The sequence below is a fragment of the Hemiscyllium ocellatum genome, chromosome 9, assembly GCF_020745735.1.
Source record: "Hemiscyllium ocellatum isolate sHemOce1 chromosome 9, sHemOce1.pat.X.cur, whole genome shotgun sequence".
Classification (NCBI taxonomy): Eukaryota; Metazoa; Chordata; class Chondrichthyes; order Orectolobiformes; family Hemiscylliidae; genus Hemiscyllium; species Hemiscyllium ocellatum.
Genome location: NC_083409.1, coordinates 78,832,368 through 78,940,492, shown reverse-complemented (window position 1 = coordinate 78,940,492; position 108,125 = coordinate 78,832,368). Strand labels below are relative to the sequence as shown.

At 40.4% G+C, this 108,125-nt stretch overlaps 1 protein-coding gene across 2 annotated transcripts; it reads right to left on the bottom strand.

Moving 5' to 3' along the window:
• Positions 1 to 23,145: 23,145 nt before the first annotated feature.
• Positions 23,146 to 107,451, bottom strand: dmap1 (DNA methyltransferase 1 associated protein 1). Of its 2 annotated transcripts, none has more exons than XM_060829866.1 (11): positions 107,371 to 107,451; positions 95,718 to 95,826; positions 93,046 to 93,137; positions 75,834 to 76,029; positions 75,086 to 75,244; positions 51,193 to 51,360; positions 47,323 to 47,508; positions 44,710 to 44,781; positions 36,012 to 36,084; positions 33,074 to 33,369; positions 23,146 to 23,684 (listed from the first exon to the last, which is right to left on the bottom strand). In XM_060829866.1, the coding sequence occupies exons 2-11, from the start codon at positions 95,814 to 95,816 to the stop codon at positions 23,625 to 23,627; spliced, it is 1,401 nt and encodes a 466-aa protein (XP_060685849.1). In that variant the 5' UTR covers positions 95,817 to 95,826; positions 107,371 to 107,451; the 3' UTR covers positions 23,146 to 23,624. The 2 variants fall into 2 exon arrangements, with proteins under 2 accessions (XP_060685849.1, XP_060685850.1); XM_060829867.1 differs by having other exon boundaries at positions 107,384 to 107,447.
• Positions 107,452 to 108,125: the final 674 nt, after the last annotated feature.

Genomic DNA, 108,125 nt, shown 5'->3' with positions numbered 1-108,125 from the left:
GGGCTTGGTAGAGGTTATTGTAGTTTCCAGAACAAGTAATAGGACTGAGAAAATGGAAAGGCTCAGGAGTCTAATTTCAGGCACCGCAAACAAAGGGACAACTATGAGAAGGGGGCAGTGAACACAGGACTGAGGATATTGTCCATAAATACATGCAGTATATGAAACAAGGTAAATTAACCTGGTAGCACAGATCTGGAAGGGAATCTATCTTCATTTCCTGAGTTAATTTTTCAATGTCCTTTGATTTTATAATATGGCTCTTGTTGACTGTTAGTTTCCATGTTCCAGAGTTAAATTCTTCTTCGCTGTTCTTGAAACTGTGTGTTGTCATAATGCTCAAATGTCACTAGCCTCCGCTGGTGACTTTGACCCCTCAATCCAGGGCCACCATTGCTCCAGGTTTCCGTGGCCCCAGTCTGCCACAATTCCGGTCCCATGTCACTGACACCTGCCAACCATTCCATGCTGAAAAGCTCCACTGATTCAAAATTGTCAATGTGAGGCCATCCATTTTGATAGGAATAACAACAAATTTAACTATGATTTAAATGGTGAAAAGTGGCAGCATGTTGCTGCACAGAAGGACCTGGGTGTACTTGTGTATGAATCATAAAAAGTCAGTTTGCAGGTGCAGCAGGTAATTAAGGCAAATGTAATATTGTCCTTCATTGCTAGAGGAATATAGTTTAAAAGTAGGGAGGTTATGCTGCAACTGTATAAATATGGCCTCACCACCATTCTAAGAGTACTGTGTACAGTTTTGGTCTCCGTACTTGAACAAAGATGTACTGGTGTTGGAGGGGATGCAGAGGAGTTCATTCCAGAGTTGAGGGAATTGGCTTATGAGCAGAGATTGAGTAGACTGGGACTAAACATATTGGTGTTAAAAAGAATGAGGAGAGATCTCATACAAACATATAAAATGATGAAGGGAATTGATAAGATGAAGCAGGAAGATTGGTTCCATTGGCAGGTGAAACTGGAACTAGGGGACATAATCTCAAAATAAGGGGGAGAAGATTTAGAACTGAGATAAGGAGGAACTTCTTCACCAAAAGGGTTGTGAATCTGTGGAATTTCCTGCCCAGTGAAGTAGTTGAGGCTTCCTTGTTGAATGTTTTTAAGGCAAACTTAGATAAGTCTTTGAATAGTAAAGGAATTAAGGGTTATGGTGAGCGAGTAGGTAAGTGGAGCAGAGTCCACGAAAAAAATCAACCACAATTTTATTGAAATGTATTCTATTTTATTGAATTTTATTGTATTCTAATTGGTGGGTAAAAGGTTGTGGCCATCATAGAGATATTGCTGCAAGGGGATCAGGGCTGGGAATTAAATATCCAAGGATACAAATCCTACTGAAGGACAGGCAGATCTGCAGAGAGGCTGAGATTGTTACAACGAAATGAAATAAATTTCATATCAAGAAGTGATGTAAAGTTGAGGCAATGCAAAGGGGGAACAAAGGCCCTAATAGGAGTTGTGTAGTCAAGAGGTGGGGCAGAAAACAAATCAGGAGATAGAAATAATCATGGGAGACTTCAATATGCAGATGGACTAAGAAAAAACAGCTTGGTAGTGGATCTCAAGAAAAGGAATTTATGAAATGTCTACAAGGCTTTTTTGGAGCATGTTGTTGCAGAGACTACTAGGGAACAGGCAATTCTGGATTTGGGGATGAGGCAGACTTCATTAGAGAACTTAAGATGAAGGAATCCCTAGGGGGCAGTTATCATTCTATAATAGAATTCACCCTGCAGTTTGACAGGGAGAAGATGGAATCCGATGTAATGGTTTTACAATTAAGAAAAGATAACTACAAAGACATGAGGGAAGGAACTGCCCACAGTTGCCTGGAAGGGGTGCCTACCAGGCAAGATAATAGAGCAGCAATCGCAGGAATTTCTGAGGGTAATTTGGGAGGCACAGCAGAAATTCATCCTAAGGGGAGGACAAGACAACCATTAAGAAGAATCCCTACAGTGTGGAAAAGGCCCTTCAGCCCAATAAGTCCACATCGAGCCTCCAAAGAGTAACCCACCCAGATCCATTTCCCTCTGACAAATGCACCTAACATTGTGGGCAATTTAGCATGGCCAATTCACCTGACCTGCACATCTTTGGACTGTGGGAGGAAGCCAGTGCAAACTCCACACAGATAGTCACCTGAGGCTGGAATTGAACCCGGGCCTCTGGCGCTATGAGGCTGCAGTGCTAACCACTGAGCCACTGCTCCTATGTCTTTTATGGATGACTTAATTTTATGACACCATAGCCTTGAATAATACACCTTAAAAGTACAAATTGTTTATCCACAATTACTATCCTGGTCCATATTACCGTGATATACACAAACAATCAATTAACGTAAGTTACCAAGGGAGAAAGATTCAATGCATTCCAGAAGCGTCACTACTTGGAACCCAGAAATAAAGTTTTTCAAAATGTCACAACTGAGATAATAATTTCAAAAGCAGGGAGTTTCTAAACTAACTGGTCCCAGGAATACAGGAAGATTTCCATTGGTTAACTACAATTACAATTGAGAAAGAGCCCATGAGACATCGCAGAGACATGAAGCAACACTCACACACATTGTTCTGGTCTCCAAATTTACAGACCCTCCAGATAGAGTTTCAAGTCTGATCCTAAACAATTTCTTCATTGACCGCTCAACCTGAAAAGGACAATTCTTCCATGGCCGTGTTGGGACCACAATTATTCACATGATACATTAACGATCTGGACGAAAGAACAGAGGCCATTTTTGCTAAATTTGCAGATGACACAAAGGTAGGTGGGGAGACAAGTAGTGTTGAGGAAGCAGAGAGGCTGCAGAAAAATTTGAACAGGCTAGGAGAGTAGGCAAAGAAGTGGCAGATGGAAGACAATGTAGCGAAGTGTGAAGTTATGCACCTCGGTAGGAATAGAGGCATAGACTGTTTTCTAATTAGGGAAAGGCATTACAAATTTGTAACACAAAGTTACTTAGGAGTCTAGTTCAAGATTTTCTTAAGGTTCAGTTGGTAGTTAGGAAGGCACATGCAATGTTAGCATTAATTTCAAGAGGTTAGATAGATGTATTGAAAAGGCTGCATAAGGCACTGATCAGACTGCATTTCAAATATTGAGAGCAGTTTTGGGCCCTCTACCTAGGGAAGAAAATAAGGAATTGGAGGGATCCAGAGGAAGTTTGCATGAATGATCTTGGGGATGAAAAGCTTGTCATAGTTGAGGATTCTGGATTTGTACTCTAAGTTTAGAAGGATGTTTGGGGTGGGGTGGAGGCTGTTATTGAAGGTGACAAGAATACTGAGAGACTTGGATTAAATGGAATGTGGAGAAGGTGCTTTTATTAATGGGAGAAACTAGGACCCAAGGACACAGCCCCAGAATGAAGGGTCAACCCTTTAGAATGGAGACGAGGAAAAATTTCCTTCGCCAGAGGGTGATTAATCCGTGGAACTCATTGCCACAGAGGGCTGTGGAGGCCAAGTTATTCAGTGTATTTAAGACAGAAGTGAATAGGTTCTTGATTGGCAAGAGGCTCAAGGGCTGTGGGGAAAATGCAAGAGAATGGGGTTGAGAAACATAGCCATGATCAAATGGCAGAGCAGACTCTATGAGCTGAATAACCTAGTTCTGCTCCCGCATCTAATGGTCTAAGGTTGAAAAGATTTTTTAAAACTTTAGAATGTATTAAAGGAAGAATTTAAAAACAATTTTAAAAAAATTTATTCTGTTGGAATAAGGTCCCAACCGGAAGGACATAAGATTTCTAAGGAAATTGCAGCAATTGCTGAAGATTGAGTTACCTAACAAAGTGTTAGTTACAGGCATTGTTCAGGCACTTACAGAGAGACTGGGGAGATAATAGATTATGAGGTGAGTGGCTCAGGGGAGAAATCAAACTCTCCTCAAAAATAGCAAGAATTGGCCACAAGGATAAATTTAATTCAAGAGTACCAACAAGTTCAAAGCCATTTTGTAATATAAAAGAGCAAGCCCGTTTCACATCTAGTGAATAGTAGTATGCAAATAGTAATTTAAAAGACATCGACCTGGACCCAATATACCGGCCACTGCAGCGGACAGCTGGAACTGACAACCAGAAGCGGCAGAGACAAACCACTATAAATGCCGGAGGAAACATCACAGAAGCACTTCACAGGAGGCTCCCAAGCACTGAGGATGTCACCTAGACAGGCGATGAAATGTTTGCAACAGAAATTCCCAGCTCAGCGAACAGAACCACAACAACGAGCACCCGAGCTACAAATCTTCTCCCAATATTTAGTTTCTTATTCAAATAACTCTCTCCAGCCCTTCCTCCTTGAATTGCCAAAGCAGCTCAAGATTTTTCAGCTTTGATGGCTCAAAGACCTCTTTCCAACCCTGATGGTTTGGATATTTCATTTCAATTTGACAGCCTGGACATTTCTAACAACTCTGACTGTTTGTAGACCTTTGGTCTGGAGACTTCTACAAAACTAAAGAACAATCTTTCTGCTCGGTTGACTCTCTTCTGAACTCAACTGGTTAGTGGCCATTGAACATATATTGTTGAATCATAAAACTCAACTTTGTATATATTAAACAAGTAATTTCCCAGGTAGCTGACCAAATCATTTAACAACTCACAAGCTTTCTAGAAAAATCTGTCTTTAGTTCACCAGTCCAAATGAATTTCACACCTAAAAAAAGATACATCGCATAACTGAAAGCTAAAAAAATTTATTTTCCTCCACTTACAACACCAAGTCACCAATAACAACAATATACCACAAACCTCACAGATGATGATGCACTAAAGTTGAGTTCCGAGAAATGGTGAGTAGGCTTGAAGGAATTTACAGGAATTTATGTGATGGACACAATATGAAAGAACTTAAACACATTGAGAATTTTTAAATTTGAGGCTTCAATACACTAAGAGCTTGTATAGATGAGAGTGGATGGGTGAACCTTTAAACTGAGTGAGGGATAGAATACACATTGATTTTTACAAAGGATGATAGGTCCCCCAGTACAGCAATGGAACAGTCTGGGGTTATGGATGGCAAAAAAAGCAGGTCTTGAGGAGAAATGGGCAAAAAGGGATACAGGGATCCAAAATTTACAAACATTCAATTTACAACACAATTCCATTGAGGTATAACCTTAAAGATCCAACATACAAATGTTTCCTGTACTTATGTACAGCTGTTTTATGTTGTCCTACTTTGTGTTCCAACTTGCACACAAATCAAGGACTGCCTACATAAGAATGGGCTTGTCTTGTTAGTTTGTAACCAAATTAAAAATCACTGTTACACTCAAATTCCCATATTCATTATACTGAGGGACTACAAAGTACTTGCCCAGTATTTAAATAATTTTAAAAGATGTAGGAACAATAAGCAATTTGCAAACTACTTTCCTATAATATTAGTTATTTTGTCATGATCTTGTCTGCATGTCAGTTGTATAAACAAAACAAAGTCCTCACTTCAAAAGTACTAAAAGCTTCAAATGGTCTAACGCTGAAAGCAGTAATTGTTTCAGATTACATTCAGATCACAGCAGTGACTGCAGATCTAACCTAAAAAGGGCTTGTTCAAATGAGATGATGGCTCTCAAGAAAATGCAAGTATGAACAAATAATTTACAAACAACAATGAAGCTAATGAGCTTTGTGAATATACTGCAAAGTTTACTTAGTATCATTTATTGCACACTTGGGTAAGGTAAGATGACACATAGGATGGTAGTAAAATATATAAACATTATTTTTCCAGTGTAAAATTAGCACTGCATCATCTGTAATGGTTAATAAATAGGGATACCCATGGGATAGTAGGCATAATATATAGCTTCCCTGATATTCAGCCTGCTGAAGCAATTGTTAATTAGTTAGCATAGTTTTCAGTTAAAATATTACTCTGTTCTTAAGTTCACAATAACATAACTTTGTTTGCAGCACTCGCAAACATACAACTTCACAGTCTGAACAGCAGAAGAGGGCAATTTGTCATGAAGGTCAACAGCAGCTGACTGATCTCAATTATTTTGCTGAGATAGTTTTATGCTCCCCTCTATGGTTTTAAAAGCATTCTGGAGGAAAAAACCAATGCTCAGGTCTCAGCCCTTTCAGTGAGACCAACTGTTTCATGGCAACATAATCCACTTTTGCACTTTATCTTTTCCAAATAAAGAAATCTAAAGAGCAAAATGTCAAAGCACCAACATTGCTTTCACCATTGAGCTCATGTTCTTTGGCATACACATCACCTGTGATATGCTGTTTCTTTTTCTCCTGTAAGTTTTTCAATAGCAAACTGATTGCAATAAACTTGTTCTTGTACCAATTTGGCTAACTACTTACAAAACAATTATACAACAGCACTCGGCAGCTGCAATGGAATCAACCACCCAGCTGAATTTGGGACAGCTCACGTTGCTAAACTTAACTGAATAATGAAACATTATTTTGAGGGATATCTAAAAACCCAGGATAAAGTGCTATATTTTTGGCATGGAAGTTATCATACTCCCCATGTAGTTTCATTGTTGTCAAGTACAATAGATAAATCTGAAATGTTCTTTCATTCAGACTTTAATCCAAATGACTTTGAAACACATTTCTACAAGGCCAGAGAATCCTGGCTAATTATGACAAATCTATAAAACTTCTCATTTCTTATTTTTCAAGCTGTATATATTAACCAATAAGCATGCCATTCGGTCAGATGTGGAATGAGCAAAGCAGTGACACAGTTATGTTTCATCAGTTCACTGACATGGCCCATTAAAATATGGGCCTATTCCATAGAGATAATCTTTTTGGAGCCATAGTGGTAACAACTGCTTTGGCCTTTAAAAAGGCCACAAACTGTTACTAGATTAACCTTTCCTGGATCCTGGAGGGGATCAATTATCTTTAATGAACAGGGACAATGGTTTTGCTGGTTGCATATGAGTTTCTTTTTTAAAGTTTTATCTTTGACCCAAAAGGGCACTGCAGGGAATGCAGCTCTGGGTTATTTTCCAAGAACATTATTGGCAAGTGCCGAGCAACCACCAGGCTATAAGATAATTGTAGAACAGATCCATTGGAATTTTAAGATCAAAGTCTTTTCCTGTAAATGGATTAAAAGAGCACATATATGTGAATAAAATGTAAACTGTTTTGATTTATTATTCCAAGGAAAGAGCAAATGAAAGCCCGTTTGTAACAGGCTACTTCTTTCTGTCTTGAAGGCCCCTTTTTAGGGAAGCCAATAAGTTAAAATAATTACTTATTATTCAGTTCTGCAACTGAAAGATTTATGAATGAATCTCAATATCATTGGCATCCTGTCCTAATCCTGAAGATTCTCATGTTTCTAAGAAAAGCTGGAGAATAAGGGCCAATTCAGCAATTCTGGATAAAAAGCAGATTGTGTGCCAGCAAAGCAATGAATGATGAACTGGCCTCACCGGATGCTGCAAAGCTAGCTTATGAATATCATTATCAAAGTGTACACAATTTGAGCTTTACGCAAGATATAAGACAAAGAATACCCCATGCACAGTCATGCCTCAAAAGGGCAGACCAGTTGAAAACATTACTACACTTGTATCTTCCTGAAGAAGGACTTATGCCCGAAACATTGATTCTCCTGCTCCTTTGATACTGCCTGACCTGCTGCGCTTTTCCAGCAACACATTTTTCAGCTCTGAGCTCCAGCATCTGCAGTCTTCGCTTTCTTCTATACATTTCACAAATTAAAACTTCAAAATACATAGCTGCTCAGTCACTGATATCAGATGGATCTGAGCACAGTCGTCAATACATGTTCAGTGATTCATTGGAAAACGTGGCTGCGCAGTGAAGCCAAACTACTTACATATTAGATATAGATAGTGAGCAGTTATGCCAAACTACTTAGTGGGAAAAGAACTGAAGTGCTGACTGAAGCATCTGACCTATTGATCTATTCACAGGCAGCAGGTTTGCTGATATTTCAATACTAAGGAATAAACCACAGTTGAGGGCAAAGATGACTTCACCAACCACTGATAATTCTTTGGTGAAAATAACAGGAAACTAAAAGGTTTCCATAACTCCTGGTTAACTCAAATAAAGGTGCAAAACTTGAATGTATACTTTTTGTTTTCAGTGAACGGATCCCTATGAATGTGTGTCACTTCTAATGAGCATAAATAAGCTATGTTAAGAGTTTGACTGATTATCTTAAATTGGTTGTTAGTGTAGCTATTAACATACTTAAGTTTAGCAACCATTGCACATATACAGAATCAAAACATTAGATATTTTGTTTTAGATTTTCTAAGCACAAGCTGGTTGAGTGTGGTCTGTATTCTGCCTATTATAAACAATCAAGGGAACATTCTGTTTGATTTAATCAGCCAGTCATGAGAAGTTGCAGCCCTTCATCCCAGCACACTGATCCTGAAATTCATACGTGTCTCAATTGGAGCTGACTTGCCAACCAATCAGTCCCTTTTGTCCTGTAATATAAATTGTTTAAATCTTTTGAATGTTGCCGTTCTTGAATTAGTCCTGCTGGGTACAAGACAAAAAAAAGCATCAGTAATGCCTCTTTCAGCAAAATTCAAGTTTTGTAATAAAATAAAAGCCAAGTATGGTGGATGCTGGAAAAATTCAGTAGATCTGACAGCATCTATGGAGAGTGAAACAAAGTTAAAGTTAAATCTCATATGATTCAAGTTAAGAGCATTCTGAGGAGCAGGTGGACTGAAAACATTAACTTTGTTTCTCTCCACAGATGAAACTTATTGAGTCTCTGTATTTACTTATTGCCATGCATATTCTTCAACGAAAACTGTTGTATAGTGTCACCATTCTCTGGCACTATATTAACACATAGAAAAATTAAGAAAAAGTGTGCAACTTTACAGTCTTTCTTGTTAAATGTTCGCCGTGTGCCATGGGCCTGCTGGCCAGTCACGAGTCCCCATCACTGCGCTGCTGCAACAAAAGTTGCCACTCTTTGATGCCATCTCACCTCCACCTAATCCTTCACTACTATGAGTCTTCACTGGACCTCACCAATGCAGACACCACCGATGCCACCGGATACAGCGTCGGCACGAACATGGCCCTGCCGCAATGAGTCCACTTTGGACCAACCTTGTCGATGTGGCAGCTGCCAATGCCACAGGGTCTCGTACGGGGGGCAAAATGTGCCTCCACGAAACTGTGCTGGAACCTAAGCTTGGCTCCACTGTAGCAGCCATGGATTGGCACTAGCACCATTTCATCAATGCAGAAGTTGCAGGGCACCCAAACCTGCCTGTAACACCACCACAAGTATTCACTGGGCCCACTTGCTGCTGCTGATGCCATCGCTATGACTGAGCTCTTCAACAAGAGGTAAGTAAAATAAAAGAAAGTAGACAGAGCACACAAACCCAGGGCTCAGAAGCTTTACTCCATCACCATCTTACTAGAAGAAGTCTCTACGGCACATTATTTCTATTTAGTATTTTGTATCCTCTAATGACAATATGTTTCAGCTAAGTTGTTAACTAACTCCATATTAACAACTAACTTTTACTAATTAATTTTCCCTTTTGCCATCATTTACGAAAGCAAATTGGCTTCACTATCAGGACAGACTCTTTTTTTATATATACCCCAGTCACTTCTTTCTATACTTTCAACTCAGGACCAACCAGAGAGTTTAAATAACTAATAACAAGACTTATTGGAAACACAAAGACAGCTGCCAATTAAAATGTATTTGAATACATCAGACAGATCATTGAATCAAATGGCTGGGCACCATGGTGGAACAGGTAAGTATAGCTGTAGAAGACAAAATGAATAATGTAATAAAATCTGTCAAAAAAGGGTTGCAGTATTCTTCTGTGAATGCAACTTTTTTCACCTCCTGTATCAGAACAGAATTACAGCAGCTGAAGCAAAGTGTACTGCTGGTTAAAATTATTTATTTTCCACTGGTGAACTGCAGTTGTGAAACTATTTATAGATGCTGTGAAAAAATAAACAATATTCTTCACTTTTGTTGACAATCCTTGTAGGGTGCCAGATGACCTCTTTGATGCTCTCTTCCGAGAGCAAATTAGATTCAGTAGTGTACTAATATTTTGCTCATGCAGAAATGACTCCGATAACTGCCAGCCCCACTTGCTCTTCATTAGAGATGTGTTTCTTCTCAAACTCACTAATTAAATACATCCAGGTGTTTGGATTGGTAATAGTAAACAGGGTAGAATCTGTTATCATTACATGTAGTTCTAAAGCACGAAGGTTGCGTTCTTGCGTAACCCTGCATTGTGGGGAAAATCACACTGTACAAACAGCACTCAAAGTGCTGGCAATGTAATCACGTTAAAGCCAACACACATTTTAAAGTTTGCATTTTAGAAACAATGTCCCCATTTCATCAATCATGTTACAGCAAATTCTTGTTAATGAAACACGTATTGTAGCAGAATGACCTGTAGCTGATTTCATGCTAGACTATAGAAGAAAAGGAAAATAACTTATCTATCTTTCCTTTAATAAAGTAACAGGCATGAGACCAATGTATTGTATCGATATAACTGTAATGTGTTGCCATGTCTTAGTCCATCCATTGATGGAGTCCAAATTTATCAGTGGCTACTCCTAATACAGCATCCACAGTATTTTGCATACAAATCTGAACCAGAACTGAAAATGCTGGGACTTCAGAAAATCAGGCACCATGCATGAAAAGGGAAACAGTTTTAGTTTCAGGTCTGTGACCTATGGTCTTGGGCAGCTCGGTGGCACAGTGGTTAGTACTGCTGCCTCATAGCGCCAGAGACCTGGGTTCAATTCCTGCCTCAGGCAACTGTCTTTGTGGAGTTTGCATATTCTCCCCATATCTGCATGGGTTTCCTCCGGATGCTCCGGTTTTCTCCCACAATCCAAAAATGTGCAGCTTCGGTGAACTGGCCAAGCTAAATTGCCCATAGTGTTAGGTGAAGGGGTAAATGTATGGGAATGGGTCTGGGTGGGTTGCTCTTCAAAGGGCCTGTTTCCACACTGTAAGTAACCTAACATGAGAACTTGCAAACAGTTTCATCATTTTAAGAAGATTCAATGGGGTGGGTGGAACAAAGTAAAAGGGAAGTTCTGTGATGGGGGAAGAGGCAGAAAACATTAAATGTCAAAAAAAATTGGCGAGGCAGACCCAATTGGAGTGACAAAAAGGACAAAAAACAAAATGTGAAATGCGGAAAAATGAACAATAAAATTAAGATCAAAAAATGTGCAAATAAACAAGGAAATGTGGAGAAAGACTATGGTCTCAAATTATTAAAAACTTATATGGGTCCTGAAGCTGTAAAATGCTCAACTTATAATTGCAGCTTTGTTCCTCAAGTTTGCACTGAGCTGCAGCAGGGCAAAGACAGCTGTAAGTCTGACAGCAAAGTGAAGAATTAAAATGGCAAGACAATGGAAAGTCAGGGCCATATTAATTCAGTTTGCAAATATGTTTTGCAAAGGGTCATCCAATCTGTATTTGGTCTCTCCGATGTAGAACTGATCATGAGGATCTAAAATCTGGAATTAGACTGTTGTCAGGAGTAACCATTTTATGCATGCTTTTATATTAACCACAAAGTGGCTTCTCGATGCAAAGTAACATAACAAAATTGCTTCAGGCTGAAAATTAACACTATGTTTAAAATGGCTTCTCACCCTGCTAAAAGCTGCAATCCTACTTTGCTGAGCTAACTAAATCAAAAAATAAAGCAGACAATGGAGCCTTCACAGAATGGAATTAACTAAGCTAGGTAAGACATTACTAACCATCCTAGCTAACCTTGAAATGCAGGTGGGAAGAGATAATGGGTGATAAACAACTTTGTTTCCCAAGAAATATCATTGGGTTAACCTGCTGTTTATTATGTCATTTTATTACACTTTATTGGATTTACTTTGTAATTAAGGCTGTACTATTTCTTAAGAAACATATAAAAATTGCCTTTGTTCCAAGTGAAATTGTGCAGTTTTCTCCAAGGAACACAGAAGCTTTTAACCTCTGTGTTGCTGGACAAACCTCTACCCAGCTGTTATGCATTTATGTGTGAAATCTTGCCGAAGCAGACCGTACTCCTGTTATTTGTTTGACCGATCGCGGAACCGAGAGACCCCTCCCGGGGGTTGAGATCGTCAATCTCACAGCAAATACCATTTCCCAAGCTAAAAGAAATACTTGGAGATCACTTTTACTTGCAAGAAATGATTGGGTATTCAACAGCTCATTGGAGGTATGTCACGAAAGGAATGATTCTTCAGATGGTGAAAGAGGAGTTGAGGGGAAAATGTGTTTGGTGGTGGCATCAGGCTGAAGATGGCAGAATTGGCAGAGAATAATCAGTTGAATAAAAGGAGGGGAAAAGCTGTAAACAAGGAGATTATGGCTCTCAGAAAAAGGGAAAGAAATAAAAGGGATGAAAATGGTCAGATGCAGTTAAAGGACCTTGTCAACCACAATGGAAGGCAATTTTCAGTTAAGGAAAAAGGAAGATATGTAAGAATCACTAGTGTGGAAGGTTGCATGATCAGAATGATACAATGGAGACAAAGAAACTAGGAGAATGGAGTCCTTCCTGGAAGTAGGTATCCAAAGTCAAGGAGAGAAAAATAGAGGATCAGAAATAGGTACAATGAAAACTAATGCAAAATACCTTTTCAATTATCTGCCATCTCTTTACTTTTCATTCTTAATTCTTCCCTCAGACCAATACTCACTTTGTACATTTTTAAAAATATCTGTAGAAACTCTTACTGTTGGTATATTTCTAGCAAGGTTTTCCTTTTCTTCTCTACTTAATTTTTAAGTCATTCTTTGCTGGGTTTTACATTTGTCCTTATCTGCTACCCATATTTGTGCAATTATGCTTTTAAGTTTGGTACAATTTTTAATTTTTTTTTAGTTAAAAATAGAAGGTGGGTGCTCTCATTGATTTTTTTTCTCTCTCTCCGAGTGCATCTATTCTGAGCATTATGAAATATCCCTTAAAAGTCTGCCACTGCATTCTGTTCTCCTAGTCCTTACCCTAAATTTATACTTTAGTTATCTCTGCTAATAGCAAATGGAGTACCACATTGGCAAATATAAAAATGTCCATTTTCACAGGAAAAATAAAAATATTATCTAAATGTTGCAGAGCTCTGAGATGCAAAGTGACCTGGCTGTCTTGTTCATGAATTGCAAAAGGTTAACATGCAAGTAGAACAAGTAATCAGGAAAGCTAATTGAATATTCTTGTTTATTGTAAGGGGAATTGAACATAAAAGGTAGGAAGGTGATTCTTCAGTTATACAGGGCACTGGTGAGACCACATCTGGAATAATGTGTCCAGCATTAGCCTCCTTATTGAAGGAAGGATGTAAATACACTGAAAACAATTCAGAGGTTTGATAGATTAATATTTGCAATAGGCAGATTGTCTAATAAGGAAAGGTTGAACAGGCTGAGCTTACATCCGCTGGAATTGAAAGAATAAGAAGCAACTTGATTGAAACATAAAAAATTCTGAGTCTTTAAAAAATTATTTTATAGAAAGTGGGCGAGTCGGCAGAGGCCAGTGTTTATTGCCACAGCACAACTGTCGGGTTAAGCAGTTTGATTACAAAAATGAGCATTTTTGTTTCTCTTAAAAGAAATCATTTTGTTGTCCAGGCTTACTATGGGTTTAAACATCTAGTTACTTATGTAAAGCTAACTTACCGCAGAGTGCTGACTGCTTTCAATTTTACAGGGTCAATATATTTGCATAATAATTCAGAGCTGCCTGCCTGGTACCAAGAGGTAGCCTAATTGAAAGGAGCGGGAGTGACAAGAATCATGCTTTAGCAGGAAATTTAAAGGGATAGTCACTTAAATGCAAAATCCAAAAATTCCTAGATCAATTGAAAAACTCAAGATTAATTCTGGCTCTTTAACAGGCAGGAACAGACTTTACATTCTAAAGTTCTGAATTCCAGGCAAATACTTTGCATTTCTGTTGATAGTTTTGATGGTTTGTTATTTCCAACAAAAGAAATTGAGTTTAGGGGATCAATGCCCAAAGTTGGACTTTGAATAGATTCAGGGACATTAAAGAAAAATCAGCATCAAAGCAGACTGGTTGCAATGTCCCCAATACTCCTAAGAGATTGCAAAGCAAATGCTCAAGAGAAAATCTTACTTATGATTATTAGAGATTTCACTAGGGCCATTAGTGTAAAACAATTGCAATGACAAATGTTAATTTGAAATCAAGTGTATGATAGGAGCCAGTTTTACACCAGTTATAGTTTAAACTAGGTTATCATATGAAATGAAGATCTTTCTTGATAGCTTGGAGGCATACAAAATTTTCAAGGTCATCTTCACAAAAGCAGAAACTAAGCTATACAAGACAAGCTATTTGAATGTCAAATGGACAGAATTTGCTTTATGGATTCCCAGATAATGGTGCACATCTGCAGGTTGGTTTGTCTTGACAAGTAGGGACATCTAAATCCATATTCTACAAACAGCAAATTTGGCTAGCTGCTAATCTGCTAATCTAGCCTTTATTTACAGCTGGTGCTGAAACATCCAAAATCTTGAATTGCTACAGATCATAGCATATCAGTTGACTTGGCATTGCAGACTACGGATTTTTCCAGTGCTAGAAATTATTTTTACATATACTGGACATACACATCCTTTCAACTGTGAAATGCTATACTGACATTATTTGCAACAACAAAAAATAAAATTGAGATCAGGGGATCAATGCTCAAAATCGGACTTCCAATGGATTCAGGGATATTCATTGGCCCCATATTTTCACCCCAGAAAAATGTTTTCCTTTCCTTATACCCTAAGTTGCTACAGGAATCAAGTTGGCATTACAGAGTCTGTTGTAAAGATGATGCATGGGAATTTAAATACGTCTAGACACAAAGACTAAGCATGACATGGCAAATGGTCAACAGAAATGAGTCTTCCAGTAAAGCAAATTAAATACCAAACAGAATTGAAGCTAAAAGTCATAACATTTGTTAACTCATCTGTTGCTCAAGGGAATGTGATATTTGTGGAAAAACTGGTGCAATAAACAGAAGGAGTGTGCCCTGAAGGCACCCCAAAACCAAATGTGACATCAGAACAGAAACCAGTCACTGGCTGTATCAGCAAAGATCCTCAAAAATCATTAGAATTGTTACACGGTCAGCAAAAATACAATGCACATGCATGCCCTTGAGTGAGTCAAATCAAACCAAGTTGAGCAAAGATTTTGGAGCAAAAGCTGATTGTAGCCATTTTATAGTTTAAAGCAGTCTGCAGCTGCAACAGAAGACCAAGATTACTCAAACAACCAAAAGACCTGAATGCAAAAATTACCAGTTTCCAGCTATTCGGATAGTACACGTTAAATCACAATGGCAATATATATGAAGCACCATTGTTCAGCAACCAAATGATGGAGTAAAATCGTTCAGAAAAGCAGGTCTAGTGAAAATGATGAGGCACAGATGATTCAGTGTGCTCACTTGCATGACTGACAGAATGAAATCAAAGCCCATATTAAATTTTGAACAAAGCCATACTGAAAAGCAAGTTTTCTGCAGGATTTTAGTCCATGTCAATGACAACAGTTGGATGCATGAGAACGAGGTGTAATTATGGATCAGTAATGTGTGGAATAGGCTTCCAATGACCCATGTAAAACATTACCAACTTTATGGAACAAGTGCATATTCCATATAATCAATGAGATCAAGAGATGCTGGTGAAGAAATAACACCATACTGCAGTTATACCAAAAGGTATAATGTCCATCATCCAACCTTTGTATGCATGCTTTAACAAGCCATTGAACACATATACTTATGCAAAATGGAATAGCACGGAAATCCAATTCGAATAGAATCGCAATCATTGAGCTGGATAGCATGGAAACAGATGCTTCAATCCAACTTGCCCATCCTCATCCTATTTTATCGGTATTTGGCTCAATCCCTCTAAATCCTTCCTATTTGCATACCGATCCAGATGCCTGTCAAATGTTGTAATTGTACCAGCCTCCCCCACTTCTTCTGGCAGCTCATTCCATACATGCACCATCCTCTGCATGAATAAGTTGCCCCTCTCACCTTAAACCTAATCCCACTAGTTTTGGACTTCCCCATCCAGGGGAAAAGAATGTCCTATACAGCCTCAACTTAACCTACTAACTCCTATACTCAATGCAATGATCAATAAAGGTGAGCATACCAAACATTATCTTCACTATCCCACCTACTTGCAACTCCACTTTCAAGGAACTATGAACCTGCATTCCAAGGTCTCTTTGTTCAGCAACACTCCCCAGGACCTGACCATCAAGTGTATAAGTAATGCCCTGACTTGCCTTTCCAAAATTCAGCACCTCTCATTTATCTGAATTAAACTCCATCTGCCACTCCTCAGCCTATTGGCCCATATGATCAAGGTCCCGTTGGACTCTGAGGTAACCTTCTTTGCTGTCCACTACACCTCCAATTTTGGTATCATCTGCAAACTTACTAACTATACCTCTTATGCTCACTTCCAAATCATTTATATAAATGACGAAAAGCAGTGGACCCAGCACAAATCCTTGCGACACTCCACTAGTCATATGTGTCCAGTGTAAAAACAAATCCCCCCCCCCCCACTACCTTCAAGCCACTTCTGTATCCAAATGGCTAGTCCTCCCTGTATTCCATGTGATCTAACCTTGCCAACTAGTCTAATGGGGTGGAACATTGACGAATGCCTTACTGAAGTCCATATAGAGCATGTAGAGTCCATTCAATGAATTTACAGCAAGATGATTTGTTGTGGTGAATTGATTCTGAAAGTGATAGTGCCACTTGGGATCCAAAGTAGGATCCTGACAATGATGGCATGGTCCAAAGTGATTCAATTAATTCAATAAAACCTTTACATCAAATGATAATGACTTTGATGTTAAAATGTTCCAATTAAAAGGCAGTTGAAAGGTGGTTCAAGGTACTTTTGTACAATTAATTCATTCAATTAACTATGCTACAATAGATTAGTCCAAATTACTGGTATTTCTTTTTATATTTCAAAATGGCAAACATCGAGACAACTAGTTTATATTTTATATTTGACACATAAACTAGCCTCGTTATAGAGGTTTACAAAATTATGAGCAGCATGAATAGGGTAAATAGGCAAAAGTCTTTTCCCTGGAGTCAGGGAGTCCAGAATTAGAGGGCATAGGTTTAGGATGAGGGGAAAGATATAAAAGGGACCCAAGGGGCAACTTTTTCACACAGAGGGTGGTATGTGTATGGAATGAGCTGCCAGAGGGAGTGGTGGAGGCTGGTACAATTGCAACATTTAAAAGGCATTTGGATGGGTATATGAATAGGAAGGGTTTGGAGGGATATGGACAGGGTGCTGGCAGGTGGGACTAGATTGGGTTGGGATATTTGGTCGGCATGGACGGGTTGGACCGAACGGTCTGTTTCCATGCTGTACATCACTGAATCTATAAAGCATCAGATAAACCAGCAAACCACTGGCAGGTTAAATATTTTTGACAATAAAATCATTGAACATTTTCAACTTTGGTTTTGACGAACTGTTAGGCATAATTACAAAATTAAATCATAATTATTCTATAAAGTCACATTGCAAACATTTTTCTAAAATGCAACATAACATGCTCTTGTACTATAGCACCTTCTAGTGGCAGGATTCAAACTTTCCCACTACCACCACAACTGTTACAGTTATAAGTTAAAAATCACACGACACCAGGTTATAGTCCAACAGGTTTAATTGGAAGCACTAGCTTTCAGAGCACCGCTCCTTCATCAGATGGTTGCGGAGTACACAATTGTAAGACACAGAATTTATAGCAAAAGCTTACAGTGTGATGTAACTGAAATTATACACTGAAAAATACCTTGATTGTTATGTCTCTCATCTGTTAGAATGACCATGTTAGTTTCACTTCTTTCATATGTAAATCACAAAACCTTTTTTTAAAGTTACACTCTCAGGGTAACTTTAACAATTGGTGTCAGCCCAGATAATATGCTGAAAGTGTTAGCCCCCTGTGTGCTGTTGTCTGTGCCATAATGTTTAGACTGATTCTAATCTAAAAATGAGTTCACAGTCTTACATAGATTCATGCAGTTTTTGAGCAAAGTACAACGTAACTCTGCAAGTACAAATTCACACCACAAATGTAAATATGTGCGTGCGTGTATCTGGGGTGGGGGGTTGTGAGTGTGAGAGTATATAATTGTGTATATGAGTGTAACGAGGTGTACGCCTGTGAGAAGGTGCATGTGTGAGTGTGGGTGGCTGTAGGGGTGTGTGTGTGTGTGTGTGTGTGTGTGTGTGTGTGTGGTGCATTGGTGGTCACCTGTAGTGTGACATGAACCCAAGGTCCTGGTTGAGGCCCTCCCTATGAGTACCGAAATTAGCTATTAGCCTCTGCTCAGCCACTTTTCGCTGCTGCATGTCCCGAAGTCCACCTTGGAGGATGGTCACCTGAAGGTCAGAGGTCAAATGTCCTGGACCACTGAAGTGTTCTCCACCTGGGAGGGAACACTTGTCTGTTGATTGTTGTGCGGTGCCATAGCTTCTGTTTAGTTTCACCAATGTACCATGCCTTAGGGAATCCTTGCCTGAAGCGTATGAGATAGACAACGTTGGCTGAGTCACAAGAGTACCTGCTACATGCATGATGGGAGGTGTCCCCATGTGTAATGGTGGGTATGCATGTCCACACACTAACATGTCTTGCAGTAGCTACTGTTACAGGTTGTATGGAGTTGTCCTAAAAGCTGGGCAGTTTGCTACAAACAATGATCTGTTTGAGATTTGGCGATTGTTTAAAGGCGAGCAGTGGAGGTGTGGGGAAGGTCTTGGCGAGGTGCTCATCCTCATTGATAATGTGTTGCAGGCCGTGAAGAACATGGCGTAGTTTTTCAGCTCCTGGGAAATACTGGACAATGAAGCACGTCTGTTTCCCAAGGTCATTACAGTTCCTTGCTGTGGCACGTCAGAACTGGTGATCAATGAGTTGAGCCTTGTACTCCATTCTTATGAGGGCATCCTTGAGTACTTACAACTGCCCATCACGTTCCTCCTCATCTGAACTGAAACAGTGTACACATAGGGCTTGTCCAGAGGGGATGGCTGTTTTAATCTGTTTTGGGTGGAAGCTGGAGAAGTGTAGCATTGTGAGGTTGTGGGTTTGAGGTTGAGTGTGGTGCTGAGGTGCCCATCCTTGATGGAGATGCATGTGTCCAAGAATGAGACAGATAGTACAGAGTAGTCCATGGTGAGTTTAATGGTGGGATGAAACTTGTTGATATTGCTGCATAGTTTTATCAGAGAGTCCTCGTCATGGGTCCAGAGGAAGAAAATGTCATCAATGTACCTGGTGTATAGTGTTAGTTGAAGATCCTACATAGAGAAGTCTTGTTCGAACCTGTGCATAAAGATATTGGCATACTGGAGTACAGATTTGGTCCCATGGCTGTTCCAGTTCTTCATCCAGACACATGGTTGTCAAAGCTATAGCTATGGAACTTATAATTCAACTAATCAGTTACAATTAATTGGGAAAATTTAACTGTGATAAATGTAATGCAAAATATTAATAAACTTGGGGAAAAAAACATCCAGCAAGAATTCAACATGCTAAACATAAGATTAGCACAACTCTGGAAGACTTTGCTCCATCATTATTATGCTTCCAAACCCATCACCATCCTCTGCCAATATGGACATAGCTAAAAGCGGATTTCCATTTTGACTACACTGGAGAAAACACATTTAACATAGTGGTGTACAATTCTCTATCACTGACCTTTCCCCATTTATCTGCCGCTTTGCTGCATTTGATGTCTTAGCTGCATCTCTTGTTGTTTACACCTTACACTATAACACAAACATTCTTTTTTAGGCTAAGTAAACTCTAGCAATTTTCATAAAAATAGAAATATTACATGCAGGTAATGATTGTATCAGCTCACCTGCTAACCTTCAGTCTATGCCTTCAAGTTTACACCAGAAACATGAAATATTTGGATCTTAACATTGTCTACAAGGATTGCCAGCAGCAAAGGTTAGTGCACAATTTTTTTTGAGCAGTGGAAATGCTGCCCAGATTCTAATGTTATTGTCCTAAGTTGCGTTCTTTGTATATATAATTTTAGACATATATTTAACCAATATCCTCAATGTTTGATACTTGCTCCATATTCTTACAAATTTATTTGATACTTCCAAAACAAAATCTGAGAAATATAATACTGTACCTCTTCCTCAAAAAATATTTCCTGGATTTTTGTGAGTCAGATGTTCCAAATGCAACATAATATATATTATAATATTAACTGATTTATCTTGATTAAATAACTTGAATTGCAATTTTATTCAAGAATTATAATACAGGGAGCAAATTTTTCAGTTCTGAATTCCATGATTGATTGCTTTAAGTCACACATTTTGTATAAATATACAAAGAAATAGTGTGAAACCACTATTGCACTTTAGATAATACTGGTCAAAAATGAAGAGGCGTGTGTAGAACAGATTACAGGATGGGAAGAATTTACCAAGAGAAGATAATGGAGCACGTGATGGGAGGGAATCACAGGTACAATTTTTATGTTGGGAACTTAATTTTGGATCTAGTTAATAGTGAATAGAATAGAATTAATAGTTAATAGAATTCCTTGTGTGGAAACAGGCTATTTGACCTAACAGGTCCACACCGACCCTCTGAACAGTAACTCATTCAAACCTATTCCCCAACATTTATCCCCGACTAATGCATCTAACCTACACACCCCTGAACACCATGGGCAATTCAGCATGGCCAATTCACCTAACCTGCACATCTTTGGACTGTGGGATGAAACCAAAGCACCCAGGGGAATCCCACGGAGACATGGAGAAAATGTGCAAACTCCACACGGACAGTGGCTCAAGGCTGGAATCGAACCTGGGTCACCGGAAAATAAAGGACAACAGACGAGAATAGTTAGCAATTAAAGAGTAACTATGGGAGCCAGAGGGTTGAATCATCAAACAGATGGCAAAACATCACCATTTGTGAAGCAAAGAGTCATAGAGATTAACAGCACGGAAACAGACTCTTCGGTCCAACTCGTCCATGCCAACCAGATATGCCAACCCAATCTAGTCCGACCTGCCAGCACCCAGCCCATATCCCTCCAAACCTTTCCTATTTATATACCCATCCAGATGCCTTTTAAATGTTGCAATTGTACCAGCTTCCACCACTTCCTCTGGCGGCCGATTCCACACATGTACCACCCTCTGTGTGAAAAAGTTGCCCCTCATGTCTCTTTTATATCTTTCCCCTCTCACCCTAAATCTATGCCCTCTAGGTTTGGACCACCCATCCTATCTATACCCATCATGATTTTGTAAACCTCCATAAGGTCACCCCTCAGCCTCCGACAATCCAGGAAAAACAGCTCTAGTCTATTCAACCTCTCCCTATAGCTCAAATCCTCTAACCCTGGTAACGTTCTTGCAAACCTTTTCTGAACCCTTTCAAGTTTTACAAATCCTTCCGATAGGAAGGAGACCAGAATTGCATGCAATATTCCAGAAGAGGCCTCACCAATGTCCTGTACAGCCACAACATGACCTCCCAACTCCTGTACTCAATACTCTGACCAATAAAGGAAAGCATACCAAATGCCTTCTTCACTATCCTATCTACCTGCGACTCCACTTTCAAGGAGCTATGAACCTGCACTCTAAGGTCTTTTTGTTCAGCAACACTCCTGAGGATCTTACTATTACGTGTATAAGTCCCACTAAGATTTTCTTTCCTAAAATGCAGCACTCTTAAGCTCACACCCAATCATTTATATAAATGATGAAAAGTAGTGGACCCAGCAATGATCCTTGTGGCACTCCACTGGTCACAGGCCTCCAATCTGAAAAACAACCCTCAACCACCACGCTCTGTCTTCTATCTTTGAGCCAATTCTGTATCAAATGGCTTGTTATCCCTGAATTCCATAAGATCTAACCTTGCTAATCAGTCTCTCATGGGGAACCTTGTCGACGCCTCACATCCACCATTTGGCCTCATCAATCCTCTTTGTTACTTCTTCAAAAAACTCAATCAAGTTTGTGAGACATGATTTCCCATGTACAAAGCCATGTTGACTATTCCTAAGAAGTCCTTGCCTTTCCAAACACATGTACATCCTGTCCCTCTGGATTCCCTCCAACAACTTGCCCACCACCAACTTCAGGCTCACTGGTCTATAGTTCCCTGGCTTGTCCTTACCACCTTTCTTAAATAGTGGCACCACATTAGCCAACATCCAGTCTTCCGGAATCTCACCTGTGACTATCAATGATGCAAATATCTCAGCAAAAGGCCCAGCAATCACTTCCCTATCTTCCTACAGAGATCTAAGGTACAGCTGATTGGGTCCCGGGGATTTATCCACTTTTATGCTTTTCAAAACATTCAGCACTTACTCCTCTTAATATTGACATTTTTCAAGATATCACCATCTATTTCTCTACATTTTATGTCTTCCAGGTCCCTTTCCACAGTAAACACTGAAGTAAAATATTCATTTAGTATCTCCCCCATCTCTTGTGGCTCCACACAAAGGCTGCCTTGCTGATCTTTGAGGGGCCTTATTCTCTCCCTAGTTACCCTTTTGTCCTTAATGTATTTATAAAATGTCTTTGGATTCTCCTTAACTCTATTTTCCAAAGCTATGTCACGTCCCCTTTTTGCCTTCCTGATTTCCCTCTGAATAAACTTGAAATATTTTTTGGAAACAAAATTGAAAAGCCTTAACAACTTAGGATGACCAAGCATGCAAGTTCATTAAATCAAAGGAAAAACATGATGCAAATGTTGTGTCTGGTAATGATCCAAGCAAAACTAATATTGTAACTTGACAAAAATATTAGAGGAAGAGTCACACGACAATGAGTGCACAAGATGTCTGTAATCCCCCTTAACTCTAAACTAGCAATCTAAAGAAACTATTACATGTCAGAAAGGGAATTCTAATACCAGACTTCAAATGACAGTGAATATTGCAAACAATTTTTTTAAAAGTCATTTATTCTATATTGATATTTTCTCCATTACCATAAATGTTTTGTAATTTTTGTACACTTTCTAGTAATTTAACATGGCATATATTTGCAATCTTTCTTCGTCAAATTGAAAAATTGTAATAAAAATAAGATCATGCGAGTGATCTTCACTCAGTGATAGCTTCATTGCCTTGTACCAAAGAGAACAAAACCTTACAAAGAGAACATAATTATACAAATATTAAAAGCACTGTGATCCATTTTGTGAATAAATTTGTCTCATGAATAAAGTCCTGTTAGGGTATTGTAGAACTTCTCTAGGAAATGTTATGGAGAAGGTACTTGTTACTTCCTAACCACCACCAGATAATTTATCAACAGTACATTCACTGATGTGCCTGATTTCCTGGGGTTCCGGTGGTGTTTTCTGAATAAAATGCAGGAGCATAACTGCCATGTGGTGAGAGATCCGTTTAACCACATTTTGTTGACTTCCTAGCCTTTCAAACGAGTTCACGGTTTCTTCAATTTCTTTACTGAAGAACAGCTTGATGCAGATTCTCTTCGCTTCCTCTGTAAAATCAAAAATCAGGATGTAAGATAGCATGCATTAAACAATTTGCATGGCCAGGAACGTTTCTAAATTAACTCATAAAAGTCAGACACCAGCTAGAAATGTGATCTTAAAACAGTAGCAATGAAACAACACTGCCACACGAAGAACTACTTTCTAAGAAAAGTGAAGATCACCTTTCCACACTGACATTTTCGACAAAACAAATACATTAATTGGTCTACCAGTATGGATCAAACAGTGGTGGTGAAAGAGTGACTAAGACCCATAGACATAGGAGCAGAAATTGGGCCATTCAGTCCATCGAGTTTGCTCTACCATTCAATCATGGCTGATAGGTTTCTCAACTCCATTCTCTCCGTGTAACCCTTAATCCCCTTGACAACCAGTCTTAAATGTACTCAATGACCTAGACTCCACAGCCTTCTGTGACACTGAATTCCACAGATTCACCACTCTCCAGCTGAAGAAGCTTCTTCTCATCTCCATTCTAAAAGGTCTTCCTTTTACTGTGAGGCTGTACCCTCAGGTCCTAGTTTCTCCGACCAATGGAAACATCTTTACAACATCTACTCTGTCCAGGCTAGAGTATTCTCTAAATATCAATAAGATCCACCCTCATCCTTCTAAACTCCTTCAAGTATAGACCCAGAGTCCTGAAACCTTCCTCATATGTAAGTTTTTCATTCCTGGGACCATTCTCGTGAATCCCCTCTGAACACGCTCCAGGACCAGTACATCCTTCCTAAGATATGGAGCCCAAACTGTGCACAATACTCCAAATGTAAATGATAATTAATAATAATACATGACAATTAAAGGAAATCTCAATTCATCTGGTTACCATGAGCTTGTTCGCATTTCATCTAGGGTATTATTATCTGCCGAAACCTCAAAACAGTCAAAACGAAAACTCCTGCATTGTTTCAACTAATATTTTCCCTAGAAGGATTTTATTTCAGAACCTTTGCCCAACTGGAAATGCTAGTAAATGGACCATATGTTGCAAAATTTCATTATTTGTAACATAAATGAGAAAACATGGATTCTTGTTGGCAATTCTGCCACACAGCAAAGCTTCCAAAGTAACATACCTTTCCAGATTTTAAAAAAAAATGAGTATAAACTAGCAAACACTAAAGAAACAGATATTAAGAAGAGGTTCTACAAGTACAGTAGATAAAAGGAAGAGAGACTTTCTAAAATAAAAGCTGGTTCCTCAGAGGATGCAGTTGGGAATTAGGAATGGGAAACAATGAAAACAACAGACTTTTAACATATGTATTTGTCTTCACAATAATAGAAAATTGCAGTACAGAAGGAAGGGAGAGAGGAATTAAAATAATTGTCACAGAAGAAAGAATTTTACTAGTAGGACTGAAGATTAACAGGTCCCTTGTACTTGGTGCCTACAATCTTAAAATAAATTGAAGAAATAATTTGGTTGCAATTTTCTAACATTCTAGATCCTGGAAAGATCCCAGCTTGAAAATTGCAAATGTAATAACCTTATTCAACAAATAAGGAAGACAGAAAGCAAAACACCACAGACCAGTTAGCTTTGTCAGCATTTAGAAAAATGAGAGGCATAAGATTTAAGGATGTAAGCCATGCTAACAGGATGTTTCGCCTCATGGGGAAATATAGGGGGTATGATTTCAGAATAAGGATCCAGTTAAGATGATACTGTGGATGAATTTGTTTTCTCCGACTGTTGTGAAGGCCAAGTCATTGAAGATATTCAAGGTTGTGATAAAGTTCTGAATTATAGAGAAGTCCACACCTTTGGTAAACTGGCAGGAAAGTGGAGTGGAGACAAAAGCATATCAGTTGAAAATGTGTTGCTGGTTAAAGCACAGCAGGTTAGGCAGCATCCAAGGAATAGGAAATTCGACGTTTCGGGCATAAGCCCTTCATCAGGAAGGGCTTATGCCCGAAACGTCGAATTTCCTATTCCTTGGATGCTGCCTAACCTGCTGTGCTTTAACCAGCAACACATTTTCAACTGTGATCTCCAGCATCTGCAGACCTCACTTTTTAACAAAAGCATATCAACCAAGGTTTTATTCAATGGCAGAGGAGTCTTAAGGAATTGCATCACCTATCTCTATTTCATATTCTCTAATTTTTATCCAATACTGGATTTCAGACAAGCAGTGCAACAAAACAGATGCAATGGAAGGGTAAAGGTTCACATGGTTTCTGACATTAGATTCTCTGATGCTGTTTTTGAGACATTGAAGGATTCCAGGCACAGCCATGTGGGACTTGAATGAGAAGCCTGGAATTAATAGATTAGACAGGAATAGATCCTGGCAAATTCAGTCCCACTCAGTTGGATAATGAAAAGGTGAATGGTATGTTCAACCAAGTCAAAGGCTACAGACAGGAATTCAAGATTATTTTTGTTTATCGAGAGCTCTTCTTGAGATTTACTCAAGGGCTACTTTTTAAAATGAACAGATTTATTACAACAAACACATAAATTAGAAGTAGAAGTAGGCCATTCAGCCCTTTAAGCCTGGTTGGTTAGCTCAGTTGGCTGGATACACAAGAACACCCACAATACTAGTTGAGGTCACCACAAAGTTTTTGAAAATACAAGAACTGACCTAATTGTGGTAGCTCGGTAATTTTTCAAGCGTTTGAAAACACGAGGTGCTTTTGCATCTTCTTCTCAACTTCGTTCCTTCCTTGAGGGTGCTCACCCTCAGATTAAACCACCAAAATCTATAGCACTCTCTACTGCAAAAGCGGTCCTATGTTCCTGAGGAATATGGTGACTTTATGTTTTGAGCACTGTTTCAGATACATTCAGGATATGGAGGAACAGTCTATCACAGACAATCGTGAAAGATTCATTTGTGAATTTGACACAGGCCATTGCTGTGAGAAGGACGAAAATGAGACTAGAGATCTGTAAATGATGTTTGAAAGAAAAATGGGTATGCATTTGAAAATTAGTAACCCCTCCCAGGATTTTGGAAGGAGTGTCAAATTAAATATTGGGCAATGGTTTGTAATGAAAGGGGAATTAAAAAGGGTTAGTTTTAGTTTTATGTTAATGTTAAATCTTTATGCATCTCTCAAGATGCCTCACCTGTCTGCTGGATATTCTTTGCCAGTTAAAGTTCTAATGTTAATTAGAGAGTTTAAACGTACAATAAGATTCTAATTTCCCTGGTAATACACCAGTGCTTTTCGGATTAAACAACTTGTCAAATCTCTCCTTGCACCACTCTCAAAGTAGATACCATGTTACGCATTTCCTACATTTGCTACCATCTTCTTTCTCCCATTCGCTAAGAAAGTCTAATTTTAAACATACAGAGATTCGTTCAAATTCAAGAACCTCAACCCATTCTTACTCCTGGATTAACCCTTCTGTCCTCTTTTGAAAATGATGCAACGACAGTGCTACAGAGATTGGCTGGAGAGTGGGACTAGCTGGGTAGCTCTTTCAGGAGCCACTACAGACACAATAAATCAAATGGCTTCCTTCTACGGTAAGATTCCAGATTCCAATTCAACTTGCCCGACATGCAAATTAAAGAGGTTTAAAACACTACAACTGGCATTTCCAAAGGTGCAAAACACCTCAAAGTTTTCAAACAGTTGAAGAATTACCAAGCTACTGTGATTAGGTCAATTCTTGTTTTTTCAAAGTACTGGCAAAATTGCATTTTTGTGAGGTACAAGGGGAGGTAATGTTAAAAACAATTTTAGAAGCACTCTAAAATGGTTGTACAGTGAATTGGTTTGACCTTCAGTCTTATTCTAATCTAATGCCATTCTCGTTGTTTAATCAGCCAGTAAAGGTCAGAGCTGTATTTAACATTTTAACTATTTTGTACATCACTGAAAATGGCTTGCAGGACATCTCCACTTCCAAATTTTCAAAAGTGACATTCTGTATGATTTTATGCTGATTGATAAAACATATATAATAGGGATCTATTAATATTCTTTAAATATACTAAAAAATGCTATTCAAGAATATTCAAGTGCACATCTGGCTTCACTAAAGAGGATGAGTGCCCAAATCATGGAAGATAAGGCAATTTTGACTGTCTGCTACTGGGTACAAACTAATTTGAGGAAATGCTACTTGATACACTTGGCAAAGAAAACCAACAAGAAAGTATACATTAAGTATCCTGGCACTGGCTCTCTTGGAAAAACCACAAGATTAAAAGCAAAGATTGTGTTAAGTTGAATCTGAACCTTTTGAAAATAGCCAGCAAAAGTGACAGACATGAAACAGAAGTGAAGAGCTGTTGGCATAAACAGAAGTTGTTACAGCTGCTGAGAGGAATGCAAGCTTTTTGAATAGGTCTGGTCTTTTAAACTTTTATATTTCACTCAAAAATTCCACATTTTCTACAATCCCTGTGGTTTAACAATTGTGTTGGCAGAGAATATGTGGGTGTTAAGCATACAATTAATTAGCAATTCAGACTTCATTTTGGCTTTCATTCAGAACCTTTAAGATCCTAAAGCTCTTCTGTATAACAAATTAGGAGCACAAACTTGTAAACACTCCACAGAACAGCTCATTGAAGCAGGACATATACTGAATTAATGTTGTTTTTTTGAATTTTTCTATGGCAGCACACGTCAACCTAGCAAATTGACAAAAGCTAGCCAAATGTTTCAAAGAAAGCTGAAAATGCTAAAACAGACCTAAATTTGTGCTTCAGATCATATAAAAGACACGAAGTGCAGTGGCGACATGGAGTTGTGCTGTTATGCTCAACATTCAATCCATTTTATTACAAGGGACAAAATCTAAGGTAGACAAAAGCATAGTGAAGTGGCCCAGAAAATTACTAACCGTGATTAAAATAATTAAAGCACAAATTGATTTAACAGAAGGGTGTCTGAAAATGAATCTCAAAGTTTAAATTTTTGTAGCCTTACATATGGTACAAATTTTACATTATGAAACCCACTCAAGTTCAGATTTTAAACCAAAAAGATTTCTCACGTGGTTTAGAGATAAGAGGTACAAAGAAAAAACATTTGAAAGGACTTCTTTGATTGGATCCAACCCTGTTCATTAGAAGATGGCATCCTAAGGTGCATTTTGGAAATTATAGTCTGCTTGAGTGACAATAGTACATTCCAGACATTATCATCCAATAACTCAGTTACTTCATTCAGATGTGTCAAAGATACATAAGCTGTAAGAAGACGAGCGAACTTAGGTTCAGTATACAGGGAAAATTGAGAGGCTATGCACAGGAATATTTTTGAAGATGCTGTTGACACAAAGGCAAGTTTTATGGATAAACTATTAACCTCAAGAATATTTTTTTTCAATATATGCTGTAACTTATTTATAAACTGTGTAGAGTTGCTTTTGGAGGGAGAAAATAAATCAGCTATTAACCACTACTTCCATTTACGACATAAGGTCACTAGTTCATATTTAGTTAATGGAATGAGGAACAAAAATATCACATTTGGTTTAATAGGCAATCACGAAAGTATAAGGTAAACCTTGTGATGCCCTGCACATTACTCTGTGACACCAGATATTTTTTTGTTCATTGTCAAATATTACAGCAATCAGAAAAGTGAAAACTTTGTTAAGTTTGACTAACCAGCACAAACACAGTTTCAACTGTAGAAGAACCTAGATGATCCGAACCTCAATTATCCAAATTTTCGATTAGCCAAAGACAATGTCAAGGTCCCGATAGAAACATTCCATCAAAGCGGGGTTTTAACTGTTCACATCTTGTGTTTACAGGGATTAAAAATGAACTCTGCTTACTGCAATGCTGCCAAGAACAGTCCTGGACATCGATGGGAGCCCAGGCACCATCTCCAAATGATTAACCCCCCACACACACGTTCTGTCTCTCTCACCCCACAGTTTCCCTGGAGTTCCACATAGGGAACACCCTAAACTCCACTTCCCCAGATAATCTCGCCAACATTGTCCTGAGCAGGGCAAAGGTGGAAACTATCAAAAGGTTGCAGTAAATAGTTTTGTGTGCATGTGTGCTTTTTTAAGACTCACCCCCCAAACACAGCAGCAGTCTTACTGTTGTTGTTAAGTCCAGCTGCCCCGAAGAAAGGTGGCGGACGGACAGACAGTGGGGAGGGGGTGGAGGGGCGCGGTCAGTGGGGTGGACGGGAGAGCGGGGTTGTATGGGGTGTGGGGGGGGCGGACAATGGGTGGGGGGTCGAGACAGAGGGGCGGGGGTCAAGGCAGACAGAGGGATGGTGTTGGATGGGGGCGGGGTTGGAGCGACCGACGGGAGGGCAGTGTTGGACAGGGCTGGGAGTGGGGGTGCGGACTGGAGATGGTGTTGGATGTATTATGGGAGACTGACGGGGGCGCAGGGGCAGGCATGGACAGGGTTGGACGGGCAGACGGGGGGGTGCGGGGGAAGGATCTCGCATGCAGTGTCCTGCTGCCTAGTCTCCTGAACAAGGAGCAGACTTAGCAAGTGCTCCTTGTGTCAATCCCTGATTGAACTGAATGGGGTAGGGTGGGGTGGGGAGGGTACAGTGATGCTGCAGGTCCATTACACACAAAAGTGTGTCTCTCTGATCAAAAACAAACCCTGAGACAGAGAGAAGGACCAAGGCAGAGAGCGAGGAAAGAAGAAACTTCAGAAAACTCCAAACTCCAGGAGAGGCGATGAATCAATTAACCGAACAATCAATTATCCGAACAAAATGGTGTCTGCCCATCTCATTCGGATAATCGAGGTTCCTCTGTAATTCTAGAATAATCTTAGTTTATGAAGAATAAGCATGATTTCAACACCTTGAAATTTCCACTTTGGGTTTTCCTGCAATTCAAAGTCAGCATAACCAGTGCAAAATATTGTGGAATGTTTAGCACAGATTGAGTTTCTCCAATCTTTTGCACTACCTTTCATCACATTAATGAGGTGGTGCTGGTGTTGGACTGGGGTGGACAAAGTTAAAAAGTTCACAACTCAGGTTATAGTCCAATAGGACACAATGATCTTGTGCTATAAATTCTGTGTCTTATGATCCTGCCTTACTAGCTACCTGACAAACAAGCAGTGCTCTAAAAGCTAGTACTTACAAGTAAACCTGTTGGACTATACCCTGGTGTTGTGAGATTTTTAATTTAGCACACTAGCAGCAGGCTCCCCAAACTGTCCATATCTCTCAGGTAATTAATCACTTTTCTGAATTGTGTTATTTGTGACCATTTGTGGGCCTTTGAGAAGGTTCCAGACATTAAGCCGGATCACTTGTAATGCTGATGGTACAGTTTGAATAATTTTGTTTCAAATTTACCAGGAAACTGATTAATAGATAGCACACTGAGGACTACTGAGAAGACCCAGTCTAGCTGGAAAATAGTTTTGCTCTTTTTAAAACAAAAAGTAACTTTTGGTAATTGAAAACTTCTACTCAAAGGCGGTGGATTGACAAGGATTTGAAATGACATTGCACTCTTATTTGAAAAAAATATCCTTTGATATATTTAAGAATTTAGTGAGAACATTACATTTTAAAAGAGTCTGATTGCATTGATTTAAAGCAGGTTTTATAAAAGTGATAGTGAAATAAGTTTGAGCATAAACTTGGAGATAAGAAAGAAATGCCAAATGTGGGCAGGACACATAAGCAGAAGTAACATTTTTACTTGGGTGGCAGTGAGCAGTACAGAGCAGGGAGCGGTGGTAAAGTTCATAACTGTGAAGTCTCTTTGATGATAATTTAGTAATTAACAATAGATTTTCTTTTCTGTCCCTTGCACTTCAAAGTCATAATACAATAGCAATTCTACTATCTAGATTTTATGGATTACTTGAAATTTTTTTATAGCAAATGATTGTCTACTCACTATAGAGATCCAGTGTGCAAATAAATACATTGCAAACTTTAAGATTATAAGATGAGGAACAGAAGTAGGTCATTTGACCATCAGGTTTACTCCACCATTCAAGCAGATCATGGCTGATCTGATAATCCTCCACTCCACCTTCCCATCTTTCCCCATAACCTACAATTCCTTTCATTATTTCAAGTCTATCAGCCTCAGTCTTGAATATACTTAACAAAACAGTCTTTACAGTTGTGTGTGATAAAGTTAGATTCATTGTCACCCGAGAAGAATTCCTACTCATCATTGTCCTAAATACATGACTGCTTACTCTGTAATTATGCCCTCTGGTCCAAGAGTCTCCCATAACAACTTTTTCAGCATCAATTCAAACAAATCTCCAAGAATCTTAGATGTTTCAATAAGGTCACCTCTCATTCTTCTCAATTCCAACAAGTACAGATGCTCCTGTGGACCTCCTCTGGACTGCCTCCACTGCCAGCTTATCTCTCCTTAGACAAGAGGACAAAAACTGTTCACAGTGGGGACCATTCTCAATGCTTGGATAATTTTAGCAAGATCCTCCTATTATAACATTCTGTTCCCTTTGAAATTGCCAATTGTCTTCCTGATCACCTGAACCTATATGTACCATTTATGCATGAGGATCCCCAAATACCTCTGTGTTGTCATATTCTCCTGGCACTTTCTATTTAAATAATATTCAGCTCTATTCTTCTTGTCAAAGTGCACAAGCTCACATTTGACCACATTACAATACATCTGCCAAGTTTTCACCCACTCCAGTCAACCTGTCTGTATTTCGACATAGGCTCTGTCATCCTCACCACTCGTCCTCCCACCTATTTTCCTGTCATCCATAAACTTGGCAATCATGCATTCACTTCACTCATCCAAATATTAATACATTTTGAAATAATTCTAGCCAGCATTGATACTGGTGGATTTCCACTAGTTACAGGGTGCCATCTTGAAAACGTCCCCTTCATCCCAACTCTGTCTTCTATCAGATAGCCAATTTTCTATCCATGCTAATACAATACTCCCAACACCATTAATTCATCTTATTAAGTAGCCCCATGTGTGGTACCATATGGAAGTCTTTTAGAAGAATATTCACTTTGTTCACTTCAGCTTCTTTTTTTCAATTTTATATGTTTAAAGCAACCTTTGCTTTCCATTTTGAAATTACTTGCTATTTTGTCCTCAAAGTCTATTTTTCCCTTTTAAGTCATCCGTTCTTACTTTTTAAAACTCTCTCAATTCTCTATCTTACTGCTAATCTTTGCCACGGTCACAACTGCCTCATGAAACTCTCTCTTTTGGAAATCCAAATATATTACATCTATTAGCTCTCCTTTATCAATCTTGCTTATACTTCCTCAAAGAGCTCAAAACACTTTGTCAGGCATGACTGCCCCGCCACGAAGCCATGTTAACTCTGCTTGGTTATATTTTAAATCTAAATCTGCTTTTAATATGACCTTTATAATAGAGCCACATACAAATCAAAAGTTTGCTGAACATTTTCAAATCAGTACTTACCGAGTTTGGTGTGAGAGGTGCAGCTCCAACAACATCAATGAATTGATCTTTTCCTTCCCCCTTAATTTCTTCAGTACTGGTTCCCACAGTTCCCATTGGTCCATCAATGCCAAAACCTTCTCCTGATGCCAAGCTGTTTGTCCCTGCCTTTGCCAGTGCCTCATATCGATGTCGTAACATTTGAAGCTCATATTCACAATTAGCATATGCCTGCTTCAGTTCATACAATAATACCAAATCACTGCGGAGTTCGTTGAACATGTGTACAATCTCTTCAGTAGGCATTGGGTTTAGATCTGTAAATCATTATCAACCAAAATATGTCAATACTTTCATAACATCTAAAACAATGAGGATTTATATAAATACTGTTGAAAACACAACATAAAGAGGTTGTTGTAAGACAATAAATAGCAAGGCATGGTTTATACCAGAATTGCAACACTCTTAGGTTATACCAGTATCTGTATTTTATTACAATTCAGTGGTGGTAGTGTTATACTTCAGAAATGCAGCCACACAGACCTGTATATCTTCTCCTTAGTTGACTTACTAGGAGTGTAGCAATGCCTTTGTTACATCAGCTTCCTCCTGATATTGATAAAACCTCGTAAAATGAAAAAGTCCTCACAAAATGAACAGTACATGAGAATCATCATTCCTTAGCAACAGTGGTGTAGCAATCACCACAGTGATATTGAACAAAAGTTTTTGTTTGCATTACTGTAGTGGTTCAATGATCTATCTGGGATCACTGAAGGAGGAAAATAATCAACAGTGTACTCACAAATTTCTCTAAAACTATTAAACACTTCAAAGTGATACATTTCCTCTTATTCCAGAACAAAACTGAACTATATAAAAATTCCTTGAATTGTTACATAGGTTTGACACACGTAAGCCGAAAAGTCAATATGTCAGAACTTCTGACCATCAATTAAACTGCCCGAGAGACACAACAGCACCAATGTTCTACCATTCTGAACAAAAACCTAATGTTGATTTTACACATATTCATTTTCTACAACACAACAAATAACATTTTACTATGACTTACCAATATCTATTATTTATCAAAACAGCATTTTATTAGTCAGTATGCCCATATTAGTGTATTTAGTATTGAAAACCTTTGTGAAAAAAGTTGCTTTAACGATTTGTTCTCCATATTTTTCTTGAGTCAGATTCTACGATAAAAAAAATTATGCAGCCTGGCAGCAAGCAGTCATAACCTACTGATTAAATGCAGAGGTCATAGGTTGAAGCATTTTAATCAAAGCATTCGAGCCATTTATTGGTGAAGACTCTCTTGAGATAAAAAAATGTTATTGCATTTTGTAATATATTTTAGGAGTTGAAGATTTATTTATGGATCACCTGAAAAATGCAACAGTGTTGCTGGTAACTGCCCTGAATAGCATACAAATAACTATTTGTACACTGCAATTATGTGACAATGGATGTGTGACTACATGATTCTGTATATGTGATTCATATCATTCCTTAAGGGCCTTAACATATACTGTTGACCATCAACACCATTCAATTTGTTTTTCCTTAGGAAAGAAAGATTTCAGAACATTTTGTAACCCATGTCAGGTTTAGTGTGACAAGATACAGGGCAAATTTATGCACACAGGCTGGTATTTCAATAATATATTCAATGCAGTAGGAATCATAGGATAGTTGTGGATTGTGAAGGTCTATTATCATAGTCTCAGGACATCACTGCAGGAGTTCTTCAGGATGGTGTCCTAGGATCAACCACCTTCAGCTACCTCAAGGACCTTCCTTTCGTAAGAAGTTCAGAAATGGGGGTGTTCGCTGATGATTGTACAAGGTTCAGCAACATTTGCAACTCCTCAGATACTGAAGCAATTTGTGTCCAAATGCAGAAAGACCTAGACAACATCCAGGCTTGGACAAATAAGTGGCAATTAAAATTTGCACCACAAATATCAGGCAATTACTATCTTTAATTTGAGAGAATCTAACCATCTAACCTGATATTCAATGACATTGCCATTACTGAGTCTCCACCATCAACATCCTGGGGATTGCCATTGACCAGAAACTAAACAGGACGAGCAATACCAATAACGTGGCTGCAGCTGCAAAGGTTAGGAATTATGGCAAGTAACTCTCCTCCTGCATCCCCAAAGCCTGTCCACCAATCATAAGGCACAAGTCAGGAGTGGGATGGAACACTCTCCACTTTTCTGAACAAGAGCGTCCAGAACAATCAGCCTACTCGATTGGCACCCTATTCATCATCTTCAATACTCAATCACTCCAACCACCAGCACACAATGGCTGCAGTGTGTACTCTCTACAGGATGAACTGCAGGAACACACCACAGCACCTTCCAAACCTGTGACCACCACCAGCTAGAAAGGTAAGGAAGTAGATGGACACGAGCACCACTTTTAAGTTGCCCCTTCAAGCCACACCCAATGTTACTTAGGAAGTGATTGTATTCATTCACTGTCACTGGCTCATAATGCTAGAGCTCATTTCTTAATAACAATGTAGGCATACCTAGCTCCTGTGGATTGCAGCTGTTAAAGGTGGTTCACCGGTACTTTCTCAAGGGCAATTGGGTCACATAACAACTGCTCGCCTTGCCAACAATACCACAGACCATGAGTAAATTTTAAAAAAAGAATGTCTCACCCACTCCCTTTTAGATGTTAAAGAGATGTTACTAGGCCTTCAAAACTAGTGAACATAACAATGCCAGATTTCCTATCCTCAGCAATTATCTCAAAATGTATTTATTTGTTTCACAGCATCCCTTTCCTTTACATTAAATAGTCACTGACACAATTTGACTGGTAATATACTGTTCAAAATTCATTGTAATAACGTGATCAATGTGCACATACTTCTTTAGCAGAAAGTAATCAATAAAATAATGATATCCATTTCTTTGCTTACCAACTCCCAACTCTGTCAGCATCTGTTCAATGGCTTTGATCTTCTTCTGTCCAACTGAGCTAGGTAGTTTCATCTAAATACAGAAAACAAGAGAAATCAACAATGTGACGGCAAGTTCATTAAAACTAGTTTGCTGCAATCATGGAAACAAGCATCCAAATTATTCTAATGGCAAATAACCATACGCTTCTTTTAAATTTGATATTTTTCCACATTCTAAAATATAGATGTTTTAGTAAACACAGTTTAAAAACTGATTTAAGTAACAGATTAAATTCCATTCACAACAACCAATGCAGAAAGAAAGGCAGAGGAAGTATAACAACTTTTTTTTGGAAGAGAGATTTCAAACCAAATTGCAAGCAGGTAATTGCAAATACAACTGGTTCTTTTTGAAAAGAAATGTAAATTCCTTAGTGATTAAAATACTCATCTATTTAAAGTATTCATACACTTTTCTAAATAAACATTGGGATAAAGTTCTATTGTTTGTTACTTTTTCCTATCTCCATCCTAACACTTTGCAAAACAAGCAAATGTTTTGGCAATGTCTTTCAAGCGGAGATAGTCCCTTTTGACATATTATCAAGGAAGTGCAAGTGATTTGGTGGTGTGCAATTTTCTATCATGTTATACATATTAAAACTGAAGGAAAAACATCTCAGTTTTTTAAAAAAAAATATTGTGTCCCTGATAAACATCAAGAATACAAAAGTGATTTTTTTTTTAGATTTCTTACAGTGTAGAAACAGGCCCTTCGGCCCAATAAGTCCACGCTGACCTGCTGAAGCAGCAACCCACCCAGGCCCATTCCCCTACATTTACCCCTTCACCCAACACTACAGGCAATTTAGCATGGCCAATTTACCTGACCTGCACATTTTTGGACTGAGAGGGGAAACCAGAGCACCCAGAGAAAACCCACGCAGACACAGGGAGAATGTGCAAACTCCACACAGACAGTTGCCTGAGGCAGGAATTGAACCTGGGTCTCTGGCACTGTGAGGCAGCAGTGATAACCACTGTGCCACTATGCCGCCCATATGAAGTATGCTGTTCCCTCCTTAATTCATAATCTCCCTGAATGTACATTCTCCTTTCTCAATCTTTTCCAGGACATTCTATGCATTTCTGTTTTTATCTGTGGCATAGCTTATAAGAGCAAGAAGATTATGTTGGAGCTGTACAGAGCTTTGGTTAGGCCACAGCTTGAGTATCACATGTAGTTCTTCACCAAACTATAAGAATGATGCGATAGCACAGGAAATGGTACAAAGCCGATTCACCAGAATCTTGCCTGGGGTTGGACTGAGATGGACCGCAGTGGTTCAAGAAGGCAGCTCACCATCGTTTCCAGGGCAACTAGAGACAGTCAATAAATGCTACCCAGCCAGCAACGCCCAGAAAAATTAATTTTTAAAGAGTGGAGCAGTTTGGCTATGAAGAGGCTGGATAAACACAGGCTGTTTTCTTTGGAGAAGGTAAGGCCAACAGGCAAGCTGATTGAGGTGTAAAGTTTTGGAGTAATGGACAAGGTGGCTAGAAAGCTGCTATTCCCCTTACTCGATGGGTCAATAACAAAGGGGGTATAATTTCAAGGTGAAGGTTGAGAGAGATTTGAAGATTTTTTTTCATCAAAAGGATGCTTGGAATCTGGAATGCACTGCCTGGAAGGGTAGTTGAGGAAGGAAACTTCACAACATTTAAAAAGTAGTTGGATAAGCACTTTCAAGTATCAGAACAGTCAAGGTTATGAATCAAGTGGATTATAGATGAGGAGTAGTTTTTTTTGTTGATATAGACTCAAATGAGCCCAAAGGCCTTTTCTGGACTGTACAATTCCATGAGCAAAAAATAGCAAAGGGGCATATAGCAATCCTGCATTCCACTTTCAGAAGTGCTATATTTCTGGCACAGAGTCAAATGTGTATCCACGAATATGTCTGTTAATCAGTTGAGGTAGAACTTTCAATCCTCAAAGAAAAGAATTCAGTTTTAATTTTAATCCTGACCGGTATTTTTCCTTTGAATTAACTCAGGACTCCGCAAGCCCATATAAATTCACTAACCATTATTAAAGAATTCACTGCTGCAGAAGTACATTGGAGTGTGTGGCTCATTATTGAGGGAATTTTTATCTTTGATCCTGCAGGAATTCCAGCACATCACACTGATCTGTGCTCGTATTTTAGTCCTCAATGAGTTCATTCACATAATACTGAAGTTCATACTGATTTGCGTTGGCTCTTGTCTTGCAAGGTTTCCAATTTAAATTTCTTAATATTTTCACTCCTCCCCATTTCAGTAGCCTCCACAAGCATTATAATCACCAACCCTCATCATGAATTCACCCTTTCTTGACACGAGATGTACACACTATCCTCCTTTTGTCCAATCATTGTCAGTTGTGCCTTAGCTAAATCCAAAATTACAGAAATTTCCTCACAAATCTCCAAACGCCCTTTCACTTCCCATTCTTTTACAATTCTCCTTAAAACCACCACGCTCACAAAGCTTTGGGATCTCCTCCAAATACGTCAGTTCAATTTAAATTGTTTTCCGATGACCTCTTTGTAAAACACCATGGGATCATTCTTTTTTTACATTTAATATATTACATAAATGCTACTTATGCAGATTGCTTTAGCTACTTATGCAGATTAGCACTGCTGCCTCACAGCGCCTGTAGACCCGGGTTCAATTCCCGACTCAGGCGACTGACTGTGTGGAGTTTGCACGTTCTCCCCGTGTCTGCGTGGGTTTCCTCCGGGTGCTCCGGTTTCCTCCCACAGTCCAAAGATGTGCGGGTCAGGTGAATTGGCCAAGCTAAATTGCCCGTAGTGTTAGGTAAGGGGTAAATGTAGGGGTATGGGTGGGTTGCGCTTCGGCGGGTCGGTGTGGACTTGTTGGGCCGAAGGGCCTGTTTCCACACTGTAAGTCTAATCTAATCTTTTAGGATGCAAGACCCTCCTCATACTTCTTAGTAAGTTCCTAATTTCAGGTGTAATGCTGTAAGAGTTATGCAGTGGACTTTGTTACTAAAGGTTGACAGGTCTTCGCGGATAGCAAAAAGGGTACCCTATTTGAAACTGAAGACCACTTTCACACAATGGCATGGTGGCAAGGTGCATCAAAATCTGGCTTCCCAAATCAGCATCAAGTTTCTGAGGTCAAATGCGTGGCCAAAAATCCAACTGCAGAAGGATCTATACCAGATGGGTTGCAGCTGAAGGGAGCCAAGACTAAGTTCCTTGCAGTGAATTTTGCTTGCACTGTCGGGAGGGTTAACATAACTCGGTGGGGAACCAGGAGAGAATATTAGAAGGCAATACTGGGAGCACAAAAAGCTCAGAGAGGCAAGAGAAAATAGCAAGTTAGTTTGTAGAGTTTGAGTAATGGACAAAGTAATGAAGTCTAAATCAAGTTTGCAACGTGAATGCATGGAGCATGGAGTTACAGACAGAGGTTGTCATATGGAATGATGTGGTTGTGACAATAATCATAATGAATGAGACCTAGCTCAAGGAAGGACTAGTATGGATGTTAAAACATTCCTAGTTGCAGTGTCCAAACAGACAGAATAGGAAAAAAAAGAACGAGGGGTGGCATTTTTGGCCAAAGAGAACATTGCAGGAATGGGGAAAGAAGTTTCAAAGGGTTTGAGAACAGAATCAATTTGACGAATGTTAAGGTATAAGAGGGTGCAATAACCTTGCTTAGTGTAAACTACAGATCACTAATTTACTAGATTCGACGACTAACAGCATTCGGATGGCCAAAAAATAAGAATTATGTTTACGCAGAGCCAATAATTTCAGATAAAATATAGAGGGGATCATGTGACTTGTTCTAAAGCCTGCCCAGCAATGGGTTGGGTGATATGTTATAGATAAAGAGGAGGCCTGGATTATTGTGCTGATAAGGTGGTGTTAGGTGCTCATATTTGGAAGCTTTATTTATAGTGGTTGCATGGCTAGTATCCAAAGTCCCAAGATGTTAAGAATGTTGAGTTGTAAACAGTAATAATTTAAACTGTCCATTCACCTCCAAGATTTTGAAGGTAAAATTCAGATGCGAAATGTACAATAAAAGGAAGAACCCTTAATAACACTGACATACATAGGGATCTGAGTGTACAGGTCCACAGATCCTGGAAAGTGGCAACATAGGTAGGCAAGGTGGTCAGACAACACACAGCAAGCTCACCTTTATTGATTGAGACATCGAATATAAAAGTTGGCAAGTCATGTTACAGCTGTACAAAACTTCCTGATGAAGGGCTTTTGCCCGAAACGTCGATTTTACTGCTCCTCGGATGCTGCCTGAACTGCTGTGCTCTTCCAGCACCACTAATCCAGAATCTGGTTTCCAGCATCTGCAGTCATTGTTTTTACCTTTTCAAAACTTTACTTAGGCCACATTTTGGAATACTGCATGCAACTCTGGTTGCCACACTACAAGGAGGACGTGGATGCTTTGGAGAGTGTGTAGAGAAGGTTTATCAGGATGTTGCCTGTTCTTGAGGGTTTTAGTTATGAGAAGTGGGGTAAGCTCAGATGGTTTTCACTGGAAAGATGGAGGCTAGGAAGTGATCTGATAGAGGCCTACAAATTATGAGAGGCATAGGTAGGGTGGATAGTCAGAGACTTTTTCCCCCAAGGTGTAATGGTCAATTACAAGAGGGCACAGGTTCAAGGTGAGACGTGGCAAGTTTAGGGAAGATGAAAAGGGAAACCCTTTTCACACTGAAGCGGGTGGGTGCCTGGAACAGACTGCCAGTGGAGGTGGTGGAAGCAGGCATGTTAGCAACATTTAAGGCGTTTCTGGATAAGACACACGAACAGGAGGCAAATAGAGGGATAGATATCATGCTTGAGCAATAAGTACCAGGTCAAAATTACAGGCAACATGGCTCAGGGGTTAGCACTGCTGCCTCACAGCACCAGAAACGTGGTTTCAATTCCAGCCTCAGGCAACTGCCTGTGTAGAGTTTGCACATTCTCCTAGTGTCTGCTCCAGGTGCTCCAGTTTCCTTCCACAATCCAAAGATGCGCAGGTTAGGTGAATTAGCCTTGCTAAATTGGCCACAGTGTTCAAGGATGTGTAGGTTAGGTGCATTAGTTAGGGATAAATGTAGAGTAATAGGGTAGGGGAACGGGTCTAGGTGGGTTACTCTTGAGGGTCGGTGTTGAGCCAAATGGCCTGTTACACACTGTAGAGACTCCATGATCTATGATAAAGATTAAGAATAAAAACAGGCTTGGACAGCTAAAGAGCCTTTTCCTCTCTGTATTTTATTGTATTGTATTATTATATTGTTTTGTATTATATTGAGATGAAAGAAAATTGGAGTCTTGAGGGTTGTTTATCTGTATTTCTACCTGGACAAGGCCCTTGAGATTCAGGTTGCCATGGAGATGTGCTTTAGGAGGAAAAGGTTTTCTCAGATATCTCTGAGACTCTTAGACAAGAAGTCTTACAGAATCTAGGAAAAATGAAGCAACCAGAGGTTGAAAAGTCACAATAGTTCACCACACAGGAATGCAGGTAGGACTTTACAATCGGATCAAAAGATCAAATTATTCTGAATTCAAACAAAACTAGAACAAAATCACATAGCTCATACTACAGCAAGAATCTTCAGGGGAAAAAAAATCCTCACTATCAGACTTGAGTTAAATGTTAATCAGGCTGGGAGAATAAACTCCTCAGAACACTGAGTCCACATAAACAAAATGACTACTTTAAGAAAAGTACTTGTGAAATACTTTTGTATCGGTTTTAAAAGTAAAAGGAGAGAGTTCTATTCTGTAGTTCCAAGTAAAGTTGCCTCCAAGAATATTGTTTTGCCAAGTGCTTTTAGTAAAAATCTTAAAATGTGCAATCTTCTATAGTTATTCTGTCAGCTACCAACGAGAAGTTGCATTTCTTTTTCCTTCAAAGTTATTTGTCTCTACTGGTGTCACAAACATCTGCACTGCTTATTAAAAAATGTGTGAAATGTCTGAAGGCTTTTCAAATTCAGCAGGCATAGCTATTCTTTCTCTTCTATAAAGGGAGCACAGAGGAAAAGATGACAATGCAACAATATGACAACTAAAACAGAAGAGTTATACAATTCATCAATAATTTAGCAACTTTGGTTACTATAGAACAGGTTCAAAATCAGTACATGTAATGCTAGCTCTAGGGTCTAGATTATGAAACTCATCTAAAATTTTCTTTCATGATAATTACTCATTAGGCAATAACAAAGATCATTTTACTGCAAAACTATTCAGCAAATGAGGCTTTACCTTTACCATCCCCATATACCAACATTTCTATTGTTTGCAATTAACTGGTTTGATTACTACTAATTAAGAAAAGTAAGAATCAAAATAGGTCATAATTAAATGGTCAAACAATAAAAATATCTGGAAAAATTTCAAACTTGGGAAAGAAAATGGCCACTTAAACAGTTTTAAAATTAACGAATCATTCCTCAGAACATTTGATATTTCAATTGGATGAGCGCTTCTTTAAAGTCAGCCCAATAAACAAATTGCAACATGTTAGCCCATAAGAACTAATGAATTATTAAAAGTATTTGAGTAATATATTACTCATTTTGATGAAATAAATTTTGCATACAGACTGGCCTGTGTTCATCAGTCTTTAAGACAAACTGGCATGGGTGAGTTTTCACATATGAGTTTCAAGTCAGCAATATAAATCAAAATGTTGGTAATGATAGTAAATTAAAGTACACTTTAGCTGTTGATACTATTTAATAAATTCATCCTGTACATTACTGAGGCATGGAACACCTTGTTCTTAAATAGGAACTCTTCTTTTTGCTGGACTATCAAAGCAGCTATACAGAAGTACCAAAATTACAAGCATTCAGCATTGTAAGTGACGTAAATTGTAATTTCATGCTGCCTGACACCACAATCCAATGATCGTACCTCCATGAAGAGTATAACCATCATACAGAATCTCTGATTATCATAGTTTACAGACCTAACTAACAGCTTTCATCCCACTTCAAGCCATTATTAATGCATTTAAAAGATGGCAATAAGACGTCGGTTTAATTAAGGAAAATAATGGGAAGAAGGGACTCGGACATTGGTACAGTCACACTACAATTAATAGCATGCCCTGGTCAACTCATCAGAATGCTGATTCATTATCCCCTCATTATCCTTAGGCCCAACACACCCAAGAACTGAATTTTGTTTTAAAAATAGTAATATGTATCAAGATTTCCTTTAGACTCTGACTTAAGAGTATCCAAGCACACAGTGGGTTTAACCATGACAAAAACTGACAAAATGCCTAACCCTGCTGTCCTTGATACTAATAGAAGTTACAAACAAGAACTGTAAACTGTGCTTATTACTGATACCACTTTCCACAATCTGGTAGATTTGTTAGACAATTTAGCCTTGAGCTACATTTCTCATTCATCGACTGACTGCAGAGACCAAAACAGAATGGAGACTATTGACACGTGAACATTTTAAACAAATCCATGCAGAACTTTCTGACCTTCAAGGCGGCCCCACCCACAGCATGAACCAAATGGAAATTTGAATAATCATTCCTTTCCTGTTATTTTGCGTGACCGGATACAAGCAAGTTTTCAGTGTTAATGTGTTTTAATCCTACTAAATCATGCCCTAGTTTTCGGATTCCAGAATGTGCAATGAAATAGTAAAGTTTAAATAATACCAAGTGCTTTAGTATACATTTATTTTGCTAGAAATCCATCTCTGAATCATATTAGCTATACTGGAAATACAAAATCAACACGAGTGACTGGTATTACATCTGCTCGAGGCAAACTACTTTATATAAAAAAAATGCTTTATTTCATGTTAAAGTTTATGATTTAACTACCTTTGCTTCAGTGAATTAGATTATTCCACTGAGTAGGCTATCATTTTTGCATTTCTTCACTATTCTTAGCTTCTGCTGACATTTAATTGCAACTGTGAATTAGTGTGGAGGGACAGTCATTTGTGATTCAAGTTTAAGGGAGGGGCATTCATACAGGGCTGATAAAATGATCTGAACTGCTGGAAATATTTGGTTCGCAGTCATCAATACTCTGGACCACTCTTTTATTAAAACCTCTCTCTCTCCCTGGCTAGGTCAGAACAGAAGAAATCACCACCTCAACCTCACAAGAGGGCAATTTCTTTTATTCACTCATGGGATGTGGGCACTGTGGGCTGGTCAGCATTTATTGCAATCTCCATCAGTGCTGTCAATGTGCTTTTTTGTTTCTAGTTTCTGACATTGAACAGACAGTAAATAACCCCAGCTGAACTAAAGACCAGGGTCTTCCCAACAGAATGGAATTAAGGTGTACATTGATTACTGGGATGGGAAGCAATCTACTTAACGTTTTTAAATATAACAAGTTTTCCAAACTCTCTCCATGAGAAAAATGGTCAATAAAATCCAAAAATATGATAAGCTAGGCCTAATGTCCGATACAAGTTATCATAATTACCGCTATGATTAAACTAGTGCTTTACTTATCCGTTATTTGTAGTCAGGTCTGGGACAACGATATCAAGATAGAGCCCCAACTTAGTTTATTTTACGTTTGCATTGTTAGCTCAATTCACATACACAACACCTCAAATCAAGATTACTCATCTTCTGCAATTTAAAAATGAAACAATATTTTTAAAAGTCTTACCCTTTGACTTCGTAATGTGACACCTGCGGACTTGAAGTCTGGAAATTTGATGCCTGCTGTCTCTGGTACAGCCTATAAAACATGAGTAGGCAGGATATTTTGATACAGAAGTACGACAAAGATGTAGAAATAAGAAAAACAGGTTCTGGGTACCACACCTTTTGTATACCAGAGTACATCATTTCTCTTCTTTGGGATTATTACAGCATCAGTTAATTATCTTTTATTTATAAAATGTAGCAGAGAAAATTATTATGCATAGAACAGCAGAAGATTCTAGTCAATGTGACAATCACTAATTAATTTTTGATTAGTTAACTAAAAAAAATCTCCAGCAGCAATTCTATTCAGATCTGCAAAAAATGCATTAGCATGTGTTAACTGTTTGTTTCACTTGTTACAATACTAAATACATCTGGCACAAATTAAGTATAATACAATTGCAGAAATCCCTGTAAGAGAGACACAAAAAAAAACACTTTCTTAAAAACCTCCAGCTTACCAAAATTATCCAGTATTTTTGGTCTATGGAAAATAACATGAAGGATTTTCAGTGCAGTAGTCAAACAGTTCAGAACTTGCATTGCTTATTCACCTTTGTACAATCTGTTCTCGAGTCAGCTCAAAGTTACTGCCACTATTATATTAAATGCGACAAAAGGAGATCATAGACCGGATTACTTCCTATGGGCATGTACCTCCTAACAGTCTATTAACCATTTCCTATCTCATGGTTAAATCATAAAATAATTAGATGAACTTCAATTGATCAGAGGATTTACAAGTGCTGAATGGAGTCAAGTATTCTGCATCTTGAACAAAAGCAAGCCCTAAATGATGGTCTCAAACTGTAATAAATACTCTGAAATAAAATTGTTGTAGTTCTGTTCGCCGAGCTGCGAGTTGTTGTTGCAAACGTTTCGTCCCCTTTCTAGGTGACATCCCCAGTTTAAAGTCTGGTTGAAGATTTGTAGCTCGGGTGTCCGTTGTTGTGGTTCTGTTCGCCGAGCTGGAAGTTTTTGCTGCAAACGTTTCGTTCCCTGGCTAGGGAACATCATCAGTGCTATTGGAGCCTCCTGTGAAGCGCTGCTTTGATGTTTCTTCCGGTATTTATAGTGGTTTGTTCTTGCCGCTTCCGGGTGTCAGTTTCAGCTGTAGTAGTTTGTATGTGGGGTCCAGGTCCATGTGTCTGTTAATGGAGTTTGTGGATGATTTCTTCTTTGTCTATGTGTGTATTCCTGATGATGTCCAAGAATTCCTGTGTTGATTGTATGGAGTGTTTGGATCCGCTGACTAGGTGTTTCAGTTTTTGTTGTAGTTCTTTGGCCAGTTTGTATGCTGGTGTCCCTGGTAGTGATACTATGGGTCTGAGTGGGATGTCTGGTTTGTGTACTTTGGGTCGTCCGTAGAATCTGGGGGTGTTGCTGCTTTCAGGTTTCATTCTTTGCTGGTCCGCTTTGGTTATCTGTCCGTTTTTTTGTAGATTCCTTAGTGTGTTGATTATTCTATTGGTGAGTTGTGGTGTGGGCTCGGAATCCTTCATTTTCATCCACAAACTCCATTAACAGACACATGGACCTGGACCCCATATACAAACCACTACAGCTGAAACTGACACCCGGAAGCGGCAAGAACAAACCACTATAAATACCGGAAGAAACATCAAAGCAGCGCTTCACAGGAGGCTCCAATAGCACTGATGATGTTCCCTAGCCAGGGAACGAAATGTTTGCAGCAAAAACTTCCAGCTCGGCGAACAGAACCACAATGACATCCCCAGTGCTTGGGAGCCTCCTGTGAAGCGCTTCTGTGATGTTTCCTCCGGCATTTATAGTGGCTTGTCTCTGCCGCTTCCGGTTGTCAATTGCCGTCCGCTGCAGTGGCCAGTATATTGGGTCCAGGTCGATGTGGACCCAACACATCGACCTGGATCCAATATACCGGCCACTGCAGCGGACGGCAATTGACAACCGGAAGCGGCAGAGACAAGCCACTATAAATGCCGGAGGAAGCATCACAGAAGCGCTTCACAGGAGGCTCCCAAGCACTGAGGATGTCACCTAGAAAGGGGACGAAACGTTTGCAACAAAAACTCCCAGCTCGGCGAACAGAACTGCAACAACGAGCACCCGAGCTACAAATCTTCTCCCAAACTTTGAGTCTGAAATAAATTCTCAAGGTGGTCAAACACATTAACTTGCTCCAAATGTTGATGCAATTATTCAAGCTAAGAGATAACAGATGCTGCGCAGCATACAAAATATAAATGCAAGTATTAGCAATACTGACTGAAGCAATGTTTAAAGCAGTAACTGTAATTTTAGACATGACAGTCATGAATCTGTCATTCAGACTTGTAGCAATCCTGTCTGAAGTAATTAAATGCCACTGGATTACTTGTAACTATGACAATGGACTAGGTTTACTAAAAATAGATGCTGGGAGAAGCAGATCAGCATCAAGTTTGAGCAACAATTTAAAAAACACAAGGATTTCAATTCCTTTCCGTTGTATCTTTTCCAATTGTGCTGTGGCAGTGTGATATAAAATGCTCAAATAGTCTATTCAAGCATGTTCTTGTACTTTTAAAACAGCATGTATATCAGCACTTACTGGTTTTTCTGTTTCTTTTTTCTGCGGCAGTTTCTTTTTTGCTGCCTTGCGCTCTGCCCGACGCATTTCTGTCGTATTATCTGCAGCTGTGATGAGTTTCTGCAAATCTTGTGTTTTCTTTTCTCTTTCTTTTTTCCTCATTTCAATTTTTCTCAGTTCTTGTATTAAATACTCTTCTTCAGCCACCTACAAACAAGAGTTGAATATTATATCAAAACAATGCTGACCCCTAGTGGGCAAGTTGCATAATATCCTAGATTGACAAGTTTCTTTTTAAAATGCTGTAAAGAGATTTGTTTGCTGGAATGAGAGTAAAGTTCATTTTCAAACTGCAATTCTTTTTCTATTTTCTCTTTAAATTTCACTTCCTTAAGTTGATAGGTTCAAGTTCACAGCCAACAAGTTTTTTATGGTAGTTTATTCAAATCGCAACTGTTCATGTACATTTGAATATCAGGTATTGATGATTATGTACAGGAGCAATCAAACATAATGTTGTCCTCATTCAGCAATCATATTTACATTTAGTAAGCAGTAGCTGTAACACGGTTTCTTATCCATGTTTAAGATGTCACCTTTAATTTTGTCCATTTAATATCGACTAACCCAGCACAGAAAACGTATACGTTAAATAAGCTTGACCATGTGTTATTGCTGAGTGCTACATGATTAAAAACAAAATCTTGAAAGATATTTATCACATAAACGAATTAACATGCACTTTGAAAATGAGAAAATATCATCTAATCCTAGCCGTTTCTAAAGCAATGTTTAATCTGGAATTACTGATCTCCCTCTATATTTCTGCCCCCTGAAATAATTCAATACACCATGCTCCTGTGACAGTACAAGGTGCTGAAACACAATGCACTTTTCTTCAGCAATTATTACTTTCATCTTCTTGCACCTCTCTTTGATTTTAAAAACTCTAAACTACTAGATCTTACTACATCCTCTTTGGATTCAGTCAGCTTAGTTAGCGGGATAACTGGTTTGTGATGCAGAGTAATGACAACAGCATGGGTTCAATTCCTGCACCATCTGAGTTTACCAAGGACACTCTTTGTCAACCTCTCCCTTTGCCCAAGATGAGTCCCTCAAGTTAAACCACCACCAGTCATCTCTGTCTCTAATGAAAGAGCAGCCTTATGATTCAATAGGGACTATGCCAACTTTGCCTCTACTACAATTCCCACAAAAGCCAAAATCTCCTCACATCTTTTACTGATTCCTGCTTGATAACCAGCTTGTTCCATTTATTAGATTTTGCATTTTACAGTTGTTTGCTTGACTAATACAGAGGAACGTGGCTGAAGTTTTGAGGTCGGGATGGAAGGTGTTAGTAAAGTTGATGAACTGTTCAACCTCCTCGTGGGAGCACGAGGCAGCGCCGATACAGTCATCGATGTAGCAGAGGAAAAGGTGGGGGGTGGTGCCAGTGTAGTTGCGGAAGATGGACTGTTCCACATATCCTACGAAGAGACAGGCATAGCTGGGGCCCATGCGGGTACCCATGGCAACTCCTTTAGTTTGGAGGAAGTGGGAGGATTGAAAAGAGAAGTTATTCAGGGTGAGGACCAGTTCAGTCAATCAAAGGATGGTGTCAGTGGAAGGGTACTGGTTGGTGCGGCGGGAAAGGAAGAAGCGGAGGGCTTTGAGTCCTTCGTGATGGGGGATGGAGGTGTACAGGGACTGGATGTCCATCGTGAAATAAAGCGTTGGGGACCGGGGAAGCGAAAATCCTGGAGGGCGTGGGTGGTGTCCCGAACGTAGGTGGGGAGTTCTTGGGCTAAAGGGGACAGAACCGTGTCAAGGTATGCGGAGATGAGTTCGGTGGGGCAGGAGCAGGCTGAGACAATGGGTCGGCCGGGCATTCAGGTTTGTGGATTTTGGGCAGGAGGTAGAAACGGGCGGTGCGGGGTTGTGGGACTATGAGGTTGGAGGCGGTGGATGGGAGATCCCCTGAGGTGATGAGGTTATGGATGGTCTGGGAGATGATGGTTTGGTGGTGGGAGGTGGGGTCGTGATCGAGGGGGCGATAAGAGGAGGTGTCCTCGAGTTGGCGTTTGGCCTCAGCGGTATAAAGGTCGGTGTGCCAAACTACTGCGCCTCCCTTGTCTGCCGGTTTGATGGTGAGGTTGGGATTGGAGCGGAGGGAGTGGAGGGCTGCACGTTCTGAGAGTGAGAGGTTGGAGTGGGTAAGAGGGGTGGACAGGTTGAGTCGGTTGATGTCGCGGCGGCAGTTGGCTATAAATAGATCGAGGGCGGGTAGGAGGCCAGCACGGGGTGTCCAGGTGGATGGGGTGTGTTGGAGGCGGGAGAAGGGGTCGTCAGAGGGTGGGCGGGAGTCTTGGTTGTGAAAGTAGGCACGGAGGCGAAGGCGGCAGAAGAATTGTTCAATATCTCGCCGCGTGTTGAACTCATTGATTCGAGGGCGTAGGGGAATGAAGGTGAGGCCTCTGCTGAGGACTGATCTTTCATCCTCAGAGAGGGGGAGGTCTGGAGGGATGGTGAAAACACGGCAGGGCTGGGAGCTAGGACCTGGTGTGGGACTGGAGCTGGGAGTGGGGGCGGGGACAGAGATCGATGTAGGGGCGGAGTGGTGACGTTGCTCGGTGTGGGGGCGGGGTCAAACGTGGAGGCGGGGTCATGCGTCGTGACGGAAATAAGCGTGGGGGCGGGGTTATGTGTGGTGGCGAAAGTCGGCGTGGGGGCGGAGTTATGCGTGGTGACAAAGGTTTGCGTGAGGGCGGGGTTACGTGTAGTGACGTAGGACGGCGTGGAGGCAGAGAAACCTGAGGCGTTGTGGTCCTGCAGGTTAGTGATGTCAGTGGGGGCGGAAGTGGCTGCGGCGATGGCAACCGAAGGGGCGGAAATGGCTGTGGCGACGGAAGAACCACAGTCATTCCTGGTAGCCGCGGGGGTCACGAGTCCGTCGGCAATCGTGGAAGCGGTTGTCTGTGCGGTGATCGCCGGGGCGGCCGCCTGGGCGGCGATCGCGGAGGCTCCGAGGTCGGTGGGGCAGAAGTGACGTCACAGTCGGCAGCGGCCATTGGTGCCGCGGGCGCTGTAGAGGCCACATGTGTAATGGTGTCCGACAGGCCGATAGAAGATTCTGGAACAGCCGAGGAACCACGAGTGTGGGGGTAGGTACATGAAAGTTTTCGGTACTTACTGTCTTTAATTTCTGATATGGCTAGGAAGAACTGTTTGTTTAGTGTGTGGATTCTTCTGTAGATGAAGAACAGCAGGGGTCCTTTGCAGATTTGTGAGAGTGTTGTCCTGAGCTGGGGTAGGGCTGATTGCAGGGAATGTAGGTAGCGACGCATGGCTGCAAGGGTGGAGCGGAGGATCCGGAGGGAGGTCTGTTGCTGGAGGCTTCGGATTTGTTGTAGGTACAGGTTGTCCTGGTTGGGTCCAAATTTTGTTGGTTGGAATGTAGTTCGGAGTCCGTGTGGGATCAGTCGGTTCCGTAGGCAGGTGTTGAGGAAGGAGATGTGGCTGTGGTAGCGAGTCTGTTTGAGAACGTGGCTGAAGGGATGGAAGGTGTTAGTAAAGTTGATGAACTGTTCAACCTCCTCGTGGGAGCACGAGGCAGCGCCGATACAGTCATCGAGGATGGAAGGTGTTAGTAAAGTTGATGAACTGTTCAGCCACGTTCTAATACAGAGGAACTTCAATTATCCGGCATTCAATTTTGGATTATCTGAGCAAGATCACAAGGTCCCAATGTTTGGCTATCTATTTTATCCAGTATTCGATTTACTGAACGAAATACTCCCCCCGCCTGTGTCCTTCGGATAATCGAGGTTCCTCTGTATTAGGTGTTTTCTCTTTCCAATGTACTATGTTATGCAGGACTATTTTTACCTGCTCTGGTGTTCTGTTGTACAGTCTTTCAAGCTGTTCCTTTCTCCGTCTCTCATGTCCAGCGTCAAAGACAGAGAGTTTGGGATCAGAACCAGGTGGAGCACGGATCTTCGTTAACTTTGCACAAATACTATAATACCGTTCTTTCAAATCTTCCACTGAACGTTTCTATCAAGATATTAAAAAAACAAATTGCACATGCTAAATGCATCAAAGGTTTATTTATTTTGTATGAATGAACAGCTCATGAATAAGGATTACAAGCAGAAACACACAAGATAACAACATATCCATTAGACCATGATACGTAGGAGCAGAATTAGACTATTCAGCCCAGAGTCTATTCCATCAATTATAGCTGATATATTTCTCAAATCCATTTTCTTGCCTTCTCCTTTATTATCTTACTAATCAGCAATACACCTCTGCTCTTGTATTCTAGTCCTCTTGAAATGAATGTTAACATTGCATTTGCCTTCCTATCTGCCAACTGAATCTGCATGTCAACCTTAACAGAATCCGAACCTAGGATTTCCAAGTCCCTTTAGGCTTTAGATTAGAAGACAGTCTACACCTCTATTCTTCCTACCAAAGTGCGCAACCACACAATTTCCCCTCATTGTATTCCCTTTGCTCCATTTGCCACTTCAGTTCCAACGCTGATAGCCTATCCAGGCCCTTCTGCTGCCTCCACTAACCATACGTCACCTGCAAATTTTGCAACATTTCTGTCATCCAGACTGTTAATATACAACATGAGTGCTTGTGATCCCAACATGTACCCCTGCAGAATTCCATTAGTCATCGACTGCCATCCTGGAAAAATAACCTTTGATCCCCACTCTCTGCCTTCTGCCAATCAGCCAATCTTGTATCCATGCCAGTATCTTGTCTCTTAATACCATGGACTTTTATTTTGTTTAGCAGCCTCCAGGACAGCACCTTGTCAAAGGCCTTCTGGAAATCCATGACCCCTGGCTTTCCTCTGTCAAACTTGCTCATTACCTCCCCAAAGAATTCTAACAAATTTGTCAGGCATAACCTCCCTTGATAAAGCTATGCTGACCGTACCCTATTTTACCATGGACTTCCAAGAACACCACAATCTCATCCTTAGAGCAATGGACTCTAAAATTATACCAAGAATCAAGGTCAGACTAATGGACTATCGTTTCCATGTCTTCTTCTTCCTCCCTTCTTCAACAGAGAAGTTATATTAGACTCTGGACAAGTCCAATCATCTGGGAATCTCCCTGACTCCAATTATTCTGAAAGGTCACCACAAATGCCTCTCCAATCTCCTCAGCAATCTCCTTCAGAACTCTGGAACTTGGGTAATTTATCCACCTTCAGATCTTTCAGCCTCCCCTCTCCTGTCTGCTTTCTGCAGGAACCCTTCCTTCCAGGCTTTTCGCATCAGAGAGCGGCAGGAGCTGGGCGGAGGTGAAGGCAGAGCGCAAAGCCGGTCGGGAAGGTAAATTATTATTATTTGAGTGGGTGTGTTCTAGACCCCAGGTCCTACAAAGTAGGGCCTCCCTCCCTCCCTCTTCTTCTAACCTAAATTAAAAGTCCACAGACTTGCCCCAAAGAGGGTCCAAGGAAGTTCCTGTGGATTGAAGAGTGAGGCTTTAGCTCAGGAGGTTGAGTGAAGTGATTACACCACAGTTGAAGAGGGTGAAGACATGAGTGCTAAGCTGGTTCAGTGTGCTACGTACTTGATGTGGGAGGTCAATGATTCTAGTGTGTCTGGCTCGTATAAATATGGAAAGTGTGTGCACGTTCAGCTACTGACAGAGCATATTGCAGCACTGATGAAAGAACTCGAGGACCTTAGGCTCATCCAAGAGAACGAGATCTTTCTGGACAAGACCTTCAGCAAGGTTATTACACCAATCGTACCAGAAGAGAGCAGACAATGAGGAAGGCAGAGAGGAGACAGGTGCAAGAGACCCAGGGGGAAGTATCTGTCAGGAACAAGTTGAATCTTTTGGAAACAGTAGATACCGATATCACTGACGGTCCGCCAATCAAAAGTTGGCGTGGAGACAGAGCGGAAGTCACACAGAGCCGTGGTGATAGGGGACTCCATGGTGAGAGGAACTGACCGGGGTTTTTGTGGCAGCAGATGGGACTTAAAGGTGGTGTGTTGCCTTCCTGGTGCCAGGGTGAAAGACATCACAGACAGAGTGCAGGAAATCCTCAAGGACGAAGGTGAAGAGCCAGAAGTGGTGGTACATGTCGGCACAAATGATGTCGGGAAGAAGAGGAGGAACATACTACAGCGGGACTTCGGAGAACTAGGAAGAAGGCTGAAAAGCAGGACGTCTAAGGTGGTTATCTCGTGCTATCGTAAGGACAGACTGACTGGCAGAGGCGGTGGGGTGGCCATGTTGGTTAGGGATGATATTCAGTCCCTTGCGCGGAGGGGACCTAGAGTCAGTGTGGATAGAGCTGAGAAATACTAAGGGTAAAAAGACCCTCTTGGGAGTTATCTACAGGCCCCCAAACAGTAGTCTGGATGTCAGATGTAAGTTAAATCAGGAGCTGAAATTGGTCTGTCGCAAAGATGTTACTACAGTTGTTATGGGGGATTTCAACATGCAGGTAGACTGGGAGAATCAGGATGGTATTGGACCTCAAGAAAGAGACTTTGTTGAGTGCCTCAGAGATGGATTCATAGAACAGCTGGTGCTGGAGCCTACCAGGGAGAAGGCAATTCTGGATCTGGTATTGTGCAACGAACCAGAATTGGTCAGGGACTTCGAAGTGAAGGAGCCATTGGGAAGTAGTGACCATAATACAATAAGCTTCAATCTGCAATTTGAAAGGGAAAGGGTACAATCGGAAGTGACAATATTTCAGCTGAATAAAGGGAACTATGGAGCTATGAGGGAGGAGCTGGCCAAAGTTCAATGCTGCAATACCTTAGCAGGGATGACAGTGGAGGACAGCGGATATTTCTGTGTATACTGCAGAAGTTGCAGGATCAGTTCATTCCAAAAAGGAAGAAAGATCCTAGGAGGAGGCATGGGTGGCCGTAGCTGACGAGGGAAGTTAAGAAACATATAAAGTTAAGAGAGAAAAAGTATAACATAGCAAAGGTAAGTGGGAAAACTGAGGACTGGGAAGCTTTTAAAGAACAACAGAGGATTACTAAGAAGGAAATACACAGAGAAAAAATGAGGTACGAAGGTAAACTGGCCAATAAGATAAAGGAGGATAGTAAAAGCTTTTTTTTTAGGTATGTGAAAGGCAAAAAAACGGTGAAAACTAAAATTTGGGCCCTTGAAGACAGAAACAGGGGAACAAAAATGGCAGAAGAATTGAATTGGTACTTCAGATCTGTGTTCACTGGGGAAGATACAAGCAATCTCATTGAGGTAACAGTGGCTGAAGAACCTGAACTTAACGGAATTTATATTTGTCAGGAATTGGTGTTGGAGAGACTATTAGGTCTGAAGGTTGATAAGTCCCCGTGGCCTGATGGCCTGATTCAGGATCAGTTCCTGTGGATTGGAGGGTGGCTAATGTTGTATCACTTTTTAAGAAAGGTGGGAGAGAGAAAACAGGAAATTATACACCAGTTAGTCTGACCTCAGTGGTGGGAAAGATGCTGGAGTCTATTATAAAGGATGAAATTACGACACATCTGGATAGTAGTAACAGGATAGGTCAGAGTCAGCATGGATTTATGAAGGGGATATCATGCTTGACTAATCTTCTGGAATTTTTTGAGGATGTAACTCTGAAGATGGACGAGCGGGATCCAGTAGATGTAGTGTACCTGGACTTTCAGAAAGCTTTTGATAAAGTCCCACATAGGAGGTTAGTGTGCAAAATTAGGGCGCATGGTATTGGGGGCAAAGTACTAACTTGGATTGAAAGTTGGTTGGCTGATAGGAAACAAAGAGTAGTGATAAACGGCTCCATTTCGGAATGGCAGGCAGTGACCAGTGGGGTACCGCAGGGATCAATACTAGGACCGCAGCTTTTTACAATATATGTTAATGATGTAGAAGATGGTATTAGCAAATTTGCTGAAGATAATAAGCTGGGTGACAAGGTGAAATGTGAGGAGGATGTTAGGAGATTACAGGGTGACCTGGATAAGTTAGGCGAGTGGTCAGATGCATGGCAGATGCAGTTTTATATGGATAAATGTATGGTTATCCACTTTGGTGATAAGAACAGGAAGGTAGATTACTACCTAAATGGAATCAATTTAGGTAAAGGGGCGGTACTGAGAGATCTGGGTGTTCTTGTACACCAGTCAATGAAGATAAGCATGCAGGTACAGCAGGTAGTTTAGATTAGATTAGATTACTTAGTGTGGAAACAGGCCCTTTGGCCCAACAAGTCCACACCGACCCGCCAAAGCGCAACTCACCCATACCCCTACATATACCCCTTACCTAACATGGCCAATTCACCTGACTATTAGCATGGCCAATTCACCTGACCCGCACATCTTTGGACTGTGGGAGGAAACCGGAGCACCTGTAGGAAACCCATGCAGACACGGGGAGAACATGCAAACTCCACACAGTCAGTTGCCTGAGGCGGGAATTGAACCCAGATCCCTGGCGCTGTGAGGCAGCAGTGCTAACCACTGTGCCACCGTGCCGCTCCTAGTGAAGAAGGCTAAAAGCATGCTAGCCTTCATAACAAGAGGGATTCAGTATAGAAGCAAAGAGGTTCTTCTGCAGCTGTACAGGGCCCTGGTGAGACCATACCTGGAGTACTGTGTGCAGTTCTGGTCTCCAAATTTGAGGAAAGACATTCTGGCTATTGAGGGAGTACAGCGTAGGTTCATGAAGTCAATTCCTGGAATGGCGAGATTACGTTACACTGAACGACTGGAGCGACTGGGCTTGTATACCCTTGAGTTTATAAGACTGAGAGGGGATCTGATTGAGACATATAAGATTATTAAAGGATTGGACACTCTGGAGGCAGGAAACATGTTTCCGCTGATGAGTGAGTGTCGAACTAGAGGACACAGCTTAAAAATACGGGATAGACCATTTAGGCAGAGATGAGGAGAAACTTCTTCACCCAGAGAGTGGTGGCTGTGTGGAATGCTCTGCCCCAGAGGGCAGTGGAGGCCCAGTCTCTGAATTCATTTAAGAAAGAGTTGGATAGAGCTCTCAAGGATAGTGGAATCAAGGATTATGGAGATAAGGCAGGAACAGGATACTGATTAATGGATGATCATATTGAATAGTGGTGCAGGCCTGAAGGGCAGAATGGCCTAGTCCTGCACCTATTGTCTATTGACACTCTGCTGCTCTCTTCCTCCACACCCAACACCTCCCCACAGTCCCATGACACCTTCCCCCGCAACTGCCAAACGTGTAATGCCCAACCATTTACTTTCTCCCTCTTCACTATCCAATGGCCCAAACATACTTACCAGGTGAAGCAGCACTTTACCTGCACTTCACACAATCTTGCCCACTGCATTCACTGCTCACAATGTGGTCTCTACATTGGGGTAACGAAGTGTAGACTGGATGACAACTTCACAGAACATCTACACTCTGCCTACAAAAAAACCCCCTGAAATTCCAGTTGCTTAGCACTTTAACACACCACCTTGTTTCCTAGCCAACATCTGCCTCAGGTCTATTGCAGTGTTCCAGCACAAGCTGGAAGATGATACCTTATATTGTTATTAAGCCAACGAGCAATCAATAGACAAAAAAATCTAGGTTATCAGAGAAAATGCCAATAAATGATCTCTCAAACATAGTAAAGAGACAGCATTTTATACCCATTGTGTGGTCTATCTTATTGTTCTCTAATTCACACCATAAAATGTTTATTTATTAATCAGGTTCTCATTAGATAATCAATAAATTTAGCATTGTTAAACAAAGCCGCTGACATTTTGCATTATTTGCATGAATGTATGAGAATGAGATAGGAACAAAGCTGTTAATTCTATTCGGGTTCTTTCATACATTAACTATTCAAAACTATGTACGTCAGAAGCTAGGGAACTATCTGGTCATTGCATCATGATTTCATAGCAACTTGTTATGGCAAGTTTCTGAGAAACAGGACAACTGATCATCTTTGTTGAGAGCGTGGTGCTGGAAAAGCACAGTTCAGGCAGCTTCCGAGGTGCAGGAGAATTGATGTTTCCTTCATCAGGAATCTGCCTGACCTATGGTGCTTTTCCAGCACCCCACTCTCGACTCTGATCTCTCGCATCTGCAGTCCTCACTTTCTCCTAACTGATCATCTTTGCTTGGATACATTCATTCTCATGGTCACCTAACTTAGCCCTTTATTAAAAGTCATTTTATTAATACAAAATGTATTCTCATAAATATGCAGTTTCTTTTTTGGTTTTATTTCTTTCATATTTTATCAGGGACCCTGCAGCCATCCAGACTCAATATCATATTCAATAGTTTTAGGGCCAGAGCTCTCCTATGTCCTAGCCCAAAAGTCAACACATTAGGCCTTGTTATCATATAGTTTGTCATGACACAGTACCTGTTGTTAATCATTAACAGTCTCCATTAACAGCTATTCACTCTCCTAAGCAGATTGTTATCCACTCCTTTGTCTGTCCAAGTGTTCTCTCTCTGGTCTCGATCCCCACTTATCGTTTATTCCTTGCCCCTTCCCCTGACCCTATCTATATGTATATGTAATTTTCCTAGCTACCATCAGTTCTAAGGAAGGGTCACGAGATAGAAAGCTAACTCATTTCTCTTCACAGATGCTGCCAGATGTGCTGAGTTTCTCCTGCAACTTTGTTTTTTTAACCTTCTCTTTATTGTTGGTCACTGCACTCACCTCTGCCCCCAAATCTCAGTCTGCTGCTGGTCATAGAGTCATAGAGATGTCATAGGGCCCCTCAAAGATCAGCAAGGTGGCCTTTGTGTGGAGCCGCAGAAAATGGGGGAGATACTAAATGAATGTTTCGCATCAGTATTTACTGTGGAAAAGGATATTGAAGATATAGACTGTAGGGAAATAGATAGTGACACCTTGCAAAATGTCCAGATTACAGAGGAGGAAGTGCTGGATGTCTTGAAACAGGTAAAGGTGGATAAATCCCCAGGACCTGATCAGGTGTACCCGAGAACACTGTGGGAAGCCAGAGAAGTGATTCCTGGGCTCTTACCCATTGATAGTGGGAGAAAATGAGGACTGCAGATGCTGGAGATCAGAGCTGAAAAACGTGTTGCTGGAAAAGCACAGCAGGGCAGGCAGCATCCAAGGAGCAGGAGAATCGATGTTTTGGGCATAAATCCTTCTTCAGGAATCCATCATCAATCGTCACAGGTGAGGTGCCGGAAGACTGGAGGTTGGCAAATGTGGTGCCACTGTTTAAGAAGGGCGTCTTCCTCTGTGAAAATTTATGCAAAGTACCTATTCAGTTCCTCCGCCACTTCTTTGTTCCCATTTACTAATTCTCCAGCTTCATTTTCCAATGGTCCAATGTCCATTCTTGCTTCTCTCTTTCCTTTTAGATATTTAAAAAGCTCTTGCAATCTTCATCTATTTTACTAATTACCATACTCTGATTTCATCGTCTTCCCCTTTATTACTTTTTCAGTTATCCTCTGCTAATGTTTAAAGGTTTCTTACTAAGCTTCAGCACATCCTATGCTTTTTCATTTGCTTTTATGCTGTATCTGTTTCATCTTGTCAGCCACGGTTGCCTCATCCTCCCCTCAGCCCTCAGTATGTTTCTTATTCCTTGGCAAGAATTTCTGCCGTGCCTCCAAAATTACCGCCAGATACTCCTGCCATTGCTGCACCTTCTCTGCTAGGCTATTCTTCCAATCAACTCTGTTCCTCTTTCATGTCTTTGCAGTTATCTTCACTCAATTGTAATCCCATTGTGTCTGATTCCATCTTCTACCTCTTAAACTACAGGGTGAATTTATTACAGTCACTGTCCCTTGGAGATTCCTTCACCTTAAGCATGCTAATCAAGTCTGCTTCATTGTACATCACCAAATACAGAACTGCCTATTCCCAAGACAGCTCTATGACAAGCTGATCAAAAAAATCTTGTAGATATTCCAAAATCCTTTTTGTTGAAATCCACTACCAACTTGAAGTTTCCCAATTCACATGCATATTGAAATCTCCCATGATTAACGTAATAGAAAAGGCATGTAAGAAAGGCACTTTCTTGATTTAGATTAGGTTACTTAGATTAGATTAGATTACTTACAGTGTGGAAACAGGCCCTTCGGCCCAACAAGTCCACACCGACCCGCCGAAGCGCAACTCACCCATACCCCTACATTTACCCCTTACCTAACACTACGGGCAATTTAGCATGGCCAATTCACCTGGCCCGCACATCTTTGGACTGTGGGAGGAAACCGGAGCACCCGGAGGAAACCCACGCAGACAGGGGGAGAACGTGCAAACTCCACACAGTCAGTCGTCTGAGTTTTCTTCCAAACTCTGACTACTGCTTGGAGGCCTGTACACAACTCCCAACAGAATCTTTTTCTCTTTGCGGTTTCCCAACTCTACCCACACAGATTTTATGCCTTCTGACTTTATATCAATTCTTATTATCAATTTAATTCAATTTCTTACGAACAAGACAAACCCACCCCTCTGCCCATCTGCCTCTCCTTTCAAAAGAACATGCATGCTTGAATATTTAGTTTCCACCCGATCTCCATGCAGCCACATCTCTGTGATACCCACATCATGATACCTGCCAATTTCAATCTGCGCTACAAGCTCAGTTTACTTTGTTTTATTTATGCATGCATTTAAGTACAACATCCTCAATCCTGCATTGACTGCCCTCCTTCTCAATGTTGTCCCCCTATCTGTGCCTGAAGTTAGACTCCTGACCCTTTCCAAATTCTCTGTCCGATTACTTGTTTTAGAAACTTTAATAACCACTGCTGAGCCCAAGCCCACTTTAACATTTTCCATAAGTGTCCATGCTGTACCAAAGCACCCACCCCCTAACACTATTTAATTTAAAGCCCTATCAATTTAAAGCAAGTTGCTACAAGGCTGATGGTATTTTCTGACCCTCATCAACTTTCTTCTTAGCCTTTACCTCTTACCTTAAATCTAGGCTTGCTGATTATTAATACCTCTACTAATGGAAAAAGTGCCTTCCTACCCATACTATCTATGCCCGTCAATCTTACAGACCTCTACTAGGCCCCATCTCAACCTTAGCTGGTCCAATTAAATAACCCCAGCTTATGCAATCTTTCCTCTCTCAGACCCTCCAGACAGCATCCTGGTAAATTTCATCCACACCTTCTCTAACATAAGAACATCTTTACAATAATTTGGTGACCAGAACTGTATGCAGTACTTCAACTGTGACCTAACCAAGGTTCTATACTAATTAAGAAACATAGAAAATAAGAAATGGAGTAGGCCATTCAACCTCTCAAACCTGTTCTGCCATTAAATCGTGATCATGGCTGATCACTGAGCTCAATATCTTAAGTCCATGAGCCACGGAAGTGTATTTACCTCATTCTTAAACAGGGTTCCAGTCTAATCTCCTTTCTCTTCCCTTTATAATCATCAAGGTTTGGAATACAAATATCCCATATGCTTTCTTAACCTTCCCATTACCTACCTGCCATACTCTCTTCTGGAATCTGCAGATACTGTCTGGAGGCCTGACTACAACTCCCATCAGAATCTTTTTTCCCCTCTGGCAACTCTAACCACATCGATTCTACTTCTGACTCTATATCAATATCTGTGCCAGAACTGCCAGAGGAAGTGATGAAAGCAGATACAACAGCTGCATTTAAGAAACACTTGGATGGATACATGAAAAGGAGGGGAATAGAGGAATACAGATCCTGCACATGATAACAGCTTTAGTATGGAAGGGCAAAATGTGTCAGGGCAAGCTTGGTGGACATAAGGCCTATTCCTGTTCTGTTTTGTTCTTTATATGCACACTGACATCCCTTTGACTTTCAGTACTTTCCAGGGTCCTCTCGTTTAAAGTGCAATTCCTTGTCTCGTTAGCTGCCCAGCGCATTACCTCAATCATTTCTGGTTTGGATTCCATTTGCTAGTGCTCTTCGAAGTTAACCAGACCATTAATAAACACCTGCACTTTGCAGATTTTTTTTCACTATTTATGGCCTCACCAATTTTGTGTCATCCACAACATCTTGATTATATCCCATACATAGAGTCTGAAAGGAAACAGACGCTTCAGTCCAGCTCATCCGTGCTGACCAGATATCCTAAACCGACTTAGTGCCATTGGCCATCATTTGGCTCATATCCCTCTAAATGCTTCCTATTCATGTACCCATCCAGATGACTTCTAAATGTTGTAACTGTACCTGCGTCCACCACTTCCTCTGGCAGCTCCTTCCATTTACACACCAGCCTCTACATGAAAAAGTTGCCCCTTAGATCCCTTTTAAATCTTGTCCCTCTCACCTTTAACCTATGGCCTCTAGTTTTGGATTCCCCTACCCTGGGAAAAAAATCATGGTTATGTGCCCTATCCATGCCTCTTGTGATTTTATAAACCTCTATAAGGAACTCCTTAGCCTCTGATGATCCACAGAAGAAAAACAACCTATTCAGCCTGGCCCAATAGCTCAAACTCTCCAATCCTATCAACATCCTTGTAAATCTTTTCTGATCCATACATTAAGTCCAAATCATTACTGTACACTACAAACAACAGGTGCCTAGCACCAAGTCCGGCAGAATCCCACTGGAAAGACTTCCGGTCACAGAAACATTTTACTATCACCCCCTGATTCTTGTCTCTCATGGATCCAATGTGCTACTTTGCCTTGGATCCCAATGGACCTTTGTTTCTTGACCAGTCTGCCATATGGGACCTTAACAATAGCTTTGCTAATGTCCATGAAGAGCATATCAATTATCTAAATCAACAAGCCTCTTACTTTAGCAAAACACTGAAATCAAATTTATTTAACTCAACCTTTCTATAACAAATCATTGTGACTCCGCAAGTGCAAGCATATTTTTATCCTCAGATTTCTTTCTAATAACTCCTCCTACATAAAGGTTAGACTGAGAAGCCAGTAATTTCCTGGTCCACCCATCCTCCCTTTTATAGTAACTGGACAATGGTAGCAGCCCTCCACCTCACCAGTGGCCAGGGAGGATTTAAAAATTTTTCGGTCAGATCCCATCTCATCCTTCTAAACTTTAATGTCTCTTCACAGGACAGGTCCATTATCAGCCTAGTGTACCTCTGCTGCACTCCTATGGCAGGCATATTTCTTAGGTAGAGAGACCAAAACTGCGTGCTGTACTCCAGCTACGGGCTCGCCAAGGCCCTGGATGACTGCAGTTAAAACATCCCCGAATCCAAATCCTGTTGCAATGAAAGCCAGTATACCATTTGCCTTCCTAATTACTTGCCACACCTGCCTGTGTACTTTCACTGCCTGGTGAACAAGAATACCAAGATTCCCTGCACATTGAAGTTTCCCAATATATCACTGTTTAAGTAATACTCAGCTGGTTTTTCACATGAAACTTAATATTTAGACATATCATACTTCAATCAGCTATGTGTTTGCCCACTAACTCAACTTGTTTAAATCACCATGAAGACTCCTTGTATCCTCCTCACAACCTCACCCAGATTTGTGTCATCATCAAACTTGAAAATGCTGCATTTGATACCCTTGTCTAGCTCATATCTACTGAAAAGTTTGGGCCCACTGAATAGCAATGATCCTCGTGGTTCCCCACTAGTCACTGCCTACCTTCTAGAAAAAGATCCATTTATTCCCCATTCTTTGTTCATGTCTGTCAATCAATTCTCAATCCATGCCAACATATTACCCAATCTAAATATACCACATCCACTAGTTCTTCTTCATCTGTTCTGCTAGTTACATCTTCAAAAAATTCCAGTAGATTTATTAAACATGATTTGCCTTTCATGAACCCATGCTGGCTCTGTCCAGTCCTGTCAATGCATTCCAGTGTTGTGTTATCATAACTTTTATAAGAGATTATACATTTGCACCACTACTGATGTGAAGCTAACTGCTCAGTAATTCAAGTTTCTTTATCTCTCCCTCCCTTTTTAAATAATGGGGTTACTTTTCCCGCCCTTCAATCTGTAAGAACTGCTCCACAGAAGATAGAATTTTGACCACCAATCCATTTATCATTTCCAGGGCAACTTCCCTTTAGTCCTCTGGGTGCAGATGATCAGGCCATGTGAATTTGTCAGTTTTGGAACACTATTACATTTCCTAGTACTATTTTCTTACGAATACCAATTTCCCTCAATTCCTCCCTCTCACTAAACCCTTGATTCTGTAATATTTCTGGGTTATCTATGCTGTCTTTTCTTAAGATGGACTGAAGTTCCGTGTTCAATTATTCTGCTATTTGCCTTCCATGTTCAATTATTCTGCCATTATCCGAGGATTCTCGGGGAAACGAGGGAGGAGATTGCCAAGCCTTTGTCTTTGATCTTTATGTTGTCATTGTCTACAGGAAAAGTGTCAGAAGACTGGAGGATAGCAAATGTTGTTCCTTTGTTCAAGAGAGAGAGTAGAGACAACTCTGGAAATTATAGACCAGTGAGCCTTACTTCGATTGTGGTAAAGTATTGGAAAGTGTTATAACAGATAGGACTTTATAATCATCGAGAGAGGAATAAGTTGATAACACTGTTTTGTGAAGGGTAGGTCGTGCCTCACAAACCTCATTGAGTTCTTTGAGGTAGATGAGGGTAAAGCGGTTGATGTGGTGTATATGGATTTCAGTAAGGCATTTGATAAGGTTCCCCATGATAGGCTACTGCACAAAATACGGAGGCATAGGATTGAGGAAGATTTAGCGGTTTGTATCAGAAATTAACTTGCTGAAAGAAGACAGAGGGTAGTGGCTGATGGGAAATATTTATCCTGGAGTTCAGCTACTAATGAGGTCCCACAAGGATTTGTTTTGGATCCACTGTTGTTTGTCATTTTTATAAATGATCTGAATGAGGGCATAGAAGGATGGGTTAGTAAATTTGCAGATCACACTAAGGTCAGTACAGTTGTGGACAGTGACAAAGGATGCTGTAGGTTAACAGAGAGACATAGGTAGGCTGCAGAGCTGGGCTGAGAGGTGGCAAATGGAGTTTAATATGGAAAAGTGTGAGGTGATTCACATTGGAAGGAGTAACAGGAATGCAGAGTACTGGGCTAATGGTAAGATTCTTGGTAGTGTAGATGAGCAGAGAGATCTTGGTGTCCAAGTACATAAATCCTTGATTGGGTTGGTAAGAAGGCACATGGTGCATTAGCTATTATTGGTAGAGGGACTGAGTTTCAGAACCACGAGATCATGTTGCAGCTGCACAAAACTCTGGTGCAGCCACATTTGGAGTACTGCTTACAGTTCTGGTCACCGCAATATAGGAAGGATGTGGAAGCTTTGGAAAGAGTTCAGAAGAGATTTACTAGGATGTTGCCTGGTATAGAGGGAAGGTCTTATGAGGAAAGGCCGAGGAACTTGAGGCTGTTTTCATTAGAGAAGAAGTTGGAGAGGTGACTTAATTGAGACATAAGATAATCAGAAGGTTAGACAGGGTGGACAGTGAGAGCCTTTTACCTTGGATGGTGATGGCTAGCACGAGGAGACATAGCTTTAAATTGAGGGGCGACAGATATAGAACAGATGTAAGAGGTTGTTTCTTTATTCAGAGAGAGTAGGGGCATGGAATGCAGTGTCTGCAATAGTAGTAGACACGGTAAGTTTAAGGACATTTAAATGGTCATTGCATAGAATGGAATAGTGTATGTTAGATGGGCTCCAGATTGGTTCCACAGATCGACGCAACATTGAGCGCCGAAGGGCCTGTACTGCGCTGTAATATTCTATGTTCTTTGCTCCCTATTATAATTTCCCAGTTTATGACTGTAAGGGATGTACACTTATCTTTATTAATCTTTTTTTCTCTTCACATATTTATAGAAGCTTTTATGGTCAGTTTTTACATTCCTTGCAATATTACTATCATACTTTATTTTCTTCAATTGATCAAAGCTTTTATCCTCTTCTGTCAAATTCAAAAATGCTCCCATTGCCTGCTGCTTTTTTTCTGACAATTTTATATGTCTCCTCATTGGATCTAATACTATTCCTAATTTCTATTGTAAGCTATGATTCAGTTGCTTTTCCAGTTTTATTTTTGCACCAGTCCCTAATCTTTCCCAACGTATTCTCTTGCTTTTTATACATTTTTTTTAAAAATCCTTTTCGGTTTTCCTTTATCCTACCTGTTAATGCTTTCTCATACATTCTTTGCTTTCCGAATTTGCCCCACACTTTTTAAAGTTCTAAGGACTCTGCTGTAAAGAACTATTGGTATCTGCCATGAGCTTCTCTTTTCTTTCTTAAACCTAACCTTTATGACTGGTGACAGTGTTTTCTTGTTATGTCACTCACATTATCTTTACAAGAAATCTGAGAGTATGACAACTGACTGCTGTGAAAAGGTGTGGTGGTTTACGTTTCCTGATTGTTCTACCCTACAAGAGATCTACCAGGATAACAGAATCTGGGTTTGATTGACAATCTTTGAAAAATCTGGCAAATATATATTTAGGGGGAATATGCATTGTTGATTTGGAATATTACTATGTAATCAGCTTTGGTTGAAACTGAAGTTTGGGTTGGGGAGTTGACATTTTATTAAGGAAAAACTGCAACTAACATGTGAGAAATGTTCACTTGTTACTGGCTTCTCAAATCTGTTTTATCCTTGATTAAATCCTTGACAGGGAGTATAGAGTTAAATGAAAAGATAAGCAGTACAGACCTCCTAACAGTGGGCAGGAAATAGATAGTACATGTGGAAAGGCAAGGTCACGGTGATCATGGGGGACTTCAAAATGCAAGGTGGGTGAATAATGTTGCCGGTGGATCCAAAGAAAGGGAATTCATGGAATGTTTACAGGATGGCTTTTGGAACGACTTGTGATGGAGCTCACAAGGGAGCAAGCTATTCTGGACTTAGTGCTATATGATGAGGAGCTGAAAATGTGTTGCTGGAAAAGCACAGCAGGTCAGACAGCATCCAAGGAGCAGGAGAATTGATGTTTCGGGCATGAGCCCTTCTTCAGGAATGAGGAAAGTGTGCCAAGCAGGCCACGATAAAAGGTAGGGAGGAGGGACTTGGGGAAGGGGCGTTGGAAATGTGATAGGTGGAAGGAGGTTAAGGTGAGGGTGATAGGCCGGAGTGGGGGTGGGGGTGGGGGCGGAGAGGTCAGGAAGAAGATTGCAGATTAGGAAGGTGGTGCTGAGTTCGAGGGTTGGGACTGAGACAAGGTGGGGGGAGGGGAACCAGACTTTATAAAAGATCTTAAAGTAAGGGAACATTTAAGAGGCAGCGATCATAATATGGTAGAATTCAGTCAAAGAGAGCAGACAAAATTGGATGTAATGGTGGTACAGTTAAATAAAGGTAGTTACAGGGGCAGGAGAGAGAAACTGATGAAAAGTGACCGAAAGCAGAGGATAGCAGGGAACACAGTAGAGCAACAATGGCAAGGGTTTCTGGGTATAATTGAGGACAGAGTATAGAGCTTCATCCCAAAAGAAAAGATGGATTATCCAGGGGGTGATTAGACAGCCATGGCTGACAAAGGAAGTCAGGAAATGTATCAAAGAGATCCTTTAAAGTGGCCAAGAGCACTGGGAAAATCAGAAGATTGGGAAGGCTACAAAAACAAACAAACAGAGGATAACAAAGAGAGAAATAAGGAAGGAGAGGATCAAATATGAAGGTAGGCTAGCCAGTAATATTAGAAATGGTAGTAAAAGTTTTTTTTAAATACATAAGAAACAAACAAGAAGCAAAAGCAGAAATAGGGCTGTTTCAAATTGATGTTGGCAGGCTAGTGTTGGGAGATAAGGAAACAGCCGAAGAACTTAATAAGTACTTTGCGTCAGTCTTCACAGTGGAAGACATGAGTAATATCCTAACAATTAATGAAAGTCAGGGGGCAGAGTTAAGTATAGTAGTCACTACAAAAGAGAAAGTGCTAGAAAAGCTAAAACGTCTAAAGATTGATAAATCTCCTGGCCCTGATGAGCTACAGCCTAGAGTTCTGAGGGAAGTGGCTGAGGCAAGGGTGGAGGCGTTGGTTGTGATCTTCTAAAAGTCACTGGAGTCAGGGAAAAATCCCAGATGATTGAAAATCGCTGTTTTAACCCCCTTCTTCAAGAAAGGATCAAGACAAAAGATGAAAAATTATAGCCGGTTAGCCTAACCTCAGTTCTTGACAAAATTCTATAATCCATTGTTAATGGTTGGATTGGATTAGAACAAGTCAGTATGGATTTAGTAAGGGGAGGTCACGCCAGACAAATCTGTTAGAATTCTTTGAAGAGGTAACAAGTAGGTTAGACCGGGAAACCCAGTGGCTGTTATCTACCTTGACTTCCACAAAGCCTTTGATAAGGTGCCTCACGGGAGGCTGCTAAGTAAGGTGAGGGCCCATCGTGTTCAAGGTGAGCTAGTAGCATGAATTGAGGATTGGCTGTCTGACAGAAGACAGAGAGTTTGGATAAAAGGTTCTTTTTTTGGAATGGCTGCCGATGACAAGTGGTGTCCCGCAGGGTTCAGCGTTGGGGCCGCAGCTGTTCACTTTATATATTAATGACCTGGATGAATGGAATGTCGACACTTTGGCAAAGTCTGCTGATAATACAAAGTTAGATGGACAGGCAGGTAATACTGAGGAGGTGGGAGGTTGCAGAAAGATTTAGACAATTTAGGCGAGTGGTCCAGAAATTGGCTGATGAAATTCAATATAAGCAAATGCGAGGTCTTGTACTTTGGGAAAAAGAACACAGGCATGGACTATTTCTAAACGGTGAGAAAATTCATAAAGCCAAAGTACAAAGGGATCTGGGAGTGCCAGGCCAGGATTCTCTGAAAGTTAACTTGCAGGTTGAGTCTGTGATTAAGAAGGCAAATGTCATATTGTCATTGGTCTCAAGAGGGTTGGAATACAAAAGCAGCGATGTGCTTCTGAGACTTAATGTAACTCTAGTTAAGTTCCATTTAGAATACTGTGACCAACTTTGGGCCCCACACCTCAGGAAGGACATAATGGCACTGCAGCATGTCCAGCGGAGATTCACACGGATTATCCCTGGAATGATAGGCCAGCATACAATGAATGACTGAGGATCATAGGATTGTACTCATTAGAGTTTAGAAGGTTGAGGGGAGATATAATAGAAACTTACAAGATAATGCATGGTTTAGAAATGGTGGACGATGGGAAGCTGTTTCCATTAGGCGGGGAGACTAGGACCCATGGGCACAGCCTTAGAATTAGAGGGGGTCAATTTAGAATGGAAATGAGGAGATATTTCTTCAGCCAGAAAGTGGTGGGCCTGTGGAATTCATTGCCATGGACCACAGTGGAGGCCAGGGCATTAAATGTTTTCAAGACAGAGATTGATAAATTCTTGATCTTGCAAGGAATTCAGGACTATGGGGAGCATGCGGGTAAGTGGAGTTGAAATGCCCATCAGACATGATTAAATTGTGGAGTGGACTTGATGGGCCGAATGGCCCTACTTCCACTCCTGTGTGTTATGGTCTCAAATAAATTATAAAGCAAAATTTATGCTAAAAATCTGGATAAAGACTCAAGTACTTGCATTTCTATAGTGCCTTTTATGAAATCAGGATGTCTCAAGGATTTTAAGTACTTGTTCTAAGTTAGGAGCATACGGCAGTCAATTTGTGCACAGCATGGTCCCATAGATACTAAGTGATAATAGCCAAATAATCTTCGTATTTTTTTGTGATCTTGATTGATGGATAAATGTAGGCCAGGTATCAATGAATATTTCTACAATACCATTCATCATTATTAATGACTGTTGGTAAAGTACAGAAATAGGAGGGTAAAGCAGATGAATGATGAGCTGGAAAGATGTTGCAGAATGGTTTATATCATCTATAACTACAGGTGAGATAAGAGATGACTGCAGAATGTCTACTTATGCCTTTGCTTAAGAAGGGTGTAAGGAGAATCCTAGGAACTACAGAACTGGGAGTTTGACTTCAGTGGTGGGTATAATTGATGGAAATGATTCTGAAAGGTAAAATGTATATGCATTTGGGGATGCAAGGAATCATTAGGGACAGTCGGCATGGTTTTATGCAAGGAAAATTGGGTCTCGCAAACCTGATCAAATGTTTTGAATAAGTAACCAGGAAGATTGATGAGGAGAGAGCAGGAAACATTGTTTACGTGGACTTGGAGTAAAGCCTTTGATAAGGTTCCGCATGGTAAACCAATTAATAAAATTAGATCACATTGGATTCAGCGTGAGCTTGCCAACTGGATACAAAATTGGCTTGAAGACAGGACACAGAAGATGGAGCTTGGGGTTTGTTTTTCAGACTGGAAGCCTGTCACCAGCATGGTTACACAGGGATTGGTGCTGGGTCCACTTTTCTTTGTCATTTATTTAAATTATTTAGATGTGAATATAGAAGACACCGTTCATAAGCTTGTGGATGACACCAAAATTGATGGCATAGTTGACAGTGAAGTAAGTTTTCTATGATTACAAAGAGATCTTGATCAATTGGGCGAATGGAGTTTAATTTGGATAAATATGAGGTACTGCATTTTGGTAAAACAAACAAAGATAGGAATTATACAATTAATGGTAGGGCCCTAGTTAGTGTTGCAGAACAGAAAGACCTTGGGGTTCAGGCACATAATTCTTTAAAGTTTGCATCACACATAGATAGGGTGGTTAAGAAGGTAAGCATGCTAAACACGTTCATTGGTCAGAAGTTTGAGTGTGGGATTTGGGAAGTTATGTTGAGGTTATACAGGGCTTTGGTGAGATTTACTAGGATGTTGCCAGGGATGGAGGTTTTGAGTTATTAGGAGAGACTGGACAGGTTGGGACCTTTTTTCACCATAGCATAGGAGATTGACTGGTGCCTTCATCAAGAGGTATGGATAATGTGAATCGCAGGTGTCTTTTCCCTAGGGTGGGTGATTTCAAGGCTAGGGGACATATTTTTAAGGTGAGAGGAGAAAGATTTAAAAAAAAGATAAAAGGCATTTTTTTTTAGAAACAGAGATGGTTCACAGTGAAATGAACCAGAGGAATTATGGATGCAGGTGCAGTTATGTTTAAGAGGCATGACTAAGAAATGTTTGGAGGGATATGGGCCAAACTCGGGCAGGTGGAACTAGTTTAGTTTGAGATTATGATTGGCATGGACTGGTTGGACTGAAGGGTATGTTTCTATGCTGTACATCTCTATAACTCGAAGCGAATGTTTCAGATCTCTGGGACAGACTCTAGGGAGGATGGCATGTGAACAAGCTGGGTGGGTTGCACCTAAACAGGGCTAGCACTCAGTTCCTTGAAGAGTGTTTTACAAATGCTGCTGAGGGGGCTTTAGACTAACTTAGCAGAGGTATAGGAATCAAGAGAGAATATTAGAGAAGAATAGAAGGGCTCATAAAATACTTCAAGAGACAGTTATCAGGACCATAGAGAATAGTATGCCAATAGGTGAAGTTGGAGTAAGGGAGAAACAAATGAATCAAGATTACTGTGCATCTATATAAATGTACGGATAATATATATCTTAGTAAACATTTACAGATTTCCATTTAGAAATATGAAGCCCTGGCTTAAGAAAGGACAATTCTAGGTGTTAAATATTGCTGGGTACAAGGCATCAGGAAAGGAAAAGAGGGAAAGAAAGTGGCAAAAAGATCGAAGAATTGCAAAATCATACCCTTATTCAAAAAAGGTTGCAAGGATAAGCCCAGCAATTACAGTCCAATCATTTTAACTTCAAAGGTGAAAAAGCTTCTGGAAACAAATATCGTGGATAAATTAGTAGTAAATGGAATAAGTGAATTAACATAGAAAAGCCAACATGGTCTTCTAAAGGGTGTCATATTTAATTAACTTGGAAATTTTGTTAGAAGAGGTAACAGAAAGGGTTGATGAGACTAATGCATGGTTAGAAAGCTTTTGATAGTGATACACTTCAGATCTGTGAGGAAAGTGATGACTTATGAAATACAAGTATATTACCAATATGGCTTTTTAAAAAATTGAGTGATAGGCAACAGTAATGGTCAATTAGTATTTTTAGGGGGCTAGAGCAAGGTTTGTAGGGGGGTCAGTACTGAGACCCTTGTTTTTCCCAAAATATATCAATATAACCATGAATATGTCAATAGTCTACATCTTGGTGTGCAGGGAAAAGTTTGTGAATGATATGAACAGTGATTCTGACAGGTGGTGGTTCTTCACCCAGAAGTAGGAAATAAATAATTTTTATATCAAAATCAGAAAGCTAGTTGAGTCGTACAATTTTTATATGCCTGTTAATGGTTAATTCAGCAATGGCCCGCATCTTGACATAGGTCATCTGACCATCTGCTCCAAACAATAATACGTATTGTAAAGGTCAGAAGCTTAAAATAACATAGTAATTGCTCGTAATAGAAGAAATCATTTATGAATAAAGAACACATGCAGTTTGAACTGTTGGTAATACTTTAGAAGTTACTCCACATTTAACTTTGCCCCCTTTAACATTTCCTCACTGATATTAACATGAAACAATGAGGTCTATAACCTCGTTTAGCGACATTTGTTTTAATGTGGTTTCTTACCAGTCTGACAAAAGGCCACACAATCAGATTTGCACCATGATCTTCCAACCCCTCTCTCTCACACCACACCACTCTTACCCCAGCTGCAGTCTCTGTGTTCACAAACTAGTCTCTTGATTAACATCCCATACCTGGACTCATCCTCCCACTACTTTCGTCTCCTGAACCTGTATTCATTGTTCAAGATACAATACAAATACAAAGCTGGATGTTCAGCATTATGCAAGTACTGATCCCAATGGTTTGATATATTAAGCTGGAGCTGTTAAAATTCATGTTTTTTTAAATGCTTTCCCTCACCACTTCCTTTTCCTGAACCCCCACTGTAGGCAAGGTTTTACAAGGAATAACAAGAGGAGCAATTTTGACTGTCATTTTAAAAAAAAAGTGATTGCCATGTTTGCATCCTCAAAAACTGTAAATCCGCACCTTGACTCTGGCTTCAGATCAGATCTGGATTTTGAACAGAAAAAGGCACAAAGGCTCAGGAGAGAGGAAAGAGCAAAACATTGAATCAGGGAGTGAAGTTTGGTGAGAGGATAAGTCAGGGAGGCAGAGAGATTGCTCCTCAGAGAGTCAGGGACAAGATGATTTGCAGCAATCAACAGGGTAGGGAGGGAGATTTGGGAAACAGGATCAGCAGCAAGTAGGAGATATTATACATTTTTACATATTTTAAAGCATTTCATATTTAAAAAGGTACTTTGTTTACAAAATTTAGCAATATAACGTATTTCAACTTTCATGGTAAGATGCGTTGATCTTTTGTTTCTGCTAAAGAGGGTCTTATTACAACATTTACACTATTCTAATGGGAAAGCATGATCCACTTGAAGTCATAGGCCAACAGCTCTCTTGGCCATCTCATCTGCGCCAGTCAAAAACTATTCTAATCCCATTTTACAGCACTTGGTCCATTGCCTTGCATGCTTTCACATCACAAGTGCATATAAGTATTTCTTAAATGTTTAGATGGCTTCTGCCTCTACCACCATAACAGGCACTGAATTCCAGATTCTCACCACCCTCTGGGCAAAAAATATTTTCCTCACATCTTCTCTAAACTTTCTGCCCTTAACTTTAATCTATGCCCTCTAGTCATTGATCCCTCCATCAAGAGGAATTTTTATTTTCCTGTCTATGCCCCTCATTATTTTATACGTCTCGATCATGTCCCCCCCCTCCCCCTCAGTCTCCTCCATTCCAAGGAAAACAACCTAAGTCTGTCCAATCTCTCTTCATAACTGAAACTCTCCAACCCAGACAACATCCTGGTAAATGTTCTCTGACCCCACCCCTCCAACTGTAACAAGGACAGAATGCCCCTGGTGCTCACCTTCCACCATACCAACCTTCGCATAAGCCAAATCATCCACCGACATTTCCGCCACCTCCAAAAAGACCCCACCACCAGGGATGTATTTCCCTCCCCACCCCTTTCCGCCTTCCGCAAAGACTGTTCCCTCCATGACTACCTAGTCAGGTCCACGCCCCCCCCCTATAACCCACCCTCCCATCCTGGCACCTTCCCCTGCCACCGCAGGAACTGCAAAACCTGCGCCCACACCTCCTCCCTCACCTCTATCCAAGGCCCTATAGGAGCCTTCCACATCCATCAAAGTTTTACCCGTACATCCACTAATATCATTTATTGTATCCGTTGCTCCCGATGCGGTCTCCTCTACATTGGGGAGACTGGACACATCCTAGCAGAGCACTTTAGGGAACATCTTCAGGACACCCGCACCAATCAACCACACTGCCCCATGGCCCAACATTTCAACTCCCCCTCCCGCTCTGCCGAGGACATGGAGGTCCTGGGCCTCCTTCACCACCAGACGCCTGGAGGAAGAACGCCTCATCTTCCGTCTCGGAACACTTCAACCCCAGGGAATCAATGTGGACATCAACAGTTTCCTCATTTCCCCTTCCCCAACCTCACCCTAGTTCCAAACTTCCAGCTCAGCACTGTCCCCATGACTTGTCCGATCTGCCTATCTTCTTTCCCACCTATCCCAATCCACCCTCCTCCCTGACCTATCACCTTCATCCCCTCCCCCACTCACCTATTGTACTCTATGCTACTTTCTCCCCACCCCCACTCTCCTCTAGCTTATGTCTGCCTTTATTCCTGATGAAGGGCTTTTGCCCGAAACGTCGATTTTACTGCTCCTCGGATGCTGCCTGAACTGCTGTGCTCTTCCAGCACCACTAATCCAGAATCTGGTTTCCAGCATCTGCAGTTATTGTTTTTACCTCTCCAATGCTATAACATCCCTCCTGTAATGTGGATTCCAGAACTTCACACAATGTTCTAGATGCAGCCTAACCAGTATCTCACACAATTGCAGCATAATAACTGTGCTCTTAAACTCCATGCCTCAACTAATAAAGGCTTCTTAACTATTTTATCTACTAGAGTGAGATCATACTCCTCTGGAAGAGGTGGGACTTGAACCTGGGCTTTCTAGCTGTGTGGTGAAGGGCTTTTGCCCAAAACGTCGATTTTCCTACTCCTCAGATGCTCCCTGACCTACTGTGCTTTTCCAGCACCACTCTAATCTAGACTCTGAATTCCAGCATCTATAGTCCTCACTTTTGCATATTTTATCTACTAGCCCTGATACCTTAACCAGTTCTCAGGGTACGACAGCTCATCATGCATTCCCTTGCCTTGTTTGTCCTGATCAAGAGCATCAGCTCACATTTAACCAGATTAAATTCTGTGTATCACTGATGAGGTCATCTGACCAACAAAAACAGAAATTATGGGAAAAGCTCAGCAAGTCTGGCAGCATCTGTGGACAGAAATCAGAGTTAACATTTCAAGTTAAGTGACCCTTCCTCAGAACTGCCATCTGCATTTCTTTCAGTTTTTATTTAACTCATCTGATCAATCAGTCCATACTCTCTGAAAGTTGAAGGCTAGCCTCCTCATTATTTACCACCACTTTGCCAATGTTTTCATGATTTGTGAACTTACTGATCAACCCCCCTACATTCAAGTCTAAAACATTTACATAAATAATGAACAAGTTGCGATTTCAAGAATAAAGTCACAACTTTAAATTAGATCTAATTTATGAAATAAAACAGAAGACTGCTGGTACTTTACTGAACATGCTCAATAGAAAACAAACCTTTACAATTTTACAGCTAACCAGATGATCTTGCATTCATTTGGATTATATTCATTCATTCACTGTTCCCTTACTTACCCTGAACTGCTGGTGGTCATAGCGATCATGGATGACAATAAACCGGAGATCAAAGCGTTTGCAGAGGTCAAAGAGATGGTCTGTTTCTGCTTTGGTCCATCCATCATCATGTAGATACATCTGGTATTCCTGCTCTGAATATACAGGTACCTGGACTGTCTTAAGAACCACAAAAAAAATTATTCTGAATTTACTTAGAACCTTTTTCAATCAAACAACAAGCTTGATATAATTCGAAGAATCGCTACTGACTTTGGCTATTCCACTTCTCTCACCGATTACTTGGCAAAAGGAAGACACATTTTTCACCATTGCTCAAATATCAGTAACAGCTGTGCAAGATCCCTACTGATCTTATTTATAATCACATGAGCTGGTGCAAAATTGCAGCTAATACTTCACATGCATCAATTTCACAAAATACCACACAGCAATCAAAGGGCAAAAGGATGTTACATTTTATTTTAACACTACAGTCTAGACAGGCACATACAGAGGTACATATATAGTACCTCAAACTAAAATACATTATAAAATTTTACCATTACTAATTTGTAAAACAATCTGCAGAACAATCTAGCAACCTGTCCAGAAAAAAAGGTGATGGGCTTGTATCATAGCTTCTTTTCTCAGCAATGTATAACTATGCCATTATCCCATCATTCTGATCCCCTCCCCTCCCCCTCTCCAACCCCAAGGAACAACGTGTCTTTTGTAATTGTTTTGCCAACTATTAGATGTGTTCTACCTTATTAAACCTTGCAAAAGGATAATCTTTGCCTTCATCTGCAAGCCGTCTCCAATGGAAAAATATTGCACCATCCTTCCTAGCTGGGTTGGTGAAAGGCATCCATTTCCACGGTCGGACCTTTTTACACCCCAACTTTGCCTTAACAGTCCTGTACCCTTGTGTCGTGTCACTTGGAAGTAATGGAGGGGCATCCCTTTTCAAAACATAAAGGAAGATTTTAAATTGTAGTTAACAAGCACAAAAATACACCTTTATCTACAAGAAATCCTGTTAAAAATCTTACTTCCTTATTTTCAGTTGTTCAACTTTCAAGTTAGATTTGGGTAAACTGTGAATTTGTATGTTAATAATTTTCATTCAATCTTGCTACATTACCTCTTACTGTTAGGTTGTTGCTGGGATATTAAATCTGAGAAAGCACAGGCAATGATTCAGTTGAGAGATGGCTAACATGCACAGCTAATGTCACCAACTGACAAGTGGAACTTAAGACTCATGGTTTTTGGAAAATGATAGGAAATTGCACCAAGTAGGTGACGAAAAAAAAAAGGCCAAGGATGGAACCTTTCAGAATTTGAAAGCTAATGAATACAATTGGGTAGCTAATAGTAGAACAAATCAAGCCCCACTGAAACAGACAGAAAACTGATATTGGAGGAAGTATGGTTGACCAGAGTAGGGATAGACACACACACATACCCACGCTTCATTAAAGTACAAAATATGAAAACAGCTGTACAACTTAAATATAATTTGTGCCTCAGTAAGATAGCAAATGATGAATTACTTGTGGCTCATCGGAGCTCAATTACTTTAGATTTCAGCCATCCTTTATTGTGCATGCAATAGCCCTTAAATCACTTGCAATGGAGTTTTTCCCTCCCTGGAGGTGGCGAAGGAGGTGATGAGAAGGACAATGATTAAGAATATTTGTCTGAAAAGAAACTCACTTCCTTCTCACCACCTCTGCAATTAAGTGCTGGTAAGAAGGTGTCATAGAATGACAGAATCCCTACAGCGTGGAAACAGGCCCTTCCGCCCAACAAGTCCACACTGACCCTCCAAAGAGTATCCCACCCAAACCTATTTCCCTACCCTATTACTATACACTTATCCCTGACTAATACACCTAACCTACTCATCCATGAACACTATAGCAATTTAGCATGGCCAAATGACCTAACTTGCACATCTTTGGACTGTGGAAGGAAACCGAGCACCCGAAGGAAACCCATACAGGCATGAGGACAATGTACCAACTCCAGAGTCACTCGAAGCTGGAATCAACCACAGGTGACTGGCACTGAGATGCAACAATACTAACCACTGAGCCACCATGTCGCCAGGACATTGGTTCGTCCACTGTTGGAATATTGTGTGCAATTCTGGTCTCCTTCCTATCAGAAAGATGCTGTGAAACTTGAAAGGGTTCAGAAAAGATTTACAAGAATGTTGCCACCGTTGGAGGAATTGAGCTATAGGGAGAGGTTGAATAGGCTAGGACTGTTTCCCCTGGAGCGTTGGAGGCTGAGGGGTAACCTTATAGAGGTTTATAAAATCATGAGGGACATGGATAGGATAAATAGAAAAAAAGTCTTTTCCCTGCGGTGAGGGAGTCCAGAACTAGAGGGCATAGGTTTAGGGTGAGAGGGGCAAGATATAAAAGAGACCTAAGGGGCAACTTTTTCACGCAGAGGGTGGTATGTGTATGAAATGAGCTGCCAGAGGAGGTGGTGGAGGCTGGTACAATTGCAACATTTAAAAGGCATCTGGATAGAGATATGAATAGGAAGGGTTTGGAGGGATATGGACCAGGTGCTGGCAAGTAGGACTAGATTAGGTTGGGATGCATGGTCGGCATGGACGAGTTGGACCGAAGGGTCTGTTTCTGTGCTTTACATCTCTAGGACTCTATTCTGTGGACGATTTTCTCAACTCACCAGCAATTAAGATCCTTCTTATGTGCTATGTTTAGGAAGGCCTCCAATTGCCCCAGTCTGGGGTCAATAAGATGCACAAATGGAGTAAGCATAAAAAGGACCTCTGAAAACAACCTCCATGCCCTTTTCTCTGCACCCCTCAATCCCTGCAAACTGAACCCCCAAAAAATATTTTTATAAAGTACCTTCTCAACACTGGATCACATCAGAGCAGGCCTCAACCACTGGATTTTCAGACCTAGAAACAGCCAGCTTCCAAATGGCTGGAAATATCTCATGGATGACGGTCACCATTGTTGTGGCACCTTATAACACACTGGACTGCCCAACAGTCAGTTTCCTAAGAGGTGAGAGTTAAGTGAGGCTATCTCATTATTGGTGGGTGACATATTAGTCATCACCCAACTCAACATACCTACCCATACTTTGAGACCATCTGACTAGTTTCCACAGACTAATTGTAGCTACCCTTTCATTCACTAGCTCATTTCTCTGTACAAACAAGAAAATACATTGCAGAAACAAGTGTACAGGAGGAATTAATAATAGCATGACAGGAAGTAGGAAGCAAAATCATAAATGAGCAAGTTCAAAAAATAGATTTGGCTGAGAAATACAAAACTGGAAAAGTTATTGAAATAAAAAAGATAGCAAGTTAATGAACAAAAGTAAAAATGTCAAAAAAAATCAGGAAAGTTTGCCAACAGTCTTTAAACCAAATTTGTTTATTGATACAATTGGATCTCAGCAATCTATGGCAAATTTTTAAAATTCCTTCATTTTCAAATTTCCAAATGAGCCTGGCTTCTCTCTTCCAACTTCACAATCTTCCAAGATATCTGCATTTATTGAATGCTGATCCCTCAAGTATCCCAGATGCTGATCACTCCACCACTGGTTATCATGTCTGCAGCTGCCTAGATCCTGAGATTTGAATTCCCTTCTTACATCACTCTGCCTCTCTTTTTTGCCTTTAACAGATTCTTTGAAATCAACCTCTGCAAAGCTTTTGATTATCAACCCTAACACTCTTTTATGGCTGGGTGTCGAATTTTGCTTTATAACACTTCTGTGAAATATCTTAGAATGTTTTTATATCAAACAGGACTACATAAAGTGGTTGCTTTTAAGGCCTGTTGTGAGCACTATACGTTAGTTCTATCGCAACAAAGGAATCAGACTTTGTGTGGGTATTGCAGCTGAGGACAGATGTGATTAGACAAAGGTAGCTTTGTCTATTGAGACAAAATGATCAATGTTTTTCATCAAATAAATTGATTGTTTTTATGAACAAAGAGGGACTTATACTGAGCCCACCTTGTGAACAATAGCTGCTTTACAATTAATACTCAGCATGATCTAGTAAGTTACAATCTTTCAGTTTTATTCTTTGATATGAGGTGGACATCTTTGACAAACTTAGCATTTGTTGTGCATCTTTACATGCCCTTGAACGGAGTGAGTTAGTAGGTCATTGAGCTCAGCATACCCACAGTGCTGTGGGTCAAGAATCTCACAAGCTAATCCAGATAACGACAGTAGATTTCCTTTCTGAAAGGAAATTAGTCATAGTCATACAGCATGGAAACAGACCCTTTGGTCCAACTCATCCGTCCTAACCAAACCTAGTTCCATTTGCCAGGCATTTGACAAATATCCCTCTGAGATCAGGTGATGTCACTAAACAAGTAATGACTGGTTGGTGGAGTGGGCAGATAGGTGTCTGGTGAGATTCCATGCAAAGAAGTGCGAGGACCTTGGCGGGAAGAACATTGAAAGATAATATAAAGCCATATACAGGTCCAGAGAATGTGGTTAGCTCTGCTGCCTCACAGTGCCAGGAACCTGGATTCAATTTCACCCTCAAGTGTACACATTGCACATTCGCCTCTTGTCTGCATGGGTTTCCCTGGGTGCTCCAGTTTCCTTCCACAGTTCAAAGGTGTGCAAGTTAGGTGGATTGGCCATGCTAAATTGCCCATAATGTCCAGGGGTGTGCAGACTATGTGGATTAGCCGTGGTAAATACAAAGTTACATGGATAAGGTGGGTGGGGGGGGGGCGGTTGGGTCTGGATGGAATACTCTTTGGACCATTGGTGTGGACTTGATGAGCTGACTGGCCTGCTTCCATCCTGTAGGGATTTGATGATTCTATGATTGATCTGTGCATATGTGTAAACATTGAAGGTGGCAGGACAGTGGAGTACAGTTAATAAAGCATACGAATCCTCAACTTTATTAAAAAGGGATTAGCGTACAAAAGCAAAGAACTGATGTTGAACACAGTCATTACACCACTTGTCAGAAAAAAGAAAGCATACGTAAGGTTTAGGAAATTGAAAGCAGACAGAGCCCTCAAGGAATACAAAGTTGATAGGGAAGAACTCAAAGAAGAAAGTTGGAGGGCCAAAAGGGGACATGAAATATCTTCAGCAAACTGGATTAAGGAAAATTCCAAGGTGTTTTATACAAGGAGCAAGAGGTTAGTTACGGCAAGGGTAGATCCAGTCAAGAATAAAGGAGAAAGATTTTGCACGGAACCAAAGGAAATGGATGATGCCCTTACCAAATACTTTGCATTGGTATTCACAAAGGAGAAGGGGATGGTGAGTATCAGGAAGATATGCTGATATTGTAGGGCACGTCAATATAAAAGAGATGTTGGTGTTTTGAAAAGCATTAAGGTAGACAAGTGCCTAGGATGTGTTTAGTAGTGACATTATGCTGGGAGTGATGAAAATGGTAATGATCCCTTGGCATCCTGGTAGCCCACAAACCTATCAACACACTTAAACAGCAACTAATGAACTTAAAGGATCCACTAGATACCACCAGCAAAACTAACATCATTTACAAGATACCACGCAAGAACCATAAAAAACACTACAGCGGAAAAACTAGCAGGAAACTTGCCACCAGCATACTGGCAACCAAAAGACACAACCCACTATCACTAGTTTCTATACACACAAAGAAGGACACCACTTTGACTGGGACAACACACACATCCTCGGACAGGCGAAACAAAGACACACATGAAAATTCTTAGAGGCGTGGCATTCTATCCCGAACTCCATCAATATACGCATCGACTTAAATCCTATCTAACTTCCCTTGGGAAAAAAAAACTGGAAATGACATCACCCAGCTTGAGAAACTAAGACCTATATGAGAGGCGAGACAAACCACCAGCGCTTCACCAGAGATTCTCACTGATGATGTTACCTAGTATGGTGATGAAACGTCTGAAAACAAACCTTCAAGCTCAGCAAGTTAACTTACAGACTTAATGACTCCTTGAATTTGAAGAATGATGGGGTGAAAAACAATGACAAGGAGTACACTTTCCTAGCTCTGGAAAAAGGGGAAGGAATGAAGGTAGAACTGTAGGAAGTGGGTGGACCGTCACCCATAGTGTTGGTGGGATGGCAGGGGGACCCTCATTTGAGAGAGAAAGGAAGACATGCCAATGGCATTGTTCTGAAAGGTTGTATTATGAGAACAGCTGTGATAGATGGAGAAATTAGGAGAATGAAATGGAAACTTCACAGGAAGCATGGCATGAGGAACTGTAGTCGAGGTGGCTGCAGGAGTCAGTTTGTAAAATCAGTAGACACCCAGAAGAGGAGACAGAAGACAAGAAATGTAATGGAAAAGTCAGAGATGGATCAAATGAAGATAGGTTGGATGGAAACTAAGAAAAATTGATTAATTTACTCAGACCTGGATGACAGCAAGAAGCAGTACTGATACAGTCACCAATGTAGTGGAGGAACAGTTGTCGGAGTGGGATAGAGCAAGACTGAAACAAAGAATGTTCCACACACCCCTCAAAAAAGCCTGCATAACTACGGGTTATGTGGGTACCCTTAGCCACACCTTTCACCTCGAGAAAATTAAAGACTAAAGACAAGAAATTGTTCAAAGTGAGAATAGGCTCAGTAAGGCATAGAAAAGTGGTGGTGGATGGATACTGTTCAAGCCTCTATTCCAGGAAAATGCAGAAAGCCCTTAGACTGTCTTGACGAAGAAAAAAGGTGGAGAGGGATTATATGCCCATAGTGAAGAGCAAATATTTAGGATCAGGAAACATGGAATTTGATTGGCTAAATTCTGGCAAATGGCATTAGATTAATGTAGAATATCTGATCAGTATAGGCGATTTGGACCAAAGGGTCTGTTTCTGTGCCAAACATATTTAAGACTCGAACTGAGATAGGGAGTCAGAAGAAAAATGAATGTAGTTTGAAAGAACCCGAACAAAGGGATAAAAAAAATAAAGTTGAGGTTGGAAGGAATCAGTTCAGATGAGATTGGAACACGCAGAAATGATGAGTCTTGTCAGGTCGGTCCCATTTGTGAAATTTAGGAAGAAAGTTGAAGTTGGCTGTTCAGAGCTCAGCTACCAACAGCTGGGAAGGTGTGGAGGGAAGATCTCAAGAACAAACAGTTCTCAAAACAACAGCTTGATAGTCAGTGGTGGGACTATGATACAAGAAAAATTAGAAGTCACAGAAAATTGGGCTTAGCCTATGAAAGGTAGAGGTCAATACACCAGATAACAATAGCACCGAGGCAAAGTGAGGACTGCAGATGCTGGAAATCAGAGTGGTGCTGGAAAAGTACAGCCGATCAGGCAGATCTGAGGAACAAGAAAATCGATGTTTCAGGCAAAGGCCCTTCATCAGGAAGAGATGAACAGTAGCACCATCCTTGTCAATAGTTTGATAATATCAGGATCTGACATGAAAAACAGAACATACTGGACTGGGAGAAAGAAGCAGAGAAATTCAGGCAGACATTGTCATGCCAGCAGTTCTCAATGAAGCCAGTTTTGGGGGTGGGGGGTGGTGGTTGGAGAGAGAGAGAGAGAGAAAAGGCACTTTCCAAAGTAATTAGGTACAGGGCAAAGGTACAGATTTAGAGGGAAGAGGATGGGACAAAAGGTCCAGTGCTGTATGGGTGCACTCATTAAGTGCTGGAGCTAGCATTCCCTTACATATGAACAGAAGAAGAAAAATATTTCCTAATAAGGTGTTGAATGAGTTGAAGAATGTAATGGAATTGGGGGCCAGTAAAAGTTTGGAATAGGAGGGACTGGTGCGGACATAAGAAGGGTCTATACAAATTTACCATTCATGTATACATACAAATTAAAAGAGTAGACTTTCTGACCCCACAAATCTATTCCACATTCAGTAAGGTCATAGTTGATCTGATTGCAGCTTCAACTCTACATTCTGATGCACAATGGAATACATTGTGTGGAAAGTTTGTTAAATAGTTATACCTCAGGTATGTTTAAACAAATCCAGACTGAAATAGAAAACTTTTAAAGCAAGCAAGAATATAAAACCATTTAAAGCCTTCGAGACATTTTTAAAAAGCAACCTTCTATTGTTGTCATTCTTAGGGTTAAATGAAAGAGACAATAGCTCAAGACATATGAGGAGTAGGGACAATTGTGAATTTATAAAACACCGAAGTATCCTATAGGAAGGTTGTTGTGAAATTTGAAAGGGTTCAGAAAAGACTTACAAAGATGTTGCCAGGATTGGAGGGTTTGAGCTATAGGGAAAGGTTGAATAGGCTAAGGCAGTTTTCCGTGGAGCGTTGGAGGCTGAGGGGTGACATTATAGAGGTTTATAAAATCAAGATGGGCATGGATAGGGTAAATAGACACACAGTCTTTTCTCTGGGATGGGAGAGTCCAGAACTAGAAGGCATAGGTTTAAGGTGAGAGGGAAAAGATTTAAAAAGGGACCTAAGGGGCAAATTTGTCACACAAAGGGGTGTCAGACATAAATTCTCCTGCTCCTCAGATGCTGCCTGACCTGCTGTGCTTTTCCAGCACCACACTCTCAACAAAGGGTGGTGCATGTATGGAATGAGCTGCCAGAGGAAGTGGAGGAGGCTGGGACGATTACCGCATTCAAAAGACACCTGGCTAGGTGTACAAATGGGAAGGGTATATAGGGCCAAGTGCTAGCAAATGGGACTAGATTAAGTTAAGATATCTGGTCATCATGGACAAGTTGGACAGAATGGTCTGTTTCTGTGCTGTACATCTCTATGACTCTATTCCCAAGTCCTGCAATATTTAATCACAGGATACGATTAACACTTTTGTCCCCACTTCCCAGCCTGAGACTAGGCGGATTGAGAAGTCAGAAGGGAAAAGATTGGGTGAGGTGAGGAAGGGTTAAAGATCTGACGCTGGAATGTGGGGTGGGGAGTGAGAGATTATTAAATTTACAGGTAAGGGTGACTGAAGATCTGAACATGCAGCCTCAGGAAAAAGGAATACCCACGAACTAAAAAGTTGAGATTAAAATTAAAAACTCATCAGAAAATGAATTCTTAGACATATAAAATAAAGCCATTCCAAAAGCAATTGATAAAAAGAAAGTCCATGAGATTAAAAGGTGCAGTAGTAGTGAGGATACAATACTGGGCAAGACAAAAAGTACAACGTAGTAGCGAATAGAAAAAACATACATCGATTAGATTACTTACAGTGTGGAAACAAGCCCTTCCACCCAACAAGTCCACACCAACCCGCTGAAGCGCAACCCACCCAAACCCATACCCCTACATTTACCCTTTCACCTAACACTATGGGCAATTTAGCATGGCCAATCCACCTAACCTGCACATTTTTGGATTGTGGAAGCAAACCAGAGCACACGGAGGAAACCCACGCAGTCACGGGGAGAACGTGCAAACTCCACAGAGAGTCGCCTGAGGCGGGAATTGAACCCAGGTCTCTGGTGCTGTGAGGAAGCAGTGCTAACCACTGTGCCACCCATTAATCGATGTTGGAAACCAGAAACAAAACAGACATTGCAGGGAAAACTCAGTTCTGAAGAAGGGTGCATGGACCCAAAATGTTAACACTGTTTTCTGTCCACATAACTGCCAAACCGGCTAAGTTTTCCCAGCAATGCCTACTCTTGTAGTGGTGAATAACTGATCTCAAGGTAAGCAGTGATGTCTCCAGAGTCAGTATTAGGACTACTACTATTTTTAAGATACTACCAATGTTAACCTGGATATAAGAAACAGATGTTTTGACTGAACTGGCACTCAGAGTTTGAGAGACTGTGTTTGCGTGTGTGGTTATGGGAACCTACCCTGCTCCAGATGGTCATCCTGCAACATGAAACACTTCAAGAAGCACAAAATGAAATGAAGCAGGTCATCTACTCTCTTTTCAGGAACAGGTCCTGTCTTCAAGTTACCATCGAATCAAACAGCCTTCACTAACTGGGCACTGAAAGTCAGTCACAAGAATGAAGGGGAGAATGATTGAGAGGGACAGTGGTGTGTAGAGAGAGGACGGAGAGGTATTGAGTACAGATGGCCCTGAAAGAAGACTCCACCTCTTGTCTGATGCAATAGTTAAAGTTGCCAAGCTCCACACATGGAGTAGGCCTAAAGCACCCATTAATTGGCCATTTAAGGATTTTAGTTACTCAAGGGTGGGCAAACCTTACCCACCTTCAAACTTGTTGTCAGAGGGATGCATGATCCAGCCCATAACATTGCAGATGTTACGAAGCTTAGAAATGTAGTTAATAGAAGTAAATAATAAAGGTTTTAGAAACTTGAGGAGGACAATGGATACATGGCAAATAATGTTTAATGCCCAGTGTAAAATGATACATTTTGAACAGAAAAATGGTGGGCTGTGTAAATTAAATTGCTCAAATTTAATGAGACTATAAATAAAGAATAATTAGTGGAAACAGATTTCAGATAATTGGCAAATAAATAAAGGGCAAATAATTTTGAAAATGTATCAAGAACTGGAATGCCCTACCTGAAAATGGTGGAAGCAAATTCAAATGTAAGTTACAAAAGACAACTGAATATATGCTTGAAAAAATTAAATCTGCAGGCACATGGAGAGAGAACAAGAACATTGGACTAATTGCATAGATTTTTAAAGAGTTGGCATAAGCACAATGGGCTGAATAGCCTCCTTGTAGGCTATAATATTCTATAATACAAATTAGTAAAAGTAGATATTTTCTAATCAATCTGTTCGGAGACCCTGGGATATATGGGACTTGACCCTGGGACACGATCACTACTCCACAAGAGCCCTGAATTCAGGGGTGGGACTTGAACTCACAACCTTTTGGCTCAGAGGCAAGACTGCTACCTCCTGAGCCATGGCCAATATGCTATCATTAACTCCACATTCCTTTTCAATTTACTCTATTACAATTGACACTAAATATCCCAGGGTACCAGTGCTTTGAGCGGGATTGAGAGAAGTAAAAGGGGTGGAGGAGTTGCATTACTGGTCAAGGAAGATATCACAGCTATGCTGAAGGAGGGCACAATGGAAGACTTGAGCAGTGAGGCAACATGGCAGAGCTCAGAAATAGGAAAGGTGCGATAACAATGTCAGGATTGTACTAAAGGCCTCCGAACAGCTAAAATGAGATGTAGAGTGATCATAGAAAGATATAGGAGCAATAGGGTGGTGGTGATAGGAGATTTTAATTTTCCCAACATTGACTGGAATTCACTTAAGTGTTAGAGGTCTGGATGGAACAGAATTTGTAAGGAGCATCCACGAGAGTTTTCACGAGTAGTATGTAAATAGTCCAACTAGGGAAGGGGCCATACTGGACCTGGCGTTGGGAAATGAGCCCTGCCAGGTGGTTGAAGTTTCTGTAGGGGATTACTTTGGGAATAGTGATCACAATTCCATAAGTTTTAGAATACTCATGGACAAAGATAAGAGTGGTCCTAAATGAAGAATGCTAAATTGGGGGAAGGCCAACTATACCAAAATTCGGCAGGAGCTGGGAAATGTAGATTGACAGCACCTGTTTGAAGGGAAATCCACATTCAATATATGGGAGGCTTTTAAAGAGAGGTTGATTAGAGTTCAGGAGAGATAATGTCCCTATGAAAATGAGGGATAGAAATGGTAAGAAATGGAGGTCCCCAGAGGACTGGATAATTGCTAATGTTGCCCCCTTGTTTAAGAAGAGTAGCAGGGATAATCCATGTAATTACAGACCTGTGAGCTTGATGTCAGTGGTACTGGAGAAGATACTAAGAGGTAGGATATAAACTCATTTGGAAGAAAATGGGCATATCAGTGATAGGCAGCATGGTTTTGTGCAGGGAAGGTCATGTCTTACAAACCTAATAGAATTATTTGAAGAGGTGACAAAGTTGATTGACGAGGGAAGGGATATAGATGTCATATACATGGACTTTAGTAAAGTGTTTGGTGAAGTTCCCCATGGTAGGTTGATTGAGGAGGTGAAGGCGTGTGGGATTCAGGGTGTTCTGGCTAGATGGATAGAGAACTGGTTGGGCAACAGGAGACAGAGAGTAATAGTGGAAGGGAACTTCTCAAAGTGGAGACCTGTGACCAGTGGTGTCCCACAGGGACGTGTATTGGGACCACTGTTGTTTGTGATATACAACAATGATTTGGAGGAAGGTGTAGGTTGCCTCGTTAGCAAGTTTGCAGATGAAACTAAGATTGGTGAAGTAGCAGATAGTGAAGGGGACTATCAAGAGAATACAGCAGAAAATAGATGGATTAGAGAGTTGGGCAGAGAAATGGCAGATGGAGTTCAATCTGGACAAATGTGAAGTGATGCATTTTGAAAGCTCCAAGTCAAGAGTAAATGGAAAAGTACTGGGAAAATTGAGGGACAGAGAAATCTGGGTGTTCAGGGCCATTGTTCCCTGAAGGTAGCAACGCAGGTCAGTAGAGTGGTCAAGAAGGCATACGGCATGCTTTCGTTCATTGGACGGGATATTGAGTTGGCAGGTCATGTTACAGTTATATAAGACTTTGGTTTGGCCACATTTGGAATAGTGCGTACAGCTCTGGTCGCCACATTATCAAAAGGATGTGGATGTTTTGGAGAGGGTACAGAGGAGGTTCACCTGGTACAGAGGGTGTTAGCTCTTAGGAAAGGTTGAGTAGATTAGGATTATTTTCATTGGAAAGAAGATGGTTGGGGGGGACCTGATTGAGGCCTACAAAATCATGAGAGGTGTAGATGGGTGGATAGCAAGTAACAGTCTTTTCCCTGGGGTGGGGGAGTCCAGAACTAGAGGGCATAGGGTGAGGGGGACAAGATATAAAAAAAGACCTAAGGAGCAACGTTTTCACAGAGGGTGGTACGTGTATGGAATGAACTGCCAGAGGAAGTGGAGGAGGTTAGTACAATTGCAACAATTAAAAGGCATTTAGATGGGTATATGAATAGGAAGGGTTTGGAGGGATATGCGCTAGGTGCTGGCAGGTGGGACTAGATTGCATTGGGATATCTAGTTGGCATGGACGAGTTGGACCAAAGGGTCTGTTTCCATTCTGTACATCTCTATGACTCTAAACATTTTCCCCAGAGTACAGGACTCAATTACTAGGGGTCACGAGTTCAAAGCGAGAGGGAAAAGGTTTTAAGATAAAAGGGGAAAAATCTTCACAGAGGGTGGTGGGTGCCTGGAATGCATTGCCAGTGGAGGTGGTAGCGGTGGGAACAATACCATCATTTAAAATGTATCTAGACAGATACATGAAGATACAGTCCCCTAGAGAATAGGCAGCAGGTTTAGACAGAGGACCTGGATTGGCACAGGCTTGGAAGGCCAAAGGCCTGTTCCCAGACTGTAAGGTTCTTTGTTCAATTGCAAAGCTGCTTCTACTTTCAAGAACAAAAATGGATTAAATCACTGAGGTACATTTATTCTCGAGTATGTTGAATTAGAAACATTCATTGCATACATCAAATATTGTTTTCCTACAACTAAGTTTATACTAAAATCCAAATCGAAGTGGCAATGTAGATGTCCAGTCAGTGACTGCAGTCATTACTTAAAGAAAATGCCATTTAAAACAATTCTGATTAAAAACTTAAAAAAAAAAGGTAAGCTGATTTTAAAAACGTGCTTGTGCTTTTTTACACTAGTTTTGTCCATCATATCAAAGAATCATCATTTCTATTTTAGTCATCCCAAGATCATCAGCTCCTGAAGGAGGCAGTTCTACAAATATCCTCACTCTCAATAATGGAGAACCCAGCACATCAGTGCAAAAGATAAAGCTGAAGGATTCACAATAAGGTTCAGCCAGTAGTGCTGAATTAGTGATCCATCGCACACTATTTTAAAAACTCCCAGCATCACCAGTGACAGTCTTCTGTCAATTCAATTCACTCCATACGATACCAAGAAATAGCTCAAGGCATTACATGTTGCAAAGGGTCTAAGCCCCAACAACATTCTGGCAATGTCAACAAAGACATTGCAGCAAAATTGCAGCATTCCTAGCTAAGCTGTTTCAGTACAGCTGCAACATTGACACCTAAAAGGTAGATGGGCAATAAATGCTGGCCTGGTCAGCTATATCCACAACTCAAAAATGAAAAAAATAATTAACCTTTTGAACATTTTAACCAAAACAAGCAAATTGCTTACATTTTTATCACCTTAAATATGCAAAGACTGCCTTTATAAATCCAAAAGCAAAAGTGTCACTGGCAAAACCAGCAACTTTCTATAGCCCCAAGTTCCTTGAGAAGGTGATGAAGGCAAGACTTCTTTAACTGCAACCGTCCATCTGGTCTAGTGACATGTATAGTGCTATTGGGACGAGTTTCAGGTTTTTGATCCAGCAAAAAAAGTGCCAACTTTGATGCTAAGTTGCAGCTGGTGGCATTCCCATATGATATTCTAGGTGGTACAGGTAGTGAGTTTGGAAGGGACTCCTAACCAAGGCTGTTACCAGTTGTAGAGGGGACCATTCATGTGGGCTTTGTCTTAAATGTTATTGAGCTTCTAGAGTTCTGTTAGAGACAAACTCATCCCAGCAACTGGGGTGATTCTATCACACTCCTGATTATGATGGTAGACAGGCAGTGTGAAGGAAACAGGTGAGTTACTCTTAGGAAAATATCTACCTTCTGTTCTGCTCTAGTACCCACAGTGTGTATATGACTGGTTCCATTTCTGGTTAACAATAATGTTAATGCTATTGAAATGTTATGGGGAGATATATTATCTCAGAAACGGTCATTCAAATCACACTATCGCAAGGCAATGGTACAAATTACTGGCTAAAGCATAAAGGTTGTCCATGTTTTAATGAATATGCACAGCTTCAACAGCTGAGAAGTTCTGAGTGACTTGCAATCTTGCACAATCAACGATCATCCCCACTTTCAATATTAATTAATGAAGCAGCTAAAGATGATTAGCCATGGGCATAACCCTGCGAAATTCTAACTGTGACGTTCTGGGACGGAGATGATTGGAGGACAACACTTGCAGTGTTGGCAAGAGGCCGAGCCTATATTCATGGGAGTTTAATAATGGGAGTTGATCACCTGATTGAAACAAGATCTTGAGGTGACTTAAAGTAGATGCTGAAAGGTTGTTGCCCCTTAAGGGAGAAACTAGAATGAGGAAACAGATTAAAAATGAGAGATCTTCCATTCAAGAAAGAGATGAAGATAATTTATTTTCTGTCAGAAGGTTGCTCTCTTCCTCAGGGAGTGCTGGAACAGCAGCATTGAATATTTTAAGCCTGAAGTAGATTGATTCTTGACTAACAAGGGAGTCAAAGATTGTTGGGGTGAGGCAGGAATGTGAAGTTGTATCCACAATCTGATCAACCATAATGTTATTGCATAGCAGAGCAGATAGAAGGGCCAAATAGCCTACTCTTGCTTCAGATTTAATAGGCCTCCTTGATGTCGAGGACTCTTACCTCACTTCTTGAATTCATGTTTAAACCTCATGAGTGTGAATTCATGAGTTCAGATACTTACGTGTCCTTGCAGAACCAAATCTGAGCATTAGGAAGCAGGTTATTGAGTGTCACTTGATAGCCCTGTCAACAATATATTCCAACACTTGACTAAAAATCAACATTAGATCAATATTAGAGGGCAGGAGGTATTTAGCAAGATTGGATTCATCCTGCCTTTTGTGCCGAGAATATACAGGCATTTTTTTCCCTGTTGTCAGTAGATGTCAGTGTTGCAGCTTAGCTAAGTATGTGGCTGGTCCTAGAATATAAATCTTCAGTGCTATTACCAAACTGTTGTCAGTAAACAGACTTTTCTGTATCCAATGTCTTTAGTTGTTTCTTTAAATCATGTAAAGTTACTCAAATTGGTTGGAGACTGGCATCCAGTGATTTAAAAGGTCTCAGGAAGAAGCTAAGATGGATTACCCACTAAGACCTTCAGTCTCATCTTTTGCATTGACATACTGGTCCCATCCATCACTGATGATGGGATGTTTGTTGGTGCACCTGCTTGGATTATCAAATTAAAGCAAATACGGAAGATGCTGGAAATCTGAACAGAAATCAGAAAGTGCTGGAGAAACTCAGTGGTTCTAGCAGCTTCTGTGAAGAGAGAAAAAGAATTAGTATTTCAAGTCCGTTATGATTCTTCTTCAGAACTGTTCTTGGTTCTGAATTGTTCGACCACTATTCATCAGTGAACGTGTCAACCCTGTAAAGCTTTGATCTGATCATTAGTTGTGAAACCACTTAGCTCTATCTATGCACTGCTTGGCCTGTATGTAGCCCTTTAATACAGCTTCAACAGGTTGACACCTTAATTTTAGCTATGCCTGACCTTGCTTGCAATATTCTCTCCTGAACTTCCCTCAAAGCAAGGTTGATCCACTGGCTTGATGATAATAGCAGAGTGAGGAATATGCCAGATTCTGGTTGAACACAGTTTTCCTGCTGGTAATAATCTTCAGGACCCTGTGGATGCCCAGTTTTGAGCTCAGTCAGATGTGGCTCCAAGCCACTTCTGGTGACGGGCATTGAAGTCTCACAGTCAGAGCATCAGAGAAAATTTAGTGAAGCAACAGGACACATGAACACAAATCCAATTGTAATATCCAAGATTTGTACGAAAGCATCTCTAGATCATATATGTGGTCATGGCACAACTAAAGTTTCATAGCATTTTTTAAAAAATAGTTCTTCAAATTGTAAAAATTTGTCTTTTATACCCATTAACAGTTATCTGTAAACTTTATGCCCAATAACACACACCCTAGATATTATAGTACTGCAGCAGCATGATTAGACTACAGAGACAAATCTGATGCACAGACTTTGTTCTCATAATGCAGAACTCACTTTCTATGCCTATACCTGATTGTCATATGACAGTGTACTTTGAATATTGCAGTGCAGTGGAATTGGAATGAAAACAACTCAACACATTTTTTCATTGGTCCGGTCAATCCCACTTCAGTTTCAAGTTCCATGCCATTACATATCTCCTTTTACCCATGGAGATCCAATCTCACTAGCTTCACCAGGTCAGCTAGAGGACTTGCCACTTCTTCCTTGAAGGAGATCCAAGAATTCCCTATCTATCATGACTATCTTCCAGCCCTAGGCTAACTTATTCACACAGTGAACAACTTCTCTTTTTGAGTCAACTCACTGATTTCAAATAAATGTGCTGCTATGGCAACCTGCATAATTCTGAGCAATACCTGCCTTTTCTTTCTGGGTTATGTGGCTCATTCATAATTTAAATTCCATTTCGATCCCCTCCCTAGCCTCTATTACCATACATTAATGACAGTACCAACACAGTTTCCTGCTCTCAGCTCAACCCAAGTTGTCATCTTTGATTCAAAATTCCACCCTTCTTTAATGGTTCATCTCTAAATATTCCTTTCCCTTTCTCAACTTCTCTGTTTTAATTTCTAATTACGTGCAGATCTTTACCAATATTGACCATAAACCCAGTGACTCCCATCCTCATACCCTAGTTCTGTACAGGACTTGATTCCAATCTTCAAGTTTCTCCATCACATTTGTTCTCAAGATGCTAACTTTCAAACCAGTCATTCAGATCAGTGTCCTTTTACCTTCAACAAATAACTCCCTTTGACTGTTAAAATACCTCAGCCCTGTATAGACGGTATTTAAATGGGCAGCCATGAGAAGTGCATTAATAAAGGAGTCAGGCATTATTCTGAAAACTTGACTAACGTGTTTACCTAATTTTCATTTTTCTTCAAAACTGAAATCTCCACTTTCCGAAGCATAAGATGCACTCAGAATTTCAGCAGAATCCAGGAACAGTGAGAAATAGAGTAACACAACACTGCAATATTCCACAGCTGCCATGAGAGGCTGCTCTAACACAAAGCTGGTAGAGGTTATAAGCATATCCTCAATAAACCAATCAAATGTGAGCACTTAGTAAAACATTATTTTTCATTTGCTTTAACTTACTTTTTGTCAGAATACAATAGGGCATAAACTTCTCTGTGCATTCCCTCTGGTCTTTTAAATGTAAGTGCTTCTGTAGACTTCTTTGATTTTTTCTGAATAAAATAGGAATTTATTATTCAAAATTAGCTTTGACATTAAGGACTAAAATAAAGCTAAATACTGAAGATGTTTTAAATCTGAAATAAAAACACTAAGTGCTGAAGAAACTTCGCAGATTTGGCAGCATCAATAGACATAGATCCAGAGTTTTGGGCCCAATGATCAGAGAATAGTGATTGAACTCAAGACATTTTCTTTCTTCATGGTTGTCAGATATGATGAGTTTCTCCAGCACTTCCTGTTTTTATTTACCATTAAGCAACACAGCTGAGAGTGAAAATGAGAAGAGTTAAACTCTACATAAAATAAAATCACAATTAGTGGACAGGAAAACACAAGAAGGGACAAAGTAAGAATTAGATTGAAAACTAGAAAATGCATTCTCCCAAACTGGTATACAGCAACCTATTGCTGCAGAATTTCAGCTTTACATTGAAGTAAGTTACTATTGTTGGACAGCTCATAGCCACAATAATTTATCTGCTTTGTAAACAACTCCAAAGACCAAGATGATCATTTCAGCTTCCTCCTCACTACCATTCACTGACCCCTGGCTTGAAAAAGCTGATCTCCTCCTCTATCCCTCTAAATTAAAGAAATATCTGTTTGTAATTTTGGTTTTCACCTTCAGCCAGTTTTTAAAGTGTAGTTTAATCTAAATAATGAAGTTAAAATCGAACTTCAAAATTATGAAACAAGAATGAATTTCAAAACCTATTGAAATTCAAGCTGAAAATTTAGCAAGCGACTACCTTAAAAGAAATTCCATGACCAAACCATCTTGAATGGATTCACATACAGATTAGATATATCATGTATAACATTCAACTAGTCAAATTAGCAGATCTCAAACAGATCAATTATTGGTCTTGGCATGCCTGGATTTGGGAGTGAACAATTTGCAAGGATGAGTATCCAGTGATACTTGCTGGAAGACTCTATATGTAAATTTAATAAGGATAAGATTGGATAGGACTACAATGTCGCTGTAGTTCAGTTTTCCAAAGCCACTTAAGGTTCAAATGTGACCAATTAAGCAAGAATCTGGAAGACAGCCCTGGGATTCTGAATCACTAAAACAGTGATATTACTACTAACCCACTGCCTTCCTCGAATCATAAATCAACAATCTTAAGCTAGGAAGAGGAGGAAATTGGCAGGAATAAAGGAATTTCCAAGTAAGGCCCAAAATTGTTTGTCATCTCAATCTAATCACTAGTTTGGAAGATAAATCCACGCAATTTTACTTACTTTGTTTCTCCAACATCTAACCACTAATTGAAGCTGCTATAGTAATTATTCTGCCTGAATTACAATCGATTTAAAATAACACAGAATGAAGAAGTTTAGAACACTTAGCCCCATTTTGGAATGCAAAAAAGTACATGCAGATTTTATTCAAAGCAAAATCTATTCAAAAAAATGATTCAGCAGCTTATTCCTTTTAATTAAGCACAATCACTGAAGTGAAGGGGAACAGAAATTCAATATTTACTCATTTTCTACATTGTGCTGCATCATTTCTGATTAATTTAACACACTGATAATCAGGGCAAGATGATGTCAATGCAGAGCAAATCAGTGAAGAAATTAAAATGCTAATTTAAATTAAAAGCATATGTAAATTTACAGGTTTTGGCCAGCCTGCTATAAATTAATCTTTTAAATCCATGATGGAAAACTACTTTAATACAAATGAAATGGCTCAAAAGGGTGCTGCTTAAAAACTGAATATATATCCAGGTCTGGTTGTAAACCATTAATCTCACTGATCAGTTCAAAGAAGTACAGACTCCAGGAACAAAAGACTCAAGGGCTTTAAACAATTATAGAAACCCAGAGGTGAGATTACATCTATTCAGTAATTTTAAAACTGTGCACTAAACAAAGTTATCTGCTATTAATTTGAACCACAACTTTGAGCAATTTTGATTATATTGATATGTATTGATGTTCAATACCTCTTTCATGTGGAACGATAATGATTAAGCCACTTTGAATTTATTCAATGTCAATAAAGTCAGGTAGCAATAAGCATTATCGTCAGTTTATGAAAGTCACATCATGCTAGTGGGCCATAGGGTTGCTCTCTCTCTCTCTCTCTGTCAGTCAGTCAAGAGTGTCGTGCCGGAAATGTATAACAGGTCAGGCAGCATCCGAAGAGCTGGAAAATTGACATTTCGAACATAAACCCTTCATCAGGAATGAGGTTTGTGGGTTAGGGCTGAGAGATAAATGGGAGGGTGGGGTTTGGGGAAAGATAGCTGAGAATGCGTTAGGTGAATGAAGGTGAGGGAGAAGGTTATAGGTCGCGGGGAAGACAGGAGTGATGAATGATAGAGAGACACAACTGGTGGTAGTTTTAACTTAAGGGTCACCACGCCTCATGTGAGGGAAGAGATCAAGTAGTACAGTTCTTCATGGTAACCTCAGCCAGTGCAGAACTGGACCCACACGGCTGGTGTTACCCTGCATTGCAAACCAGCTATCCAGTCAACTGAGCTAAATGAGCTCCTACAGTTCATATTAATCTTGAAGGAATTTACATTATAGAATTGTTTAAAGAGTGTTACCTTATCTGAATTAATGATATCTTTTTTACTAATTGGTGTGTTTTCAGAGTCACCACCCCCCAGTTCCAAAATATCACGAACATCTGCTCCTGTCGCCATTTTTATAAACCTGTAAAGATTAAAAGTAGAAATTTAAGAAGGAAATTTAGTTACAACAATCAAAAACTGCATTTACTGTATTCACCCTACACCTGGGTTGAAACTTCAATGCTGAAGAACAGCTGAAATTAGCCATTGTATACAAATTTCAGAATCCTTACATTTGGGTACACTCAAGACATGACCCATGATATAATTAATTGAATGGACTGTATTCAAAATAGGATACTAGGGCTCTTAGAAAATTATCCAGTAGGCAACTAATCCTCTAACTACAAAAAAAATCTTCTTCATAATTCTAATATGACCAGTAAACCCATGCCACATACAACACACTCTCCACAGATAGCATTTTTTATATAGGGAAAAAAAGTCTAGTCACTCCCAGTTTCAACGGATTCACATCTTTTGTTTAGCCAAGTCATAATAGAATAACTGTTGAAAGACATTTCCCACTGTTTTCAGAGAATTTCCAAACCAACTGTCAATAGTAAGGCCTCTAAGCCTCGTCAAGGCAAATCTTCAAAGATCCTTAAATTAGGATGCGTCTTTTCAACCAGTGACCATCCTCCCTCCAGCATTCCATCTGGTAGCTCCCAGGAGTCTTGCAGACTTTACCCAATCTGCTAGCCAGTCTTTTTCTTCTCTGCAAGACCTGTCCCATTCTATATAAAGAAATCACAGAGCCTAAAAGTCTGTCCATAGTCAGCCCAGTTTCTCCTGCATTTGCTTTCAGGTACGGACATTTTGCACTTGCTCCCATTAAATTACTATACACTCATTTGTATAGTAATCAAAACACACAGGCTTGTTGTAAGGCAGAACTCCAAGCAGATAACATAAATCTCTGCACTACTACACACCATTTTATATTTTAATTAAAAAGACAGGCCTAAATCAGAATTCTCTCATACAACCACAAATAGAATGGATGCCAATCACGCATTGTATTAAGCAGTAAAATATTATTCAAGACCATAATTGTTCAAGACAGAACTACAATTCCAAGATATAGGGTTGAATTTAAGTAAAAGTAAAGTAAAAGAATGTTCAGATTTTGGTTATGTTGAGACGTACTGATATTCAATTCAACTCTTTCATGTGTGATTACCATGAGACAATGATGATTAAGCCACTTTGAATTTACTGAATGTCAATAAATAGTCAAGTAGCAATAAACACTGTCAGTTTATGAAAGTCGCATCGTGTTAGTGGACCATAGGGCTGTTTTCTCTCTCTCATTAGAGAATACAACTGGTGGCAGTTTTATACAACCTATATGAAAGCAACAAAATGATATGTAACCTAACAGTTACTTACCTGAACATTTAAATAAAGTTCTTTTTAATCTTTAACATTGAATTACTACTCTCCATTGTTATGCTTGGCCAGATAAGACATAAGATAACTATTCATTGAAGCATACATCTGATAACTTCAACCCATATCAAAACCTTGCTTCTTCTATAGAAGCTTAACTGATTCTTAATAAACAAAAATGTACAATAATTTGTATTAACTAGATTGATAGTGTTGTGAGTGGTAACCTCAGTATTGCTTTCACAGAGGTGAGGCTTGCATGAAAGCTCAAAGTTGAGGTCACACTTGTAAAACTGAATTCAAATTATGTCTTGCCTCTCTCTGAATACCTGGCAAAAGAGCAGACACAGAAACTTTAAGATAATTATGGAATGGAAGGAAAGCACACACATCCTGCCAAGAAAAACTAGAGGATAAAAGAACACCTGAACTAGGAGCAGAAGGAGACAATTGCACCTGCCCCACTATTTGATATGATGATGACTATTCTCACCTTGGCCTCAACTTCACTTGAAAGCCTACTGTCCAGAAGTCTTCAACCCATTACTAAATTTAAAAATCTGTCAATCTCCACCTTAAACTTATTCAATGCCCCAGCACTGTCACAAACACTTTTATGCGGCACCTTATCAAATGCCTTCAAGACAAGATATACTACATCTACAGGATTACAATTTTCCATATTGCATGTTTCCATATTCCCATATTCAATGAACTCTGGTAAGTTAGTCAAGCATGAAATACCCTGCATAAAATCTTGCCAACTTCAACGAATTGTATTTTGACTATCCAAAATGTCCTGTTATTACTTCTTTAAATAGGATTCTAATAATTCTCCAATGACATGTTCAACTAACTAGGCAATAGTTCCCTACTTTCTGCCTCCCTCCCTTGTTAATGTAGCACCCTTATTCAACATTTTTCAATCCTTCCCCGCATCCAGGGATCTTTAGAATATTATAACCAACCGATCCACTATCTCTGCTGCCACTTTCTTTAAGATCCTAAAATGTAAACCTTCAGGCCCTCCAATGTGAAAACTGAAGCAAAATATTAATTTAGTGACTTTGCCATTTCTGTGTTCCTCACTATTAACTCCCTAATCTCAGCCTCCAATACCAACATTCACTTCAGCTACTCTCTTCCCCTTTATACACTTGTAGAAACTTTTGCTGTTCACATATATTTTACATCAGATTTTTTTCATAATTTACCTTTGCTCTTTTTCTGACCTTTAAAGCAACCCTTTATTGATCTTTAAATCCTTCCAGCCTGAAAATCACCTTTACAATACGGTATTCCTGAGTTTTTGACTACATATTATCTTTAACTTCCTTGCTTAGCTATGGATGCTTTCCTTCCCTTTACAATCTTTCTTTCTTTCTAACACAACACCAAATACCAATAGCCTGCTCCTTAGTTGATTCCCCAACATATTGCTCCAAGCAACAATCGCTATGTTATGGATCAGACCAAATCCCCTCAAGATATACTAAGAATATAATCTCGACCCTAACTTTTTCTTATTGTACAGATAGGTGTAAGGCATTGTATTCTAATTGCAACTTGATTGATCAAACTACCAGGCTTGAAACAAAACACACTTTATTCGTACACCTATGATTAAAATAGAGACAAAATAAAAAGAAAACAATTTGCTCAACTGTAACTCTTGACATTAGATTAGATTAGATTACTTACAGTGTGGAAACAGGCCCTTCGGCCCAACAAGTCCACACTGACCCGCCAAAGCGCAACCCACCCAGACCCATTCCCCTATATTTACCCCTTCACCTAACACTACAGGCAATTTAGAATGGCCAATTCACCTAACCTGCACATTTTTGGATTGTGGGAGGAAACCAGAGCACACATGCTTTACAATATATTTTATTTCATTTATGTTTGTCACATGTATCTTGTTACAAAATACAGTGAGAAGTGTTGTATACCATCACCAGTCTCTGGCACCACCATAAAAAAACAAATAAAAACAGAATATAATGGCAGAAAAATGGGAAAATAAAGGAATTGTCCAACTTTACAGTCCTTGTTAAGTGCTCTATCATGGGCTAGGTGGCCAGGCATGACTCCCCTTTACTGCACTACTGGAACGAAAGTCACCACTCTTCAGTGCCATCCCGCCTCCACTGATGTAACCAGCACTATCTTTGTTACACACTTGATTACAAAAGCAAAATTTTCTAACAAAGCATAACTGAGGGAAACAAAGCCAAAAGGGATGAGAAGTGTCCGCATATTTAGGTCTTCCGTAAAGCTTATCTCCATGCAGGCAACCGGGCTAAGCCACAGCCTGACATCTTGGGAGGAGCGGAGTGCTTGCTACCACTGACGCTACTGCCTCAACTCTCCTGCTGCTGCCTCCAATTCTGTGACTATTGGTGTTGCAATCACGTCCTGGAACATGCTCAGGCAGAGCTCATTCACAGCCTCCAATCACCAGATTCCGGACATGGTCCAGCAGGCCCCACTCTCAGCCTCTGATCAGTGGTCACTTACTGGATCCAGGAACATGCTCAGCATAGATATTAATTAATTCTGACTAAATGTTCCAATACAGTAACATCCCATAAACACACACTTGGCAAAAGCAACTTCTGTAAAATATGTTGTCTCACATGCAATTCTAGCAGCAGGCAGAGAACCCCAGCTTTTAGCTGTAACAGAAAGAGAGGAATAAGAACTACCACATCCAGTTTCAAGATCCAAGCAACTGCTACTGAAGACTAAAACTAAAAAATTCTGCTTCTGTGGGATGTTGATCTCACCCATTCAGGCTGCTTCTATTTTTCTAACTTATTTAAAATTAAATGCCTCACAAGCTCCTTATTTTATTGGCTTTGGAACATTTCTCATCGGTTTTCACACAAGAAAAGGAGAATATTGTAGAGGAGAAGAATGAGATATGAGATATTAGACTAGAAAGGATCGAGGTTAGTTACGAACAGGCGTTATCAATTCTCGGAGTGAAAGTAGACAAGTCCCCTGGGCTGGATGGGGTTTATCTAAGGATTCTTTGGGAAGCGAGGGAGGAGATAGCAGAGCCTTTGGCTTTGGTATTTGAGTCGTCATTGTCTACAGGCTTAGTACCAGAGGATTGGAGGATTGCAAACGTTGTGCCCTTGTTCAAGAAGGGCAGTAGGGATGACCCAGGTAATTATAGACCAATGAGCCTTACTTCTGTTGTAGGAAAGGTTTTGTAAAGGATTATAAGAGATAAGATTTATAATCATCTAGCAAACAACAATTTGATTTCAGATGGTCAATATGGTTCTGTCAAGGGAAGGTCGTGTCTCACAAACTCTGAGTATTTTGAGAAGGTGACCAAGCATGTAGATGAGGGTAGGGCAGTTGACGTGATATACATGGACTTCAGTAAAGCCTTTGATAAGGTTTCACATAAGTAGGCTGTTGATGAAAATGCAGAGGCATGGAATTGAGGGTGATTTAGCAGTTTGGATTAGAAACTGGCTTTCTGAAAGGAGGCAGCAAGTGGTGGTTGATGAAAAATATTCAGCCTGGAGTCCGGTTACCAGTGGTGTGCCACAAGGATCTGTTTTGAGACCACTGCTGTTAGTTATTTTTATAAATGATTTAGACACAGGCATAGGTGGATGGATTAGTAAATTTGCAGACGACACTAAAGTTGGTGGAGTAGTGGACAGTTTGGAAGAATGTTACAGGTTGCAGGGGGACTTGGATAAACTGCAGAACTGGGCTGAGAGGTGGCAAATGGAGTCCAATGCAGCTAAATATGAGGCGATGCACTTTGGGAATAACAACGGGAAGGCAGAGTACTGGTCAATGGAAAGATTCTTGGGAGTGTGGATTGCAGAGGGATCTTGGAGTCAATGTACATAGATCCCTGAAAGTTGCCACCCGGGTGGGGGGGGTGATGTCCTGAGGAAATGAGGTCAGTCACAGTGTGGGCTTGATGCCCAGTGGTGTGGTCATGGTCCTGGGGAGGTAGGAGGAGGAATCTTTATACGGTAAGTATGGTTGAGCTTTGACAAAGGGTCAGTTAGACTAACAGGATTGTATGTAAAATTTTGCTTCAAAGTACGTACAGAATTCAAGGTATAAACGCAAAAAGCCCGTGTGCGACCACGTGGTCTCATTGTCCTGCTTTGCTACGCACTTGTTGAACACAAAAGCTCTCAGGCCCCGCGTGATCTCATTCAGTCAGCTCTTTTCTCTCCTTACAGATGTTGCCAGACCTGTTGAGATCTTCCAGCATTTTCTCTTCTGGTCAGAGGCAGGTTCTTTACTGAGAGAGTGGTAAGGGCGTGGAATGCCCTACCTGCCAATGTAGTTAACTCAGCCACATTAGGGAGATTTAAACAATCCTTGGATAAGCACATGGATGATTATGGGATAGTGTAGGAAGACGAGCTGAGAATAGTTCACAGGTCGGTGCAACATCGAGGGCCGAAGGGCCTGTTCTGCACTATATTGTTATATGTTCTATATCAGTACAGTAGCATCTCGACACATGAACGACCCCGTTCACGAACAAATTGCTCTGACAAAGGGTCAGTTAGACAAACAGGATTGTAGGTAAAATTTTGCTTCAACGTACGTACGAAATTCAAGGTACGAATGAAGGTACGAACGCAAAAAGCCCATGTGCGACCAAGTGGTTTCATTGTTCTGCTTTGCTACGCGCTTGTTGAACGCAAAAGCTCTCGGGTCCCGCATGATCTCATTCAGTTCGTCTTTGGCGCGTGCGCTGTGAACAGCCGTCCAAGCATTCTTACGCTATCTAAACAATGGGAAAAATTGATTCAGTTCGCGAACTTTTTAGTTCGCAAAACGGGTCCCGGAACGGATTAAGTTCGTAAGTCAAGGCGCTACTGTATATAGAATATTTGAAGGTGGAAAGATTGACAAGTTTAACTGAAAAAGTTGGTAGAAAATAATATCAGGATAGGGAAGGCAAAAATCAAGTCCCCAGATCAAACAGCACTTAATTTAAAAATGTACATAGTACTATAATATTTACAACTGATAATATCATTCTCTACCTCACTTATCTGCTTTCCAGTTGGGTGGGACTATCTTTGCTTGATTCCACTTTTACTATAGTCAACAGCATCTCCAGCAATAGCTTTCCTGCCTATGCTGAACACTCTCCGAAGGAACAATGGCTTAGCCTTTTATCTTCCTCAGTCGTATGCTACCCTAGTAAATGTTAGCATGGCTTCCCTTAACTGCAATCAATTGTAGTAGCACACTAGCTTCAGAGTTTTAAAATTCCAGGTTGAAGTCCCACTCAAGCATTTCTGTGCAGAAATCAAGTTTGACATTCCAATACACTGTTGAGGGAAGGAGTTCTCCCATGCCTTGAGCAAAATTTATCCCTCAATAACATTTGGCATGATTATTTCTTGTTCTTTGTGGCAATTTGCTGTACATAAATTGGCTGCTGCATTTTCTCAAGTACACTGAGATAATCAGTGGCTGTAAAAAACATTTAAATATAAAACTTTCTTTTTCCTTAAAAAAGGACAACAATGATACATGACTGGAAAAGAAACAAATTTTAGTTAGGTAAAAAATAATGCAGAGTTTAAATTAGAAACAAAATGTTGAAGAGAACCACAGATCAACAAGGTACTTAAAGAAAGAGTTAAAAATCCATCTAGTTCACTGATGCCTTTTAGAGAAGTAAATTTGCTATTGTTACTTGGTCTGGCCTACATGATGGGTCGAGGACTGGTCAATGTTGTTTAATTTAGACAAATGTGAGTGCTGATTTTGGTAAGACAAATCAGGGCAGGACTTGTACACTTAATGGTAGTATCCTGGGAGTGCTGCTGAACAAAGAGACATTGGAGTGAAGGTTCATAGTTCCTTGAAAGTGGATCCACTGATTCTGTCAACAAACACATCGACCTGGACCCAATATACCGGCCACTGCAGCGGACAGCAACTGACAACCGGAAGCGGCAGAGACAAGCCACTATAAATGCCGAAGGAAACATGACAGAAGTGCTTCGCAAGAGGCTCCCAAGCACTGAAGATGTCACCTAGAAAGGGGACAAAACGTCTGCAACAAAAACTCCCAGCTCGGCGAACAGAACCACAACAATGAGCACCCGAGCTACAAATCTTCTCCCAAACTTTGAACTCTGACCAATAAAGGAAAGCATACCAAACGCCTTCTTCACTATCATATCTACCTGCGACTCCACTTTCAAGGAGCTATGAAACTGCACTCCAAGGTCACTTTTTTCAGCAACACTCCCTAGGACCTTACCATTAAGTGTATAAGTCCTACTAAGATTTGCTTTACTCCTTATGTCCTTTTTAAATTTTACCCTTTGCAACTTAAACCTAGTTAAAAATCACAACACCAGGTCACAGTCCAACAGGTTTATCTGGATGCACTAGCTTTCAGAGCGCTGCTCCTTCATCAAGTGGTTGGAGCAGCACTCCGAAAGCTAGAGCTTCTAAGTAAACCTGTTGGACTTATAACCTGGGTGTTGTGTGATTTTTAACTTTGTACACCCCCAGGCCGACACCTCCAACTCACTTTAAAACTATGCCCTGAAGTTTTGGACTCTGTCACCCTGGGGAGAAGACCTTGTCTATTAACCCTATCCATGCCCCTTATGATTTTATAAACCTCAATAAGGTCACCCCTCAGCCTCTGACGCTTTAGGGAAAATAGCCCCAGTTTATTCAGCTTCCCCCTATAGCTCAAACTCTACAAACACTGACAACTTCCCATAAATCTTTTCAGAATGCTTTTAAGCTTCACAACATCAAAGGAGACCAGAATTGCATGCAGCATTCCAAAAGTAGTTTAACCTCAATGTACAGCCTCAATGTGCCCTCCCAACTCCTACACAATGCACTGACCAATAAAGGCAAACATACCAAGCACCTTCTTCACTATCACATTTACATGCGACTCCACTTTCTAGGCACTATGAACCTGCATGCCAAGGTCTCTTTGTTCAGCAACATGCCCCAGGACCTTATCATTAATTATATAAGTCCAGCCCTGATGTGCTGTTCCAAAATGCAGCATCTCACATATAACTAAATTAAACTCCATCTACCACTGCTCGGTCTATTGGGCCATCCGATCAAGATCCCATTGAACTCGGAGGTAACCTTCTTCGCTATCCACTACACCTCCAATTTTGGTGTCAACTACAAACTTACTAACCATACCTCCTATGTTCACATCCAAACCGTTTATATAAATGACAAAAAGCAGTGGACCCAGCACCAATCCTTGTGGCACACACTGGTCACAGGTCTCAAGTCTGAAAAGTAACCCTCCACCAATGCCCTCCATCTTCTTTTTTCAAACTGGTTCTGTATCCAAATGGCTAGTTCTCCCTGTATTCCATGTGATCTAATTTTGCTAACCAGTCTACCATCAGGAACTTTGTCAAACACCTTACTGAAGTCCGTATAGATCACATCCACCAGTCTACACTCATCAATCGTCTTCAGTGAATTGTTTTGAAATAATCAAGTTTGAGAGACACCATTTCCTACGCACAAAGCTATGTTGACTACCCCTAATCAGACCTTGCCTATCCAAATACATATAAATCCTGTCCTTCAAGATTCCCTCCAACAACTTGCCCATTACCAATGTCAGGCTCACTGGTCTGTAGTTCTCCGGCTTTTCTTTACAATTTTTCTTAAACACTGGAACCACGTTAGCCAACCTCCAGTCTTCCAACACCTCACCTCACAAATAAGCAAGGAGCCCAGCAATGACTTCCATGGCTTCCTATGGAGTTCTAGCATACACCTAATCAAATCCCAGGAATCTATCCACCTTTATACGTTTTAAGATGTCCAGCATCTCTTTCTCTGTAATACACACATTAAGATGTTGCTATTTATTTCCCCATGTTCTCTCTGTTCCATATCCTTCCCACAACAAACACTGATGCAAAATACTCATTGGGTCTCCCCTATCTCCTGCACTTCCACATATAGGAAACCTTGCTGATTTTTAAGGGGCATCTCTATCTTAAATACAGATACAATACTGGCATCTATCACAATGTGGAGAATTGCTCCATCATATTCTGCATACAGGACAAGCCAAATCTAACATGCTGAGATTGGTCTACTCTTGATCAACAGCAAATTATGGGAGTAAATGTGCTAAACTGATGAAGTGAGATGACAATACTGCCCTTAACAACAATAGTCGTATTCAAGCAAGTATGGTATATAATGGCCTTAGCAAAACTGGAGTCAATGTGAATCTGGAGAAAATTCTCCACTCGTTGAAGTCATTTCCAGTATAAAGGAAGACAGAGTGAATTAAAAGTGCATCATTTCACAATATGCTGCATGAAATTTTATCATTTATTGCCTGTCTACATCTATATCCTGTCATAAAAACAAAAACTACGATAAGTATAAAAATGCTAAAGGGTATCAGAAAAGTTTAGAAATTAATTATTCAAAAAGCCAAGGGCAATAGAAAGGCTTCTTAATGCCTATCCCTATTTGCTTTAAGGTGATGCGGACCTTTTCCTTCAACTACAGCAATCCTCATCATAATCATTTTCCTACAATGCATTAGATAGAATTTTAAAATATTATAAATCCATTTGCAGTAAGAGCATAAAATGAAAAAGTGATGAAGGAGGCAATTTTGTAGAGGTTAGTACAAAACCTTGCCTCAGTTTTCACATTTTAACTGGATTTTAATTGAAAGCCATTAATAGAGATTATTGTATATAGCAACACTATTGTACTTTCTATTTTAAAACCAGATTTGTGTAAAGCTTAGTTAATTAGAAGTCTTTCATGTAGAACTAAGCTTTCAAAGAACCACTCACTGTTTAATCACTAATGTCCTCAAAAGTAGTCAAGGTGTTTTTTGCCAGCAAGAATCTCTTTCCTCCAAATAAAAAGAGTGCTTGGCTTTTTATTACATCCAGAATTTCATAGCACTAATGTAAGTTTGCTTGCTGACTTGGAAGGTTCATTTTCAGAAGTTTCGTCACCATACTAGGTAAATCATCAGTGAGCCTCAGGTGAAGTACTGGTATTATGAGCCACTTTCTATTAATGTGTTTAGGTTTCCTTGTGTTGGTGACATCATTTCCTGTTCTTTTTCTCAGAGGGTGATAGATGGGGCCCGAATTAATGTATTTGCTAATAGAGTTCTGGTTGGAATGCCAAACCTCTAGGAATTCTCGTGCGTGTCAAGCCAAACAGAGATACACATTGACTTGGACCCCATCTATCACCCTCTGAGAAAAAGAACAGGAAATGGCATCACCAACCAAGGAAACCTAAACTCAAATAAAAAGCAGCTCATAACACCCTTGCTTCACCAGAGGCTCACTGATGATCTTACTTAGTATGGTGACAAAACATCTGAAAACAAACCTTCCAGCTCAGTGAGCAAATTTACATCCAGAAGCTCAACCTGACCTACAAATCTTCTCAAAATTTGCAAAATGCTATGAAATTCATAGAATACAGTTTTTTTTGTAACATTTCTACCTATATTATCAGCACCACTCAAAATTCCTAAAAGGCAGCCCAATTCCCCCTTTGTTAAAAAAAAATCCTGTTTCTACTGAGAAAGTCTAGACAATCTTAAAACATGTAGTATTTTTTGAAGTGGCAATATATTAACTGGGACTCATTTTAAAGTTATAAACTCCTCACTTAACAAGAAAAAGAAACATAACCTAATAAGTCACTGAATAAGTTAAAAAAAAGTCACATAAAATCATGAATTCTGGCAGCATAATTTGAAGAAGGAAAAAAATCATATTGCATTAAGACCAAGTTTCAAAACGCAATCAAGTATGCGAAAACAGCAACTACTGCAGTACGAACTCATAAATATTGCAAAGGTATGGTTTTGTTTAGCCCAAGTCACCAAGATCCTTCAAATATCTACATCACCTAAAATGCTATCTACTAAACATGCTGGTATATTAATTACGTCCATGTAAATTGGCTACTATTTACAATATGCTTGGACTTCGTGAATTTTAAGCGTGGACTTAGTTCAGAACTACAATATGTTTCCACCTGCTGGACGTTTCCTTCCAACGGCAGGACAGGCAGCAATATCATGGCTTTTACATTGGGCTCCTATTTACAGCTAGGCCCAAGTATTTGATTTTGATTCTTCAAAGGTAACAATCAAAATAAATAGATAAGTACGTCAACCACATCGACTTATTACAAACGATAAACCAAATACCTTTATTGTTCACCTCAAAGAGGAGCTTTACTTTCCGTTTAAAATGCGCTTCTCACGCTTCCTGCCCAACACCGGTCAGATCCAACTGCATTATGGGAAACCCGCATGCCCACAGAGCGCAGGCGCGAATCGCGCAACATCCTGGGAAACGTAGTTCTGAGAGTTGGTCCGAAATTGTTGGAAATAGTTAACTGGCTTCATGCCTAGGTAGGATCGCGCGTTACTTTTTAATATATAGAATATTAATTTTGGCATTGTTCGCAAATTATGACAGTAAAACCTTTGAAGCAATGACTGAATATCCGCTAAAGTTTTAGCAGGCTTCACACGCTCACCGGTGCGATTGGAGGAGAGGGGCGGGGCGGGAACAGCAGCGCGAAAAACGCGCGAGGGGCGTCGGTTCGAGTGCAGTAGGAGCGGCACGTGACAGAGCGCGAGGGAGTCGGTGACAGCAACAGGTAATAGACTGAGGTCAGGTGAGGGAGAGCGAGACAACAGGTAATAGACTGAGGTCAGGTGAGGGAGAGCGAGACAACAGGTAATAGACTGAGGTCAGGTGAGGGAGAGCGAGACAACAGGTAATAGACTGAGTACAGGTGACGGAGAGTGTGATAACAGGTATTAGACTGAGTACAGGTGACGGAGAGTGTGATAACAGGTATTAGACTGAGTATAGGTGACGGAGAGTGAGATAACAGGTATTAGACTGAGTACAGGTGATGGAGAGCGAGACAACAGGCAATAGACTGAGTACA

What these genes read in the sequence shown, in the direction of transcription:
- dmap1 (XM_060829866.1), bottom strand. Translation starts at nt 95,816, where the DNA reads ATGGCGACAGGAGCAGATGTTCGTGATATTTTGGAACTGGGGGGTGGT. An exon ending in AAAAAGAAACAGAAAAACCA is followed by an intron (nt 44,782 to 47,322) that starts GTAAGTGCTGAT and finishes CATGTTTTATAG; the next exon opens with GCTGTACCAGAGACAGCAGG. An exon ending in TCACATTACGAAGTCAAAGG is followed by an intron (nt 36,085 to 44,709) that starts GTAAGACTTTTA and finishes TTCTGTATTTAG; the next exon opens with ATGAAACTACCTAGCTCAGT.